Source organism: Capsicum annuum, chromosome 7 (assembly GCF_002878395.1).
Source record: "Capsicum annuum cultivar UCD-10X-F1 chromosome 7, UCD10Xv1.1, whole genome shotgun sequence".
Classification (NCBI taxonomy): domain Eukaryota; kingdom Viridiplantae; phylum Streptophyta; class Magnoliopsida; order Solanales; family Solanaceae; genus Capsicum; species Capsicum annuum.
In genome coordinates this window covers 69,745,130-69,889,308 of record NC_061117.1, presented here as the reverse complement: position 1 = coordinate 69,889,308, position 144,179 = coordinate 69,745,130, and the positions used below count along the sequence as shown (strand labels likewise).

The 144,179-nt window shown below is 36.1% G+C and overlaps 2 protein-coding genes across 9 annotated transcripts; one reads left to right on the top strand and one right to left on the bottom strand.

Moving 5' to 3' along the window:
- Positions 1–60,112: 60,112 nt before the first annotated feature.
- LOC107877950 (L-arabinokinase) lies at positions 60,113–93,050 on the top strand. Of its 8 annotated transcripts, none has more exons than XM_016724776.2 (31): positions 60,587–60,713; positions 61,416–61,450; positions 62,233–62,340; positions 62,841–62,917; positions 63,035–63,118; positions 65,391–65,535; positions 66,333–66,409; positions 67,476–67,542; positions 67,848–67,905; positions 68,120–68,187; positions 68,262–68,324; positions 68,738–68,812; positions 68,896–68,998; positions 69,082–69,191; positions 69,284–69,403; positions 71,632–71,688; positions 83,595–83,767; positions 83,866–84,028; positions 85,009–85,092; positions 85,934–86,053; positions 87,748–87,878; positions 87,958–88,039; positions 89,676–89,763; positions 90,156–90,199; positions 90,298–90,393; positions 90,480–90,556; positions 91,021–91,239; positions 91,326–91,491; positions 91,641–91,712; positions 92,368–92,571; positions 92,733–93,050. In XM_016724776.2, the coding sequence occupies exons 8-31, from the start codon at positions 67,504–67,506 to the stop codon at positions 92,850–92,852; spliced, it is 2,532 nt and encodes an 843-aa protein (XP_016580262.1). In that variant the 5' UTR covers positions 60,587–60,713; positions 61,416–61,450; positions 62,233–62,340; positions 62,841–62,917; positions 63,035–63,118; positions 65,391–65,535; positions 66,333–66,409; positions 67,476–67,503; the 3' UTR covers positions 92,853–93,050. The 8 variants fall into 8 exon arrangements, with proteins under 8 accessions (XP_047249533.1, XP_016580261.1, XP_016580260.1 ...); XM_016724777.2 differs by having other exon boundaries at positions 66,330–66,409; XM_016724778.2 differs by lacking the exon at positions 65,391–65,535 and having other exon boundaries at positions 66,330–66,409.
- A 141-nt stretch (positions 93,051–93,191) lies between these two features.
- On the bottom strand, positions 93,192–103,420 carry LOC107877949 (auxin response factor 19). The gene is made up of 13 exons (XM_016724771.2): positions 102,962–103,420; positions 102,304–102,416; positions 98,516–98,614; positions 98,367–98,423; positions 97,908–98,063; positions 97,740–97,824; positions 97,551–97,641; positions 97,140–97,304; positions 96,828–97,026; positions 96,599–96,740; positions 94,274–96,123; positions 94,001–94,191; positions 93,192–93,731 (listed from the first exon to the last, which is right to left on the bottom strand). The coding sequence occupies exons 1-13, from the start codon at positions 103,023–103,025 to the stop codon at positions 93,602–93,604; spliced, it is 3,342 nt and encodes a 1,113-aa protein (XP_016580257.2). The 5' UTR covers positions 103,026–103,420; the 3' UTR covers positions 93,192–93,601.
- Positions 103,421–144,179: the final 40,759 nt, after the last annotated feature.

Below are 144,179 nucleotides of genomic sequence, written 5' to 3'. Positions count from 1 at the left end.
TTAGTATGGTTGCATGCTTCATTTATATATATATCGGACTCCGAACGAATTTCAAACACCCCGCCAAAGTCCGGATTGGACTAAAAAAATCAGCTTGTTTGTAAAATATGTGCAGAAAAATCTACACTATTTATACCAGTTTTGAGCCTATTTTGCTCATTTTTCATCTTTCCTCTTGTGAGTTAAACCCTAAAATAGTGTGGGAGCTTAAAATTAAAGTTTGTGGGAGCTTGGGAAGCTAGATTAACATCTATTTCTTGTTTTTATTATGGATTTAAGATAACAATTCACCATTTTTTAGTAATTTCTTGATTAATTTTTCAAAACTCCAAAAATCTTAGGGTTTGATTTTAAACCTCAATTTCACCACTTTTCACTTGAATAATATTTTTATCTTATAATTACTAATTTTTCATCAATTTATCCTTCAAAATATAGTTTTTCTTTAAACCTCAACTTCAATTCTTGATTTTAACCCAAATTTCAAAGATTTGATCCGGTAAAGCTAAAATATATTTTTTCTTTAATTTGAACCTTGTTTTGACTCGATTTGATATGAGTTTTAATCTGTAGATTTCTAAAAATATGGGGAATATGTTTCTAAAGTAAAGTTTTGATTGTGCTCTTTTTTTTCAGAAACCCATTCTGGGGGTCCATTTTAACCTCGAACCAAAAGTTATCAATGTGGGTGTCGTTGGTTTTATTTTGATGCATAGATTTCATATTTGATATTTTTGTGGAGTCAAAGATCATTCATAGAAACTAAGGTCATGGGTTCGAAGTGTAGCGGAACAGTTTTGACTTTTGAGGTAGGTTATGAATTAACTCTTTCAGACTGGGCTGGGTAGTAAATGATGGTACAAAATCCATGCTAAGGGTGATAACTAATCATGAAAAATGTCTATCTATGTTTTGTGCCCATGTGGGAGCCTATATGTGATGTAATTGTCAAAATTGAGATATTATATGATATATACGACCGTGTGGGCTCCTTATGACATTGATAGCCTTGAATAAATGTGAATTGTATTGTATTGTTAAAATATTGAATGTGGTACCATTGGTGTATTGTGATTATATTTATACTTTATTGGCATATGAGATATGTGGAAATTCATGGATGAAATGAAAATAATGAGTGGATATTTACTCACGTTATTATGGAAATGTGTCATTGTGGTTGGTTGTGAAAATATATCATGTGGTTGGCTATGAAAATATATCATATAGTTAATTATGGAAATACTCATTACGATTGGTTGTGAATATTACATCTTCATATCATACTCATTCATGAAATATTGGTACAACCATAGCAACATATGAGAAATACTGGCAACACCTGATAACACGTTTTTAAGGGATGTGCCTGAAAGAAGATATGATATATGTAGATTGTATATGGGTTAACGAACCCCCTGGGTCCTATGTAAGGAAATGTTAGCTCTATAGGTGTATATGGAGATTGTGCGATGATTTCAAAGGTTGTTCGACGACCTCGTACATCATCATCATCATTATCATATACATTGTACTTTATTGTGTTTATGCAGTATTGTATTTCCATATTGACTTGTCATCTATGCATATATTTTATCTTCATTTACTTGTCTTTGACGATCTTGTATCTGCATGTTCTTCCTTGTTCTATTTATATGTGATATAATGTATACTTGTGTTTAATATCTTGGTGTGTTGTTGTAATATATGTGATATATTAAAACTCTTAGTGCAAGCGGTGTGAGATACTGTTGTGGGATATTTTTGATTGTAGGTGACATGCCCTTAGTGTATATTTTGTATGCTTTATTTACTACTTTGCTTGGTTAGCCTATGATATCTACTGAGTACAAGTGGACTGTACTCATGCCTACTGTGCCATTTCAGTATAGGTCCTAGTTCGAGTGCACTTCAGCTTGCTTGACTTGGGTAATCGTTGGAGCTTTTAAGGTTGCGGTTGGACATTAATGCGTTTGAAACTCACCTCTATCTTTTTATAGTAGTTATATCTTTATTAGTATTCAGAGATAGATATTATTCCTTTTTGGTTACTTTTCTAGTGTATTTGACTCTCGAATTGTATTAGTAGTTCTTTGACTATTGGCACCTAGTTTTGGGCATGATTGGTATTTTGGATAAGTTCTTTTTGCATTATTATGATTACTCATATGGTTTGGCTTCATTCTATAAGCCTTACCGTAGGATATTTCTATCTTTTCCTCTTTTGTATCAATTTGGGTGATAGGCTTACTTATCAAGGTACGCAATGACAAGTGCCCATCATAACCCTCATTTTTGGGTTGTGATAAACTTGTATCAAAGTAGCCAGGTTGCATTGGTATCAATGGTGTAAGAACGGGATATCTAATAGAGTCTCGCAGATTGGTATGTAGACGTCCATATCTATCTTCGAAAGGATATAAGACGCCTTTAGGAAACTTCCCTGATTTTATTTTTGGCATGCGAAGTTCTTCAATACCTTGTGTTCTGAGATGTGTTTCACTCTTTTTGCATAGATGGTGTGGTTTATTGGTTGTAGGCTTATTGATTCTTCTAAGTTGTCTAGGGATCAGTTCATCAAGGCTTTCCTAGAAAGATTATGCCTTTTAGTTTTAAAGACTGTATGCGGGATAAGTTTGATCATTTGGAGCAGGGCTCCATGACAGTGCTGAGTATGAGGCATGCTTTCATGCCCTGTCCAGATATTCCTATGATAACTTTTCCACTAAGTCTATGAAGATTTGAAAGTTCTTAAAGAGTTTGGATGTTTTTCTTTAGTTGGCTACATCTTAGATGGTTGTGTTTGGGGTTTCTTTCCAAAGTATAGTGGATCATCCTAAGATGACGGAGGGTATTCTTAGTGCATCTCAAGGAGGTGCCAAAAAGGCCTGACGTTTTGGTGAGTTTAGGATTCATACCTCTCGAGGCAGAGATTTTAAAGGTTCTCATAGATACCAAGGTAGGACAGTGCAGGCGGCTTTACAGAGTTCAGGTGGTGGATCTTTTAGTTCAGCATTTTAGGGTGGCCGTTCAACCCAATTGTACATTCTCCTATGAAGAGTGGTCATAGAGGTTTCTATGTGTGTAATGAGATTGTCCATATGGCTAAGGACTGAGCCCATTGAGTGATTTGGGCTACTTCTATTTTATCTGTGAGGGGTAGGATACTACCAGAGGTGTGAGAGGTAGAGGTGGTGAAATTTGTAGGGTTAGTCATGGGGCCATCCAGGCAGCTGGTGGTCATGATCAGTGTTATGCTATACCAGCCAGATTTGAGATAATGGATTTTGATGTTGTGATTACAAGTATCATCCTCGTTTGTTTTAGACCTGTATCTGTATTATTTAATCCTGGATTGAATTTCTTCTACGTGTCTATAAATTTTTATTTGGGTTTTGATTTTGTTAGTGAGTCTCTTTCCATGCCTATTCATGTATCTACCTCATTCGGTGATTCTTTAGTGGTGGATCAGGCATATCGATCTTGTGTTATGACTTTTTTTTGGGCGTGAGACTTTGTAGACTTACTTGTGTTAGACATGGTCAATTTTGATATTATTTTGGGTATGGATTGGTTGCCTTATTATCATGCCATCTTAGATTGTTTTACTAAGATCGTGACTTTAGCTTCGTCGGGTGTGCCAAGGATATCTTGGAAGAGTGTCCTTCATTTGGGTCTTAAGAGGATTATATTTTTGTTTAGACTCATAAATTAGTTGAGAGATGGTATTATCTTACTTGGATCATATTTGTGACACTAATGTTGTATCGTGTCCTTCCTTGGATTCTGTTAGTATTTTTCATGAGATTATGAATGTGTATTCTACGGACTTTCCTGGTATGCCTCTGTATTGAGATATTGATTTGCTATTGATGTTGAGCCAGGCACTAAGCCTATTTCTATTCTCCTTATAGGATAGACACGGTAGAGTTGAAGAAACTGAAGGATCAGTTGTAGGAGTTATTAGATAAGGGATTTATCCGACCTAGTGTTTCACTTTGGGTTACGGTTGTCTTGTTTGTGAAGAAAAAAATAGGTCTATGTGGATGTGTATTGATTATCGACAGTTGAATAAGGTGATGGCTAAGAATAAGTATCCTCTTTCTCGCATTGATGATTTATTTAATCAGCTTCAGGGTGCTGCGGTGTTTTTAAAGATTGATTTGAGGTTCGATTATCACCAATTAAGGATTAGAGCTTCGAATATTCCAAAGACAGCTTTTTGGACTCAATATGGTCATTGTGAGTTATTGGTCATGTCCTTTGGGTTGACCAATGCCCCTAACACATTCATGGAGTTGATGAATCAGGTGTTCTAACCATATATGCACTCATTTATTATTGTATTTATAGATGATATCTTGGTGTATTCAAAGAGTAAGGTTGAGCATGAGGAGTATTTGCAGATTGTATTTTAGAGATTGAGGGATGAGAAGTTGTATACTAAGTTCTCTAAGTGTAAGTTTTGGTTGGAGTCTATTTCTTTCTTGGATCATGTGGTGACAAAAGAAGCATTATGGTTGATCTAACCAAGGTTGCAGCGGTTCGTGATTGGGCTAGACCTACTTCGCCCAGTGAGATTAAGAGTTTTGTTGGCTTGGCAGGTTATTATCGGTATTTTGTTGAGGGTTTTTCATCCATTGCAGTCCCATTGACCAAGTTGACCCAAAATAATATTTCTTTTCAGTAGTATATACTTGTGAGGTGAGCTTTAAAAAGCTCAAGGATTTGTTGATGTTAACTCCTATCTTGACTTTGCCTAAGGAGGGCGTGGGTTTTATCATCTTTTGTGATGCTTCAGGAGTTGGGTTAGGTGTTGTTTTTATGCAGGAGGGCAAGGTAATTGCTTATGCATCTTATCAATTAAAGCCTCATGAGAGGAATTATCCTACCTATGATTTTGAGTTGTGCGTAGTTGTGTTTGCCTTGAAGTTGTGGAGGCACTACTATAAAGTTCATTGTAAGATATTCTCAAATCATCGTATCCTTCAGTGTTTCTTCACCCAATGAGATCTCAATATAAGGCAGTGCCGTTGGCTTGAGTTGCTTAAGGATTATTACTTAAATATTCTCTATCATTCGGGCAAGGCTAATGTGGTTACGGATGCCTTGAGCCAAAAGTTGACTAACATGACTTGGCACATCTTTTAACCCAACAGAGGCTTTTGGATTTAGAGGTTCAGTGTTTAGCTAACCAGATGTTTAGACTTGATATTTTGACACCTGGGAATATTTTGGCATTTATAGAGGCTAGATTTTCTTTGATGGAGAAGATTCGAGGTCATCAGTTTGACAATGTTGGATTGAGGTTGATTCAAGATAAGATGTTGAGTGGGGAGGCTAAAGAAGCCTCACTTGATTCAAATGGAGTTTTGAGGATTGAGGGCTGAGTTTGTATATCGAGAGTGGGTGATTAGATTAGGTTGATCTTGGAGGAGGCCCATTGTTCCAGATATTCCATCCATTCAGGTGTGACTAAGATGTATCATGATTTGATGCAACACTACTGGTGGGGTGGTGTGAGGCAAGAATGGAGGATTTTGTGGCTCGTTGCCTATGCTATCAGCAGGTGAAGGATGAGCATGTGAGGCCTGATGGGTTGCTTCAGAGGTTACCCATTCCTAACTGGAAGTGGGAATGGATCACTATGGACTTTGTACTGGTGAGCCTTGTACATCTCATAGTTGTGACGGTGTTTGGGGCATCATGGATTGATTGACCAAGTCAGCTTATTTTATTTTAGTTCAAGTCTTATTCGCTGTTGAGAGGTTGTCCCGTATCTACATTCGTGAGATTGTGCGCCATCATGGTGTGCCGGTGTCCATTATTTTAGATCGAGGTCCAGTGTTCAAATCTCACTTTTGGAAAACTTTTCAGGATGAGTTGGGTTCTTGGGTTGATCTTAGCACAACATTTTACCCCTAGACTGATGGCCAGTCAAAGCAGACTATCCAAGTTTTGGAGGATGCTCCGCGCATGCATGATGGATTTCGGTGGCCAGTGGGAGCATGTTTTAGATTTAGCGAAGTTTGCATATAATAATAGCTACCATTCTATTATTGATATGGCTCTTTTTGAGGCATTTTATGGTAGGTATTATCCCTCGCCAGTGGGTTGGTTTGATGTTTCAGAGGTGAGACCTCGAGGTACAGACTTGCTTCATGAGTCTTTGGTTAGAGTTTGGATCATTCAAGATAGACTTCGAGAAGCTTAGAGTAGGTAGAAGTGTTATACTGATCATAGAATTTATGCCTTGAGATTTGGTGTTGGTGATCGTGTTTTCCTTTGAGTTTCACCTATGAAGGGTGTGATGAGGTTTGAGAAGAGGGGCAAGCTTAGCCCCAAGTATATTAGTCCATTTGAAATTTTCAGACTGTTGGTGATATGGCTTATGAGTTGGCTTTGCACCCTGATTTATCAGTTGTTTATCTAGTTTTTCATGTTTCCATGCTACGTCACTATATTCCTAATGAGTCTCATGTATTCATTGGGAGTCAGTTAAGTTAAATAAGCGGTTCTCCTTTCTTGAGTAGCCGGTTTCCATTTTGTTTAGGGATGTTAGGCAGTTGCGCTTTAGAGTTATTCCTGTGGTTAAGGTTTAGTGGCGATATCGACCTGTAGATGAGGCTACTTGTGAGGTTGAGTGTGATATGCGTAGTGCTTATCCTCAACTCTTCATTGATTCAAGTATTTCTTTGCCTTAGTTTGAAGATGAACTAGATTTTTAGTGGTGGATGATGTAACGACTTAAAATTTGATAAAATACGTGAAATTTGTGATTTTTGTGTGATTTGACTATTTTACCCCTCCCCGTAGTTGCATTATGATATTTCTGGGGTGTGGGAGTGATTGGCATGATTTTCAATGCATTTTGATACCATTTATGTGATATTGTGGTTTTTGATGACTTCGAGAGCCTTATTTTAGAATTATGGGATATCTTTTGATCCGTGCAATGGATGACCGAACAGACTGCGCCAGCAACTCTGGAATATTGATTTTAGGTTAGGTAGAACTTTGGTTCGGGTGCCGGTGCACCTGAGCTCATTTCGATCTATTGATCGGAAAGTTGGAAAATTGAAAATATGGGTGTGGGATCCACATTTGATCGAAATGACCTCGGATGGAAAATCCGACTTTGCTAGCAGATTCAAAATATCGATTTTACGATGTTAGCATATTTGGTATGATTTTACAGCTTCTAAATCTCATTTCGACCCTCGATTTGAAAAATTATGATTTTGGGTTTTGGGGGTCAACTTTGTAAAAATGATATTTTTTGTGAAAATCTGATATCACCATCGCATTCAAAATATCAAATTTAGTGTGGTTGCATAGTTCTTTTTGATATATCAGACTCCGAATGAATTTCGGACACCCCATCGAAGTTCGGATTGGACTTAAAAAAACAGTTTTTGCAAAAGTTGTGCAGAAAAATCTGCACTATTTATACCAGTTTTTGAGCCTATTTTGCTCATTTTTTATTTTTTGTTTTGAGAGATAAACCCTAAAATAGTGTGAGACCTTAAAAGCAAAGTTTGTGGGAGTTTGGGAAGCTAGATTAACATCTATTTCTTGGTTTTATTATGGATTTAAGATAAAAATTCACCCTTTTCTTAATAATTTCTTGATAAATTTTTCAAAACCCCAAAAATCTCAGGGCTTGATTTTAAACCTCAATTTCACTTTTTTCACTTGAATAATGTTTTTATCTTGTAATTACTAGTTTTTCATCAATTTATCCTTCAAAACAACTTCGATTCTTGATTTTAACCCAAATTTCAAAGATTTTACCCGGTAAAACTCAAAAGTAATTTTTCTTCAATTTGAACCTCGTTTTGACTCGATTCAACTTGGGGTTTTAGTTGTAGATTCCGAAAAATATGGCGAACATGTTTTTAAAGTAAGGTTCTGATTTTGCTCTTCTTTTTCAAAAACCTATTTCGGGGATCCGTTTTGACCCCGATCCAAAAGTAGTCGATATGAGTGTCATTAATTTTGTTTGGATGCATAGATTTTGTATTCGATATTTTAGTAGAGTTCAGGATCATTCGTGGAAAGTAAGGGTGTGGGTTTGAAGTGTAGCAGACCAGTTTCGATTTTTGAGGTAGGTTATGGCTTAACTTTTTCAGATTGGGTTGGGTAGTAAATGATGGTACACAATGCATGTTCAGGGTAAGAACTAATCATGAAAAATATCTATCTATGTGTTGTTCCCGTGTGGGATCCTATGTGTGATGTATCTGTTCGAATTGAGATATTATGTTATATGTGTGATCATGTGGCGTCCTATGCGACATTGATAGCCTTGAATACATTTGAATAATTGTATTGTGTTGTTATGCTTAATATGGTACCATTAGTGTATTGTGATTATATTCATACTTCATTGGCATATGAGATATGTGAAAATTCATGGATGAAATGAAAATAATGAGTGGATATTGACTCATGTGGTTGTGGAAATGTATCATTGTGGTTGGTTGTGGAAATATATCATGAGGTTGGTTGTGAAAATATATAATGTAGTTGGTTATGGAAATACTCATTGTGATTGGTTGTGAGCATTACATCTTTATATCATACTCATTCATGAAACATTGGTACCACTATGATAACATCTGAGAAACACTGGAAATACCTGATAACAGCTTTCTGAGGGATGTGCCTGAAAGAAGTTATGATATATGTGGATTGTATTCAGGTTGACGAAACCTCCATAGGTCCAACGTCGAAAAGTTTTAGCTCCGTAGGTGTATACAAGAATTGTGTGATGATCCTGGAGGTTGTGCGACAAACTCGTGCATCATCATCATCATAATCATATACATTGTACTTACTTTATTGTGTTTATGATATGTTGTACTGCCATATTGACTTGTCATCTATGTATTTGTCTTATCTTTTTTTACTTGTATTTGATGATCTTGTATCTGCATGTTCTCCCTTGTTCTATTTATATATGACATAATGTACACTTGCATTTAATATCATAGTTTGTTGTTGTACTATATGTGATATTGTAAGACCCCGTAAAATCCTAAAGCTTAATTCAGTCCTTTAAGCTTGTCAAGGGGTCCCAGACTAAGAAAATTTTAGCTAGGTTCCCAGACTTAGCCTATTATTGGCCTTCAAAAGTTGGCAATCTCATTTCACCACCTTAACGTCCTTTAATGGTCTGTATTTTTATTAGTTCACGATCAAGAAGGTCAATAGGGGTTCCCGAACAAGTTTAGAATTTTTTGGAACACGTTTAGATCATGTTCGGAGTCCCAAAACAGTGGACCAACGCGATCATGGCGCACCACATTGCCAATCGTGTTGGCCAACATTTGTGCAGACTGACAGAGCCAAAACTTCTGAGGCTCAACATGATCATGGCATGACACGCCGCCGAGTATCGCGTCGCAGCCATCAACACACAGCATCGCTTGTAGCGTCGGCACCCAGTTTTTAGTCATTTAATGTCCGCATTTTTAAGGGAAAAGGGGTCAATTTCCCATCCTTAGATAAACCCAATAACACGTGATTCAGCAAAATTTCACCCAAAATATAGAGTTTCTCTCAAGTTTATCTCAAGAACAAGTTACGATTTTCAATTAAGGATTCAAATTCAATACTCAAATACAAGAATCTCTCTGTCAATCTTTGTAAAATCAGGAACTAAGGTATATCAAGTATTGATTTATGGATTCCTTTCATCCATGAAGTCCAAGAACCCTCTTTCAAATTATAAAACATGATATTTATGTTGTGGGTTGTTTGTAACCATGTTTATCTTGTTGTATGATTCCCAAGTTGGAATCTTTATGTGTTTTCATGAAACTACGTTAGCATGCTAAATGAAATCCATGAATTAAGTTGTTTATAATGTGTAATTTGATGATTTCACCTATGCCCGAAGTTGTGCATGTAGGGTGTTTGACAAAATGGCTAGGAGTATAGAAAATTGGTATTATAGCTCAATTGTGACTCAAATAATAAATGCATGTTGTACCCTTATAACCAAGACTGACTTCCATGATATTGTGTGCATTATGAGTATTCGATGGAATGTTCATGGGATTAGGTTGATGAAAGTATGACATGTCTATTTGTAATTCCATCCATGTACAACATTATGACAACCATGTGTTTCATGAAATCCCCAACTTATTATATTATGAATTGTTGATATTGGTTATGTGTTCACGAAGTGTCTTGTCAGTTTCATACTATCGAGTCCTGGGGGTACTTATACCCGACAATTTAGCTGTGTGCCTAGAGCTAGTGTTAGTTTTCACGATACTCCCATTCAAGCCATGATCATTAGAATCTAGTCAGTTACATGACTCAGGAAAACTCAGTAATCTCAGTCACTTATCCGATCTCAGTAGTATTCCGTCAATCATCAGAATTTAGTGAGCTCTATTCAAATCAGCTAAAAGATACTATCAGTAAATGTTTAGTTAAGTTTAAATCAGTTTAGTGTCTCTTCAGTTGGGATTAGGATTCAGCACCTAGTAAACCCAAGGATGGGGAATCACCCGTTAGCTAGTAGAGGGTGTGATCCTTAGAAGCAACCCTTGCATTCCAGAACTACGTAGCCAGTGTAGGTTTTGATGTACCCTACGAGTTTAAAGATTAGAAACTTCATTTGAGTTTTTCCTACTTGAAGGGGTTGATGGAAGAGCTCCCTGTTAGAGAGGGTTTACTCACAACTTGTCTTTACCCGTGGCATGGTACTGACACCCTTCCAGCTGGGGTTACAGGTTGGACCCCACCTGTTCAGTTTTGGGTCATGCCGGTTAGATGATTACCTCCCATAGTCTTAGTTTTGGATCCAGTTACAATAATAAAACTCAGTTTAGATCTACAGTTTTAGGACTGTCAGATACAGTCGTTTAGCTCAGTACGGAACTCAGCTAGTTCCATCAGAATTAGGACTGTCAGACACAGTCACCCAGTTAATTGTATATTAATTATACGAAATTCATGTTACCAGTATTCAGATTTTAGGACAATTAGATACAGTCAATCAGACCAGTTCTTCATAATCAGAACTATCAAAAACAATCATTTCTTTACTCAGTAATATGACATCAGTTCCTCAGGTACTCAATAGACTTAGTCTTTTAGTATCCCAGTACTAGTATCCAGATATTAGTAAATCCACGTTATTAGAATTCATGAGTCAGTATTATCAGGATCTCAGATACAGTTACGTATTCATGCATGTATTCTCACATTCTTGTTATTCAGTCAGTTAGTATTGTTCATTCATATGAAACTATTGTATTTAGCCTACCTCACTTGTATACCAGTACATTCAATCATACTGACGTATTTGCGCTATGGTGTTTTATATCATAGGTTCAGAAGCACGCGCTCCAGAGTATCAGTAGCATTCCAGTTTCAGCAGTCAGAGTCAGCAGTGAGTCCTCATCATTCGAGGATTTTATTATCTTATTATTTCATTCTTTAAGTACTTAGTTTATTTTAGCAGATGGGGTTAGTTGGGGGATTTTCCCATCAACTCTTTATTCAGACAGTTCAGTTTTAGAGGTTTGCAGACAACAACATATTCAGATAGATATTTCAGTTGTTGTGGTATTGTTATACCATTTTTCAGTTATATATCACTATTGAACCTTATGGACTTTCAGTTCATGTTTTCGCATTTAAGATATTGCCATTATTATTCAGGGCTTAGTTATAGATATCAGTCATGGGTTAGCTTATGGTCCTTCAGGATTATGAGCATTGTGTAGTGTTCTGAGTATCAGATTCGGGGCATTACAAACTTGGTATCATAACCTAAGGTTCAACAGCGTCCTAGGAAGTCTGAAAAGCCGCATCTAGTAGAGTTTTGTACATGGGTGTGTTGTGCACCACACTTATGTATAGAAGGCTATGAGATGTTTTAGGAACAGTTTCCCTTCTTTAAGTACTCATGTCGTGCAAGTGAGTGTGAGCTCAAATTTAACACCCAGTCTAATCTACTCTTCCTTTAATTTACCGAACATGCCTCCCAAAGGGGCTAGCGAAAGGAGAACCAGTAATTAGTCAACACCTTAGCCTGTTCAGGCAGATCCCCTTGACGAACATGTTTCCCATGCAGAATTCAGACTTACATTCACTATTCTAGCCAATTCAGTCATAGCTCAAAATGACTGGTTAACTACTGTTCTGGCTAACCCAGTGTCCAATTCAACTGAAGCCAGGATTTGGGACTTCACCCAAATGAATCCTCCCCTATTCTCCGGTTCTAAGTCGGAAGAGAATCTACAAGAGTTCCTCAACCAGGTTCTGAAATTCCCAGATATCGTGGGAGTGACTTTCGATGAAAGTGCAGAGTTAGCTGCCTATTAGCTACAAGATATAGCCCATACGTGGTTTAAGCAGTGAAAGGTAGATAGGGGTGTAGATGCAGAGCCCATAAAATGGGAAGAGTTTGCTATGACTTTCTTAGGTAGATTCTTTCCACTAAAGCAGAAAGAAGCCAAAGTGTTAGAGTTCATCAACCTCAGACAAGGTAGCATGAGCGTAAAAAAATACTTCCTTAAGTTCACTCATTTATCCAGGTATGCTCCTCATGTATATTATCCAGTATTCAGATATAAGTTATTTAGTTAATCAAATAATGTTAGTATATATTTATGCATTCGTGCTCAGCACCCATGTAAATCTTTTTAGTAGTTTCAATTGTAATGCATAAGATCTAATCACTTTATCTTAGATCCCAGATATCTAGCCGAGATTCAGTTCGTAGGTGCCTTGTGCATCGCCCTAGTTTTCCTCAGTATCTCATCAAAATTAGTATTTTTTGAGGACCTAGTGTCCTAACGGGGAGATTCACTATAATTGTTCAAACCTTCATGACATAAACGTGTCGTTCTTTTTTCGTAATAAATCTAATTTAGGGTAAGGAGTACTTATGAGTTGACCCTCCCTCAAACTCTGACCTCAGCCGTAAGCCACGTATTCAAGGTACTCCGTTCTAATCATGATATCTAACTCATGTATCACCTTCCAGACTCAGTTATGTTCACGTGTTTTTTCTCGTGCATATCTAGTAATTAATTTTAGGCTCATTAGCATTTTTAATTTAAGGAAACAATCTCCTTTGAACTTATCCAGTTTCATGCTTAGATTTACATGATAAATTTGGTATCAATTACCATTGTATATTCAGTCATGCATTCATAAACCAGTTAACCATGCATCAGATATGCATGTTAAGTATGATACATTCAGTTTATCAGTCATGTCAGTCATGGAATCATGTTCCAGTTGTTCATGTTTAGTATGTACGTCAGTTTATCTTTTCTCCCCTCTCAGTTAGTCTTATTCGAGGATGAAAGTTCTCAAGGGGGAGATATTGTAAGACCACATAAAATCCTAAATCTTAATTTAGTCCTTTAAGCTTGTCAAGGGGTCCCAGACTTAGAAAATTCTAGCTAGGTTCCCAGACTTAGCCTATTATTGGCCTTTAAAAGTTTGCAATCTCATTTTGGCACCTTAACATCCTTTAATGGTTGGTCAATAGTTGTTTTCGGACAAGTTTTGAATTTTTTAGAACACGTTTAGATCATGTTCGGAGTCCCAAAATAACGGACCAACGCGATCATGGCACGCCGCATCGCCAATTGCGTTGGTCAACATTTGCGCAGGCTTCCAGAGCCAAAACTTTTGAGGCTCGATGAGATCATAGGGCGACGCATCGAGTATCGCATTGCAGACATCAATGCACCTCATCGCTTGTAGCGTCGGTACCCAATTTTTAGTCATTAAATATCCATATTTTTATGAGAAAAAGGGTCAATTTCCCATCCTAAGATAAACCCATAACACGTGATTCATCCATATTTCACCCAAAATATAGAGTTTTTTTTAAGTTTCTCTTAAGAACAAGTTAGGGTTTTCAATTAAGGATTCAAATTCAATACTCAAAATCAAGAATCTCTCCGTCAATCTTTGTAAAATCAGGAACTAAGGTATGTCAAGTGTTGATTTTTGGATTTCTTTCATCCATGAAGTCCAAGAACCCTCTTTCAAATTATAAAACATGATATTTATGTTGTGGGTTGTTTGTAACCATGTTTATCTTATTGTATGATTCCCAAGTATGAATCTTTATGTGTTTTCATGAAACTACGTTAGCATGCAAGATGAAATCCATGAATTGAGTTGTTTAAAATGTTTAATTTGATGATTTCACCTATGCCCAAAGTTGTGCATGTGGGATGTTTGACAAAATGGCTAGGAGGATAGAAATTGGGTATTATAGCTCAATTGTGACTCAAATAATAAATGCATGCTTTACCCTTATGACTAAGACTAACTTCCATGATATTGTTTGGATTATGAGTATTTAATGGAATTTTCATGGGATTAGGTTGATGAAAGTATGACATGTCTTTTTGTAATTCCATCCATGTACAACATTATGACAACTATGTGTTTCATGAAATCCCCAACTTATTGTATTATGAATTGTTGATATTGGTTATGTGTTCACGAAGTGTCAAGTCTTATTAGTTTCATACTATCGAGTCCTAGGGGTACTTGTACCCGATAATTTAGCTGTGTGCCTAGAGCCAGTGTCAGTTTTCACGATACTTCCATTCTAGCCATGATCATTAGAATTCAGTCAGTTATATGACTAAGCTAAACTTAGTAATCTCAATCAGTTATCCGATCTCAGTAGTATTCTTTCAGTTAACGGAATTTAGTGAACTCTGTTAAAATCATCTAAAAGATACTATCAGTAACAGTTCAGTTATGTTTAAATTAGTTCAATGTCTCTTCAGTTGGGAGTAGGATTCAGAACCGAGTGAACCCAAGGATAGGGACTCACCTGTTAGCCAGTAGAGGATGTGATTCTTAGAAGCAATACTTGTATTCCAGAACTATGTAGCCAGTATAGGTTTTGATGTACCCTATAAGTTTAGGGATTAGAAGCCTCATTTGAGTTTTTCCTACTAGAACAAGTTGACGAAAGAGCTGCTTGCTAGAGAGGGTTTACTCACCACTTGTCTTTACCCGTGGCATGGTACTGACACCCTTCCAACTGGGATTATAGGTTTGACCCTACCAGTTCAATTTCGGGGCATGTCGGTTAGATGATTACCTCCTATAGTCTCAGTTTCGGATCCAGTCTCAGTAATAGAACTCAGTTCAGTTCTATAGTTTTAGGACTGTTAGATACAGTCGCTTAGCTCATTATGAAACTCAGCTAGTTCCATCAAAATCAGGACTGTCAAAAATAGTCACCCAGTTAATAGTATATTAATTATATGAAATTCATGTTACCAATATTCAAATTTTAGGACTGTCAGATACAGTCAATCAGACCAGTTCTTCATAATCAGAACTGTCAGAAATAGTCATTCCTTTATCAGTAATATGACATTAGTTCCTTAGTACTCAATATACTTAGTCTTTCAGTATCCCAGTAGTAGTACCTAGATATTAGTAAATCCACGTTATCAAAATTCATGAGTCAGTGTTATCACGACATCAGATACAATTACGTATTCATGCATGTATTCTCACATTCATGTTATTCAGTCAGTTAGTATTGTTCATACATATGAACCATTGCATTTAGCCTACCTCACTTGCATACCAGTACATTCAATCGTATTGACATATTTGTGCTATGGTGTTTCATACCATAGGTTTAGAAGCACATACTCCAGAGTATCAGTAGCATTCCAGTTTCAATAGTTAGAGTCAACAGTAATTCCTTATTATTTGAGGATGTTATTATTTGATTATTTCATTCTTTCAGTACTTAGTTTATTTTAGCAGATGGGGTTAGTTGGGGGATTGTCCCATCAACTCTTTATTCAGACAGTTCAGTTTTAGAGGCTTGCAGACTACAACGCGTTCAGACAGTTATTTTAGTTGTTGTAGTAATGTATACCCTTTTTTTAGATATGTATCAGTATTGAACCTTATGGCCTTTCAATTCATATTTCCGTATTTATGATATTGCCATTATTATTTAGGGCTTAGTTACGGATATATCAGTGTTGGGTTAGCTTATGGTCCTCTGGGATTATGAGCATTGTGTTGTGTTCCGAGTATCAGATTCGAGGCATTATAAACTTTGTATCAGAGCCTAAGGTTTAACAACGTCCTAGGAAGTCTGAAAAGCTGCATCTAGTAGAGTCTTATACATGGGTGTGTTGTGCACCACACTTATGTGTAGGAGGCTATGAGATGTTTTAGGAACAGTTTCCCTTCTTTCAGTATTCATGTCATGCCAGTGAGCATGAGCTCAAATTTAAATCCCAGTCTAATCCGTTCTTCCTTTCATTTGTAGAACATGCCTCCCAAAGGGGCTAGCAAAAAGGAGAACCGATAATCAATCAACACATCAGCCCGTTTAGGCAGATCCCCTGGACGAATATGTTTCCCATACAGAATTCTGAACTACATTCACTATTCTAGCCAATTTAGTCACAGCTCAGAATGACCGGCCAACTGCTGTTCTGGCCATCCCAGTGGCCAATTCAGGTGCATCCAGGATTCGGGACTTCACCCGAATGAATCCTCCGCTATTCTCCGATTCAAAGTCTGAAGAGAATCCACAAGAGTTCCTCGACCTAGTTTAGAAAGTGACAGATATCATGGGAGTGACTTCCGGTGAGAGTGCAGAGTTAGATGCCTATCAGCTATAAGATGTAGCCCATACGTGGTTTAAGTAGTGGAAGGTAGACAGGGGTGCAGATGCAGAGCCCTTAGAATGGGAAGAGTTTGCAATGGCTTTCTTAGGTTGATTCTTACCCCCTAGAGTAGAAAGAAGCCAAGGTATTAGCGTTCATCAACCTCATACAAGGTATCATGAGCGTAAAAAAAATACTCCCTCAAGTTCACTCATTTATCCAGGTACGCTCCTCATGTAGTAGCAGACTGAAAATCTAGAATAAATAAGTTTGTGTCTGGGATATTGGGTAGAGTAGTTAAAGAGTTCAGGACTGTGATGTTGATTAAGGAGATGGACATATCTAGGCTTATGGTCTATGCTCAAAAGATTGAGAAACTTAAGAAGAAGGAGAGGGAAAATAAGAGGGCCAGAATTGATAGTTATAGTTTTTCTCAGCCAGGATCATAGGGTGGTAACCGTTCTCAGCATAGACAGAAGTTTTCAGCCCCAGTTCCATCTTCAGCTAGTAAACTAGTACCAAAGTTTAGAAATAACCCTAGGGATGGGGCACCAGGCTCTAAGGCCCAGGGTATGAGGGTAGGATTTTTACTCATCCACTTTGTGAAGAGTGTGGTAAGCATCAAGGGTATATGTAGAGCCAGTAGTGATGTGTGTTTCAGATATGGTGAGACAGGTCACAAGGTTTGAGATTGTCCTAGGCCTGGCCCTAAAAGTAAGCACGATCATCCTTCAACTCAGTCTGGTCCCTTGAATCAGCAGGGTGCCAATTCCAGCGCTATCACTGGGCAACGCCCAAACAGACTCTATATACTTCAGTCCAGGTAGGATCAGGAAAGTCCTCCTGATGCAGCCACTGGTATGTTACAGATCCCTCATTTACATGTTCAAGTTTCTTCAGATTCAAGAGCTTCATTTTTCATTTGTAACTCTTTGCATAACAGTCTACTTTAAGGTCAGAACAAATGTTAATAGGACCTTTTTCCATTCCCCACCCCAGTGAGTCAGTCTAACATAGCCCGATAGGTATACAGGAACTGTCCAATTATGAAATCTTTGAAAGTTAGGCATTTAGGTTCCAATTGTACTACCAGTATGTGTAGGAAATACACAAGGGAAGATTCCTGACCCATTCCTATCTCAGTGTCAGTTTAGTAATTAATATTCAGTAAAGGACTCAGATAGTCCTACAGAACTATGGATTTCAGCTATTAGTTACTTAGCCATCAGAATTCTATACTCCCGTACCAGTCTAACCCTCAGTTATAGAAAACCAACATTCAGTATCAGTTACAGTCTTAGTTACGATTACAGTCTTAATTACCGTCTTAGCTATAATCTCAGTCCCAGTCCTAGTCCAGTAGTCAGATCAGAAACTCAATCCAGTTTTAAGATTACCCGACCATAGCATATGGCCATCAGTTACTCAATTATTAGTATTACAGTACCTCAATTTACAAAATATTTCTGAATCATTATTATACGCCTGGTCTTGTGTTCCTAAGGTAATATTGTTTTCCCTCACTCATGCTCAGTTACCTTATGTTACCCAATTAGTTATTACCTCCTATGTATAATGCCCTATAGTCTCAGTCTAGCTATCCAGACAAAGTACAATTCAATCTTACATGTCCAGTATTCAGATATAAGTTATTCAGTTAATCATATAAAATTAGTATATATTTATGCATTCATTCTCAACACCTATGTAAATCTTTTCAGTAGTCTCAATTGTAGTACGTAAGGTCTAATCACTTTGTCTTAGCTTCAGATCCTAGATATCTAGCCACAATTTAGTTCGTAGGTGCCTTATGCATCACCCTAGTTTTCCTCAGTATCTCAGCAAAATCAGTATTCTTTGAGGGAGCTATTGTCCCAAGAGGGAGATACACTATAATTCTCCGAACCTTCATGATATAAACGTGTCGCTCTCTTTTTTTGTAATGAATCCAGTTTGGGGTAAGGAGTACTCATGAGTTGACGCTCAAACTCCGACATCATCCGTAAGCTGTGTATTCAAGGTACTCAGTTCAAATCATGATATCCAACTCATGTATCATGTTCTAAACTCAGTTATGTTCACGTCTTTCTTCTCATGCATATCTAGTAATTAATTTCTGGCTCATTAGCATTTTTAATTTAAGGAAACAGTATCCCTTGAACTTATCCAATTTCATGCTCAAATTTCCATGATAAACTTGGTATCAATTACCATTGTATATTTAGTCATGCATTCATGAATAAGTTAACCATGCATCAGATATGCATGTTCAGTATGATACATTCAATTTATCGGACATGTCAGTCATTAAATCATGTTCCAGTTGTTCATGTTCAGTATGTATGTCAGTTTATCTTTTCTCCCCTCTCAGTCAGTCTCATTCGAGGATAAATGTTCTCAAGGGGGAGATATTGTAAAACCTCGTAAAATCGCAAAGCTTAATTCTATCCTTTAAGCTTGTCAAGGGGTCCCAGACTTAGAAAATTCAAGCTAGGTTCCCACACTTAGCCTATTATTGGCCTTCAAAAGTTGGCAATCTCATTTCACCACCTTAACATCCTTTAATGGTCCGTATTTTTATTATTTTATGATCAGGAAGGTCAATAGGTGTTCCCGAAAAAGTTTTAGATTTTTTGGAACACGTTTAGATCATGTTTGGAGTTCTAAAATAGTGGACCAATGCGATCTTGGCGGGCCGCATCGCCAATCGCATTGGTCAACATTTGTGCAAGCTTCCAGAGCTAAAACTTATAAGGCTCGATGCGACCATAGCGCGACGCGTCGAGTATTGCATCGCAGACATCAACATGCTGCATCACTTGTAGCGTTGGTACCCAATTTCTAGTCATTAAATATCCATATTTTTAAGGGAAAAATGATAAATTTTCTATCCTTAGATAAACCTAGTAACACATGATTCAGCCATATTTTACCAAGAATATAGAGTTTCTCTCAAGTTTCTCTCAAGAACAAGTTAGGTTTTTCAATTAAGGATTCAAATTCAATACTTAAATTCAAGAATCTCTCCGTCAATCTTTGTAAAATCAGGAACTAAGGTATGTCAAGTGTTGATATATGGATTCCTTTCATCCATGAAGTCCAAGAAACCTCTTTCAAATTATAAAACATGATATTTATGTTGTCGGTTGATTGTAACCATGTTTATCTTGTTTTATGATACCCAAGTTGGAATCTTTATTGTTTTTCATGAAACTATTTTAGCATACAAGATGAAATCCATGTATTGAGTTGTTTATAAAGTATAATTTGATGATTTTACCTATGCCCGAAGTTTTGCATGTAGGGTGTTTGACAAAATGTCTAGGAGGATAGAAATTGGATATTATAGCTCAATTGAGACTCAAATAATAAATACATGTTTTACCCTTATGACCAAGACTAACTTCTATTATATTGTGTACATTATGAGTATTTGATGGAATGTGCATGGGATTAGGTTGATGAAAGTATGACATCTCTAGTTGCAATTCCATCCAAGTACAACATTATGACAACCATATGTTTCATGAAATCCCCAACTTATTGTATTATGAATTGTTGATATTGGTTATGTGTTCATGAAGTGTCAAGTCTTGTCAGTTTCATGCTATTAAGTCCCGAGGGTACTTGTACCCGATAATTTAGCTATGTGCCTAAAGCCAGTGTCAGTTTTCATGATACTCCCATTCAATCTATGATCATTAGAATTCAGTTAGTTACATGACTTAGGAAAACTCAGTAATCTTAGTAATCTCAGTTAGTTATTAGATCTCAGTAGTATTCCGTCAGTCAATGGAATTTAGTGAACTCTGTTCAAATCAACTAAAAGATACTATCAGTAATAGTTTAGTTAAGTTTAAATTAGTTCAGTGTCTCTTCAGTTGGGAGTAGGATTCAGCACCGAGTGAACCCAAGGATAGGGACTCACCTGTTATCCAGTAAAGGGTGTGATCCTTAGAAGCAATCCTTAAATTCCAAAACTACATAGCCAGCGTAGGTTGAGATTTACCCTATGAGTTTAGGAATTAGACACCTCATTTGAGTTTTTCCTACTAGAAGGGGTTGATGAAAGAGCTCCCTGTCATAGAGGATTTACTCACAGCTTGTCTTTACCTGTGGCACGGTACTGACACCCTTCCAGCTAGGGTTACTCACTAGTTCAGTTTTAGGGCATGTCGGTCAGATGATTACCTCCCACATTTTCAGTTTTGAATCCAGTCTCAGTAATAAAACTTAGTTCAGTGCTACAGTTTCAGGACTGTCAGATACAGTCGCTCTGCTTAGTACGGAACTCAGGTAGTTCCATTAGAATTAGGACTATCTGACACTGTCGCCTAGTTAATAGTATATTAATTATACAAAATTCATGTTACCAGTATTCAGATTTTATGACTGTCAAATACAGTCAATCAAACCAGTTTTTCATAATCAGAACTATCAGAAACAGTCATTCCTTCATTAGTAATATGACATCAGTTCCTCAGTACTCAATAGACTTAGTCTTCCAGTATCCCAGTACTAGTACCCAGATATCAGTAAATCCATGTTATGAGAATTCATGAGTCAGTGTTATCACGATCTCAGATACAGTTACATATTCATGCATGTATTCTCACGTTCATGTTATTCAGTCAGTTAGTATTGTTCATGCATATGAACTATTGCATTCAGCCTACCTCACTTGCATACCAGTACATTCAATTGTACTGATGCATTTGCGCTATGGTGTTTCATACCATTGGTTCAGAAGCATGCACTCTAGAGTATCAATAGCATTCCAATTTCAGCAGTCAGAATCAGCAGTGAGTCCTCATCATTCGAGGATGTTATTATTTGATTATTTCAATCTTTTAGTACTCAGTTTATTTTAGCAGATGGGGTTAGTTAGGGGATTGTCCCATAAACTCTTCATTCAGACAGTTCAATTTTAGAGGCTTGCAGACTATAATATGTTCAGACTGTTATTTCAGTTGTTGTGGTATTGTTAGACCATATTTTCAGTTAAGTATTAGTATTGAACCTTATGACCTTTCAGTTCATATTTCCACATTTATGATATTGCCATTATTATTCAAGGCTCAATTATAGATATCAGTCACGTGTTAGCTTATGGTCCTTGAGGATTATGAGTATCATGTAGCGTTTCGGGTACCATATTTAGGGCGTTACAGATATATTACAACTCTTAGTACAAGAGGTGTGGGATACCATTCTGGGATATTTTCTGATTGCAGGTGACGTGTCCTTAGTGTATATTTTGTATGCTTTATTTACTACATTGCTGGTCGGCCTATGATACCTACTGAGTACAAGTAGATCGTACTTATGCCTACTGCGCCTTTTTGGTGTAGGTCCTAGCTCGTGTGCGCCTCAGCTTACTTGACTCGAGCAATTATTGGAGCTTCCAAGGTAGCGGTTAGACATTCATGTGTTCGAAGTTCTCCTTTATCTTTCTATAGTAGTTATGTATTTATGAGTATTCGAAGATAGACATTATTTCTTTGTGGTTAATTTTCTGATGTATTTGACTCTCGAATTGTATTAGTAGTTCTCAAATTTGGCACCTGGTTTTGGGCATGATTGGTATTTTGGATAAGTTATTTTCGCATTATTATGATTACTTATATGGTTCGGTTTCATTCTAGAAGCCTTACCTTGGGATATTTTGTCTTTTTTCTCTTTTGTATATGTAACACCCCGAATCTAGTACCCGGAATGCTACACGGTGCTCATGACCTAGAAGGACCACAAGATGACCCCTGACTGATATCTATAACTGGGCACTGCATAATATACTATATAAATATGGAAAATGGATGAAAGGCCATAAGGTTCAAATATCTGATAAAATATAACATTTGGAAATACGGTATATAAATACCAAAACAAAACTAAAATAATTGTTTGAACATGCTATAGTTTGGAAGCCTCTAAAATGTCTAAAACGGTGGAGTTAATGGGACATGTCCCCAACTAACTCCGAACTACTGAAATAATAAAGTAATAAAATAATCATGCTATTCTCGAATGATAAGGACTCACTACTAGTCTGGCTGCTGAACATATGATCTACTAAGAATGCAAGTGGAGCTCGTACTTCTGAACCTATGGTATAAAACACCATAGCATAAATGCGTTTGTACAATTGAATATATTGGTATGCAAGTGAGGTAAGATAAATTCAAAGGGGTTTATATGCATAAAAAATACTAACTGAATGAATAACATGAACTTGAGAATACATGCATGAATACCTGAACTGTAACTAAGATCATAACATCACTGAATCTGAATACTGATAACATAAGTTTCATATAACTTATATACTATTATCTGAATGACTGTGTCTGACAATCCTATTTCTGATGGAACTAGCTGAGTTTTATACTAAATTGGGTGACTATATGTGACAGTCCTGAATTCTGTAAAATTATCTGAGTTCTATTACTGAGACTGAGACTGCAATTGTGGAAAGTAATCATCTAACTAACATACCCCAAATAAGATAATATAATTGAGTTGGGGTCCAATCTATATCTGTAACCCCAATTGGAAGGGTGTCAATACCACACCATTGGTAAGGACAAGCTGTAAGTAATCTCTCATCTAACAAGTACTCTAAGGAGAATAGTGGGACCCTCATCTAACAGTTTAGGTCACCTCATCAACCCTCATCTAAAAGTTAGATATCTCAACCTACGCTAGCTACGTAGTTCTGGAGCGCAAGGATTGCTTCTAAGAATCATACCCTCTACTCGCAGGTGAGTTCTCATCCTTGGGCTCACTCGATGCTGAATCCTACTCCCATCTGATTAGACACTGAATTAATTATACTAAACTGACTGGACTGAGTTCACTGAGTTCTATTGAATGATAGAATATTACTGAGATCTGATAACTGACTAAGATTACTGAGATTACTGAGCTTTCCTGAGTCATGAGACTGACTGAATTCTACTGAACATGGCTTGACTGAGAGTATCTTGAAAACTAGCACTGGCTCTAGGCACATAGCTAAATTGTCAGGTACAAGTATCCCTAGGACTCGATACCATGAAATTGACAAGACATGACACTTCCTGGACTCACGACCATAATCAACAATCCATAATAAAATTATTGGGGAATTTCATGAGGCACTTAATTATCATTGTTTGGTACATGACTAGGAATGCATATAAACATTTCATAATTTCATAGGGCTAATCTCATAAACAATCCATCAAATAATTTCAATGCATAACAATAACATGGAAGTTATTTTGAACATAAGGGTAAAGCATGGGTTCATCAATTTGGTCATAATTGAGTCCTAAACCATGATTCTTATTATCTTGGGCATTTATCAAACACATTGTATGCACAACCTTAGACTTAGGCATATACACTAGTTCATACATCATGGTTACTTTAATTAACTCAATTTAAAAGTTTCCAACCCACTTACTAGCATAATTTCATGAAAAATACATAAAGACTCTAACTTGGGATTCATACAACCACATCAACATAATTAAAATCAACTCACCATATGGAAATTACAATTCATGAGTTTAAAATGGGATTCTTGAGCTTCATGGGTGAAAGAAACCCATGAATCAACACTTTACATACCTGGGTGGATGATTTCTTGAATATAGGTGGAGAAAAGCTTGAATTCTTGACTTGGGATTAAACACCTAGGATTTCTTGTTCTTGGGGATTGATCTTTGAGAGAAACCCTAATGAACTCTGGTATGGCATAATTAGGGGTTAAAACGGGTGGAAAAAGACTCAAATAACCTTTTAAAAATAGCTTAAAAATCTCTAATCGGAAGTGGTGATGATTTGGGCGATGGTTCGTTACTCGCTCGACGGTCTGTCGGTCCTGACCATTTCACTTGGCCAGAAGATGGGTTCACTGCCTTATTCGCGATTTCTTGGGCGACATTTCGTCTCTATCTTGATGATCCATCGCCTGACCATCGCTTCTGGGCAGTTCCGACAGTTCTCTGTAAAATTTTCATAACATTTTACTCCGATACCGGATTTGGACAAAATTGGTATCGTTGGAAAGATAATTCAATTTCCCACATGATATAGAAATTTAGGAAATTATATCTAATATAAACATTAATCATTTAGGAAGTCATCACTAACTCTTCTGGAGAGTAGATTTAACTTAAAGAAAGTTCGGGCTATTACAGTATAAGTTGGGTGATAGGATTACTTTTCAAGGTACGTCATGAAAAGTTCCATCATTAACCTAATTTTTTAATTGTGAAAATTTATATGTTATGTGTGTCTTCTTTATCTTTGGAGCTCAGTTGGCAATTGCCTACCGAGTACCGTTTGTTTGATACTTACACAACACTTATGCAACCTGTAGATCATAGTACGGATTATTTCCGTTGATGTGTGCATCGTGTGGAGTAGCCTTGGATTAGAGACTTAGAGTGAGCTCCTGACATTTGGAGTATTGCTTACCTCCTTCCTTTGTACTAGATTTGTCTCTATGTTGTATTCGGAGATAAGTTGTATTGGTGTAATTTATTTCATCTATTCCACTTTTGTACTCTTATTGTATTAGAAGATCTTGTACTAATACCACTAAATTTTGTAATTTTTATTGTGTATTTGATTCCCTTATTTCATCTATTCTATATTCTTTTCAATATATATTTGGGTAGTCCTTTACTAGCCATTTCGGACTACAGGGTTGAATTGCCTAATGGTGAGTTATAGTAGGCGCCATCATGATCTAAGAAGTTAGGTTGTGACAAGTTTCTCTCGATTAAGCATCATAGTTTTGTGTTGTTTTATTTTCCTGAGGTCATGCAAATGTTCTAGGTTGAGAATGTTCATGTGTCATGGTTTTACAACAATTTTGATGTTTAAAGCGAGGAAAATATTCTAAGTCAAGGGCTTATTTATATGAATATGATGCTTTGTGGTAGTTTTGAAGGAAATAATGTTTGAAAGTGAGTAAAGGAATAGGGATGTAAAATGTGCACAAGTATGGAAACTGATACAGTTCTATGAGTCGTTAGGTCACGATATGACTTATAGCCACGGTTGTTGTGACACGCGTAAATTTTGGGCTTTGTGAAGTTGAAGTATAAACTCACTATGACAGAAGTCTATAGCCCATAGTTTTAGGTATGAGACACTGCATGGAGTTGTCTTAAGCAACCAGTGAAAAGTCCCAAAAGATGACAATATTCCCTAGTGCCAACAAGAGCTCCCTACGACTCATGGGGTGTCATAATGAGTCATTACCAGTAGCTGTCCTAGGTAGAAGATAATGAATATGTGAGAGTTTGAAAAATAGATCTAGTGGCAAAGGGTCACCCTACGAGCTGTAGGTTGACCATATGAGTTATCACCAGTGTTAACCAAGTATAAGACAATAAGTGCTTGAAGACACACAATGAGTTGGTGACAGACCCTATGACTTGACACCTATATTCCACTGCTGACCTTGCAATCCTATTTTTTTTAGGAAAGGATTTCTTTTTGTCTATAAATACTCCTAATAGGTTTAATGTTTTAGTTTACATTTATTGATACTTTTGAGGCATATTGTTGTTCTTTGAAGTATTAACATCGATATGTAGGGTTTTAATTCAAAGTGAGATTTGTGGTATTCGTCTTCTTCTTTGTAAGTTCCTAATTATGATTTATATTCAGAATTAAAATTGTGTTCTTATAATTATGAGTATATAAACAACACATCTGGGGTTGTGGAAACCATGATAGATTAACAAAGTAATGGTAAAAGTATGATTTGATTCTCAATGGGTGTTTAGGAAGGTATTATGATTCTCTTTGATTTGATTGCTTTCTGACATTGGCCTATGTTATAACTTGCCTTAACCTTACTCGAAACAAAAGAAGTTGTAATGGATGGGAAGGGAATTAATAATCAAATGTGGATCGATCAACCTCCATTTAATTAGGGGTTAGTAATGCAAAATTCATGAGACATTAATTCGTGAATAGGGGTAGTCATCTAATAGGGGCGTAAATTCATTTAGATGAACATAAACTATTAATTCTATATGTCAAGCACCACATGAGATCTCTAGTGTGATGAATCTCTAGAGTTATGAAGTTATGGAAGCACAGTTCTAGTTCCTCTTTCTCATTAATTACAAATCCAATGAAATCAACAATTGTTACTATTTAAAGTTCACAAATTCACCTTTTATTGGAAGTCACTAATTGTATAGATAAACATATATATATATATATATATATATATTTCAACCTATTCATCATGGGATCGACCCTAACCTAGTTGGGTTATAAATTTAATCAACGACCACTTTATACTTTTATTGGAGGTGTAATTTGGGCGGCATCATTGGCATAAAACTACTTATATCTCAATCTCTGAGGTGCAACCCTCAAATGTCTCACATGTTTAGCCTCATTCTAGAAATAAACCAAAATAACATCAACAAACACAATCACAAGGGAAACAAGATAAAGCCAGATTACCCTTTTCATCAATTCCATAAATATTCGAGTATTAGTCAGTCTAAAAGACATAACCAACAACTCATAATAGCCATACTATGTCAAAAAAACTATCGTCAAAACATTCAAAGCTCTAATCTATAAATGATGGTGACATGAACCAAAGTAGAGACTTGTTATAATGGGCATCCCAAGTCCAACAAGGACCGGAGACCACCCCTGTTACCTAACCTAACTGACCTACGCATATCCTGAGTCAATGGATTCCAAACATATAACAAGATAGTGTTATTGTATAATATAAAACTCTGAGATAGGTCTATAACTGTGACCACCCAAACGAGCCCAATCGTCTAATACAAACCAATAACCAATAGCAAACCAACCCATAATCCAAAACCATAACCATATGAGTTCCATAATAATTAGATATAATTCTAAAATAAAAGAGGATGGAACAACCAATAACACAGTCAACCAGTGTCAGCCCTAACTCCAGTACCACTACTAAGGTTGACACCAATACCGATCCCTCCCATACTAACCCATGGTAGTTCCATAAAATCCTCTAACAAAAAGAAAACTAATATTCAGTTGGGACATGCCCCTAACCATATCCGAAACCAATATCCATAAAATAACCAAAGTATATGAAAATATCATATGGTAAAAGTATATGAAAATATCCATAACATGAAATGGAGCCTTCTAGCAAGATAGAATCTCACCACTTCAATCCAAAGTTGATCCTGAAATCCAATCACTATACAGAGGAGCAAAATGGCCAGTTCTTGCATCACATGGGGATACAGCCACTCGAAGATGGGTTAGCGGGTGAATGCTAGAATGAACTCAGGATATGGATAAAATAATGCTATCTAGTAAAACCAAGTAAATAAACCATATGCATTTACATATATATATAACCATGCCAGGAAAGAAAATCGGGTTTAGCATGCATTTGAAAGCATTAACTTGGGTATGTGTAGCTTAGCCATCCTTAACCACCTACGGTCTATATGGTCCAGTGTAACCCCCTGAACGGGCCCCGGTGTATGTATCCACATGAACCGGAGATACTATAAAACTAAGGGATTCTCAAGTACCTCTAGCTCTCCATGATGCATATGTACAGTATACTTAGAGGATTCCTGCATATCTCATAGTATCATATATGGTTGCCATGACCAACCCCTTATGTCGGTAAATATTAGTTTCTAGTGTTCATTCATTGAACTCCTACCTTCACAGTTAGCTATCATACCCCGTCATTATTGCCTAATTAAAACCATTTCCAACCAACTAACCCATTACTCCATTTATTATTAACCAAGGCTATTAATAGTGGTATTGTCATACCGACTATAACTTACAAGTATTTTCCTTAGCCAAACCTTTTAAGGTAAAGGGATTCCCGTGTACCCATTTACAAAGTTAACTTAGGGGAGTCCCATGTATCCCACAAATATTCCATTATGTTTGCTTGGGGGATTCCATTGTACCCCACAAAGATATTTGTCAGCATGTTTACTTGGGGGATTCTATTGTACCCACGAGGATGTTTAATTAACCATAACCATGACTACCAAACCATTTAAACCATTTAGAGTTCCATTACCAAGTTCAAACCATGCAATAGTTCCATTAAAAACACAATAATATAGTAAAAGCATTATCATAGGCATTTTATCAAACATGTTGGGGGCATAGTATTTTCAAAACTAAAACCAATTACCGTGTGACCATTCCCATGCAACCAATTATCCAAAACCACCATTAAAATATGCAAAACCACAATTAAAATATGGGAAAACCATAACCAAGCCATTATAACCAAAAACCCAACACATATTTGAAAACCCAAAACCATACAATAAATCATGCCATTAAAACATTGTATAAAATCATGCCTTTAGTTAGAACTAACAATGAGGGAAGAATACATGTCTTAATTGAGAAGATAATGGACAAAAGTCACCAACAAAAGCCTTAAATTAATCCTTAAGATGAAACCCTAGCTTTCTTTGCCCAAGAACTTTAAAGAGGATTAAAGAGTGTTTTTTAAGTGTTAATGAATAGAATAATTAGGAAAATAACCTCCTAAATGATTTAAAAGTTGTGGGGACTTATTAGGTTAAGTGGGGAAATGTATAGATTGCCCTTTCTTAAACTGCATAAAAATCCTGTCATAGGGTACAACTACCCCATACAAATCATACGCACCTATACGAGCGATACCCACCACTCATACCCAAGGCCTCCACATTGGACCCAACACTGTCCAAGGTACGACTCACACAAACCAAGTCGTACCCAAGTATATGACTAGTACCCTTGACCCGTATCTCTAGCAGAATAGAATCAAAAAGGTTTTAACACTATCCACCATATGAGTCCATGGTATAACTCGTACCTTGGCTTACAGCTCATTGTAAGATACTCGTACTCAAATCCAACTTAAGTTTCCAGGTCAAAGATTAAGAGAGGAAAGAACCAAACCCAAAAACTCGTATCCACCAATATGACTTGTACCACTCAAGTTATATCTATTTCAGGAACAAAATTCAACCCCCATCCAACACTGGTCAGCATATGACCTATCTTATACCACTCGTACCCTAGTGTGCGGCTCATTCCCCCTAGTCGTAACTTGTCCAGAAACCAAAAATCCAGGAAATTTTCTAAGGTTAAAAAACCTAGGGTGTTATAGATAGTAGACATATCTCAAGTCAATCTTAGAAAACTCAAAAATACCATGAAGCTAATTAAACAAATCATTAATATGAGTAAGAAAATACTTGTTCTTGATAATCACTTTGTTGAATTATTGTTAATTAGTTCACATGTTCATATATCCATCTTTATTAATCATTAATAAGATAGAAGCAACCTTAGTAGACACATTCGATCTAGTAAAACCCCTATCCAAGAAATCCTTTAATTGCTATTTCAATTCCTTCAACTCTAATATGGCCTTCCTATCAGAAAGAATAGAAATATGCTTAGTTCTTGGCTTAACAATAATGGAAAAATCAATTTGATACTATGGATGTGTGCCGGATAGTTCCATAGGAATAACATACTCTTTAGAAACTCGTACAAAATTCAAAGGAGTAGTGAAATGATCTTAGGTGTATTTATACACCTAAGTACTGATATCTACATGTGTTTGGCTTCGTTTTGAGGATAAGTTAATGTGCTTAACAAAGTATAAAGAGAGTATATATTTAATTTTATGATAAGTTGAATTTTTATAGTGTTTAAGGTGCTTATAAATATTTCAAGAGTTAAAAGAATAAAATAGAGTTTGGGCAAGGAAACTAGTTCGGCTAGCCTGCACTATGCTTATTCTAGTGTACTTTGGTGAGTTCTAATATGTTGTATGGACTAATGTTTGTTATGAGATTTTTTAGGAGACAATTTGAGGATTATAAAGCTAAATTAAGACTTCAAAAAATCTAGAAGATATGGATAAAGAAGGAACAAGCAAACTAAAGGAAGAGAGAGAAGATTGGACAAACCCTTAACCTGATGAGGGGATCTTCCGCTGCACCCCCATAGCATGGGTAGGTTCCTTGTGACATACCTCCTAGTTAAAGAGAAAAAATAATTGGAAATTATATATGCCAATGACACACTCCTTTGTGTAAGACCCCAAAAAATTCTAAGCTTAATTCAGTCCATTAAAGCTTGCCAAGGGGTCCAAAACTTAGAAAATTCTAGCTAAGTTTTCAGACTTAGTTTATTTTTTAACCTTCAAAAGTTGGCAATCTCATTTTGCGACCTTAAAGTCATTTAAATGTCTATATCTTAGTTAATTCATGATCAAGGATGTCAATAGAGATTTTCGGATGAGTTTTAGATTTTTCAAACCTCGTTTAGACCTCGTTTAATGTCTCAAAATAGTGAACCAATGTGATAATGGCATACCGCATCACCTATCGCATTGGTCAATATTGTTCCAGGAATGCTAGTCAAAAGAACTGGGGGCTTGGTGCGATCATGGCGCGACGCGTCGAGTATCGCATCAATGCCATCGCTGCACCGCGTCGACCAACACATCGGTGCCTAGTTATCAGTCATTAAAATAGTCACAACCCCAGGGTTATTTAAGTCTTTTTCCCACCCCTATATATCCCTAAAACAAGAGATTCTTCCATTATTCACCAAAGTACATTTGTTGTATCTCAAATTCTCTCAAGAACAAGCATTAAGGTTCTTAGTTCAAGACTCGAAACTTAAGAATTTCACCGTCAACCTTTTTAAAGTCCTGTATTAAGGTATGTTAGATGTTGATTCATGGGTCCCTTCCACCACGAAGTTCAAGAATCCCTTTTTCTAAATGCAAAGATTATATATATTTAAGTTTTCATGAATTTTATGAATTGATATTTATGTTCATGTTGTTGTTGGGTGTTGATTCATGTCTTACATTACAGGTTTCAAGATTTGATCCTAGTATGTGATGATTTACATAATATTCATGATAAACCCTTAAATTTGCAAGTGAGTTGATGTAGCCATGATAATTTAGATGTATTGATTATTGTATGATCAAAGCATACTCCCCATATGTTTGATAAAAAGTATATGTGAATGAGAATAAGTCATTATAGCATGTTGAAAAAAAATCCCCAATTATGTATAAATTAATGGATGTCATTTATTTGATGAAAGACCTTATTGAATAAATCATGAGTCATTAATATGCTTCTCTTTACATTTACAAGTTTATAACTTTCAAGTGCTAGATGAAATTCCTCATTGATTGTATTGTGAATGATAGACCATTGTCATGTTATTCAAGAATTGTCATGCTTTATATTATCCATGCTATCGAGTCCTGGGGGTATTTCATACCCGATAATTTAGCTGGTTACCTAAAGCCAGTATCAGTTATAGAATAGTATCAGTCATGTCACGATTAGTACTTTCAGTCTGTTACAGAACTCAGCAGAAATCAATTAATTACATAACTTAGGAAAACTTAGTAAACTCAGTCTCAGTCCAGTCTAGTTCATTATACTTTGTTCAGTGTCTTTCAGCTGGGAGTAGGACTCAACACCGAGTGAACCTAGGGATGGGGGCTCACCCGTTAAATAGGACTAAGATCCTTAGAAGAAAACTACGTAGCCAACATAGGTATGATATGTCACCTATTAGATAGGACTGACATACTCAGAGATTACCCGCTAGTTTAGGACTGATCTTAGGGGTCACCGTTAGATTAGGACTGACTCCATAGCTGTTGTCTTTAGACGTGGCACGGTACTGACACCCTTATAGCTGGGGTTACAGGTTGGACCCTAATTAGTTCAGAAATAGGAATATTGGTTAGATGACTACCTCCTACAATTTTAGTCTCATTATTCAGAATAGAACTCAAATCAGTATTATAAAAATCAAGACTATTAGACACAGTCACTCAACTTAGTAAAGAACTTAGATAGTTTTATAGATTCAAAGATCACCCGCTAGATAGGCTTGATCTCAGATTTAGTCAATCATTTTCATTATCATTAGACTCAATTATCAGAAATCCAGTTATTAAAATTCAGTATTCAGTGATACTACAATTTTAGTTATAGTTTATGCAGTCATGCCTGTATTCTTACTCAGTCATGTTTACATTACGAAGTCAGTTACAGTTCATGCATATGAACCCTTGTATTCAGCCTTACCTCATCTAGCATACTAGTACATTCTTACATACTGAAGGATACTTTTCTCTTGCACTATGGTGTCTTATATCATAGGTTTAGAAGAATGGGATCACGGGCACCCTTAACAGTTCAGATTCAACCAGCAGCAGGAGACTTAGCAGTGAGTCCTCATCATTTAAGGATGTTCTTTATTTTATTATTACATTAGATCTAGAATTTTAGTAGATGGAGTAAGTTGGGGGATTGTCCCATCAACTCCTTATTCAGACAGTTTAGAGGCTTTTTCAGGCTAGAGTACTTTCAGACAGTTGTTTTAGCTTTGGTGTTGTTATGCTTTATTCAGTTTTATTTCAGTATTGTACTTTATAACAAGTGTTCTTCCAGATTTATGCATTTTACAGTATATTATTCAGTGCTCAGTTATAGATATCAGTCATGGGTTAGATTGTGGTCCTTCGGGGTTATAAGCACCGTATAGCATTTGGGGTTCAGAATTTGGGGTGTTACAAACTTGGTATCATATCCTAAGCTTCAACAGTGTCCTAGGAAGTCTGAAAAGCCACATCTAGTATAGTCATGTGTATGGGTATATTGTGCATCATATTTATGTACGGGTGGCTATAAGATATTTTAGGAACAGCTTCCCTTATTTCAGTATTCATGTGTGAGTGAGCTTTAGCTCAAGTTAAACTTTCAGTCTAATCTATTTCTTCCTTTCAATAATAGAATATGCCTCCTCATAGAGTTAATTCCCATAAAAATGATAACCAGCCACCTCAACCCTCAGATCCTCTAAATGAGAACGTGTCATATGTAGAGTTTTGGGCAACTTTCCAGGCGCTAGCCCAAGATATGACTACTAATGTTCAGGGCAACCATTAGGTTGTAGCTCTACCTCAGTAATATGGGGATTTATCCGTAGCCAAAATCAAAGATTTTATGAGAATGAACCCGCCAGAATTCTTTAGGTCAAAGGTAGATGAGGAGACCCATAGCATTATCTTGATGTAGTTAAGAAGATCACCTAGGTTATGTATATTTCTGAAGAGGAGAGTATAGAATTAGCATCTTATAGGCTGAAAGATATTGCTTATGATTGGGTAGTGATAAGGAAGAAGAGTAGAGAGGAAGATGCAGCTCCCATGACTTGGCAGATATTTTGGGATACGTTCTTAGATAAGTTTTTCCCACTTGAGATGAGGGAATCTAAGATAAAAGTATTCATGAACCTGAGACAGGGCTCTATGACAATGAACGAGTATTGCCTCAAGTTCAACCAGTTGTCTAAGTATGCCCCTGAGCAGATGGCAGACCCTAGAGCAAGTATGAGTAAGTTTGTGATCGGTGTGTCTGGGTTAGTGTTTAAGGAGTGTAGGATTGCTAGAGACATGGATCTTTATAGGCTGATGATGCACGCTCAACAGATTGAGGCAAAGAAAGCTAAGGAAAAAGAGAGAGTAAATAAGAGAGTCAGAACAGGTAGTTATAGTTTTTCTCAGCCAGGGTCATAGGGTGGTAATCGTTCTCAGCATAGTTAGAATTTTTTAGTCCCAGCTCCATCTTCAGCTAGTGTACCAGTACCAAAGTTCAGGAATGGCAGTCATGATGGGGCGCCAGGCTCTGAAACCCAGGATAGTGTGATAAGTGATCGTACCTATCCGCTTTGTAAAGAGTGTGGTAGGAATCACCTAGTTACATATAAAGCAGGAAGAGAGATATGTTTTGGATGTGGTAAGCCAGGCCAGAGGCTGTAGGAGTGTAGAGTTTTGGCTCAGAGGGGTAAAGATTTACATCAACAGGGCACCACTTCCAGTACCACTAGTGGTCAGCATCAGAATAGGTTTTATGCACTTCAGGCTTGCCATGATCAGGAAAGTTCCCCTAACATAGATTTGAGTATGTTATGAATCTTTTATCTACATGATATGTTTTGTTAGATCCTTTGCTCCCAGTTGAGCTTAAGTTTTCAGTATGAGTCAGTCAGTAAAGCCACAATTTAGTTTAGCAGTCAAACAGTCAAATTCGTATGGTTTGTTTTTTCCCATCTTTCCATCTAGTCATATTATTAGAAATCTCAGGAATTTAACTATTCCTTGATAGATCATCCTTGTAGTTGCGAGTTCAGATTAGTTCATGAATCATGCATTAGTTTCAGATCTCAGATATTTAGTCATGATTTAGTTCGTAGGTGCCCTGTGCATTGCCTCAGTATCTCAGTGAAGTAAGCATTCTTAGAAGGACATAGTGTCCTAAAAGGGGAGAAACCTTATGATTTCCCTGATGCTTTCATTTCCTTAAACCCATCTAGTTTTACTCTCAGATTTTCCTTTCAAACTTGCTATCAGTCACCATTGCATATGTAGTCATGCATTCATAAGTCAGGTATCCATACATTAGATATGCATGTCCAGTATGAATTTCAGTAAATTAGTAATGTCGGTGATATAGTCATGCTTTAGATGTTCATGTCCAGTAAATAAGTTCAGTCTATTAGAAATCTCAGCTTAGTCAGTCTCATTCCAGGATGAATGTTCCCAAGGGGGAGATATTGTAAGATACCACAAAATCCTAAGCTTAATTCAGTCTATTAAAGCTTGCCAAGGGGTCCTAGACTTATAAAATTCTAGCTAAGTTTTCAGACTTAATTTATTTAAATGTCTATATGTTTGTTAATTCATGATCAAGGATGTCAATAGGGATTTCCGAATGAGTTTTAGATTTTTTGGACCTCATTTAGACCTTGTTCGGTGACTCAAAATAGTGGACCAACATGATAATGGATTGCCACATCGCCTATCGCGTTAGTCAATATTGTTACAGGAATTCCAGTCAAAAGTAATGAGGCTTGGCGCAATCATGGCGCGATGCATCGAGTATCGTATCAATGCCATCGTTACTCCACGTTGTGCCCAATTATTAGTCATTATAACAGTCATGACCCCAGGGTTTTTTAGCCTTTTTCCCACCCCTATATAGCCCTAAAACAAGAGATTCAACCATTATTCACCAAAGTATACTTGTTTTCTCTCAAATTCTCTCAAGAACAAGCATTAGGGTTCTTAGTTCAAGACTCGAAACTCAAGAATTTCACCATCAACCTTCTTAAAGTCAAGTCTTAAGGCATGTTAGATGTTGATTCATGGGTCCCTTCCAGCCATGAAGTTCAAGAATTTCTTTTTCTAAATTCAAAGATTATATATATTTAAGTTTTCATGAATTATGTGAATTAATATTCATGTTCATGTTGTTGTTGGGTGTTGATTTATGTCTTAGATTAAAAGTTTCAAGATTTGATCCTAGTATGTGATAACTTACATAATATTCATGATAAAATCTTAAATTTGTAAGTGAGTTGATATAGCCATGATGCTTTAGTTGTATTAATTTTTGTATGATCAAAGCATGCTCCCCATATGTTTGATAAAAGGTCTATGTGAATGAGATAGAGTCATTATAGCATGTTGAAAAAAAATCCATAATTAAGTATAAGATAATGCATGCCAAGTATTTGATGAAAGACCTTATTGAATAAATCATGAGTCATTAATATGCTTCTCTATACATTTACAAATTTATGACTTTCAAGTGCTAGATGAAATGCCTCATTGATTGTATTGTGAATGATAGACCATTGTCATGTTATTCAAGAATTGTCATGCTTTATATAATCCATGCTATCGTGTCCTGGGGTATTTCTTACCCGATAATTTAGCTAGTTACCTAGAGCCAATGTCAGTCACAGAATAGTATCAGTCATGTCATGATCAGTACTTTCAGTCTATTAGAGAACTTAGTAGAACTCAATCAATTTCAAAACTTAGGAAAACTTAGTAAACTCGGTCTCATTCCAGTGCAGTCCAGTGTACTTATTTTAGTATCTTTCAGCTGGGAGTATGACTTAGCATCGAGCGAACCTAGGAATGGGGGCTCACCGATAACATAGGATTGAGTTCCCTAGAAGAAAATCCCTAAGTTCCAGAACTACGTAGCCAGAGTAGGTATAAGATGTCACCCGTTAGATAGGACTGACAAACTCAGAGATCACCCGCTAGTTTAGAACTGATCTGAGGGGTCACCCGTTAGATTAAGACTGACTCCATAGAAGTTGCCTTTACCCGTGACACAGTACTGACCCCCTTCTAGCTGGGGTTACAGGTTGGACCCCAATTAGTTCATAAAGGGGCATGTCAGTTAGATGAATACCTCCCACAATTTCAGTCTCAGTCTTTAGAATAGAACTCAAATTAGTATTAAGGAAATTAGGACTGTTACAAACAGTCACTCAGCCCAGTAAAGAACTTAGATAGTTCTATAGATTCAGAGATCACCCGCTAGATAGGCTTGATCTCAGATTCAGTCAATCATTTTCATTATCAGTAGACTCAGTTATCAGAAATCCAGTTATTAGAATTCAATATTCAGTGATACTACGATTTCAGTTATAGTCTATGTACTCATTCCTGCATTCTCACTCAGTCAAGTTCACATTATGAAGTCAGTTACAGTTCATGTATATGAACCTGCATTCAGCCTTACCTCATATAGCATACCAGTACATTCTCACATAGGGACGCATATTTTTCTCTTACGCTATGGTGTCTTATACCATAGGTTCAGAAGCATGGGATCACGAGCACCCTTAGCAGTTCAGATTCAGCCAGCAGTGGTAGACTTAGCAGTGAGTCCTCATCCTTTGAGGATTTCCTTATTTTATTATTACATTAGATCTAGTATTTTAGTAGATGGAGTTAGTTTGGGGATTGTCCCATCAACTCCTTATTCAGACAGTTTAGAGGCTTTTTCAGACTAGAGTACTTTCAGACAGTTGTTAGTTTTGGTATTGTTATACTTTATTCAGTTTTATTTCAATATTGAACCTTATGGCAAGTTTTTTGCTGGTTTTCTACATTTTAGAATATATTATTCAGTGCTCAGTTATAGATATCAGTCATGGGTTATCTTATGGTCCTTCAGCATCATAAGCACCGTGTAGCGTCCAGGGTTTAAAATCCAAGGGGTTACACCTTGTCCAGGTAATTGGCTATGCGACATAACCCCTCCACTCCCTCTGCCCTCCTCAAGGATATCTAAAAGATATCTTTTCACTCATTTAAGTTGTAGGAAAAGTGGTCTTTGATTATATTTCAATTGGGAAAGTTTATGGAAGACTTGAAGGATTGTATAAGGAGTACATTTCCAAATTTAGGAGGAACTTTTGAAAGAACAAAAGATTGGAGAGAAGAGAAAATCCAGGGCTCTGCTCTAAGGTTTTTCTTCTTTAAATTTTAGTTTCTTATAGTTTTACTTATGAACTATTTAATGGTGATTCGTTGTATGACTGAGTGGATAAATGCCCTCTTTCTATGGTTGAGGCTACAACATGATTCTTTAATTGTGGCTTAAAGGTTGGTGCATAAGTATATCAAGTAATGTGATTATTCTTGTGTTCTTGTTTTATTAATCTAAAGAGTGATAAACTATAGTATAAACCCAAGTCTCTTAATTTACTAACCACATAAGTGGAGGAACTAAATGAATAATGTAGGGAGTGTGGATCATATCTTTAATTGATTTAATACTAATTGTTAAAGGATGATTTATGGTTAGAATAGGGATATACCTAACTGCCTTACTTGGTTAATGAAATAGAAAGATAACTTAGTGCATCCTAGAGACTCATATCCCTACTCAACAATGTAGTTGTTAAACTAATTTAGGTAGATGACATAGAGGACAATCTCTGAGTTATATGATCAAACTCATAAATTAATAGTCACAACAAAACACCAACACCAACGAGAAACCATAGTTATGCATGAATGTGAAGTAGATGCCTCAACCCTGGAATTCTCCATATATTGTTTGCAATCCAAGTTTCAAATTATTGTTATTTATAAAATTTGGTTTATAAGAAAAAAACTCTTACTCCTTATGGTTGCAGATCATATTTGTTTAACCTTAATAGTAATACAATAATTGAATTATCTGCTAAACTCCATGTCTTTGTAGGGCTGATATTCAGCTTACAAGAGTCAGTTTACAAATTGTTTAACAAGTACACTTGTGTGTGCGCTTCGGTGAAATAACTATTTGGCATCATTGTCGGGGACATGAACAATTAGTAACATTCTAATTTTTAGTTTTACTATTGTGTTTGGTAAGTGCTAAAACTTGGTCTTAGATACTGAATTTCAAGTATAGGTTTAAATGTTTATCTAGCAAGGGAAACGGATTTGGCTAAACCATATATTAAACCAGAGTGACTTTTGCACCAGTTGTAGAGAGAAACACCTTCTTTATCCAATCCCACAATTTTAGTAGGCCTAGATATTCCTACAAATATGAAAGATGAACAAGACTGTAGGATAGCGTGTGATGTGGCTATCTCACTCGCAATAAACATAACCTCGAGTGTCCAAAAACTAGACACAGAAGGTCAATTTAATCCTAAGTAAAACATGGTGTGATTATTTCATAGTGTGGGCATTTTACAGGTTTACCACATAAGGATCCATTTTATCTACAAAATATCCTATAGATCAATGAAAAATTTAATCTCGCTGGAATCTCTATGGATTACATTAAACTCTTTTTTTTTTCATTCTTACTATTGGGTGAAGCAAAGAATGGTTGAAGGTAGAACCTTCAAACTTAATCACAACATGGGATGACTTGACAAAGTAGTTCCTTATTCAATTCTTTCCATCTGGTAAAACTGCAAAGCTGAGGAGAAAGATCCTAAGTTCCAAGTAGAAGCCAGACAAAAATCTCTATCATGCATAGGAGAGATTCAAGTCTTTTCTTAGATATTGCCCATATCACTAACAGACAAGTGAGGTATTAACTCATACTTTTGTTAAAGATCTTGACCATAATATAAAAATTTTCTTGATTCAAAATCAGCTGGTCAGGCTTTAGATAGAATTTATGATGAGCTATATACTCTCCTTGACCATATTGCATATGACAATCTAGAGTGAAAGGGTGATGTATTGAGTGTATGGTAAAGAAACCTGCAAGTATAATCTAGCTACATAGTATCACAATATTTTCTTCATAGTTGGCCTCTTTTCATAATCAAATGATGACGTATTTCAATAAGTTGAGTGTCGCTCAAGCTCAAGACCAAGTTAATACATTTCAACAGGTTTAAATTTTTGGTGTGACATTTGTAGTAGTAGTGGTCATTCTGCAGACTTATGTGGAGAAAAACCAATCAATTTTGTGGGCAATGCACAAAAAAAGAACCCAAACTATGTCAATGCCTACTATTATAACATACTTCTTATAGGGCAATAATCATGTCTAACCTCAGTAGTTTCAGTAGCAACAAGGTGTGTAAACCAACCCGCATGCCAACATAATAGAAGAGACTTTGAAAAAGATTCTATCCAACTAAGAATAAATGGTTTTAGAGGTCAAACATCAATAGTTGGATCAAAAGAAATTAGAGATATAATTGGTCTAGCTATCTTAGGAATAAAACACAAAACCTCAAGGAGGTTTGCCTAGTAATACAAAAAATCTAAAGCATGTGATAGAAATAACCTTGAGGAGTGGTAAAGACTTGGTTGATATCACTCTAAAGAAAAATAATAAGGTGCAAGCAAAATTAATCACCCCAAAGCAGACATAAAAGAAAGTGGAAGCCAAAGAAGCTGACTGAAAGGGAAGTATGAGTACCTAAATGAAAAGTTAGTTGAGCTATCTCAAGAAAAACCACTACTAGAATTTCTTCAAAAGTTTAAGAGATCCAAAGAGGATTCCTGTTTTAAGAAGTTCTTTGACACATTCAGAGAGATTCACATTAACCTTTCTTTGTTAGATATTTTGCAGGAAATGCCTAAGAATACTAAGTAATTGAAGTTTATGGTGGAAAATAAAAGAAATCTTGGTGATATTAAGACTGTAGCACTTACTGAAGAGTTTTGTTCTATGGTTATGAGAAAGATTCCCAAAAACCTCAAGGGCCTTGGGAGTTTCACCCTTTCTATAAAAATTACAGAAAGTGATGTTCAAGCTTTAAGTGATTTAGGTGCAGGCATCAATTTGATGACCCTTTTTCTGTCTAAAACATTGGGTTTGGTAAAGCCAAGGCCTTATCTAGTTGTGCCCCATATGGCGGACAAAATTAGAGTGGTCCCCAAAAGAATCATAGAGGATTTTCTCATAGTTATTGGTAAGTTCCATTATTCCTATTAACTTTGTTGTTCTTGACTATGATGCAGATGAAAAGGTACCAATCATATTAGGATGTCCAGTTTTGGCTATTAGGGGAGCACCGATAGATATTAGAGAGGGCACACTTATAATAAGATTAAATAATGGAAAGGCCGTCTGCAGAGTGTACAAAACACTCAACACACCCTCACACTACAAGGATCTATGAATGATCATAGTGATAGAAGTGGATGAGTGTGGGGTGGAGAAGATAAAACCTCATATTGCCTCTTTGGACTCTCTTATACAGTTGTCCAAACTAACGAATAATCTCGATCTTGATAAGCTTGGCGAGAATCCTAAAAATATGAGTGTAAGAAAAGTTGTAGACCTTGATTCTGAGAACTCAAGAGGTTAGAAAAGATGGATTAGACTCAATCATGCAGCTAATATCACACCAATAATAAATATAACAACATAGAAAGCATAACAATTAGAAATTTTAGGCCCTTTCTTAATCATGCACTCTATGGCCTATTTTCAAAACTAAAAGCATGGATTCATGTCACTTACCAGAGTTGTAATGCAAAAAGGAATGCACAAAGAGGTTATTTGAGATCTCACAACTTGACAAAAATTTAGCCTAAATTTGAGAGTACAATCTTGAAAGGGAGTGTGAGGGAAATAAGGGGAACTAGGAGTTAAATGACTGAAGTGACCATGACCTCGGTCAGAGGACTACTACCACTGACACTCGTGCAACCGTGATCGCGTATGGGGGCCGCGATCACGATAACTGAGAGCAGTTTTGCTCCCCTTTTTTCCCATGTTCAGCATTTTACTCAATTTTCATAGATTTTTCCCTGCTCAAATTTTTCAAAGTAGACTTGAACACTTTCCCTTTTTAAGCTCATCCAATGCAATCCAAAGTTCCACAAATGCATGAGTTATTCAAATACAAAAGACAAAATCTACACTACGAGAACATAGAAAAAATACGAGCCACTCTCGTGGCATTTGTGGGTTGCCTCCCACCTAGCGCCTGTGTTATCAGTGTGGCATAATATGTTTCTTTTTTCAATCCTATGGCGGGTCCTCAAATTCCTCATCATTCACTTTCTCATTTTTAACATCCACCACGGATACTACTTGGAGCTCCGTGGTTTGCTTCTTTAAGTTGTAAATTTTCATTTCCCCCAGCTCTAGATCGATAATGGCTCTCTCGATGGCCAAGAAAGGACGACCAAGAATAATAGGCACTTCTTGGTCCATCTTACAATCCAATAGAATGAATTTGTCCACATTCATAAAGATATCAAACAATATACCCACCGGCCTTTTTGTGGATCGGTCTACCATTAAATCCGCATCGAGGTCGGTGTAGGAGTGTCCAAGCCAAGTTTCTTATAGATGACAAAAGGTATTAGGTTGATGCTTGCACCAAGGCCACAGAGAGCTTTTGCAAACTCATGAGTCCCAATGGTTCAAGGGATAGTGAACGGTCCAGGGTCATCTTTCTTTTCCACTACTTTGCTATCCATGACGTCACTACACTCATGAGTAACCTCAATGGTATCACCCTCAAAAAGCTTTTTCTTGGACATTAACTTCTTTATTAACTTAGCGTATCCCAGAATCTCTTGGATCACCTCGAGTAGTGGAATATTGAAAGATTGCTAAGTTTTGTCATAAATTTTCTCAATTTGTTACTCTCTTCCTTTTTATTCAACTGTTGAGGGAACGGGGAAGGAACATGGATGGTTGTCCTTACTTCTCCTTGTGGCTTTTTAACTTTTCCCACTTTCTCATTACTTTTATCTATCTCTTTCTCATCATTTTCCTCTCTTCTTTAAGGCATCACCTCATTTGCCTTGGCCTTGGGCATATTTTCACTCATATCACCTCTAAGAGGCTCTTCAAGTGCTTTTCCACATCTAGTGATAATTGCTAGGACTTATGCTCCATTCTTTGGGTTAGAAATTGTGTCACTCAAAAGTCCACCGCTAGCCCATGTATTTAATTGTGTGGAGATTTTCCCAACTTGGTTCTCTAATTTCTTGATGGAGGTGGAGTAAGACACCACTATTTGGGAGAGCACAAAGAAGTCACCCTTCAACTCACAGACCATTTTGTTTGTACCTTCAACTCTACTCAAGATTCTTGCCAAAATATCTTCGATCTTGAACTTTTTAGGGTCGATGACATTTGAGTATTTGGCCTTATCCCTATCATAAAGAGTAATGTAGTGGTCATACTCACATTTTCTATCTCTCCAATCTCTCTCTAGGTCATAATTTATTCAATCTTGGTTCCCACCTTACCTTTGATAGGTGGGGCAGGAACCCTCCGAGTAGTTGCCAAATATAGAATTTCTTCATCCAACCTCTTTGCCTCATCATCATCATCATAAGGTTTTGATGCTATGGCATTTACCGCTTTCGTGGGTGCACCCATAACATGTTTTGATAAAAGATCAAGTTGGGTCATCATCTTGTCTATGTTCTCCTCCTTCTTCTCATATTATTTTCTTTGCTCATTAGTCACCACAGAGGTAGTAGAAGGGGTCCTAGGAGCATCAGCATCACGGGTGTGCCACCCCTGATTTTATTTTGATACGTCACCTATCAATCTGAAGGCTGCAAGATAGTAAAAATTTCACTATAGAGACACCCATCACAATGGGTTAAGAGCTCTATAGAAAACCTCAAGGAGCATTTTATTCGGGACTTCATGATTTGGACATTGAGCTAGTTTTACATTAAATCCCTCCCAAAAGCTTCAAACAATGGTTCTCCATTCATTTGTTGAAAGTTCACAATCTCATCCCGCTTTTAAAGAATTTTCAATGGTGAGAAATATCTAACAAGGAACATCGTGGTAAGCTTCTCCCAAGATGTAATTAAATCAGGTGGAAGTGAGCGGAGCCATAACACCGCTTCGCCCGTTAGTGAAAACGAAAAGAGTCGAAGCCGAATGGATTCTTGTTTAATATATGCTATGTTAAATGGCGTAAAAACTTCCACAAAGTTCTTCAAATGGACATTTAGGTCCTCATATGCGTGACCCCCATATAATCCTTTCATTTGCAACATGTGAAACATAACGCTAGTCATACGAAACACACCATTCCTGTTGGTAGGCGGGATGCGAATCGCACTTGTTTACCCCACCTTATTTAATTGGCCCTCATCGTCTAGTGGGGTATCAAAGGGGCCCAAATTACTTGCATTATTGCTCATCGCTCCGTTTATACTTTGATCACCTACAAAATATTCAAAAATAATAAATAAAGTAAATTATCCCACTTTGGGTATTCCTAAGTAACAATAGCACCACAAAAGTGAAATCTATATTTCACTCCTCTGCAACGGCGCTATTTTGATAACGCTAAACTCACTCCCATGATTGAGGGGTGAGGCGGTTATTGTCAAGTAACCCAATGTAAATTGGGGTCGAATCTCAAGGAGTGAATACTATAGAATACAAACCTAGGGGTGCTCAAGTTACTATAAGGTTACCCGAAATGCTAATGAAAACGACATGTATAATTTAATGGGGGAATTGTTTGAAAACTTTTCACACAACCTTTAACAAATATGCAGTAAATGCTATCTTTAATTTGAATGTAAGGTTTGGAGAGATCTTGGTATTATGTATCCTTAGAGGTAAAGCATGTAGGGTAATGTTGATTTACTATGGAATTTAGTTGTTAATTAACGGATAGGCTAGGTCGAAGATCATTGAGGTCAATATTTCAATAAGACCCCAACGATTTTACCCATTAACTCTTTCGAGCACCTAATAAGTGTGGAGTTTATATAACCACCCAAAACTTCAACTAAGCATCCCCTATTTCTAGGATGATCTCTTGATATGATTTACACTCCCTAAGCACTTATTTCTAAGATTACAAAGGGTAGTAAACCATAGGCTTAGTTGTTCACCATTGCTTTGTCCCCCGATAACCCTCTTTCAAGGATGTTATGGGTTACCTAATATTCACCTAAATCCCTCTTTTGAGGATGACAAACGGTTTCTAGAGCTTGGAACTTTCACTTATCAAACCCATTTGGAGATTTAGAGTTTTCGCCCATCAAATTCTAACACATAAGCTCAAGCAATGGTGAAATCCATACTCAACAACTAAAATCCATGCAAACACAACAATTCCCACACACAATTATACTCTAGCTCAACATAACCCTAAGACTAAATTACTTAGATACTTATGAAAAAAGTAAAGAGAAATTTGCAATGTGGGTCAACCCAGGCATTCATCCTTCATAAAGAAACTAAGAAATTTGAGCCTCCCAAGTTAATTAGACACTTGCCCAATTAAGATTTCAAGCTTGGAATTCAAAACTATGTTATGAGGTAAGCAATACCCCAAGAAGAAAGGGTTTTGCTTATATATGATTTGGGATTCGTCCATGACATTTTACAAATCTGCCCTTAGGCCTATTCCCGCTGTTCCGTGATCGTATGTGTTTGTCAGTGACCACGGTTAGGTTTCATGATCGTGCTTTGCTGATGTAATACCCTGCATTTTTGGGCTATACTATGAACCGTCGTTCATATGTGTATAGCTATAATCTAAGTGAATCCCATATGAATACAAGTTTCAAAATCTTTATCCTTATGTTTGATTTTCTTTTGAGGTTAAAAATGTTCATAGGAATCACTTAGAGCCAAGTTGAGCTAAGATCATTTGATTTGTCCAAAATTTGATATTTGATTTTACAAGGGTCTACTTTAAACGTGTATAACTTTTATATACATGAAATTTTACAGATCAAGACCTACTAAATTGTAGATAATTGAATTAGCTTTCTAAATATACCTATTTTGCCAAAATATGATACCCGAGTAAAAAGTTATGGCATTTTTTGTGTAAGGCAGTAAGCCAATGCGAGCTCAAGGTGTCGCGTCGACTGTGCCCCGACACAAAAAAACTGAAGCAGATCCAAAGTTTTTTTACATGTTAATTCAATTCCTAAAAGGTCTAGGGACACTTTCGTCTATTCCCCTCACCCAAATACAACTCTAACACTTAATTTCAGCCCCAAAAATATTAGATACATTATTAATCATCTTTATCCTCTCCAACAAAACCCTAGACTCCTCAAGAACTCCATGAAATTTTCATTAAGAAAAGAATCAAGAATCAAGTTTCCTAATTCAAGAATGCTTTCAAGATTGTGTTTCTCCTTCACAATTAAAGCTTTAAGGTATGTGGGAGTTCATCCATGGGTCCTCTTTCACCCATGGAACCTAAAACTCAAATTTCAAGTTTAAAGTTATAATCTTTACATGTTCCCATGAATTTTGTTTATAAATTTTCATGAATCTCAAACTTATATCATGTTTCCTTGAAATTATGGGTGATATTAAACCTTACATGTTTGAATGGTATTGTTTGTCAAATTTAAACTCTAATCGATGATTTTAGAGGAGAAATCGTGTTATTACTACTATTTTTAACTACTCCCATGCTTAGCCTAAACCATGAATTACAAGTGTTTGATGAAATACATACAAGAATGATTTTAAACTAAGGCTCACATATCATGTCCTTAGACTTTTAGTTTGATTCCATGGTGGATCCTATATTCAAGATAATTAGAAATAATTCTTTATTTTAAGTTTATGTTTTCCACATGTTTGATCCTTACTTGTTGTGATGAAATGTCCATGTCCTATTTCAAGTGAATTTCATGTAATTTTCCTAATTCACTATATTGGTTATGAAACCATGCTATGCTCCCATGTTTTTAAGATATTCCCATGTCTAAATATTAATCTCCACATGCTTGATAGAATGCCCATGTGAATTGAATAGGGTAATCATGACTTGTTACCATGTGTTCTCATCCATGTACAAGTCCATAACGTCAAGTGTTTGACAAAATGTCTAAATGAAAGCACTATTGACAATAGACTATTGTTTTGTATTATGATCATGCCATGTTTTACTTTCATGCTATTGAGTCCTAGAGGTATTTAATACCCGACAATTTAGTTGTTTACCTAGAGCTAGTGTCAGTTACAGAACAGTATCAGTCACGTCACGATTAGTAGTACTATCAGTCAGTTACAAACCTCAGGAAAATCTGAGTAATCTAAGTATCAGTCTAGTTCAGTATTTAGTTCAGACCTCAGTAGTATTCAGTATTCAGTTCAGACCTCAGTTATATTCAGTATTCAGTTCAGACCTCTATAGTATTCAGCCAGTTAATAGAATTCAGTATTATTTTCGTCAGTCAATGGAACTCAGTGAACACAGTTCAGTTCAGTTAAAAAGTACAAATAGTAACAGTTCAGTCAAGACTAGTACGAACTAGGGAATCAGTTCAGTATCTATTCAGATGGGAGTAGAATTCAGCACCGAGTAAACCCAAGGATGGGGACTCACCTGTCAGCAGAGGGTGTGATCCTTAGAAGAAATTCTTGCATTCTAAAACTACATAGCCAGCATAGGTTGAGACATCAGACCTACCAGATGAGGGTTGATGAGGTATTTTAACCTGTCGGATGAGGGTACCACCATTCTCATTAGAGTATTTTCCAGATGAGGGTACCTTTTTAGTGTCTTTACCCGTGGCACGGTACTGACACCCTTCCAACTGGGGTTATAGGTTGGACCTCAATCTTTTCAAAAAGAGGCATGTCGATTAGATAATTACCTCTCACGGTTTCAATTTCAGATTTAGTCTCAGAATAGAACTCAGTCCATTCTACAAATTCAGGACTATTAGATACAGTCACTCAGCTCAGTGCAGAACTCAACTAGTTCCATAAGATTAGGACTATCAGATACAGTCACTCAGCACAGTACGGAACTCAGCTAGTTCTACAAGATAAAGACTGTCAGAAATACTCACTCAGTTAATAGTATATCAGTTATCAGTAACCCAATTATTAGTAATACATATTAATAATCTCATATATCAATCACTCAGTTATCAGAACTCAGTATTCAATTCCAGTATGAGTCTCAGTTTCAGTCTTAATTACAGTCTCAGTCTAGTAATCATATCAATAACTCAGTTCAGTTTCAGGTTTGCTTGACCATAGCGAACAATTATCAGTTATCCTGCTATTAGTATTTTAGTATCTCAGTTTACAGGCTATTTTAGAATCATGTTATATGCTTGGTCTTGCATTCTCAGATAATACAGTCTTCACGAATTCATGCTCAATTACCTCATGTTACTCAATCAGTCCCTTTTTCATATGCATAATACTCTACAATTTTAGTCCAGTTATTCAGACTAAGTACAATCCAATTTTATATACCCATTATTAATACAGTATCTATGTGTTATCATATCCCGGCTTCAGTAATACTTATATCATTAAAGTACGTTTTACAGAAACTAAGTGTAGAGATTCACTAGCTTATCAGATCATGTTTATTACTCATGTTTTAATATGTTTTTAGCTTTCAATTTATTTAAGCTTATTGGTGAGTCTACTTATACTTAGCACGCATGTTTTATGATTACGTATGAAATCAGTTTTACTTATTACATTCACCCTTGCATACTTAGTACATTTTAGAAGTACTAATCTATATATACGTCTGTGTGGCTACATTTCCTCATAATATAGGTACCAATTATAGCCTACGCATCACGATCAGACAGTTGCAGATTCTAGCCAGCAAGTGACGAGTTCTCCTACTTTGGGAACTCCAAACAGTTTTTAGTTCATGTACAGTTCATTTACTTTCATGTGTATTTATTAGTGATAGTTGGAGACATGTCCCAACTATCTATTGTCAGTATAGTAGAGGCTTCATAGATGTTAGTCAGAGTCAGTTATGTAAATTTCAGTTACATCCTTCAGATTTATCAGATTGTAAAGCTTCATACGTATTGTATCTATTTTATATCTTTAGTATGACTATGTTTCCGCATAGTAAATAGTTATTTATTATGCCATAATTTAGTTGCTTAACAGTATGTCAATTCTTGGGTTAGCTTGGGATCACTTGTGGTTTCAAGCGTCGTATGATGTTTCAAGATAGATTTTGAGGCATTACAAACTTGGTATAAGAGCACAGAGTTCAAGTGTCCTAGGGTGTCTATGAAACCGTGTCTAGTAGAGTTTTGTAGAATGGTACAGAGACGTCTGTACTTTTCTTCGAGAGGCTACAAGGCATTCAGGAAATATTTCCTTTCTTTCAAGTCTCAGATCGTGCAGTAGAAGCATTATCTAAGAAATTTATGCAGATCCTCATCTTGCTCTATTCACACTAACTCTGACTTAGTTTTGAGGCAACAGAAACAGTGAAGCTTAAGTCCTTACAGATAGTGTTTTCTTATCCAGTCCCTATGGATAATTCTGGGATTCCATGTTAGCTCAGAAAATATCCCATCAGTGCCTTTATGTCCTAAATTTTGAAATATTTCATTCATGTTCATGAAAATTATGCATTAAGCTAAAGTCAGATGTGCTTTTAGATTTCTTCTTAGAATTATTTTTCAGTATGTGATCTAGAATTAGTATTATAAACCTAGGATTTTAGCAGGAGTAGAGTTGGGATGGTCTTATTCAGATTGAGCAGATTATTTATTTAAGGGTCTAGTTGTACGAAAGGTGAATCAGCAGAGGTGAATCAGCAGCCTTGAACAGTGTATGCAAGAATTTAAGTTTGTTGAATCGAGATTAAGTATAATGGTGTGGATGAGTTTATCATTCATGTGCATTATTATACCCTAGATTCTAGAGTAAAGTGATTTCAGTTCAGTTTAAAGTTTAGTAAAGTGGCCACAGACTTGAGGTAATGGCTTAAAGCTAAGGAGGAGATAATAGAACAAGTAACCAAGTCTGGCCCTCAGATTCTAGTAGTAGTGTTAGTGGGTGTAGAAAAGCAGTAAGGGAGGATGATTTCCAAGCTATTTTTATCTCAGTATAAAGTTTTTCAGCCATCACGATATCTACTCATGCCTAATATGTCATCTTCCTCATCATAGCTCATATTCATGCACTTTATAGAAAAACTATGTACGCTTTCAGTTTCTATTATGAGGAGTTTCAGTTTACGCAGTAGTATAGATCATGTTCCATGAAATCATGAACTTCAAACTCAGGTCATGCAGCTCATGACTCACGTACTCATGTTTTACAGTATGATCAGATCCAGATACTCATGCTTCACTCATAATGATCAAAGAAATTCAGTTTATGTCATGTGTGTCCTTAGTCCGAACCTCTCTGATGAATTCATATCATTGATACTTTATTCCTCAGGCCTTAGTTGAGTGTCAAAGTTATTCTTTTATGCTTCAGGTCCTCATGTTCTAGCTTTCAGTGACCTCTCCTTATGTCATGATTAGTTAAAATTCTATTTGTGTTTTCTTGGACTAATGTATAAAAATTTTAGGGATAGAGGTTTAGAGAAAATGAGAAAGATGCTTTTACGATTGTTTGACAACAAGTTCATGTGTGGTTATAGAGATAGGCTTGAATGTCATGTTGGTGTACAAGTGGAATGTATAGTTGATTATAAGATCTCAGTATAATTCAGTCTGTATAGCCAGCAATCTAGTCTAGCAGTCAGACTGACAAGTTCCTATGGTTTTCCATCATTCCTATTCATAAGGTAATTCATTCATGACCATGTAAGTCATAAATTCAGTTCAGTTCATGCATCATGCATCAGTTTAAGATCCCAGATATTCAGTTATGTTTTCGTCTGTAAGTTTTCTATGCATCATCTCAGTCTTTCTTTAGTATTTAAGCCAAGTCAATATCATTCGGGGGATGAAGTATCCCAAGAAGGAGATGTAACACCCCAATTATTCATGTCTTGAATCTTTTATCTCTTTCTCAAGAAAGAAGATCCCTCTTGAAGTAATGGTTACTCATTAGTTGACTCTCTCATTTCTATCTTAGTCTTATAATCATTCTCATGTCAGTGCATGTATTCACGAAATCAGTTCAGTTCATGATATTCAGGTCATATATCATGTTTCGAAATCAGTTGCAATCATGTTTTCAGTCATGGATATTTAGAATATGATTTCAGTTACCTTCGTACAGTACTCTCAGTCTAACCAGTCTCATTCGAGGATGAATGTTCCCAAGGGGAAGATAATGTAATACCATGTATTTTCGGGCTAGACTATAAACCGTCGTTCTTACGTGTATAAGCTATAATCTAAGTGATTCTTATGTGAATACAAGTTTCAAAATCTTTATCATCATGTTTGATTTTCTTTTGAGGTTAAAAATGCTCATAGGAATCACTTAGAGCCAAGTTGAGCAAAGATCATTTGATTTGTCCAAAATTTGATATTTGATTTTACAAGGGTCTACTTTAAATGTGCATAACTTTTTATATACATGTAATTTTATAGGTCAAGACCCACCAAATTGTATATAATTGAATTAGCTTTCCAACGATAACTATTTCGCCAAAATCTGATACTCGAGTAAAAAATTATGGCATTTTTCGTGTGAGGCAGTAAGCCAACGCGATCTGGATGCGATGCGTCAACTGTACCCCGACAAGAAAAACTGAAGCGGATCCAAAGCTGTTTTACATGTTAATTCAGTTCCTAAAAGGTTTAGAGACACTTTGGTCAATTCCCCTCACCCAAATACGACCCTAACACTTAATTTCAGCCCTAAAAACATTAGATACATTATTAATCACCTTTTTTCTCTCCAACAAAACCCTAGTCTCCTCAAGAACACCAAGAACTCCATGAAATTTTAATTAAGAAAAGAATCAAGAATCAAGTTTTCTAATTCAAGAATGCTTTCTAGATTGTGTTTCTCCTTCAAGATTAAAGCTTTAAGGTATGTGGGAGTTCATCCATGAGTCCTCTTTCACCCATGGAGCCTAAAACTCAAATTTTAAGTTTAAAGTTATAATCTTTACATGTTCCCATGAATTTTGTTTATAAATTTTCATGAATCTCAAACCTATATCATGTTTCCATGAAATTATGGGTGATATTAAACCTTACATATTTGAATGGTAGTGTTTGTCAAATTTAAAATCTAATCGATGATTTTAGAGGTGAAATTATGTTATTACTACTATTTTCAACTACTCCCATGCTTAGCCTAAACCATGAATTACAAGTGTTTGATGAATGCCTACAAGAATGATTTTAAACAAAGGCTCACATATCATGTCCTTAGAATTTTAGTTTGATTCCATCGTGGATCCTATATTCAAGATAATTAGAAATAATTCCTTATTTTAAGTTTATGTTTTCCACATGTTTGATCCTTACTTGTTGTGATGAAATGCCCATGTCCTATTTCAAGTGAATTTCATGTAATTTTCCCAATTCATGGTGTTGGTTATGAAACCATGCTATGCCCCCATGTTCTTAAGATATTCCCATGTCCAAGTATTAATCTCCACGTGCTTGATAGAATGCCCATGTGAATTAAATAGGGTAATCATGACATGTTACCATGTGTTCTCATCCATGTACAAGTCCTAACCTCCAAGTGTTTGACAAAATATCTAAATGAAAACATTGTTGACAATTGACTATTGTTATGTTATTATGATCATGCCATGCTTTACTTTCTTGATATCGAGTCCTGGAGGTATTTAATACCCGACAATTTAGTTGTTTACCTAGAGCCAGTATCAGTTACAGAACAGTATCAATCACGTAACGATTAGTAGTACTATCAATCAGTTACAAAACTCAGTAGAACTCAGTCAGTTACAGAGCTCAGGAAAACCTCATTAATCTAAGTATCAGTCCAGTTCAGTTCAGTATTCAATTCAGACCTCAGTAGTATTCAATATTTAGTTCAGACCTTAATAGTATTCAGTATTCAGTTCAGACCTCTATAGTATTCAGTCAGTTAATAGAATTCAGTAGTATTTCTGTCAGTCAACAAAACTCAGTGAACACAGTTCAGTTCAGTTCAGTTAAAAAGTACAAATAGTAACAGTTCAGTCAAGACTAGTACGAACTAGGGAATCAGTTCAGTGTCTATTCAGATGGGAGTAGAATTCAGCACCGAGTAAACCCAAGGATGGGGACTCACCTTTCAGCAGAGGGTGTGATCCTTAGAAGAAATTCTTGCATTCTAAAACTATATAGCCAGCATAGGTTGAGACATCAGACCTGCCAGATGAGGGTTGATGAGGTGTTTTAACCTATCGGATGAGGGTACCACCGTTCTCATTAGAGTACCTGCCAGATGAGGGTACCTTTTCAGTGTCTTTACCCATGGGACAGTACTGACACCCTTCCAACTGGGGTTACAGGTTGGACCTTAATATCTTTAGAAAGGGTCATGTCGGTTAGATGATTACCTCCCACAGTTTCAATTTCAGATTCAGTCTCAGTATAAAACTCAGTCAATTCTACAGATTTAGGACTATCAGATACAGTCACTCAGCTCAGTATGGAACTTAACTAGTTCTACAAGATTAGGACTGTCAGATACAGTCACTCAGCTCAGTACGGATCTCAACTAGTTCTACAAGATCGAGATTGTCAAAAATAATCACTCAATTAGTAGTATATTAGTCATCAGTAACCCAGTTATCAGTAATACAGTTATCAATAATCCCAGATATCAGACACTCAGTTATCAAAACTCAGTATTCAGTTCTAGTATGAGTCTCAGTTACAGTCTTAGTTACAGTCTAAGCCACAGTTTCAGTCTAGTAATCAACAACTCAGTTCAGTTTTAGGTTTGCTTGACTATAGCGTATAGTTATCAGTTATCAAGCTATCAGTATTTCAGTACCTTAGTTTACAGACTATTTTAGAATCATGTTATACGTTTGGTCTTCCATTCTTAGATAAAACAGTCTTTATGAATCAATGCTCAGTTACCTCATGTTATTCAGTCAGTCCCTTTCTCATATGCATAATACTCTACAGTTTTGGTCCAATTATTCAGACTAAGTACAATCTAGTTTTACATACCCAGTATTCATACAGTATCTATGTGTTATCATATCCCAGCTTCAGTTATACTTATATTATTAAAGTAAGTTTTATAGAAACTAAGTGTAGAGATTCACCAGCTTATCAGATTATGTTTATTACTCATATTTTAAGATGTTTTTAGCTTTCAGTTTATTACAGCTTATTGGTGAGTCTACTTACACTTAGCATGCACGTTTTACAATTATGTATGAAATCAGTTGTACTTATTGCATTTACCCCTGCATACTTACTACATTCCAGAAGTACTGATCCACATATATGCCTGTGTGGCTATATTTTCTCATAATATAGGTACCATTTATAGCCTACGCATCAGGATTAGACAATTGTGGATTCCAGCCAATAGGTGATGAGTTCTCCTACTTTGAGAACTCCAGATAGTTTTTAATTCATGTATAGTTCATTTACTTTCATGTGTATTGATTAGTGGTAGTTGGAGGCATGTCCCAACTATTTATAGTCAGTATAGTAGAGGCTTCATAGATGTCAGTCAGAGTCAGTTATGTAAATTTCAGTATCATTCTTCAGATTTATCAAATTGTAAAGCCTCATTAGTATTGTATCTATTTTAGATCTTTAGTATGACTATGTTTCAATATAGTAAATAGTTATTTATTATGCCATAATTTAGTTGCTTAACAGTATGACAGTTCATGGGTTAGCTTGGGATCATTTGTGGTTCCAAGCATCGTGTGATGCCTTGGGATTGAATTTTGGGGTGTTACAGCTGACCACCTGGATTAACTGCAACCGCGGCCTGAGAACAACAGTCATGGTAACTGAGGCTGACTGCTTTAGGTTTCTAGCTGCACTCTTTTTTGCTTCCATTTGCTCTGTTTTTAGCTCCATTCCATATATGTTCACCTTCTCTACTTTATACCTATAAAATGTGGGTGTTAGTGAAATTAAATCCATATAATGCCTTATTTTCTAATACAAAACATGGTAGTATGCATGCATGGTTAGTGCAAATGAGTGGTAGGATTACCACTCATTAATAACCCTAGCCCACTTGCATAATTGGTTTTGGAATGTGATTTATCAATTGGCTTGACTTATTTATTTAAAATTAATGCATTGCATAAATGGAAAAATGGTTAAGGATGATCTTGAAACCTTGTAGTGGTACAATGAATTTCCCCAAGTTGATTTTAATAATGTAGTTTGGGGTACAAGGGTTCCCAAAGGTAATGGGTGAATTATATTTTGTTTGAAAGTTGTAGTTGGTATAACGATACCACATAATGAAGCCTTAATGATTGACTCCTTAATATAATGGTTGGGTTATGAGTTAAATGTTTTAATATGGGCTTAAAGGAGGTAGTGTAGATAAGCCGTGAAGGTGGATGTCCTGAGGGGACTTATACTGAAAACTCACATTCATCGACGTGTGGATTGGTCTAGATGACTGTGTTCTTATATATTACTATGTATATTTATATTATGGATCACGAAAGGTACGAAGGAATCCCTAGTCTTCCATGATACCTCTAGTTCATACGGCTAACACGCATTGGGGCCTTTTCAGTAGGAGGAGCTAAACCTATATAGCCCGTGGGTGTCGATTTATGATGGCTAAGCTACACGGTCCAGGTTAATATTTTAAGTCTCATGCTAATCCTTGTTCCCTACCCCAGCACATTATATATTTATATGCATATGCTTGTGTGCATTTAGATTTTGGACTGATTTTGGATTATTGATCATGACATTATTTTATTCCTTATACGTGATTTACATGCTAGTGCTCATCCCATTAACCGTCTCTGGATGTTGTATCCTCACGTGATGCAAGCATCAGAAATACTTCTACTTGTAATTAACTACTCATGTTATAAGAGTAGTGTTTCAATTTGTTGAGTGAAGTGCTTAGGTAGAGCTGCCTAAGTGTGAGACTGATTAGAGTTAATCAATAGAGAGAGACCTTAGTAGAGTTGCCAAGATGAGCATGTAGTAGAGTTATTACAAGCGAAAGGAGCCTAGAGGTAGGCTAAAATCTAGACTGTAATTAGGAGGTTGCTTATAGTAGATTTCTTGAAGTGCTTGTGAGCAAGTCATGGTTTTTCCCTTCCTGGGTTTCCACATTAAAATCTTATGTTTTTACTTTCCTGCACTGCCTATATTTTCCAGCACCTCATAGTTGTTTTACTGTTCTATCACTTGTGATTGATTTTTAGGGACCTAGTCCCTCACTGTGTGCTGCAACCCCCAAGGATTCTAATACTTTATCTTATTGACTCTTTTTTTTGGACTTATTTTTGGCTATTGGGGCATGTCCCGACTATTATTAGTATTCGATTGTCTAGATGCTTTGTGGATTACTGTGGACTTGGGATTGGTTGTTGAATTCTTAGACTTCTTTTGAGCCATGCTTATATATCTTGTGATATATTCAAAATTCCGCTACTATCCTTATATTATGTTCTGTTGGATTAGGCTAAGGGGTTAGTCTCCGATCTATGACGGACTTGAGATACCCATCATAGCCAGACCCTGGTTCGGGCCATGACACTCTGGATATTGGTGTTATCTTGGTAATGAAGTAGAGCTAAGTGTTCAAAGAGGGAATGAAGTAGAGCTAAGTGTTTGGAGAGGGAATATCTCTAAAGTTAATGAGGATAGGTCTTGTGGAAACAGGATTGTCTCCATTTCGCTTACTAAATCCTCAAATTTTGAAGTTAGTAGTCTTTCTAATGTTGTTATATCTGTTCATGGGATTTTGAGGGATGCTAGAATCTTTTCTATTTCTCTATTTTTTTTGTAGTGATTCTAAGGCTTTCTCTCTCTCTCCCATCTCTGGAGTGTTGTCCATACAGAATTGGGTCATTGAGTCTAAGGGAGTTCCTTCTTGGATTATCACAAATTTTGGAACTGTTTTTAGCATCCCATGAATCTTTAGGTTAGACTTGCCTAACTCATTATGTGAGAGAGGATTTGTGGAGATAGGAGTTAGGTGGATATCTGGTTGGAGGTGTCCATCAATGCTAACATCTAGATATTCTGCCCCAGATAGCCCAACCCCTGATTCATCTCTTCCATAATGAGCTGAGCCAGGTAAGAGGGGTTCTTAATGACCAAGGTCACTTTCTTCTCCTCTAGTTGGAGATAGAGTGGTACAGTTTTCCCCATCAACCCTAGTTCCATCCAAGAGGTTAGTTGGTGAGATGGAGGCAGAGGCTCAGAGATGAGGGGGTTGCTCCTCATTACTGGTGGAGGAATCATGTTCAAGATTTTGAGTCAGATTGAACTCAAGTGTAAGAGATGTAGATTTAATGCCACTGGTTGGTATCTTAGGATAAATTTTCTTAGAAGTAAGGTACTCTAGGCCTTTGTTGGAAGGAGGAGTGGTCACCTCAACCCCTTTATCCACAGAGCTGATAAGAATGTTATCAGGCCTCGGTAACTGATTATTTAAGAAAGTAGTTGGTTTAGATGCTCGAGGAGGAGGAAAGACGTTAATCAGAGATGTTATTTTTTGAATAGTTCCCTAATTAGAAGTGGATGTGGGAGTTGACTTTGGGGAAGAATATTTTTTATTTAACTCATTTAAGTTTAAACCAAAGGGGCCTGATGGGCTATCAGTGTTATGGGCCTATTGTTGGTCCAAACACAAGTTTGATTCCGAGGAGCCATGAGGCCTTTTTTCTAGGGGCCTTTTTTGATGGGCCAACACCTATGGAGGTGTTACTTGTCTTTTCCATCTTGATAATGGTTCGGCCAATCTCTGAGGATACTCTTTTACCCTTTAGATTTGAACTCTGAGGATCACCGGAGATCCTTATTGGATCCTTGACTATAGGCGGTGGTGGTCTCTTAAAGCCAATCGTACCAAGGGACCGACCTAACTAGGCATCATAATGCTTGACCTTGATGCCTTGTCTGGGGTAGGCTACTGGCTGATCTGGCAGCTTGTTGGGGGTCGAAGTCTTCTTCTTTTTTCCTTTATTGAAAACAACCATCTTCCACTCAAATTTCTCACTCTGGTGTAATTAGGTATTATTATGGCTAGTTGAAGGGTTTGGTTGGGTTTCCTCATAGACTACATGTGGGCATCTTAATGCCAGATTGCCCAATTGAACACAAACTTTGCAAAGAAAACCCTTCCCTCAAATAAGACTGGTTGTTTGTGTTTCCCTATAATCATCGAAGTACGCAATGGTGTTTTCAGTTGTACCTAGACATAAATACGAGCTACCGACCTTTTAATATCGAAGAGGTGCAAGAATCAATTCGGAGAAGTTTACCAATTTTTATCCCAATTCTTTCTAAGATAATTTTATCGTAGAACTCAGTTGGCAGATATGGTGAGTGTAACCAGATCGCGGTATTTTAGGTTTGTGAGTCACTAGGAACGAGATTAGGTTTCTGAATTCTCACCAAAATATAAGAACCAATGTTGAACCATGATCCCTTCTGTAGCGTTTTTCTTTGGCTTGTCTCTAGACTAAACTTAATGGTGTAAAAGTGGAAGCCTAGATCTATCAATGATATTTCTTCTTGAAGCTTTCAGAGTTCAGTTAATTTGGATTGGAGGAATCGGTGGTTGAAATTCCACCCTACCACTTTAATTATAATAGAGAATTTCCAAGGACTGTATAGATGCAGTTTATCCACCTCCGTTAGGAGAATTTCATCGCTTTAAGAGGTAGAGTTCCTTTTATTATCATCTAAGAAGGGAGAGATGAATTGCTCCGAGTTTGATAGGTAGGCATCTCTTCCTATGTCTCAAAAGGTTGGTTTAGCTAAGTCATCGACGGCCATGTGGCTGACACATAAATCTGGGGGTTCCGGTGGGGTTTCAAAAATTGTCATTACGCATTGCTTAACTCGCTTTGAATAGTGTAAAAAGGAACAATCCTGGGGAGAACAAATTTCTAGAGAGGGGGGAGGGTCTTTCTCTCTCAATTAAATTATTACTGTACTAATAGAGAAGCCCATGCAAGTACAGATTCAGCATATGTAACTTTTTTTTTAATTTATGTGATTCAGATGAAATTTGAAAAGTCAAATAAATTCTTTATACGTTTTCTAAGGCTCCGTTTGGCCATGAAAATCATAATTTTTCGAAGTTGGAGTTGGAGTTGAAATTGAAGTTGGAGTTGGAGTTGTATTTGGCCATGAATATAAATTAAAATTGTTTTTTAAATTTTGTGAGAAAAGTATGAGTGAAAAAAGTGAGAACAAGTAAAACTTGTTTTCACTTTTCCAAATACAGTTCCGAAATTGTATTTGGAATTTTCATGGCCAAACACATCTTGTTTTCACTTTTTTCACTAAAGTGAAATAATCTTCTGAAAAAATGTAAATAATTTTCATGGCCAAACGGCTACTAAATATCTTAAGTTGTTAAATATTGTGATCTCTAGTAGTTCTTACGTTATTTTCTTTTAATATATGTTACTCTCTTTGTCTTTATTTATGTGGCATAGATGAGATTAGGATAATCAATTAAAGTTTTTATATGGTTTCTAAATATCTTTTAAATTGTTAATTATTATAATTTATAATAATTTTTACGTATTTTTCAAATAATATATGTCTTGTTCTTTTATTATTTTGTTTATAGCCTGTTTTTTTCCTGAGCCAGGGATCTATCAAAAACAGTCTCTCTATCTCACCTCTAAGGTGATGATATGGACATCGTACATTCACACCCGCCTCCCTCCCTCCCTCCCTCCCTCTCATAAACACCACTTTGTGGGAATATACTGAGTATGTTGTTGTTGTTTCAGTATATGTTATCTCAATTTATATGACATAGATGAAATTTCGAGACTCAACCAAATTTTTTATATGTTTTGAATATTTTAAATTTTTAATTATTGTGATTTCTATGATGATTTTTTTTGCATAATTTTCAAATAATATATGTTATTCTCCCTCCTAATTTATGTGGTACAAATGAAATTTTAAGTTTCAATCAAATTTTTAGCTATAATATAGATTATATATAATCAATGTCATAGTAATCTCATCACTAATTTTTACTTGATAAAATGAGATAAAGAACGAGAAAAATTACATCCCACTTATTTTAATTAGTCAAAGGGATTTTAAAAGAAAATAACAAGAAAAGGATTTTTCAAAAATAATAGTAATTTTATTAAAAAAAAGAATTTGTTTTTAAAAAAGAAAAAAGAATATGACGTTGACTTAATTAAGTAAAAATTAGGTTACTTTTGTACCCAACTATTTATGACACATTTTTTATTCAAACTATTAACAAAATGTATTTTTATTTAATTTAACATAATTTAAAAATAATTTTGACTCTTTTCCGATAGAGTTAATTATATTTTGGAATTGGAATTAAAGGGCAAAAATTGAAGAAAAAGGAAAAAAAAAAAGGGTAGAGATGGAAGTCAGTTGCAACAACCAAACAGAGAGAATCCGCAATCTCCCGCCCTCGCAATTCTCGATGCATTTTTGTTCATCATGTTTCTGCTTTCCACTAAATACCTACCACAGATGCACTTAAAACTTTTGGATTTCCCCCTCCCCCCCCCCCCCCCCCCAACACGCATCAGCATTCTGTTTTATAGGACTACTTTCTATGTGTATATAAGTATTGACATCAGATAAACATTTGCCCCATAAATCTTGTTGGATCTGCTTTTGTTTATCAAGAATTTTGAATTTAATCCCTTGCAAATTCATTTAGGCTCTCACATATAAAAAAAATAAAAACTTTACCTTTTTGGTGACCTTTTGAAGTTTTTGTGAGTGGAAATTGTTGTTGAAGAATGGTGGGATCGGAGAAGAAGTCAATTGTCTTTGCTTATTACGTTACTGGTCATGGATTTGGCCATGCCACCCGTGTTGCTGAGGTACTGTTTTTTTTTTTGGGGTGGGGGGGGGGGGGGGGGGGGGGGGGATTTAATTTGTCATGTTTTCCTTTGGTAATTTTTTGAACTGCAATTGAATTTTTTGTATTTTTTCTGGTATGTGAATGTATATTTCTGGGAAATGAGTGTTTTGTATTGACCATTGAGCATTCCTGGAATTAACAATGACCTTTGTGGGTTCAAATTGATTGATCCAATTTTGTATAATTATTTCGAGAATAAATGTTGTAGAATGTTTTGCTAATTCCTTAACGACGTCATCTATTGGTAGGTTATTACCAGTTTAGATCACTTCTTTTATGGCTAAAAATTGTTCCTTGATGGTAAATCATACTGCATTTTGTTTAACTTTCTGGGATAATATATTCTTTTTTTATTTTGGGAAAAGTCAAAACAATTCAGTCATAAATACCAAGACACCGTCAAATATAGGTAAAAAATGATTATGTGGCTTACTGCCGTCATCTATCAAATTTTCCAACAATTAATACAAGGTACCCTCTCTTTAGACAAAAGATGCTATGTTAGCACATCCTTTTAGTCTATCAACAGTTAACACATGGAAAATCAAATCAGCAAGTATATTACTTCAGCAGCTAGTTATAATGTTGTTGTTGTTGTTTGTAGGCTTATTAGTAGTAAAGATAACTTATCTATTAATTATGTTTTTCTATTTCGCTGTAGGCGGTAGGCAGTTATTAGCAGACAGCAGTGAGGAGGTTATTCCTCCACTTTCTCGTTTCAATAGTAGTAGGAAGTTATTTCCTTGTTATTAGCGGTGGTTAATTCACCAATGTTGTATTTAGCCCCGACCCTTCCATATCTTCTTTATAGGCTCGTTTTTTTTGAGCATAAGTTTGTTAGGGGCCTCTATTTGGGTAGCTCTCCCTAATCCTTCCATATCATCTTGTGTATCACTACATTAATGTCAATGTTGAACGATGCAACACTAAAATAGATCATTCCGAGTGTGTCCGTTTTGTGCTGATAGTTTACCTGCCTTATGCATTTAGATCTTTTTGAGGAGAATTACCGCTAACTACTTAGTTTATCTTCCCCATGAAGTTAGATTTTTTAGGAGCATTATTAAGAACTGCTGAACAGTTTGACTATGTCATGTCTCTCTGACAGAACTGTCTCTGCAAACAAAGCCACTGAAGAGAGCTTATGTCATGATTGAATAGGATTTTCTGTTCATATTCTGCTTGCTAGTCAATGTCTCCGCTTCAGGAGAAATCTCTTTCTCTTTTACTTAAGGAATTTAGTTAATTAACATTGACATCATTTTTTTGTACTTAGGGCAAAGGGTGCTTGTTTATTATTTCTCACAATTAAGATTAGATGACATAAGGAGTGGCCACTTCTTCTGTTTTCTTTTTTTTTTTGGTTTATACCATCACATTTTGATTTATTTTCTTTAAATCTGAAACTAGCCTGCAATGTTCATTAATTACTCGTATATTTTACCAATATTCCCTAATTTTAGATTTTGTAATGCAAGGTTGTCCGTCATCTAATTCAAGCAGGACACGAAGTTCATGTGGTTACGGGTGCTCCTGACTATGTTTATACTACTAAGACACAGTCTCCTGGACTTTTTATCCGTAAGGTTAGTCTTTTTTGATAAATCATCCATAAGGTTAGTCAGTTTAAGATAACTGAGCATTGTATGCCGCGGTTGCATGCTTTTGGTTCTTGCGAATCAGGGACTACAAATGCTTGTTCTCTGTGAAGTCAAGTTTATCCCCTCATGATTGCATCCTTCAAGGAAACGTTGTTCATGATTTCATCCTTTGCTGTTTGATTTTGAACTAATCAACAGATAGCTGCATTAAAAAGGGACTTTTATTGGTGTTTTAATCCTGTGGATCTGCAGAACAAAATTTTCCTTCACAATTACATTATGTGAAAGGATGAAATAGTTTAACCTTGATGATCTTAGCTTTTACCTTTTTCTACAGAAAAAAAGGGAAAAGTAATGTACTGTTATTCAGAAAATTGGTCAATGTTTTGAAGCTGGAACATGTTATCTTTGGAGGCACCAGCATTCTGACCTTTGATCAAAGCTTATGTACTTGTACCCTAATATTTCTAAGGATGAGATTTTAGTGTTCCAGGTTCTATTGGACTGTGGTGCTGTTCAAGCAGATGCTTTGACAGTTGACCGTCTTGCTTCACTGGAAAAGGTGGGCCACTTAGTCTATGATGAGGCAAAAGGTTCTATGGATGCAGTTACTTATCTGATTTCTATTCATATCAGGCCTTTTGATTGAAATTGCTACTTGTTCTAATTCTTTATCCAGTATATCCAGACAGCCGTACTAACCAGGGATTCGATCTTGGCAGCAGAAGTTGAATGGTTGAAATCTATCAAGGCTGACTTAGTGGTAATATGATCCTTACACGGCATCTGCTTTTATTTTGTACTGCTAATTTTTGAAACACAATCATTGATGTATTGTTAGTACAAGCTAGTTAAGATCTATTTCTCCTGTAACCAGAAGTACTACATTGTGTTACAGCGCCGTGAAGAGTGAAAACATTTGGCACTTCATCTGGGGAAATTTGCTGAAGGGAGCAAAAGTTCTTTTAATGTATGACTAAAATGAATTGATTGAAAATCAGAAATGTACCTACGGCATCAAAAATATCATTACTAAAATTCAATTGTTAAAAAAAAGAAATAAATTTTAGATAAAAGTGAAATTTCTAAATTAAAAGGAATTTTGGTTAATTCAAAATGGAAGTCTCTCTTAATCAAAAAGCATCTCTGTTTTTCATCAATCTGAAATATAGGTGATATTTGAAAGGAAATATCTCTTTTTGAACTGTAAATGGGATTGGCAATCACAGATAAATCATGACTAAGAAAAAGCAGCACCAAAGTAGGGGCTGAACTTGCATAATCAGACGAGTCTAGATTCTGATTAGAGGGGAAGTGGGATAGTTAGTTTTACTAAATGTAGTTGGTGAATTGTCAAGCTCTTTTTTGTCTGTCAAATGATGTAAAACTATTTAGAAACCTTAATGTGATTTTATCTAAGTGGATATACCTCAAGAAATGTAAACTTGAGAAGTGAAGCCAACATATGCAGCCAAGTGCCTTTGAATTCAAGAAATATAAGCCTAAGATTGAATTGCTTATACACCTAAAGGATACTATAGTTTTAGTTGCACTATGTAGCATGCATACCCCAATGAGACAGCATCTTGCATGGATGATTCATTTTGTTGGCTGCTAAAAAAAACAATATGAGGACTCGAAAGTATTTACATTCTTGTTGTTAGAATATGAGTAGGAGTAGGAATAGCATATAAAATCCTGCTTGAAAAAGGATTGTAATGTAGTGTCCTATTAGGAAAAGGATTGGAATGTATTGTCTATAAATAGGGCCTCAATGTAATAATGTAGTGACAATAATTCAATAATATTTTTCTCTTATATTTCTCACATGATATCAGAGCTTCCACAATCTTGGTAAAGAATCAAAGAGTTTCCGCTGCCGGCGGGCGGTTATAATCCATATATGCCGCCCGTCCGGCCAATGATCAGGTTAGCAAAAGTTAGGCCACTACACTTCTTTCCCCTACTTTCTCATATCTTTGCGTAGCACCATGCATCTGTCCGGTGACTACTTTTTCATATTTATTTTTTCTTAGCACCGTGCTTCTTTTCAGTGACTATTTTCTCATATCTGATTTGCGTAGCACCATGCATTTTTCCGGACTACTTTGTCATATCTGAGTTGCATAGCACCGTGCATCTTTCTGGTGACTCCTCAGATCTAATTTATGTAGTTCCGTACGTCTTTCCAGTGACTCCTCAGATCTAATTTATGTGGGGTCGTGCCATTATTCCGACCCTACCCATATAATTTCTCTTTTTCAGTAGGGTCGTGCCATCATTCCGACCCTACCCATATAATTTCTCTTTTTCAATAGGGTCGTGCCATCATTCCGACCCTGCCCATATAATTTCTTTTCCAGTAGGATTGTGCCATCATTCCGACCCTACCCATATAATTTCTGTTTCTCAATAGGGTCGTGTCGTGATTCCAACCCTACCCATATTTCTCTTTCTCAGTAGGATCGTGTCATCATTCCGACCCTACCCATATACTTTTTTTTTCCTCAAATTGTAGTCACTTTTCAGCCATCAAATCTAATAATCCGGCGTGTGAGCATGTTTCGGCTAAGTTTCCGGTGACTTTCACGTTCAAGATCTACTCGTCTCTTGATTTTGAGATGACCCGTATATTTTATACCAGTTTTCGGCAGTATTTACTACTTTTCGAATCATTTTCTTCAGTTTGTTCCGTTTCAATTGAGGTCTCACAGACATCCAAAGCAGTCCTTATCAGTTTTCTTGCAAATATCTTCACCAAGTCCCTCACCGATTCTCATATTAGTTATATCCATAACAAGCTTGGTACATATGTCTTCTATGCGCCAGCTTGAGGGGGAGTGTTAGAATATGAGTAGGAATAGGAATAACATATAAAATCCTACTTGGAAAAAGATTGTAATGTAGTGTCCTATTAGGAAAAGGATTGGAATGTATTGTCTATAAATAGAGCCTCAATGTAATAATGTAGTGACAACAATTCAATAATATTTTTCTCTTATATTTCTCACACTTGCTTTAACACTTGATTGTAGATGGGAAACCATGAGTGAAGCTTATAAAAGTGATGACGGTAGACCTAAAATTGCATGGGAGGAAATTATCTGGAAAGACCTACAATTTCTTTGAATTCATGCAGACCTAGCGAAAGATAGAGCAAAATGAAAGAGAAAGATCTATGTAAGCGGCAGTAATTAGTTGAGAATAGCTTTTAGTCATATTAGTATGTTTGTGTTCCTATGCTTTCCAGGAGTTTCCTATGCTTTCTAGGAGTCCTTTAGCTCTATCAGATATTTACCAGTAAAAAGTATGTTGAACTGGTAGTACTTTTTACTTTGTTAATTTGATATGATGTTGGCCTATGATGAGTATAAATGGAGAAACATGATTAGAAATGATGCATATAGCTGATCCCAACTTGTTCGTGGTTGAGGCTTAGTTGTTGCTGTTGTTGTTGTATATCTTTTATCAATTGTGTAATGACGTAAATCCAATTATTATAGCATACTTACATGCATTATATTCTAATAAATGTCAGTATCTTATATATTTTCAGTTGTTTGGTAATATAAATGTTGTATTTTATGGAATGATCGGTGATTCACCTCTTCCCTTGTTCTCTTTCTTCTCCTTCTTCTTCAATCATGACATTATTAGAAGGAAAAATATGTGGGTACATTTGAGTGCCAAGGACTAGATATGTCCAGTGGTTGAAGGCTGAATGAATTTGAGATATGCAATAGACACTGATGCCTAGCAGTTGAACCTGTGCTATTTCGGATATTATGTCAACATGAGTCCAAAGGTCTTTTATAAGGCTCATGCTTCATAATTAAATAAAGAACTGCACCTCCCTTGGTGTATTGTTCAGTTAATAAGGCTATAAGTTCCTGCTAAGTATAATTAAACTAACATTATTCTTTGTCCTTGAGTTTATTTCTGATGTGAATTGCATAATTTTTTTTTTTCATTAGTAGATCTCAGATGTAGTTCCTGTTGCATGCCGAGCAGCTGCAGATGCTGGAATTCGTGCAATTTGCTGCACAAACTTCAGGTAACACACTCGTGTTGTTGAATTTTAGGTTATATCTCATATAATATACATAAATAGCTCATGGATGCTGGGATTGTGTGAATATCGTTGCTTAATGTTGTGCTGCACGAGTAGGGGAGTTTTCATGGTAAACCTGCAAAGTATTTCCAGTTTGCAAACTTTTTAATCAATAGACTGCGTTGAAGTTGAGCTATGGCAAGTTGAGGAAGGTGGAATTGAGGTGTTTAAGGATCAGTGATGTGTTTCTTTTGTACACAATTATGAATATTTCTTGCAATTTCTACCTTGCTGGTTGATTGAGGTTTCATAAAAGCTTGCATACGTAATACGTGCAATAAAATATTGTCCAGTCCATGCTCATGTCTGCCAGAATTTTAGAATTCTCGTCCTCCTATTTGTCCATGTACAACATGACCTTAATGTCTATATCTCTGCTACTTAGCATGTGTAACTCTCTCTGTAACTTGGAGAGAGAATAGGGACACGGGCATGTTGCCCTTTTGCCAGCGGATTGAACATTAATGACTGGATGTGCATCTACTAGAGTGTCTTGAAGAACTTGTTATATTAAGATTACTATCACATTATCATCTCTTTCACTGGATGATTAATTTAGAGTCAAGAGTTAACAAGCTTTTGAGGTGATTACCTTCATTTTCATGACCAGTTCATTATATGCCTATATTTTCTTGTCTCTTAATTATTTATACATCTTTGGATTAACACGTTAGGTGACTCCATAATGGGTTGTGATAAATTCCAGTAGTTAAGTAATCAACATAGGAACTCTCTGTAAAATGGATAGTTGAAATTATATGAGCTCATTCATATTTACTTTTGGAAATTAGAATACCACTTCCATTGTAAGTTTTTTATGTCGCTGTTGTCTGTTATAGGGAAAGGTGAAAGAAAAGAATACTGACACATCGTCCTTTAGAATTTCTTTTTATGTCTAGGATGTATGAGATCATCATATTGTTTTTTTCTTGAAAATGCAAAATTACCACCGCATAAGAAGATAGGAAGCTGTTAATTTGTCTCTCTCCATTGTATAAAACTTTGGCAGTTGGGATTTCATCTATGCTGGTTATGTTATGGCTGCTGGATGTCACAATCGTTCAATAATTTGGCAGGTGATTACCGAATCTTCAATAGATATATATTCAGCAAAAGAAATGTAAAAATTATATATTCCACTAGTCAGGTTTTTCCTTCTCATTTCCACCCAAATACTCTGAAAGAGAATTTCCACAAAACCATCAAACAGTTGTGTAGGAGACTGAAGCTACTATATATTTATTCAGCTAAAATGCCATGCATTTAGTACTAGCATAGTAACATCTTGTGACGTTCTAATTGAAACTTATAATCCTTGCTTTCATCTGATTTCCGTTGGAAAATCTAACATCAATGCGACCGATGAATGATGTTAATCCAGATAGCGGAGGATTATTCTCAATGTGAGTTTGTAATTCGTCTGCCAGGATACTGCCCAAGTATGTAATTTCCATTTCTCAACTATTTTATGCAGTTTGATTTTACCCGGTTTCCATTTCCCTTTTCAGTTTTGCTTTGGTTCTGGATTCAATATTGAACATTCATGTACTGCATTTGAATAGATGTGTTATTCTCAGTATATTAATTTTGTTTCTTTTTTTTATATCTCATAGTACTATTTTGATTGTTTGTTAAAACCAACACTCCTTGCAGTGCCTGCTTTCCGGGATGTAATTGATGTTCCCCTTGTTGTGAGAAGGTTACACAAAACTCGGGAAAAGGTGACTTGACAATCTTAAGTCACCCTCTTGACAAGTGCCTAATTTTTCATGTGATCAATATTCTTGTGATACAGGTTCGGGAAGACCTTGGAATTCTAGACAGCCATAAAGTCCTTATTTATAATTTTGGTGGGCAGGTAAATGTCTCATTTTAAAGGAATGCTAGATGAGTTTGATATATTTTCTTGCCAGAGACTAGTCTTCTCAGATTTCTTTTTTTTTTTTAAATAAAATAAATTAAAGCTCTTCTCAAATTCTCAACTTAGCAACTCTAGTTTTATTTTTCTATTGGTGGATCCTTAGAAGATAGGTTTTGAGACTTCGAATTTTAGTTTTTGCATTAGGTTTTACTGGCATTTCATGAGCAGGCGCGGTGGTGTAGTTTAGTTAATCTTCCTAGATATTGTGGGAGTAAGTGATTGGACTATTAGGTGTTTTTCCAAAGAAAATGCACCTGGAGGTTCAGTAAATATCTAAGGTACCCTTAGTAGACTAGGCATCACATTTCTTGTGCACTTGATAACAATCTTGTATACTATTTCTCATGCAGCCTGCTGGTTGGAAGCTGAAAAAGGAATATCTGCCTGAAGGATGGATATGCTTGGTTAGTTATTCTAATCCTTTGGTAAATTTCCACTTTGCGCATTCTAGTTGCTTTGAAATCTGCTAGAGCTTTATTCTAAAGTATGGTCTGTGTTGCTGGTAAAGGTCTGTGGTGCTTCTGAAGATCAGGAGATGCCTTCCAACTTCATAAAACTTCCGAAGGACTTTTACACTCCTGATGCAATTGCAGCTTCAGACGTCTTGCTCGGTAGGGAATGTTAAAGTTCTGTAAGGTTTTATTGCAGCTTCAGATGTCTTGCAGCTTCATATCAAGCATATACTTTCTTTCAGGTAAAGTTGGATATGGCACAACAAGTGAAGCCTTGGCATACAAGGTGCCACTTGTCTTTGTACGCAGAGATTACTTTAATGAAGAACCATTTCTGAGGAATATGATTGAGGTACATGCATTGGCTATTGTTTTGTTATTTACATATACCTTGGTTTTACTCGGAATACAATTATAAAGCACATGAGTGGGTATGCAATGCAGCATTACCAAGCTGGTGTAGAGATGATCCGGAGGGATTTGCTCAGTGGATGCTGGGCTCCCTATATTGAACGTGCTATTACACTGAAACCATGCTATGATGGAGGAGTCAATGGTGGCGAGGTATCTTTGCTGTCTCTTTTATGTCTATTCTCAATACACAGACACAAATTAAACAGCTCTTTTGGCTATAGTTAGTAAATACTGACAGAAAGAAACTTAGGCAATTCATTTTATAGACAACCAAAAGCAAGCTTTCAATAAATGCTGGATTTATCAAAGGCAAACTTTATTACAAGAAACTAGTATCCACTTACTCTTCACCAATGGATGTAGTCACTAAAGCATATAACTGTCCTACCTATGAACTTAAAGCGTGGAGTATTTCTTTCAGTTCTGTTAGAATATAACTGTCCTACCAAGTAGGATTCTATATGCTATTCCTATTCTTACTCATATTCTAACAAGTTAATTTCGTGGTATAGCTTTTGAACCACTAAAACAGACAAGCGCCATATATATAATCATTTTCCAATTATTTAAGAATTTTATATCATCAAATGTTGATGATCATTAATTAATGCTACATTTACTTGTATGCTTAACAACAAGAGATGGATAGCCTACTGGTAAGGATCCCAACCATAAGTTGGGTGTAAGTCACCAACAGAAGAGCAAAAAGGAAAAGGGAAATGAAGACTGTTAGGCTCCTGGGTTGTGGTTTTGAGGAATTGAGTTTACCACATTAAAAAGAACATTTATTAATACGCTTGATAGGGATCTTCCAAAGCTTTTAAAGGGACAATTCAAAAGATATACCTAAAAATAATAGATAATGCAGCAAATTTGAAAATAACCTTGCATCACTCTGATATGTTTACTCAATTTGTTCTCTGATATGCTTTCTGATAAATATAAAGGAACTAAATAGAGAATATCACCACAGTAACTGATATCCATGCTTGTGTTCTTAGTTGATTTATTATGTAGTTGAGTAGTTCCTGAAAGACATACGTTAGCTCAAAATTTGCATGTCTAATTGTTTATTTCAGCACTATACCTTATCTATGACATATAGAAATAGGTACTCAGGATTCTGCCCTTCCATCATGCCATGTTCGGTTGGACCTAGTTTGTTGATTCTTGGATCATAGTTGTTGTAGTTCGGGAGATATATTGGGAACTATCAAGTTATTTAAAAGATGTTAGGGAAAATTTTATATGGCAGCCCTTTGTAGATATGTTCTCTGAGAAACTCCTTTAGCTTCTTTTGTATCAAGTCTTAACCCTAATGCCCGTTAAAAGGGTTATCACCTAAGGACTTTAGTTCATTGCACAATTTTCATCTGTAAGATTTCCAAGTCTTATGGTTATAATATATTGGAGCCGTCTTCTCATGCAAGAGCTTTGTTTATAATTCAAGATTGGAGCATGTTCTATATTCCTCAATTTTTGTGGGGGAAAGAGTTTAATTCTCAGCATTGTCAAGTTTCAACTTTTATGGAGGTGCAAGAGGTTGGATATAGTAGGTACAAAGATGCCACATATTCAAGTTACCTAGGACATGATCTTAGATAGGCGGATGCGGAGGAAGCGTATTAGAGTAGAAGGTTAGTTGGTAGGAGCGTTGTCGTGCACCGTAGTATGGTAGCTTAGGGTTTAGTCGTAGTTATCTATAGTTGTTGTTTATTTTGTGGCTAATTACTGTTTTTCTTGTAGATTTTACACTGTTCTCTTGTTAGTTGTCATATTTTCTTCACTATTTTCCTCTTCTTTGTACCTGGATTTGCTATATCTGAGCCTAGGGTCTTCGGGAAACAGCCTTCTCTGCCTCCCCAAGGTTGTCGTAAGGTCTGCATACACTTTACCCTCCCAGACCTCACTTGTGAGATCTTACGAGGTATTTTGTTGTTGAATTTCTGCTACTTCAATCTCTTCTTCTGCACTCTACAAGAAGGATTGACACATGTTTTGTTTAACCGCATACAAGGAGGCCAGAAGGCATGACAATGCTAATGGTTGATGATCATTAGACTCAAATGTAGCACAACAAGAAACTAGCAAAAAAATGCTTGTGAGCCTCCACTTTGAAGTCTCTAGGAGGCTTATAAAGAGAAAATAGTTTGATAGTTTTAGCCTTTTGCATTGTCTTCTAAGCTCATAAAGAGAATAGTTTGATAGTTGTAGCCTTTTGCATTGTCTCCTAAAAGTTGCAGTCGTCTGAATTGCTTACAGAGATAGTACCCACTAAAGTTTCCTTTTTCGTAATGAACTTGTTCAAATCTAAGTATTAATTAATAATGTTATGTTTTATTTCATTCTTCTTCATCTATTTCTTCATGGCTCTTTAGGTGGCTGCTAGAATAATTCAAGATACAGCTATGGGAATAAATCACATTTCACATGGGGTAAGATTCTCCAAAATTTGTCTTCCTTTATATGCTCAGTGTTTGTTTGCCATTAATGGTATCATTTTTTATTTGAACCACAGTAGCGAGAAGAAGTTTTGCTCTCCTGCCTATAAATGAATTTTCATATCTGCTGATCATGGTTTAACTTGAGGAATTGCTTCTGAAATTTAAGATCTCACGTTCTCCAAGAATAAAATTAGGTTTGTTGAATTTGAGAAAGAAGAAAAGGCTTCTTTGTATTTCAATATGTCCGTACTCCTTACATACCATGAGAACGGGTATTTATACAAGTGAATCCTGACTAATTAAGGAAAGACAATCAATAACAATAAAAGAAAATATTCTATTTCTATAATGCTAGGAAAAGGAAAAATAAAGTATCCTAAAATAATGCTAATTAATTAACACAATCAACACTCCCCTCAAGTTGGAGCAAAGATGTTGCACATGCCCAACTTGCAAATCAAAGTATGGGAAGTCCTTTTGTAAACATATGCGCTAGTTGTTTTCTTTTTGGTACACGAAGCAAACTCAAGGTGCCACTAGTAACTTTCTCTTTGATGAAGCCCCGATCAATTTCAATATGTTTTGGTCGGTCACTAGTTACTTTCTCTTTGATGAAGTCCCGATCAATTTCAATATGCTTTGGTCAGTCATGTTGAATAGGATTCTGAGCTGTAATGATTGCAACTTTGTTGTCGTAGTACAAGGAATGGTTCCCTTTTTCGAACAATATTAATACCTCCAGTAATTTTTGTAGCCGAAGAAGCTCACAAACACTCTGGGTCATAGCTCTATATTTTGCTTTTGCACTTGAGCTTGCAACTACACTTCGCTTCTTACTTCTCCAAGTAACTAGGTTTTGTACAATGACTATGTTGATCTTCTTTCATCTAAAGATCCAACTTAATTCGCGTCTGTAAAAGCTTCTAGCTAGAAATGACCATGTTTTGGGAAAAACAAACATTTCCCAGACTTCAGATACCGCAAAATTTGAAAGACAACTTGCATATGAGAATCTTGGGGATCATGCATGAATTGATTCACCAAGCTAACTAAGCATGTCATGTTTGGTCTAGTGTGATAGAGATAAATGAGTCTCTCAATTAACCTCGGATACCTCTCTTTATCAACTTACCATCCGACCCATGTTTGTAACTTGTGATTGCTTCAAATATGCGATTTTATTAGCTTGCAATCTGTCATACTAGATTCATTCAAGAGATCTCGAATATACTTCCTGTGAGAAATAGAGATTCTGCTTTTCGATCTAGAAACCTCAATCCCAAATAAGTTCTGCACTTCCCTAGATCTTGATCTCAAATTTTTTTGCTAACTTCTTCCATTGGGTCATTTCCTGTCATTACTATGTTACCAACAGAAATAGCGAGAATAATGTTTACCCTTTTTATGTCTCATGAAGAGGGTGTGATCGTCATTTCTTTGTTGGTAACTGAAAGAGATTGTCACTTTGGAGAATTTGTCAAGCTGTCTTTTTGGGGATTACTTCGGTCTGTACAAGACTTTTTTTAAGTCTTCACACCTTTCCCCGACTTTGTTCAGTATCAAATTGGGGAGGAATCTCCATATGCACCTCTTCTAAGTCTCCATGAAGAAATGCATTTTTACCCATCCAACTGTTGTAAGTTCCAATCAACATTAGCTGCGCCAACAAAAGAATTCTTATGGTCAACATCTATTGATATTGAACTCCATAAACTTGGGAAAATCCTTTAGCCACCTACCTTGCTTTGAATCTTCAATTGAGCCATCAATTTTATGTTTGATACTGAAGATAGATTTGTAGTTGTGAGAAATATAGGTGAATAATATTATTGAATTGTTGTATCTGAATTATTACATTGAGACCCTATTTATAGACACTGCATTCCATTCCTTTTCCAAGTAGGTCATTGTATTACAATCCTTTTCCAAGTATGATCTATATGTTATTCATATTCCCACTTATATTCTAACACCCCCGCTTAAGCTGGTGCATACAAGGCATATGTACCAAGCTTTTTATGGATGTAACTAATACGAGGATCGGTGAGGGACTTGGTGAAGATATCTGCAAGGAAACTGATAAGGACTGCTCTGGATGTCGGGGAGACCTCAATTAAAAAGGAACAAACTAAAAAAGTGGTTTGAAAAGTAGTAAACATCGCCGGACAGTCGATCTGTTGTTGGAAAATTGCCGACGCACCTGATTATTAGATTTGACGGTTGAAAAGTGGTCACAATCTAAGAAAAAATTATGTGTTGGGTTGGAATAATGACATGACCCTACTGAGAAAGAGAAATTATATGGATAGGTTCGAAATAGTAGTACGACCCTACTGAAAAGAGAAATAATATTGGTAGGGTCGGAATGACGACACGACCTTATTGAAAAAGAGAAATTATGAGTTAGAATAATGGCACGACCCTACATAAATCAGATCTGAGGAGTCACCAGATAGACGCATGAAACTACGCAAATTAGATCTGAGGAGTCACTAGAAAGACGCACAGTGCTATGCAACTCAGATATGAGAAAGTAATCTGGAAAGATGCATGGTGCTACGAAAAATAAATATGAAAAAGTAGTCCTTGGAAAGATGCTCGGTGCTATGCAAAGATATGAGAAAGTAGTCCTTGGAAAGAAGCACGATGGCCTAATCTTTTAGTAACATGATCATTTGCCAGAGGGACGGCATATATGGGCTATAGCCACCGCCGGCAGTGGAAGCTCTTTGATTCTCTATCAAGATCGTAGAGACTCTGATACCATGTGAGAAATATAGATGAAGAATATTATTGAATTGTTGTATCTGAATTATTACATCGAGGTCCTATTTATAGACACTACATTCCAATCCTTTTCCAAGTAGGATTCTATATGCTATTCCTATTCCTACTCATATTCTAACAATAGGCAATCAAATTTTTGTCTGATGGTGAAGTGACAAGTTAAACAGGACATTCATTTCTGACAAGTTAAATAGGACCTTTATTTCTTCAATCATAGCTTGCTTCAATTTAGGATTTGCAAAAGCTTCCCTCCAATCTAGGAAATAGACTAGGCAAAGGTTTTATACGAGGGTGACAAAGTTATCGGAGAGAAAATTAGATAAAGGAATTTGTACAAGATCTGGATCTTCTTCTATAAGTAATTGGCAAATCTATCTCGTTAGGACTTATAGGTAACTCATTAGTAGAAGAAGATTTATCTTCGACAAATTGCATAACGATTTCCTCTAGTTTGTTTCTCCTTGATAAGTTATCAAATCATGTCTATCCAAATGCCCAACAATATCACCCTGAATTCTTTCTCCAACTTCATTTTCTCAGTGGTAGTAATTTCAATAGTGGAACTATGGAGAATCATCTCTTCCTCTTTATAGCTCTCCCCTTAAAAGGTAAAGGTGTAATACTAAAATAGGCTCGGACTCTCGAAAGATAACATCATTGCTAATAAAGGCTCTCTCGATGGGTTAACAACTTCCCCTTTCTTTGTAGGAAAATGCTCAATAAAGATACGTATAAGAGCTCTATGATCAAGTTTAACAAAGCAGACACACCCAAACACCTTCGGAGGAACAATGTATTTATTCTCACCCTTTAAAGCCTCGAGAAGACTTTAAAAGTTGAGGGTTTTAAGTGGCATTCTGTTGATAAGATATGCAACAACTAAAATAGCATCCCTAATTAGTTTTTTGGTAGATTTATTATAAATACCAGAGATCTTGCAAGTTCTAACAAATGCCATTTCTCCCTTTCAATAACCCCATTTTGTTCACTGCTATAAGGACAATTAGTTTAATGGATTTTGGATTATCCCATTAAACTCCAGATAAAAAGGGCAGCCCAGTGCAGTAAAGCTCCCGCTATGCACAAGCTCTGGGAAAGGGCCTCACCACAAGGGTTTATTGTACTCAGTCTTACTTTGCTGTTCTGCCAAAGGTGGTTTCCAAGACCCCACGATCTCACATGACAGCAACTTTACCAGTTACTCCAAGGCTCGAATTGAGTACAAATCATCTTGTAAAAAATGACTGAAGCAAAAGAACATTCACTTTGGCCTTAAACAAATACACTTAAGTCATCCTAGTGCAACAATCAATAAAGGTAATAAACTGTCATGCCCCAAATGATTGGTGGGGTGGATTGCTTCTTGGTGCCTTAACTCAACCGAGCGGACTAGCTCTACATTGTGTACATGGGAAAAACATAGAGTCGTCATTAAATTATTTTCATAAACATAAATCTTATTTGAGCACATCTTCATAAAATGGAACATTTTAGTTCAAAAACCATGTAAACATGAGTGTCACATGAGATGACAATAGGGAAGAGACGCAAAACATATACATAATGTGAGACTGTGAGTAGTCTAGTCTATGAAGCCTCTATGACATGTCATAAGTTGTAGAAGTACTGGAACAAGGCCTCCGCGCACCCAAATACCTTAGATACATAATGTAGCAAAATTCCCCGAGTGACAAGTTGGTGCTCACCAGTGATAGCTGAAAAGTGTATGATGTCTAATGTGGAGCTCTGTCGTCTTGAAAAATCCATTCTTCCATCATATATATGATGCATCACCCCCGCCAAAGGCGATGTGGTACCGTGGAATTACACTCGTATGATAAAGTATGATAGAGTTATAATGATAGGAGAAGACAAGTGAAGAGAATAACTAAGTATTCCATCATAAATGGTACATAAGGAAGAAGTGATAACTTTTGACATCAAAATAAGATGATGTCAAAGGAGATAAGCGGGGTGGCAAAAAAGATGCTTGTCCAAAGAAGGAAAAGAGGTGCTTGTTTTTTTGATAAAGGTAAAGTTGTATTCATCAACATTAAGAATATGTTGGAGACCTCCAAAAATTGGTTCCACACAAAACAAACAAAAAGGAAAAAAAGGTAACATTTGGTAGATTACAAAAAGCCTAATAATTCTATTAACTGTATATTTACTTCTAACACTTCCTCTTTACACCAAAAGTAAAAAGTAGTCATGCAATTCCATTTTACTTTTTCAATGGAATTTGCTATATTTTCAAAACATCTACTGTTTCTTTCCTGCCAGAGTGACCACCAAATGCAAGATGGTATTATGCTCCACCACATCTTTTGACTCTTGCTTCCCCCTCTCCTTATCCAGCAACTCAACAAATCAGCAGTATGTTTCATCTTAGCCCACTCCGACTATGTGAAGCCAAGAATAAAGCCCATATTGTGTTGTGACTTTGCAATGCAAGAACAAATGACTATTGGTCTCTTCAGCTTCATTACAAAAAGAACAACCTGATGCAATCTGGAAACGTCTGTTTTTCAATCTCTCTTGTATGAGACAAGCTTTCCTGGTTACTAACCAAGAAAAGCATTTCACCTTGGTAGGCACCCTATTCTTCCAAATCTGTTTCCGAAGTCCTCTCTTACCTCTAGATTTCTCCTTCAACTCCTTTGTGTACTAATTTTTCACAAAAAGCTCCATCTCTGGAATGCCTCCACTTAATGGGATCTATCCCTGCTGATAGTCTTTGAAAGCAACTCAAGATTTGGAGGAGATCAGCTACTCTGTCCACTTCTCAATCATTCATCAATCTTCTGAAAGTGATATTCCAACCTTGGGGAGACCAGAACTCTTCTACTCTTCCATTTGGATTGGTACTCGGAGAGAACAAATTTTGAAAAGAGCATCAATGTTTCATTTCCAATCAACAGGTGCTTATTAAGAGCACTTTATCGAGTATACCCACTTATTTCATGTCTTTGTTTCAAGCTCCAATTTCAGTCACAGAAAAATTGGAAAGCTTGCGGAGGAACTTTCTATGGGATAGGGTGGATGGAGCAAAGAAATTTCACTTGGTACATTGGAAAACTGTCTTATCTCCTAAAAAATGAGGAGGTCTACGAATTAAAGATTTGACGGTTTTTAACAAAACTTTGTTGGGAAAATGACTTGAGAATTTTGGAATTGAGGTACAAGCTTTTTGGAGAGGGGTGATAGTTGATAAATATGGGGTAATAGAAGGAGGATGGAGAACTAGAAATGTCACTATGCCTTTTGGATGTGGTTTGTAGCGGAATATGATGAAGGGACGGGATGATTTCAACAGAAATATCTCATTCAAGGTTGGAATGGGAGGAGAGTTAATTTTTTGGGGCATAGGTAGTGTGGGGATAGCTTATTGAAAGATGATTTCCAGACTCTGTATAGAATGCTATGCCAAAGGAACATGCCGGTCCAACAAATTAGGGAGTCACATAGTGGAGAGACATTTTGGGATTTGAGATTTAGATGGCATTTCCATGGCTAAAAGCTGACCGATCCCTAAAGATTGATGGCCATCCTTCACAGGCAAGTCATTTCGATGCTTTGTGGTGGGTCTTGAGGAACAATGGGATTTTATCTGTTAAATCTTTATATGAGAATCTCCTAATTAGGGAGGAGTTTGTGTTTCCATGGATGCAATTTGGATAGCGTTGGTGTTGAGGAACGCATGCTTTTTCTCTTGGCTAGCATCTAGAAGGGTGATTTTGACGGCAGAATACCTTAGAAAGAATAAGGTTGTCTGTGTCAGTTGGTGTTACATGTGTAAGGAGACCGGAGAAGAAGTGAATCACATACTCATACATTGTGTCTTTACCATGAGATTATGGTGGGATATGCTTTGGTGGTTCGGAGTTTCTTGGGTTATGCCAAAATTGTGAAAGATTTAATATTTTGTTGGAGAAGCGAGAATAGAAGGAGGAGGCGTAAGACATGAAATTTGTCCCTCTTGTATTAATGTGGGTTATTTGGAATGAGAGAAATAGGAGCGTTTTTTAGGGGATGGAGTCGAGTTTTTCTCAAGCGAGGAATAGCCTCCGGTCTCTTATTTTGTCTTGGTGCACCCATAAAATCCCTAGTTGTATAGAAAATTGGGTGGGCTTTGTAGAGAATCAGATTTTGTAGATTCTTTACCTTTTGGTTTTTCCCTTTATATATGGCCATCTCGGCCTTGTTTATGAATGAAATACAATTAGCTTATTAAAAAAAAAAGGTTAAATAAGCATAAGGTACTTTAGTGGGAGTTACTTTGGTTTCCGGAAACTACTAGTGTAAACATAGTGTGTGATCTTGGCCCATCCTGCGAAGTCATCTCATTTCCTTTCCCGGGTGGAGACATGTTCATAACTTTTGCTAGCAGAGAATCCATATCATCTATCCTTTGGGGATACATAAGAAGTTGCCCGAACCAGCGAAACTTCCTTTTCATAATTGGTATACATATTTTAGTGTGCTTGTCACTTGGACAAACGCCTTCTCCTAAAATATTTAATTACATACGCTCATTAGCCCATTTCATAAGCTTTAAATTATGCACCTCTTCAGCCCATAATTTTTTTTGCCATCAAATCATAAATACAAGTGAACTCTTAAAACAACAACAACAACAGACCCAGTGTATTCCCACAAAGTGAGGTCTGGGGGGTAAAATGTACGCAGTCCATAAAACTACCTCTGAAGAGGTAGAGGGGCTGTTTCTGATAAACCCCCGGCTCAAGAATGAGAATAGTATACCAAGGCCGTAATGAAACAAGAGACATGGTGGATAACATAAACAGAAATAAGAGATAAGAAATAATACCAATAAATATCAGAGAATTCCGAAATAAGAGAAAATACGAGCAATACGTAATAAATATAAGAAAACGGATACTCACCTAGTAGTGACATACTCTCACAATACCTAAGACCCCCACCACACCCAAACTCTCCTAACCCCTAGCCACAACCCACACACTCACACTAGCCTTCTACCTTAATCCGCGATCTCCACACCTTCCTATCTAGGGTCATGTCCTCAGTAAGCTGAAGTTGCTCCATGTCCTGCCTAATCACCTCCCTCCAGTATTTCTTTGGCCTACCTCTACTCCTCCTGAATCCATCCAGAGCTAGCCTCTCATACCTCCGAACAGGAGCATCCGTACTCCTCCTCATCACATGCCCAAACAATCTCAATCTGCCTTCTCGCATCTTGTCCTCCACCGAAGCCACTTCGACCTTCTCCCGGATAATCTCATTCCTAACTTTATCCCCTCTAGTAAAACCACACATCCAACGCAACATTCTCATTTCCACCACATTCAATCTTTGAATATGGGATTTCTTGACTAGCCAACTCTCCGCTCCATACAGCATGGCCGGACGGACTGCCACTCTGTAGAATTTGCCTTTAAGCCCTTTTTATCACACAACACTCCCGATACGAGCCTCCAGTTCATCCAACCAGCTCCTATACGTTTAGAGACATCCTCATCAATCTCGCCATTCCCCTGAATCATATACCCAAGATACTTAAAACTATCCTTCTTACAAACATCCTGAGATTCCAACCTCACCACCACACCATCTTCCTGACTCGAGTCACTAAACTTGCATTCCAAATACTCCGTCTTGGACCTACTCAACCTGAACCCCTTAGATTCAAGGGTTTGCCTTCAAACCTCTAATTTCTCATTCACACCCCCCGCGACTCATCAATCAGCACTACATCATCCGCAAATAACATACACTACGACACCTCACCTTGAATACTCCGCGTCAACACGTCCATCACCAACGCAAAAAGGAACGGGCTTAGGATCTAACCCTAGTGCAAACCTGTCTCGACCGAAAAATGCCCTGAGTTTCCTCCCGCCGTCCTCACCCAAGTCTTCCCTCCATCGTACATGTCCTTAATAGCTCTAATGTACGCCACCGGAACTCCTCTCACCTCCAGGCATCTCCAAAGAACCTTCCTAGGGACTTTGTCATACGCCTTCTCCAAATCGATGAACACCATGTGTAAATCCCTCCTCCTTTCCCTATACTGCTCCACCAATCTTCTCACCAGGTGGATTACCTCTGTCGTCGAGCGATCAGGCATAAAACCACACTGATTCTTCGAAATGGGCACGATCCTCCTAAATCTCCGCTCAACCACCCGCTCCTAAATCTTCATTGTGTGACTCAACAGCTTAATACCCCTATAGTTGTTGCAACTCTGAATGTCACCCTTGTTTTTATACAACAGAATCATCGTACTCCATCTCCAAGCCTCAGGCGTTCTCGCAGTCTTGAAAATGTCGTTGAACAAATCAGTCAACCACCTTAAACCTGCCCCCAACATACTTCCAAAAATCCACCGAAATCTCGTCAGGCCCCGTCGCCCTACCCTTCTACATCCTACGAATAGCCTCTCTGATCTCCTCAACCTTAAAACGTCTACAGTAGTAACTGAAGTAACGGCTCACCTCCGAATGCTCTAACTCCCCTAACATAGTGCCTCTATCCCCCTCCTCGTTTAAAAGTCTATGAAAATTCTCCTGCCATCTCTTCTTAATGTGAACATCCTCCACCAAAACTCTATCGTCCTCCCCCTTAATGCACTTCACTTGATCGAGGTCACGACCCTTCCTCTCCCTAGCCTTAGCAAGCCTATATAATCTTTTCTCCCCACCTTTCTCCTCTAACCCCGTATATAAGCTCTCAAACGTTGTTGTCTTAGCAGTCGTAACTGCCAACTTAGCTTTTTTCCTTGCTACTTTGTAGACCTCCCTATTCACTTGTTTCTCCTCTTCATCCTTACTCTCAATCAACTTAACATACCCCCTCCTCTTAATCTCCACTTTTTTCTTAACTTATTTATTCCACCACCAGTCCCCCTTATGTCGTCCTGCCCGACCCCTCGACACCCCCAACACCTCTCTAGCCGTCTCCCTGATGCAGCTGGACTCCTTATCCCACATAACATCCGCGTCCCACCTACCCTCCCACACCCACACCCCCATTCCCGCCACCTTCTTCCCATCTCCAGCGCACTAACTGGCGTCAAGCCACCGACTCTCTCCGGCCCACTCTTCTTGTTTTTTTTGATACTCAAGTCTATCACCAGAAGCCTGTACTGGGTTGAAAGATAATCACTCGGAATGACTTTACAATCCTTACAAAGAACCCCTATCCCTCTTCCTAAGTAGCAGGAAGTCAATCTGAGTCTTGGTTGTTGCGCTTCGGAAGGTACTCAGGTGATCCTCCTTCTTCAGAAAGCCCGAATTCACAACTACTAGCCCAAAGGCCCTTGCAAAATCCAACAGAGCAACCCCCTCACCATTTCTGTCACCGAAACCAAACCCTCCATGCACATCATCATAACCACCCAGAAAAACCCCAATGTGCCCATTGAAGTCCCCCGCTATGACAATCTTCTCCGAGCTAGGCACACTTCTCACCACCTCGTCTAAAGACTCCTAAAAACACGCTTTCACCTCCTCATCCAAGCCCACCTGCGGCGCATAAACGCTACACACATGAAGCGTAAACCCCCTAATGACCAACTTAATCGTCATCAGCCTATCACTGACCCTCTTAACCTCCACCACCTGCCCTCTTAGCTCCTCATCCACTAAGATGCCCACTCCATTACGACGCCTCTCACTGCCTGATACAAGAATAATCATGAATATGGTGCGCGTTGGTCCCGAGACTTGGTGTGTCCAATTGAAGTGTAGAAGAGGCCCAAAACACACCAAAATCAGCCCATAACTTATACTTGATGGGCAGCCCACTCTTTGAAGGCCCTTTTGGTCATTTTAACTTATATCTTGTAATAGCTATATAAAGAACAATGTAGGGTTTTATTTACTTAGTTTATGAATGAAATTGTAAGTCTTACAAGACAAAGACACACAAGTCCTCTTTCCTTAAGGCACCAAAATCGAAATTAGGGCTTAGACAAGTGTAGAATCACTTGTGTTTGCGTTTGCTTGGAAACATTGATGCTTGGGAGGTGGATTCCGATCTTGTGTCTTTGTCAAAGATAGATTTATTATTGTGTGTAGTGTTAAGGGTCCAAGAGTTAGCATTATTGGGTTCTTAACATTATACCTTTATGTGGTCTATCTATCTATCCTTTTTCTTTTGTAATCTCGCATCCGTTTTGTATCTTGTATTGCGAAGCCGTTTTTGTTGTTGTTCTTCTTCTCATTGTTGTTTCATATTGTTGTTAACTAATTTTGTTATTGGCTGCAAAAGGTGTCAAACACCTAGTTATATTGTCCTTCTTGTATTTCATTCTTGAATCCGAGAGTGGTCTTCAAAAGAGTCCTCGATTCTTTGAATTAATGGACTGTTTTTGGAGTGTGTTTGGACTGTTTTGAGCCAATTCCGTGTGTTCCTTGATTTTCTTGTATCACTGCCGGAGTACCACAACTTGTACCCATCCACATCCCTAAAATTCGAAGAGATTAAACTTTATCAATACATAGTCAATAGTGGACATAATAGGAAAATTTCATGAAACTTATTGTGCTTGAATCATTTGAGAACGAAAAAAAAGGCTTCTCTATATTTTAGCTTGTCTTTATATCCCATGGGTATTTATACAAGTGAATCCTAACTAGTTAAGAAAAGACAATCAATTACTATAAAAGGGAATTCTATTCTTATAATTATGCTAGGAAAAGGAAAAAAATAATGTCTCCTAAAATCATGTTATTTATTTAACACAGTCAACAGGGTTCGAGTCACAAACAGAACAATGGTAAAAAGGGCCACTGTTTGGTTCCTAGAAGGGGGTTTGGGCTTTTTACCCTACCCAAAAGATGATGTTCGGCATCTGGTTCCGGCGTATATGAACCTTGTGGTTCTGCTTAATATGTTATTGAAGTTTAAAGAATTATGTTAAAGTTACTAAGTAAGATTATCTCTCTTTCATATGATAAATTAGCAAAACATAGTACATTGGAAAGATATGTGAACTGGATGATAAATCACCGTGGGATGACATTAGGTCCCTTCGTTGGTTAGAAGCAGAAAATTCCACCAAAGTTGCATATAACAGTATCTTTTGCCCTACTGATGACTTGCATATGTTACTTTCATTTCAGCTTAGTGGAGCGCGGAGGCTGGGAGATGCTATTGTCCTTGGTTATCAGCTTCAAAGGATTACTGGAAAAGATATTGCTATCCCTGAATGGTATTCACTTGCTCAAAGTGAACTTAGTTCACGCACTCAATTCCCAAATAAGGAAGTTCCCGATCGTAGCAGTCTTACAAGACAGTTAATTCTTTAACTCCTATCTGTTTGTCTATATGTCAATGTTAATTGTTCTAATATGGCTCCTCCAGATTTAAGTATTCACCTAAATTACTTTGCAGAAGTGATTACTTTGCAATTCTTCATGGAGATCATCAAGGGCTCCCCGATACACTTGGTTTCTTGAAGAGCTTGGCTGAAATAGAGTCCTCAGGTAATCCTCAAAATAATATCAAGCTCCAAACACGCGAACATCTGGCTGCTGCTGCAATGTTCAGTTGGGAGGTATGTCTCATTCAGTGTAAATATATTCTTGCACAGATTTTGGAGATTTGTATGAGATGTCTAGTTTATAAATTTGATAATACTGTAAGAATCATTAGAAGCAACCTTCACGTGATAAATTTTTTAAATAACTCAACAAGACAACAACAACAAACCCAGTGTATTCCCACAAAGTGGGGTCTAGGAAGGGTAAAATGTACGCAGTACATACTGCTACCTCCGAAGAAGTAGAGAGGTTGTTTCCGATAGACCCCCGGCTCAAGATAAAGAAGAGTAAACAAGGTTGCAATGAAACATGAAACAGGATGGATGGCATAACAGAAATAAGAAATAATAAAAATAGAAATAAGAGAAATAAGAGATAAGAGAAATAAGAAATAAGACACCCACACAGTAATACCATACTCACAGGCCAAGGACACCCACCTCTCCCAAACTCTCCTAACTAGCTGCTTCTACCTATGGACACAGTCCTAGGATTACTAACCCAGCTACACAAAAGCTCTCCTAACTACTTGCTACGACTCACCCACACACACTAGAAATGGAGAAAAACTGCTGAATGGAAAGTTTGTAAGTGTGCATCAATATGAATGTAGGGATTCATTACTTATGTTTTTGTTTCACACTTATTTACCAGAGTAATCTTTCTTGCTAATTATAATGTCTTTCAGAAATAAATTGCATGGAAATTTCGATAGGTATATTGGAATTTGTAAGATTACAATAATACCATTGCAGGAAATTTAGCTCGTAATGGTACTTTGTGTAAACATGCTAACAAAATCTAGAAGGCTTGCAAAATTACCAGGTTCGGGCTTAGTTACAAGGAATGTATGCAGCTTATAGCCTTGACATGTATTAGAACCTTGAATATGAGATATCTATGTTTATTGTTTGTTAATGGAGGTCTGCATCACCAACGTTATGTCAAATTGACAGTTTAGATTCTAGATTTTCTCTCTGTTCTTGTCGTGCAGGAAGAAATTTTTGTTTCAAGAGCACCCGGAAGATTGGACGTAATGGGAGGAATTGCCGACTATTCTGGTAGTTTAGTGCTACAGGTAAGGCTCTTTTTTCCTTTTTATATTTCCTTATTTATGCTTGGGAATATTTCATGTGTCAGGACTTTTTGAATGTTCGTCGCCTTGTACAAAAGTTCAAACTCTACCCTTGTATACTTGAATATCTTCACCTATTTCCTCACTAGTGATCTCCGTTATATTTTCTTGCTTAAGATCATCAAATTTTCAAGTGATATACACACCAGCGTTAGAGCCTTCTGGCTCACTATTAAAGTGTGTGTTACTTCTTCTCTTTTTGAATGACTGTGGTGTCGGGGCCCGCTTGTGTGCACCTCGACTACTACACCGAGTACCATATGTTTTTACCTCATATAAAATGTGTTCAATCGAGGAGGTACTAGCTCTGTCCCAATTTATGTGGCACACTTCTTTTTTAATTCATCTTCTATATTTAAGAATAACTTTAAGCCTATTCTCTTAATGAGATGATTTATGGGAGCACAACTGTCCAAGGCTTGAAGGGGAGCCTTGGAGTAACTAGTAAAGTTGTTGCTATGTGACCAGGAGGTCACAGGTTCAAGCCTTGGAAACAGCCGCGTGCAGAAATATAAGGTAAGCCTGCGTACAATAAATCCTTGCGGTCGGGTCCTTCCCCGAACCCTGCGCATAGCGGGAGCTTAGTGCACCGGGCTGCCCTTGTTTACAACAGTCTAAGGCTTGTTTTATAACCACAAGTTTTAAAAGTCTTTTCGTTTTTAATTCCATGCCAAGTCAAATGGTGACACATAAACTGAAACTGACGGAGTACTTTTTAGGCATTGTCATCATGTAATATCGTTGTTGTCAATTTACTATATGTTGTCATCATTTTCTTCTATAGATGCCTACCAGGGAGTCATGCCATGTCGCGATTCAGAGAAACCATCCAAGCAAGCACAAATTGTGGAAACATGCTCAGGCTAGGCAGCCCAAGGAAGGACCCACTGCTGTACTTCAAATTGTATGTATTTTTAATTCTTTGGATATTCTCATTGCATGTGATCTATAGCATTTTTGGTATGCTTTGTCAGGTTTTCTTTAGTATTTTGTCTTGGCTTCTTCACTCCCACTGTTTTATTTTTCCAACTTCTTTGAAATGCTTTTACTTGAGGTGAGGGTCTATTGAAAACAACCTCTCTACCTTTCAAGGTTGGGGTAATGTATGCATATTCACTACCCTACAATGGGTGTGTTGTTGTTGTATGTGATCTGGCACATTATCAGGAAAACACAACCATCATATTTCCTTAAATTGATAGTTTTAAATGTTGTGGATACCTCATAAACTTAAAAGCAAGTTCTACAGAGTGGTGGTTAGACCGGTGTTGTTGTATGAGGCGGAGTGTTGGCCTGTTAAGAAGGCCCACATCCAGAAGATGAAAGTGGCGGAGATGAGAATGCTTCGGTGGATGTGTGGGTGTACTAGGAAAGATAGGATTAGAAATGAGGTTATTCGAGATAAGGTGAGAGTGGCATCGGTGGAAGCCAAATGAGGGAAGCGAGGTTGAGATAGTTTGGTCATTTGATGAGGAGGGGCGCGGATACCCAGTGCGAATGTGTGAGAGGTTGGCTAGGGATGGGTTCAAGCGCGGTAGAGGTAGATCGAAGAAATATTGGAGGGAGGTGTTTAGACAGGACGTGGAGCAGCTCCGGCTTACCGAGGACATGACCCTAGATAGGAAGTTTTGGAGGAGGCGGATTAGGGTAGAAGGTTAGGATGAGTTTAGAATGTTGTATCTTTTGTTGTACTACTTGGTGTATCTTGTATATGATATTATTGGATATGTGGATTTCTATGATATTTTGTCCTTTGTCTATTCCTTGTCTAGATTGTTTTATATTGAGCATTGTTCTATTTTGAGCCGGGGGTCTTTCGGAAACGGCCTCTCTATCTCATTTCTGAGGTAGTGGTATGGACTGCATACATTTATCCTCCCCAGACCCCACTTGGTGGGAATATATTGGGTATGTTGTTGTTGTTGTTGTAAATGCCGTGGGTGCACTTGCTAGTCAATTTTCTGTTAAATAATTGCAAAAACAGAGCTTTACCATCAGGAAGCTGCAAGTTATTATCCTCAGGTATAAAGTCTGAAAGTAGTGTTACATTTCGGTCATGATGAAGCAATTTTCATTTAAGCATGATATTTAATTGATACTTCATATGCTTCATGCCTTCCAATCTCCTCGACGGCCTAGAAGTGTAAGGCCAGTTGTCGCATTTGTTCACCAGTTGGCAATTGGTATGAATATTGTGGAGTAATGCTATATGTTCCTCAGATATGGTTTGAAGATAGGGAGCTAAGTAGCTCGGGTATAGACTGTTACATTGACTCGGGTTATATTACTTTCAATTTTTGGCATGCATCTGACATCCCACACAGGTTCGACAAGGTTTATCAAGGAAAATAGTTACTGTAAAATAGAGCATAGACATTTAACCTTACATAAGCATTTGAGAAGTCAAAACATTCTGTTCAATAATGTACATATCTGGGATAAAAACTCAGGCAAATAAATCATTTTGGCTTGCATAGAGTATTAACCTCTATTGTCATTCGTGTACTTTGAAACTGTTATAGTTGCCAACTACAACATCTAATTTTCTATTTTGCTCATAGGAGCTCGTAGCTTACCTTTAATGAATTCAAATCCCAGGTATCATTTGGCTCAGAATTTGGTAATCGTGGACCAACTTTTGACATGGACCTTTCTGATTTTATGGAGGATGGACGGCCAATTACATATGAGAAAGCATACAATTATTTTGCCCGAGACCCAGCCCAGAAGTGAGTGAACTCTTCTATATTAGTTCTCTTTCTTTTAATAGGATGCCGCCAGTTTGTAACCATGAAGCATCCTCTGTAGGTGGGCAGCATATGTTGCTGGGACAATTCTGGTACTGATTACTGAATTAGGCATCCGTTTTGAGGATAGCATTAGCATTCTGGTAAGCCTTTCCAGTGCCAGTTTTTTCGTTTAAATTTTCTATAGATTGCAGTTAGCTATTTGGCTGAACCTAAGAAGGTTAGTCGATTGTTCAAGTCAATGAAGAATCTTCCCACCGAAGAAAGAAATGCCATCCTTCGATGAGTCAAATTTAGAAATTCATTATGCGGTGTAGGCCACTAGGATCTCCAAACAGAATAAAAACAGTCAAATGTGAAGCAAATTCCCGTTATCTAAACAGGGTGACCTTTCTGTACAAACTAACTACTTTCCAAATTACAGTTGCTATAATCAGTTGGCAGACGTGATAGCTCATTGTATCAGCATAAACAGACGTTCTGAATTGGGTCTTTTTCTTTTTCTTTCAAAAGTTAACTGAATGTAGCTATTACCTTTTCTGTTTTAACATTTCATTAGTTTCAAATTAGGCTTTGGGCCAAATTCACACCCCAAAAGCTAGCTCAAAGGGAGGATGATTTTCCAAGCTTTATAATGAGCCCAGGGTTCTCGTCCTTCACCAATATGGGATTCATTTCATGCATCACCCACTCCTCGATCTGGACATCCTTTATCCGGGATTCCACTGTTTGATTCAGTGCGTGCATATTCACGGACCAGGTGTATTTCCACCCTCCGGAACCTTGGGGGACACATCATATCGTGTCCGGCTCTTGATATCATGTAAAGAAGTAGATTTTGGACCTAAATCACATGTAAAGCAAACTCATGAGGGGAGGAATTTTGAGAACGAAAAAATCAAAATGCAGGATATTACATGGTGATGAATGAAATGAATCCTACATCGATGAAGGACGAAATCTTGGGCTCCTTATCAGGCTTGGGCAATATTGTTCCCTTTGAGCTGCTTTTGGGTGTGAGTTAGGCCCAAAACCTAATTTTTGATGGTATCATAGCAAAACTAGTCCCGATTATTGGGTATCAATGTAGGGCCCCATATAAAATGCACACGCACCAGATGTCCAACCTTGGGTGTGAGAAGGGGTATTGAAGAGTCCCACATCGGATGTAAAAAGAATGGGTGGTCTCCTTGTATGGATTTGGGCAATCCTTCCCAGAAGAGCTAGCTTTTGGGGTTGAGTTAGTTCTATGATCCATTTCGTTACAATTTGGCTGATGTAGTTTGTACCCAAAGGTTAGCCCTTGAGGTGAGGTAGCCCAAATCCATTTAAGAAGACCAATTACCCATCCCACAACCAACAAGGAGTTTTAACACCCAGGATTGGACATATGGAGCATGCATAAATATTATGGAAGTCCAACATTGAGTAAACGAAGAGTCGGGATTGGTCTAGCTAAGATACCATGTGAGAGCAGAGAAATTGAGAGAAAATTCTGTACGTTATTCCCTCAACTTATTGGAGAAAACTCCGCACATGTCCTAAGAAAGGAAAGGTAATCAACCTAATTACATGATTACAGGGAATGAATCACTCTAATTGATCCTTCATGATATTCATAATATTTACAAGATCGTAACATAGTTTAGTTTAACACTTCAATTTATGTCACTCATAATAAATTAATAAGAGGGTCTTTTCGTACAATATAGTATCTTTTTTTCTGTCTTTTGCTTGTTTCATCTGACCAAGCAAGTTTGTTGTGACCTGATTACACAGGTAAGTTCTGGTGTTCCTGAGGGCAAAGGTGTATCTTCTTCTGCTGCTATAGAAGTGGCCAGCATGACTGCTGTTGCTGCTTCTCATGGTACTACACTTATAAGCAGAATACCCTCCTCCCCCACAAAAAAAAAAAGAACAATTTCCCCAATGATTCTGAATTTGTATCAGATGACCACCATTATTACAATACACAAATGTCTGTCACATACCTTGATGATTTATCAGTGGTCATTTTAGGGATTTTGATGATCTCGTATCCTACATTTTTATTCATATTTGTTTTGCATACATATCTTCGTTAATTAATAGTCGCCAGGCGAGTAGCAAAATTCGTGCCATTCATTGTTCTGGTTCCAAATTTATGGAAAAGATTCCAAATTTGGTGGAAGATCTGGCTGATTTGAAATAGAACAATTAACAGTTTCTGGATTTCTTTTTTGTTTAATGGACTGAATTGCACAACCGTCCATTTTGCAGGATTGAACCTTGACCCCCGACATCTGGCTCTGCTTTGCCAAAAGGCATGTACTTCTCTCATTTTTTCCTTCCATATTTTTTCTTTCTGTTGCTTGGATTGGTAAACCTCCATTTCCAGCTCAAGCTTTATTCTCTTCAATAGGTGGAGAATCATATTGTTGGAGCTCCTTGCGGAGTAATGGATCAGATGGCTTCTGCATGTGGAGAGGCCAACAAGCTTCTTGCTATGGTGTGTCAGGTATGCAGCAATTTTGTATGAAATGTGTTCACATTGTTAACAGGACTAACTGTGAGATCAGAATTAGCACTCATTTTTTCTTTTAGCCTGCTGAGGTTCTAGGACTTGTTGACATTCCACCCACCATCCGATTTTGGGGAATTGATTCTGGAATAAGACACAGGTAAAACTTCCCAATGGTATTTTCACTTAGGCATCTCTATCTCCGTCAAAGTTTGTTTTAAATTTAAAGTAAGTCATTACTATCTGCGCATGTCATATTTACTTAGGTCAAATTTATTTATTAAGGAACAAGTTCTTGAATAGATTAACTCAAGCACATTTCTCATGGAGCTGATCAAGAATGTTTTTGCCTTTTTTCCAAGTTTGGAGAAAGAAACCAAATATACTCATATATCCCGTACACAGTAGGTGTTATTTTATTTTTTCTAGTTTTACCATTTTTTAAGAATGGACCAAGCTGACTTCTACCAGGAGTTCTAAAACTAAAACTCACGCTTTCCCACCAATTTAACCAATTAAGCCGGAGTGTAGTTCTGTTCCTCCGCCTAATGACTAACTGATTTCTACCAATGTGTTGGCCTTATGTTCTTATTCTCTCCAAGTACTTACGAGAGTTTGCTGCAGTGTTGGCAGTTCGGACTACAAATCTGTTAGAGTTGGTGCATTTATGGGTAGGAAGATAATAAAGTCCTCTGCTTCTGTGGAGTTGCACTCCTCCTTGTCAAACATTTCCACTCCCCAGCAAATCAACGGGTTGAACCCTGACGATGCTGATGCAGATGGAAGGAATCTTCTTGAAACAGAGGCTTCTCTGGATTACCTTTGCAACCTCTCAGCTCATAGGTTTGTTTATGCATATATAGTTTGTGGTTCTGTCTTTTTTCTCTCCTTTTTCTACTTGCTATGTGTAATATATCTTCTGATTTCAGATATGAGGCTTCTTATGCAACTAGACTTCCAGAGTCTTTATCTGGCCGAGATTTTGTGGAGAAGTATCTTGATCATGATGATTCTGTAACTACAATTGATAAGGAGTGTAATTATGCTGTGAGAGCACCCACTAGGCATCCCATCTATGAGAACTTCCGAGTTAAGGTCCACAATTTGAATTTTCTTTTCAAATCATTTATGTCTGAATAAGGTTTCTGGTTCTTTACGTCTAATACGTTTTATCTCCTGATGCTATTAGATTCCTAATATTCATCATGAACAAATTGACTGACATGTGTATCATTTGCAATCAGGCTTTCAAAGCATTATTATCAGCTGCAGTTTCCAATTATCAACTATCTGCACTTGGAGAGTTGATGTATCAGGTATATGATTTGATTCGTGTCTTTGTTATTGTTCTTGAGTAGATTCTTTTGAATTGGCCTTTGCAGTTGGTACTTGTCACAATGGGGCAGGGCGGTAGGGATGGCAATGGGGCGGGTCGGGTTCAAATAATATTTTTCAATAATAAGGCGGGGCGGGACGGATTGCTGGTCTATGTGGATGTAAACCAAAAAAAACTAGAAAATTGACTTTTTAATACTAAACATGGAGTTACGTGAGCTCAACTATAATACAAAATTATACAATATGCAATTACGGCATAACCAAGCTTAATAGATCTGCTGCCCTTCAACTACAGTAAACTATGAAGAATTATGGTATATTTATGGGATACAGTAGCTTGAAAAATGACGACAGGAAAGGCAAATAACCATATTCCATCCTTAAAAAGATATATGTGAAAAGTTTAAAATATTTTTTAAAAAAATAAAATTTTATATATAAAAGAGCAAATTATATCGGACGGGGCGGGGTGGGTTGAAAATTATGTGGGTTTACTTATAACCGCCCCCGCCCCCGCCCCCGCCCCCGCCCCCGCCCCCTTGCCATCCCTATACTTGTGATCCTTTCTAAAATTTCTCTCGATCTGAATAACCTCTATAGAGGTCTTCTGACCAAGTGTTTCTCATACTGCAGTGTCATTACAGCTACAGTGCATGTGGTCTTGGGTCAAATGGGACAGATAGGCTGGTTAACTTGGTACAAGAAATGCAGCACTCTAAATCATCAGAATCTGAAGGTGGAACTTTGTTTGGGGCAAAGATAACAGGTGGAGGTTCTGGTGGAACAATTTGTGTTATCGGGAGGAACTGTTTAAGAAGCAATGAACAACTTATTGAGGTAGTTTTCTACAGGTTTATTCTTTATACAATTGCCGAGATACTCTTCTTTGGAACACAAGGAGCAGCCTTTTGTTTGTATCGGTTCTTGCCACTCTTTCTATAGTTGTGGCGTTCATGTTTTTTTCTTCTTTTTACTGACTGTAGTGTTTCTATCTGCAGATTCAGCAAAGATACAAAGCTGCCACTGGATTCTTGCCATATGTGTTTGAAGGTTCTTCACCTGGAGCTGCCAAATTTGGTCATCTCCAAATACGCTTTCGACCCTCTTTGACTGAATAATGTGATAAATAATTGAAACAGGACAGAAATAACAGATTCAAAGGCAACGTGCAGGAGTTCAAATTATTGGACATCATTGATTTTTCGTTTTTTTCTGAAAGAACATTCGATTAGGCATTGATCATACAGCATATTTATGCAAGTCAATCTTGTCATCCATGATATAATTTGATTACGCTATTGCTTTTTGCCTCTTTACTATTCTCTTTAATTTCTCCGAAAGTAAAGCATTATCTTGAACAAAATGCACGTTATTACTCAATCAGCTATTTGCCTCTTTATGAAATAACATACTAAGAAAGAGCACGGGATTCAATGAAGTGACACTAAAGTCTCAGGTCAGCTACTGAAATTTACTTTGAGATTTTCCATTAAAAGATTCAGGAATACTAGAGTGTGTTGTAAACGACTATACACTCCAACGCTAATCAAGGACTTCAATCTTACATTGAAAGTACTCCAAGAAATTTTAAATACTCTTTGTAGCATGCATTTTGTGCTTCTATGGTTACCTATGCTTGACCTGTTTCTCCCTCGTAACACGAGCTACCATACTTGGACCGGCGAGGTGATGAAGCACACCCACTTCCCGCTTTGTTCCTGTCAGATATTAGTGACGGCTCTTTTCAACCAAGGAAAGGTCCTTGTACCAAGATCCTAGGAAGAGCTGATTTACATGTCTATGGTGTATAAAGGGAAGAATAACCAACCATGGCAGGTTTCCACGGATGGAACTTTAGCCAGTTAATTTACACATTTCCCCCATCTGAACTACTACAAGCTTGATTTTGGACATTACCAAAATCTCCATCCAAGCTCATTTGTTGGACCTCTTGCGGAGAAAGAATCTTGATGCAGCGGACACAGTTCACGAATTCCCTATAGTATCAAATGATCAATGCAATACATATCAGTACGCCACAAATATGTAGAGAAGGATTATAAAAGCTTAGGCTACTTTTATCAAGTCTCCATGGGATGCATGCACAATGGGATAGAGGTTTTATGGGTATAATTTATAAAGTAGTTCAGTTTGAAGTCGTGGCTTTCAAGTAACTCTTCACCATCAGAAAGGGCATATACTGCTTGCTAGTATAGAAAATGCACACATATTGAAAATCAGATAGAAGCAAAGTTCAAAAGCTTACTCCCAAGGGTCATCGCCAACAAGCAAAACGTCATTCTCATGATCCACATATACAAGCTTCCATCCTATCCTCTGTCTATCCTCCAGTTGTCCTTCTATACCAAATCTACGAGCTAAATCTTGTTTAAGCTCTTCATAGCCCAAGTAACGTGTGATGTCGATCGATCTTCCAACAGCACCACGCTTGTATACCTTTGAGAGCATAGAGGCAAAAAAGTTGGTACACAACTCAAAACAATGTGAAGTAGGACATAGATTTGCCAAGCTAACCTACCTTGGTATATGTCCGCATGCGAGGCATTTGAGGTGGTGGGGCCCAGGCACCTCTATTCATGAAGCTGCCATCATTTATGGTAGAATCAATTGAATTGAAGGCCATATCAGGAACTCCAAATGATTGGGAGACCATTGATGATGAGAGTTCAGGCTGTGCATCCTTGGGGTTCTCATAGCTGGAAAGCATGCCTCCGCCTGATGAGATATTGTTTGAAACATCTTTCCTTGACCCCACCAAGCTATTTGTGATCAAAGAATCAGGCATCATGGATATTCCCAACTGATTGTCCATGTTTGCTCCAAAAGCAACATTGTTTCTAGGATCACCCTGAACTTCTCCATCTTGACTATCTCTAAATACAACTGGTTGAGAACTGAAAGACATCGGGTTAGTTGTCTGCTGCAATTGGACATCATTTTGAGAAAAGCAGACAGAGGTCGCTGAAGATGAACTATCTAAATAATCCATCTGGGGAACTGCAGTATTAAGGTAGGTCTGAGGAGTCAAAAACCCATGGTTCTGGCTCTTAGAGATATTCAATGAGGGCTTCCCATCAGATTTTTGTTGCAAATCTTTAACTAGATTTCTATTAGGGGATATAGCTTCTAATCCACTGGAACTCAGGAGGGGTAGAGAAGACTGGTTTGCTTCATCTGCTGCAACTGTGCCTCGATGGATCCTACCATTCATAATTGGCTGAACCGCATTTTGACAGTTGTTGGTGGATGGTGAGGTGGAACATGATGGGATATCATCCGTAACCACTGACTGGCCTCCACCTGCAGCTCCTGTTAATAAGCTACTGCAGTTTGCAGAAAGCTGATTAGTTGTCGGTGGTAGAACCTGGCCAACTTGACCAGAGAGTTCTGGTAGAATTCCTGGTTGCTGCTGGTGCTGCTGCTGCTGCTGAAGCTTCAGAGGCTGGGCAAAACAAAGATTAGACTGGCTATTATTTGTGGTCACTTGCTGCTGGGCAATTTGTGGCTGGGAAAGAGACGTGGAGGTGGATGTGGTTTGAGGCATATCTAGCATTTGGCTTGTTGCAAGTGACCTGGAAAAGTTCTGTGATACATCTAAGAGCTGCTTCTGCTGATCTTGGATTGGCCCAAGCTGGGATGGTTGTTGAAGTAAAGATTGTTGAGCTAGAAGTGACTGCTGCTGCTGATGCAGCTTCTGCAAAAGCTGCATCTGTAATTGGCTATCAGAGAAATGCAGCGTCTGGTTAAGTGGATCACTCGGCTGGGGTGGCATGAAACTCTGCTGCTGAGTCTGATTCATAATCTGTTGCTGCTGCGGCAGATTCTGAGTAAGGTTCCTCTGCAGCTGATTTTGAAATGATTGTTGATGCTGCAGGACATTCTGAGACTGCACAAGACTGCGCACTTGCAAAAGTTGCGCCTGGACATGGTTTGTAGGCACTGATTGGTTAATTAGGCTCTGTCTTGATTGCTGACTGATATCAGACAACTGTTGCTGCGACTGCATAATGGAGCCTGCTGGGGTCAAAGTGGTAGCTGGTAACTTCTGGAGCTGGTCGAGCTGCTGACCTTGTTGGGTTGGCCTTTGGGAACCAAACTGTAAAGTGTTCTGCAGAGGAAGCTGAGGTGCTGGTAGACCTAACTGACGTGAGAGATCTGCTCCACTTCCTACATTCTGTAGAACAGAACCAGACAAAGAATGCAGGTAGTTTGGCTGCATTGAGTTAGCCAGAGAAGGATTCTGTTGCATGTTCATCCATTGGACTAAGCTCAGGCCTGGAAGACCTTGTGGATCCTTCATGCCAAAGTCATCACCAAGCCATGGCATTGTCCTCTTAAACATGCCATCCAGATCAGAACAATCATCATCTGCAAGAAGTGACACATTCTAAAGATCAGAAATCTAGGATTATAGTTTATAGTTCAATGGTTTTTGGAGGTGAAAGTAATATTCATAAAATGTTCTTTAATTTTTTCTGAGATATTGCTCGCTTTTTTAAATAAGGTCTAGGAATATTTTTCTCTAGTAGAAGCTATTCAAGGAACAGAAGAAAGGAAACCATGACGATTACAGAGAGAAGATGAAAGGACAAAAAGGCATATTTGTCTCCTAAATCTTATTGGACGATCATCCAATGTCCTTTTTTCAGTAAGAGTAATCATTTTCCTTTTTTCTTTAAATTTTTTCTTCTATTTTCCGTGAGAAAGACATCCACTAATTACCAGTTTAACTACGCGGTCACTGTGAGTAAATGGTAAAATCGAAGTTATCTAACTATCTCTCCAAAAAAAAAAAAAAAGAACAGACATAAAAGTCATATTGTGATTGTAATTTGTTCACTACCTGGCATTCCAGGTAACCTTGGCCTCTTTGACCTAAAGAATGGCGGAGTAGGACAGATGAAAAACGGTGCTGTTACTGGTTCAATCTCCCAAATTGATACTCGGTTACGCCTCTCCCCAGCAGTTGACTCATCCCAACCAACCTAATGACAGTTCAAAAGTTTGAAGGTGTCACTACATCCCATGATTAAAGATAGCATACAAGTTATAAGAAACTTTAGCTTATATACCTGCAAGTTACGCCACTGTGAGTTCTTCCACCTCACTGGATCAAGATCACTGATGCCAGTAATTGTGCCCATATACCTTCTAGTTCCTGATTCTTCTGTCTCAAACATCATGCGGAATCGCATGCCAAGCGATACTTGACTGCTATAAGTTGCCTTGTAATACTTAGCCAACGGGATGACAAACTCCGAAGGACTTGCCCTGTTTATATTAGAGGTTTAAGAATTTTAATTACCATGATATAAAATCATCAGACAGATTGATAATTTGCAAAAGGAAACGCATAGGCCTAATAAGAAAGTTAACTCATTGACCTTGGGTTATAAAACACAGTGAATGGGCTGTTGTTTGCAGCTGCATGGGCAGCCGCTGCTAGGATACCAATATGCATGCTATCACTTGATAAAACAGATGACGATAAGTTGGTTGGCTGTCTGTTTGCCCGCCTAATCCCGAGTAGAAGCTGCTGCTTTTCGTCCCTGTCGACATAGATTACAGAACGTCAAGGATGACCAAAACATATGAACAATCAAAGAAGAGAATCCAATAGGTGACTTGGTTCTTTCGAAGCCTCAGAAGTCAGAGGCCTACATGAATCTTACTTTAGTACTCTATTAGTCTATTTTAGTCATCAGGTCATATTTACAATTATAATTTTTTGCGGATGCACAAAAAAGAGATAATAACATTAAGGTGGTATGTCATTGCCAGTATCATTATTATACCTAATAAACAAAACTGAGTCACCAGCAAAGAGCCTCTTCCCACTGACGAAGAGGCTCCACCCAGTCGTTAGCAAATGGCGTTTGGGTTGTCCTGCATCACCAGAGAAAGGTAAGTCTTAGGAAACAAGCCAAATTTTATCTAGCCTCACTTGGAAATTAAATCAATATATAGCAGCTAAACAAATGTACCGCGATAAATATGGCGGAAGGTCCACAAATTATCATGCAAGTCTCTAGCCACAAGTTCTTGAGCAGGTGGTTGCATTGAGTAATCCTGAGAATGAACAAGCAAGCTATCACAAAAAAGATAGAAAACAACCAAAATGTATCAGATGAGAAACATTAATATGCTCTTACCAGAGGAGGGAATATTTTTTCTGCAGCACGCCGAGGGACAGAAAATCCTCCATGTGTGCTTGTATCACTGGCAGTCAAGGTCTTGCAAAAAAATTCTGTTTGTGGTTTATTTGCTTTCATAGACAAATCTGATCTCAATAATGCCTCCTTGTCAAACTGCAAATGACCAAAGGTTAATATAATGAGATCTAAATTCTACCTGAATATGCTATAATCGAGATCCTCCATGACGGAGGCACACCTCACACTACCCCCCACCTCCCTCCTCCTTGTCAAACTGCAAATGACCAAAGGTTAATATAATGAGATCTAAATTCTACCTGAATATGCTATAATCGAGATCCTCCATGACGGAGGCACACCTCACACTACCCCCCACCTCCCTCTTCCTCTTTCTCCCAATAAAAATAAGTCAAGAACATCGCCTTTTAATGTAGACAGAGCGAAGAAGAAACGTACTGAAGGAACTGGCTGCAGTGTCATTTGTGCATAAACTTCATCTGTTTCTGGATCCGCCTAATGACAAAACATACAATCATCATCGTTGAATAGCCAAGGCTTCAAAAGACCAGTTTATACTAAAGCAAGTGAAGTTTGAATGTACGTACATGCAGGGTAACATTGTGAAGGAGACAAACCAACTTTGATGGAAGGTTTGGGTAGTTTGGTATTTGGGCATCTACATCTTTCTTCATAGATGCTGCAACCTGAAAAAGTTTAGTGCAAAAGTAAAACAAATTAGACCCATGAATAACTCGGCATAAGACTATCTTAACCAGACAACCATTCTAGATTCAACACTAGCTAGCTACATGGCATACACTTCAGTTTCAGCACAGAGAAATTCTTGGAAGTAATCAAAATTTGACTTAGAGAAAAGGTAAAGATTCAAAATTGTCCTACTTAACTGAGAATATTCAAGTTTTGTTTACACTAAATACGTTGTTATTGTTTAACAAAACTAACATGGAAGTACATGGAAATAATAGTACTCCTACTAACTTCTCATTTCCTTCCTTTTCTCTATTTGAGTAGCTTTGTCCACCAAGTCTTAGACAATTTGGAAGAAATCAGCTAATCCCTCCGTTTCGAAAAAAAAAGACCTATTTTGACTTGGCACAAAGTTTAAGAAAATAAAAAAGACTTTTGAATCTTATTGCCTTAACTTAAAGTTGTGTTAAATATAACAAAATGCCCTTTAATCTTGTGGTTCTAAACATGCCATGTGAAAATTTTAAATTAAAGTATTGCAAAAAAGGAAAGGGATTATTCTTTTTGAAACGGACTAAAAAGGAAAGTAGGTCATTCTTTTTTTAAAAGAAGGGAGTACCTTTTTCGTCTTTACTGGAATTTAAAGTTTAATCTTCATGATTTTTATCCCACTTTATTAAGCCAACTTTTAAGGTGCATTTTCTTTCTCATCATTAAGGTTTGCGAACTAAATTCTGAAAATTCTTCTCAACTTCTATTTTTTGGGGAATAGGATAAAAAATTGAACCCTTGTTCACTTTAGCGCAGCCATAAAGGTTACATTATTTATTCCCCTTTTTTACTCTTAACAACCCCACTACCTGCTTGTTGGCAACATCATAGTCAAAGATACTAAAGATGATGTTTCCAATCTTTTCATCGTGTTCTTTTTCTAAAACCGTGTGGTAAAATACATAGTGAATGCACGTGCACATGGAAGCATACGCAGAAGCAAACAAAACAAACAACAAATATCAAATTTTGTAGAGTAATTTGTATGGACCCATGTTTTGAAAATTACCTACAAATATTACTTTTATTTCTTTTAGGAGAAAAATATCACTCAACTATCCCTATTTTTCTTAAAATATACTTGATACTTCAAAAACATTTCTTCTCTCCTAGTTGACATGCCATATCATTTCTTTTTTATATATATAATAAATAAATCTATTTAAATTATCAAATTTATTTAACTAAAACTTTATCCTTTTAAAAAAAAATAAACATGTGATATATTTATCATTGAAGAACAATTTAATTACATACTTTAAATTTTATATTTATTTTGTCTTTCTTAAAAAATATATATTTAAATTTTATATTTATTTTGTCTTTCTTAAAAAATATATATATATAAATTATATTTATTCTTTATTCAATATGAGAAAAATTATTATACATGATAAAAATATCAGATAATCACACAACTTAAAGGGAAATAATTCGTCTGATAATGCTATGCACATTACTCAGCCTTGGAGTAACTGGTAAAGTTGCTCCCATGTGACCAGGAGGAGGTCACAGGTTTAAGCCTTGGAAACAGCCTTGGACAGAAATGCAAGGTAAGGCTGCTGCAATACACCCTTGTGGTGGAGCCTTTCTCCGGACACCGCGCATAGCGGTAGCTTTAGTACACCGGACTGCCCTTTATATACTTTTCATAGTTTTTCTAATTTATTTATTTTACTACTTAATAATATTTTTAAAACTGAGTTGGTTTGAGGAGTGACTTCCAAAGCGGAGGTCGCGGTATCGATTTCCCCTTAATGCCTCCTCAATCTAGCTCGTCGCACGGGATTTACCTAGTGCGGTTTATATCTCCTGTGTGATTTATGAGCGATTACACAGTGAGGGATTTACCCAATGCGCACAAAGTGCTCACCACAGAGTGCTCCCCGAAGGAAAGAGGCTGTGGCAGAGGTTGTAGCGACTGCGGGTTTTCCTAGAGTTTCCAAAATATATATATATATATACTTTTTTAAAACTCAAGGTATTTATATGAATTGGTACTAACTTAATATTTTTTAGTTATTCATTTCATATACTAAAGATTCTTAAAATGTAAATGAAATAAAAATGATGGCTTTCGGATTTTCATATACATACTAAATGTACTGTTTTTGAAGGAAAGAAAAATTATTTAGTCATGAAACAAATTAAATTTTTTAAAAAATATTTAAAAAAAATCTATTATTACAAATGAATCTTTAAAATAGTACGTATCCAGTTATCGCTTGTTTTTTGTCGGTTTAGGATGAGAAAAGAATATAAATTGGCATTTAATTATATGATAATACAAAATATAGTATAATAGAAATAAAAATTATATGAAAAAACTAAATAAAAAATAATAAATTTTTGTTTTCTAAAGTTTTTTGCCTATGTTAACTTTGTGGATTTATTTGATTCATTTATAAATTTACTCGGGGAAAATTCGCAAGACGAATTCATTTAATAAGACGTAAGTTTGAATAAATGAATTTGAAGAATTAAATAAGTTTATGATTAAGAAAATAAGATTTTAACAACATGGCATGCCAATTAGGAGAGAAGAAGGTTTTTAAAATGTCAAGTATTTTTTGAGGAAAATAGAAATAATTGAATGATATTCTTGTCTTAAAAAAATAAAAGTGATATTTGAAGGCAATTGCCAAAACATGAGTGACCATCTGTCGAAATTACCCAATTCTGTATAAGCATAAATCTACAGATACTGATACAAGGTTGCATGTTACACCAGAGACACCATAATAGATCGGGGAAAAAAAGGTGTGATCCAAAAGTAAATAAATGAGTCTTACTATTGGATATGAAAAGAACGAAATAAATACAATGTATTCTACCATCAAAATCAACAATTAACACCAATTATTTTACCCATACACGTCAGCAGCCTGACATAAGTAGTACTCCCTCTTCTAAAAAAGAATGACTTTGATACAAAATTTAAAAAAATAAAAAAAAATCTCAGGTCTTAAATTAAAATTATATTAAATATATAAAAAAATTCTTTAATCTTGTGGTCCTAAACATGTCATATAAAAAACTAAAATTAAAATATTACTAAAAAAAAAATCACTTATTTTAAACGAATTAAAAAAAAGAGTAGGTCCCTTTTTTCAAGAGGAGGAGTATAAATATAAGGTGTAGGTGCGCCATATAAAATGTATAAAATTTTGTTCTTTCCGGCACCCGACTATTTCTGCCGACACATTTATGTAATTTAAATCTTAACCTCATAACTTTTACCCACTTAATTAACCACGAAAAAAAATTCTTAGAAGTCACAAAAGGATTTATTTTACTCTTTTTACCCCTTCAAAAGAATTTCCAATCTTTTGCTTCTGGCTTGAATCCAAAATCTTAAGAAAGAAAAACATAGAGGGGTCGTTTGATAGATTGAATGATCAAATGAGAAAAGTAAGAGATATCTCATATAACTAGTTCATCCCAAATAGGATAGTAATTCCACTATTTCAATACAAATTGTGAATTAGTTAAACCTCATAGAGTAAAATTAATTCTAATTCTTATTCGAAATTTTTTTTCCGCACCAAACGACCCGGGACTGGAGTGTTTGCCATCCGACGAATCCCTCTCGTCAAGTCACAAAAGGGTCACAGTTGAATTATTAAAAAAGTACCTGTTCACTGTGACCTTGAGGAAAGTAGACGACGTGGGTCCCAGCAGCCGGTAGGTTCACCAGAGGACCGGCGCAGGCCTGCCATAGTTCTGAGTTTATGCTCTTCTTCTCTACTGCAAAAATAAAAAAATAAAAAAATACCATTCAATTTTTAACACACCCTTTATTTATTTATTTATTATTTTACAACAAATCAAAGTTTTCCAAGAAAAAAGACCCCAAATGTAAAAATGGGTTTGAAAAAATAAAGGAAAACTATTTATTCTCGGTAGATTGAAAAACTATGAAAAAAGTAAAAGAATATTTTTCCAAGAAAAGACTCATTTGTTTTGCTTAGCAACTTTTAACAAACGTGCAAGTGTTTTCATCTTTCTTTCCAAGGAAAAAAACATAGTTTACATGTTATTGAGGAAAAAAAGGACATAATATGACAATAAAAGTAAAAGGAAAAAACAATATTTTCCAGGAAAATTCATTGGAAAGAAAAGCAAAATTAAAGTTTGAAGAAATAGACAAAAGTTGAGAAAGAAAAATAGCTTTGTCTCTTTGATTCCACGATTCTTACAATGCATCTGATTATTACTTTACTTGAGAAAGTATATACGTACCAAAAAATATAATATTTATTATATGTATTATATTTATGATATTGACAGACCTTCGGCAGGATTCCCGTTGGCAGTATGCTGCTGAACTCCGGCACCGTTCGCCGGCGTTTTCATTTTCTCTTGATATCTTTCCAGATAAGAAAAACAAGAAAGAGTACCCAGATATTCTCACCGGAGATTCATCTCATCAAACTCCGGCAACACAAAAAAAATGAGAAACTCAATAGATTTTTTGTACTCTGTATTATGCTCCCTCGAGCTAAGAAATGCAAAAACGAAAACTAGAGTGGTCGCCGGCGGGAATAAGGGGGTAAGTTTTCCAGCGAACAGTGGCCGGGAAACTAGGAAGAAAGAGAAAGAGGAGAGAGGGTGAGGGTGGGGGAAAGACAAAGGAAGCTTTGCAAAAAAAAAGGGGTGTTGAGGATAGCAGAGACCAAATGCTGCAGTTTTACTTTAAATTGCCCCCGCTTCAACTAGACACACACCATCTTCTCTCTGGGTGTGTTTGGTATGATGACATTTTCCTATTTTTCCTTCTATAACTTTGGAAAAATAATTTTTAAATGAACTGATTTTTCTTTGTTAGAATGAAAATGACTTTCCTCATAGGTGAAAAGAAATATTTTTTAAAAAATATTAAGATGGAACTTATAAAAAATTGAAATCAAAATATGAATAAAGTGATTAAAATAGGTCACATATTTAATAAATTATCAAAATAGACTAAACATAATAATTATACCTTTTTAAAAGCGGTTTGATAGCGGATGTGTACAGTAAAAAAGTTTTAGTGAAACGTAATACTCCCTCTGTTTCATAATAAATGAACTGTTGAATTTTGATATACTGATTAAGAAAAAAGCATTAAAGATATAAATTTAACATAACTTTTCATTTTTATCCAAAAAAAAGAAAAAGTTGACCTTGTAATACTTTTTTTAAAAGTTAATTGATTGTCAAATCATAAGGGTAAATTTGAAAAAAAATTCAATGATTCACTTATTTTGAAACACCAATAAATACTCCAACAATTCACTTATTTCGAAACGGATGGAGTAATAATTTATTACGTTTTACAAAACTCTTTTATAAAACGTAATAATTTATTACGTTTTACAAAAATTTTTATAAAACGAAATAATTTATTACGTTTATATGATTTGACATAAAGAAGTGGTTTGATAGTACAGTTTTTAAAAAAAAAATTATAAATTAAAACTTTATATTACAATTTATAAATTATAAATTTTTATTACATTTTTTACCAAAATTTTTTAAAAGTTATTGCTTTGTTTTGTCAAATCAAGTACTATCTAGCTCACTATTTTTTATTTTTTCTTTCATAAATCGTATTAAAAATTTACTTTTTAATAAATATAAAAATAAAAAATACGTAATTATAAATTTATTTTATTAATACGTAATAAAAAATTACATTATTTTTTAAATTTGGTAAGATAAACGTATAATTATTGATGTCATGTCTCATACGAACTGACCGAATGATTAAAATGTGTAGTTAAATATTATGTTTTAGAAAATATATTATATTTTTAATTAGAGGACCACATGCTCATGTAAAGTTAAAATTTAGATAGAAAAATATATATTTTCTATTCACCAATCAAGTATCATAAAATATATTTTCCACTCATTATCTAGAAAAATATTTTTCATGAAAAATATTTTCTATCATACCAAACACACCCTTGTCGCTCACTTTTCTCTATATATGTAAACTTATATTTTGCAATGAAAACTTTTTCAGAAAATGCCCCTTTCCTTTTTCTCTCTCTTTCTTTCTTTTTCTCTGTCTTGCTTTCTTGCTTGGGTGTTCCTTCTTCTTTCTCTCTTTCTTTTTTCCTTTGGGTGGATAAATAATACTCCATCATAAGTACAGTATGTTTTTTTTGAAAAAATATATATTCTGTGTTTGTGGCTATGGCCTAGCAAAGTTGACCATTGAGGTGAAACTTCAAAAGGATGTCTTTTTTTTTCAAGTATCCTCGCAGTTGGCAGTCGTGAGATTAATTTTTTATTTCTCGATCAGCATATTTTGCGGTAGTGAACTGACCACAAAATTTGCTCCATTCATCAAACGTGGGAATTAAACTCCTGACCTCTTACTTAAGGAATATAGCGCTGAACTATTATGCCAACTCTGGTGGTTCAAAAAGGATGTTTAATATGTATGATTAGTGATAAGAATACAGTTGAACTTTTTCTTATATATTTCCTCCGTTTCAAATTATCCGTCTCAAATTGAGATGATATATTGATTAAGAAAAATAATTAATAATATGGTTAGTTTATTATAATACTCCTATTAAATGATGTTTATATTTTAATTTTAAAAAAAAAAGTAATTAATGCAAAGACTAAAATATGAAAAAAAAAATATCTCTTTTTAATTTATAAAAAAAGAAAAATAAAATAAAAAAACTAAATTAAAAAATTTAAGATAAATAATTTGGGACGAAGAAATACCTTATTATTCCTTTTTAGACCTCCTTGTGCAATTGAGGAAAGAAGGAACTTTTTAAAATATGGTCTCACTTTTTGAAAAAAAAAAAAGGAATAGGGAAAAGAATGAAGGACATAATGGCGAATCAACAGTTACCAAAATAAAAATTAAAATAATCAACAAATTGAATAACTTAGTAGCCGTTTGGTCATGAAAATTAAAAAAAATTTTAAGTTGGAGTTGGAGTTGTGTTTGGCCATGTTTTTTTTTTTTTTACTTTTGAAAAACTTTTTTTAAATATGATTTTATGTCCCAATTTTTACAAACTATCAAAATCACCCAACTAAAATTTACCTACTAATGGGAAAAGAACACAATTAACAACTTTTATAAAAATAATTACATATACATGGTCATATTTAATGAATTTCAATTATGACATATATAATATTTACATTAATTGTTGTTTCTCATATTTGAAAATTTTAAATATGGATGTTATATTAACAGATCACTACTTCCTATTTTTTAAATAACAAATATTATCTTTCAAATAAATTTATTTTTTAAAAAATTTATTTAATTTATTTCCTTTATTTTTTGTTCATAAAAAATAGGAAATGATGAGTTATTAAATTTTAGGGTACCGTTAATTTATTTCTTTAATTTTCTTATACATAAAAGATTTTACTGTGTGTGAATAAATTATTTCTATATAAAACATACTTTGCATATTTATGGTATATTATATAATATACCATAAATATATAGATTTGCTTAGTATGTTTCTTTATACTTTGTATATTTATATATGTGTATATGGTATATACATGGTATAAACTTCATATATAACATACTTTGTACATTTATGTTATAAATATAATACTTTATATATTTATGGGTATAAATATAATACTTTGTGTATAAAGATATCAAGTATTATGGTATATCAAGGGAACAGTTGCAATATAAGGTATAAATTTGTTAAATTTGACATATTTTTTTATAAAAAATATGTATCACCGATTTATATTTTTAGCATATATATGGTATAAACTATTTATATTTGAATAGTATAATAAAGATGTACACAATATAATATATATAATCAAATTGAAAATGAGAATAATTTGTGGCAGTGGTAAACTAATCTGCGACAACTTTATTAATTCCATAAATATAGAAAATGATTATTCATTATTAATTACACGACTATAATTCCTTAAACATCTGTATCACAATAGAAAAATTATTATTATTATTATTATTATTATTATTATTATTATTATTATATTATAGTAACTAGAATCATTAGCAGTGAAATAATGCCTTAAATAAGGGATAAAATTAAATAAGGGAGAAGAAGAATAATGAGAGAGAAACAACAACAACAAACTCGGTATATTCCCACATAGTGGGGTTTGGGAGGGGTAAGATGTACGCAATCCATACCACTACCTTCGGAGAAGTAGAAAGGCTGTTTCCGATAGACCTCCAACTCAAGACATGAAATAATACACAAATCCTTAATAAAGCATGGAACAACATAACAGTACATACCTACGTCACCTACAAGGAATAATAATAAAAAAGCAGTAAACAAATTCGTAATAAAGCATGCAATAAGGTGTCATAACAAGAATAATACCCTACCAAGTAATGCTCTACCCTAGCGACCCAAAATGGCACTAGCCTTCTATCCGAATTTGCGTCCTCCAGATCTTCCTATCTAGGGTCATGTCCTCCGTGAGATGTAACTGCTCCATGTCTCGCCTGATAACCTCTCTCCAGTATTTCTTCGGCTTACTCCTACCCCGCCTAAAAACCGTTCAAAGCAAGCTTCTCGCACCTACGAACCGGAGCATTCGTGTCCCTCCTCTTCACATGTTCGAACCATCTCAAACGGGCTTCTCGCATCTTGTCCTCCACCGAAGCCACTCCAACTTTTTCTCGAATAGTCTCATTTCGAACTCTGTCACCCCTAGTAAGCCCACACATCCAATGCAACATCCGCATTTCCGCCACCTTCAATTTTTAAATGTGAGAGTTCTTGACTGACCAACATTCCGTTCCATACAACATGGCCGAATGGACTATCACCCTGTAGAATTTGCCTTTAAACTTAGGCGGTACCTTCCTATCACACAACACCCCAGAGACGAGCTTCTACTTCATCTGTCCTGCCCCAATCCGGTGGGAGACATCCTTGTCAATCTCACAATTTCCCTGAATCATAGACCCAAGATACTTGAAACTATCCCTCTTACAGACTGCCTGGGAATCCAATTTTACTACCACCTCGTCTTCCCGCCTCAAAATGATGAGAGAGAAAAAGTGATATATATTAATTAGGATAGCATTAAATTTGAAATTATAATTATCTTATCTTTTAAAACTGCTTTATACGTAATATTGAAAAAGTAGTATTATAAGGAGAGTTTTATATAAAAATTTAAAAGATTGAGGTTATATGTAATAATAATAAAAGTTAGAATTGGAGTTGGAAAATTGGGAAAATACCAAAAACCTGTTTTTCCTTTTCAGAAAAAAATTTCAAAATTATTTTCCAAATTTTTATGGCCAAACACCACGATTTTCAACTCCAAAAAAATTTTCTGAAAAAAAAAGAGAAAAATATTCATGGCCAAACAGGCTCTTAGATTCTCCTTTAATATGTCTCTTTCTTTTTCTTCTTTCTATCTCCGGATGAATAGGTCCCTTTTCATCCATCAAAGTTGTATAACAATAAAGATAAATTTTGTGTATTATTTCATTTTTTTTTTAAGATTTCATTGGATATATATATATATATATATATATATATATTATTACTATTATTATTATTTATTATTATTATTATTATTAGTAGTATTAGTATTATTAGTGTAAAAATTCTATCACTGTATAATTTAAAATATTGTAAAGCTTGATAACCAGTTTAATTGATAAATAAAAAGTTTAAAGTTTACTTACACTGACAATACGTATAACTTAAAATCAATAAATTATATTCTCTTCATTTTCTTTTATATATTTTAGTTAAAAAAGACACCAAACTTTTAAAAAGTTCATATAGTTTTTTAAATCTTAAAATCTTAGATTCAGGAACACACACAATACACTAAAATACTCTTTAAATCTTATAGTGTTAATATGTCATGAATGTTATAATTAAAAATTATTAATATAAAAGCTAAAATTCCTTTTTAATTTTTATTTTGAAAAAAGTACAAAATAAAAACAATCACGCACTAAAAAATAGTCTCGATGAACTACAAGGGTTGGTGTGGTGGTTCAGCACCTCACCTCTTAAGCAAGAGGTTGGGGGTCGATTTCCACCTCTGGTGAATGGAGAAAACTTTGTGGCCAGTTTCCTACCGCTTAGTGCACTGACCGTGAAATCGAGGATTAGTCTCACGGCTACCGACTGTGGGGATACGTTGGGAAACAAAATAAAATAGTCTCGATGATTTTATAATGTAAGAAATAAATTGTTGTTGGCTATAATAATTACCTCATTTGCTTGTAAATTGAGGTATTTTTAAATTGAACAAAGATTTAATAAAATTAAAAAAAATTATGAATAATTTTCACACTTATTATTTGTGATCATATATAATCATTATCACTGCCTGTCAACCATCATCGTAGTCATCAATTGTCCGTCACCACCACCACAACTAATCACCTTTACCATCAAAACCACCTTTGTTGTCAATGACTACTATTGATCACCAACACATCTAGTCGTCGTTATCACTGCCTCTATCTCCTCCTCCGCTGTTAGTCATTATCATTAGTGCAATCAGTCTTTACAACCATTTATACCATCAAAATTAGTACTGCCACCAACTACCACCAAAACCATCATCAACCATCACTGATGACATAGACAACTATTAACATCAAGAACTCCACTATCACAATCATCATCACCACTATCAATTGTCCTCAACGCATTTATCATTACATGACCAATCATTTCCAAAATCACGAGCGAATATAAATATTTTATTTTCTTATGAAATAATAATTATTTTTTTATTAAATTTGTATCTCTTTCAAATATTTATTTAATATTTATTCGAATTGGAAATTGGTTATGTTTAAAATAAAAAAAATATGCATATTTAGATATTGAAAATAAATAATCTTAAATCTTATATATATATATATATATCTTAATCTTATTTAGCCTTGGTAGCACGATATTAACTCTCAATTTTCACCCCAATAAACATTGTGAAAAAAGAGGAGAATAAAATTTGGGAAATGCAATGATCCTCTAAGATTGACCCTTCATGGACTGTAGACCATCACTTTCACCACTATCTTTTTAACCCTCATTAATGTCGACAATGACCACTTGAGTATAAGAAAATACTTTCTCCATTTGATACTTGTCACATTTTAAGCTGATACATTTATTAAGAAAAATAATTAATAATATAATTATTTTATTATTATTATTTTATTAAATAATATTTACATTGTATCTTGAAATTAATTTAGAAAAAAGTAATTAATGTTAAGAATAAAATAGGAAAAGAAAAATTATTTTCTCTTAATATGTCAAAAATAATAAATAAAAATTTAATTAAAAAATTAGTGACAAATAAAAATAAAGAGAGGAAATAAAAAGGTAATAAAACAATACTAATTTGAGAATGAATGTCACAATTCACTAGAGAAAAAAGTTAATTTGGACTTCATTTCTTTTAAATCTTCATTGGAATTTTTCTGCTTGAAATGTGTTTTTGAAAAAAATTATTTCATGCATTGGCTGTATTAGTGTTCATTTTATATAAAACTAAACTAATTGTGACAATTGATATTCTAAGTATTGTATTACTTTTTTTTTTGGTCAAGATAAGTATTGTATTACTTGATTCTTGTTGATCTATTATATTTTTTTAAGAAAAATTTAGTTAGAGGTGTATTTTATTAAATTTATTTTTTTAATAATGCTATGAAACTTTAAATTTAGCTATTTTTTTAATTTATTAAACTAAAATAAAACATCAATATTTAATAAAAAGATGAAGTAAAATAAATGAAGTACTATATATTTTGTTACTTCCCACTTGTCCATGCAACTTTTTGATTTTTTAGGATTCTCTTATGTAAGTTGACAGTAGTTGACGCAAAGCACTCTTGTTATTATTAATTTGTGCCAATATTTTTTTCAGTGTACAAACAATACTAGTACTTTACTAGATTAATATAGTAAAGTACTAGTATATACAAACAATACTAGTACTTTACTAGATTATTTTTTGTGCTACAACTTAGCATTAAGAAATAGCTAGAAGTCACTTATGACTATAGCTATAAGTTATACATATTCTCCCACAGAGTATAATCATAATAATTAGCCTGATTTTCTTGCTATAGTCTTAACAAGATTGAGTAAAAATTAATGCAATAATTGTAATCTCAAACACTAAAACTAAAGGTGATGTAGAGTAATTGAATTTATCTATACATATCCGAATTATGATAGGATATTTGCCTTTTTGTAAAAGAGGGTTGTAACATTATTTAATGTGGTCCTCTTTTTATCCAGATGCTACTTCGGCTCTTGAAATGGAAAAATTGAAGTTAATGAAGCGGAGTCCAGGGTTAAACTTAGCATATACTACTACTTTTTCAAGACTATTTTTCTTCATCTAGATTTGTCACCTTCAAGTATATTTATGATGAGATAATTCTGTTTGGCTAAGTGAGATTTACTAAAAAGCAATAATGGAAAACGAAAGTTTTTTGAAGTACTAAATGAAATTACATCCAATTAATATACCAAAAGGGAAATTAAGTGACAATGAAGTATACATCCCCATGCTACTTGCGAGGTTTCTATCAAATAGATGCCACTTCGGCTCTCTCTAGGTTGTTGTGATTTTATTGTTAAATAAATATAGTTTAAGTCTTCAAGAATACTTTCATTATAATCTTGCTAATATATCCTTGAGTTTAAATATAATAATCAATATCAACTTGGAAAGAGATAAATCTAATTACGGGTGAGTTGATAAAGTTATCTTTCATTTTTTAGGAATAAGTAGTCTATTAAAGGGTGTGCTCAAGCCAAAAGAATATTTATTTAGGAACGAAGGGAGTATCCTATACTGTCTCTCTTCTACATTTTCAACAAATTTTCGAAAAAATGTATGTAACGACTTGATTTTTTGTGAATTATGCATTTTTATTTGATTTAATTATTTTTCTTCCTCTCTGTAATTGCTACATGATATTTCTAGGGTGTAAGGATGATTGTCATGGGTTTCAATGCATTTCGACGTGATTTGTGCGAGTTTGTGATTTTTAGAGGTTAAAAAGGCTTTATAATTGACTTTTATCAATATTTTTTGTTCTGTGGGTCAGATGGCAAAACAAACCGCGCCAGTAGATTCGAAACATCGATTTTGGGTTGGTAGAATGGTTGATATAATTTTATGACTTTTATATCTCATTTCGACTCTTGATTTGAGAAATTGTGAAATTGATTCTCGGTGGTCAATTCTATGAAAACAACCTCTTTTAAAAAATCTAATGTTTTCATTGAGTCCAGAGCATCAAATTGATAGGGTATCATATTTCATTTGCATTCTCGAGATTCCATATGAATCTCGAGGGGTCGACGGAGACTTGAAATTTTTCAAGTCTGAAGTTGGGGCAACATTAGCTGATGTAGTTGTTTAAGCGATCCTATGGTCACTTAAAGAGACCAAGAGGCTGCTTAAGCGACCAACTGATGTGTCCCTAGCATCTTAAGCGACGACCTGGTCACTTAAGGATCACAATTAGACATCTATATAAAAATCAATTTCTCTCGATTTTTCATCATTTTTGAGACTTTTAGCTTCGTGTGTTAGAGATTTTTGAGAGATTTATTTCATGTTCAAGCTTGGGTAAGCTCCAAATTCCTATTTCAATTATTTTACTTCGATTTTTGTCATCTAAAGCTTGTTAAAACACGATTTTAAAAGTGAAATTTGAGAATTTTGGTCCGAAAGGCCTAAAATAGTTTTTTCCAACCTTAAACCCAGTTGTAAACCCATTTTCACTTGAGTTTTCTTATATGACTTCCTTGAATCATGGGTAATATATTTATGAACAAAAATTTTGGTTTTACACTTCTATTTCGAAAATCCATTTCGGGGGTCCATTTTGATTCCGACTCAGAAATAGACAATGTGGGTATTGTTGGCTTTCGTTTAACGTTTAGATTCTGTATTTGTATATTTTAGTTGGTTCGGTGGCCATTCGAAAAGAGAATACTCCGTGTTGAGGACTGTTTGGACCTAGTTTTCTGCATTCGAGGTAGGTTATGACTTATTTTTCTTCAGACTGACTTGGGTAATTAATACTGATATAAAAGCCTGCTATAAATATGGGTATTAATCATAAAAGTGGTGTTATTCCTATTATGTGCCCATCTGGGAGCCTATGATGTTATTATTTGATAATGAACAGCCCACGAAGACACAAAATAGTCCACAAACACGGCACAAAACAGTCCACACATGAGAAGAACAAACAACCCAAGAACGGATACAAGGTGACAAACACAACAAGACATGATTTATAATATATTAAAGGATAGATAAAGTGAAAAAGGCTTATGTAACTACTAGAAACCCTAGAATATATCAAATTCTAAGACCTAATACCTACACAAACAATCACCACACACTTACGATGACACAAGAGGGACATTACCTTCTTAAGAACCAATGTCTCAGGCCGAAATGCAATAATAGTGATTCCACACTAATGCAACCCTAGTTACGGATTTCGTCTACTCTCACAAGAGAGAAAATGTCTTTTAATGTTTCATAACAATAACCAACTAAGGATGAAAGACCTATTAAGAGACTATATATAGTCTTATTACAATTGAAGGACAATAGACCAAAACACCCTTAATAAAGGGTAGGTGCCTATGGAGTGTAAATTAGGCATGTGAAATCCCTAAAACACCCTTAATAAAGGTGCCCTTCAATGATCCAAGGCCTTGGCTCTTCAAGCAACCCCCAAGCCACTTTTCACACACGACTTTGCCTCATGGAATGCTCAAAATGGCCTCTCTATGCATGCTCTCTTCCCCTCAATGTGACCACAACTAGATCCTTCGCGTGTTGGAATCTAATGATGTCTTCAAAAGCTATAACGGCCATTTAGCTCATATCATCCTCCCCTTCTTGAAAAGGATTTGACCTCGTATCCATACCTTGCAAAATTAAAGGAAGGACAAACAAGCACAACATCCTCATGGCATGAGGGTTAGTGCAACAAATAACATCAACATGCCAAGGTGGTACACATTTGAAATATAACCATGAATCTTTTTTTTAGCATAAAAAACTAGTGAAGATGTAACAAAGAAAGTGGCTACGATAACCAAGAAGAAGGGTACCAACACTCTTGATCAAGCCTTGCTTGTTGTCTTGACCAAACATAAAGGTGGATGTATAATATTTTTACATCCTAAGAGGTTACTGGAGTCAAATGGGAGATGTAACCAAGGACTTAGGTCTCAGCCATTCTCGCTTTCCCCTAAGGAGCCATCCTCATAATTAGGCATACCTTCTATATCACCATAAGAAATATCATGAACAAAAAGAGGGTTGATAAAGGTGTTCAATGATTTAACTTCAAATATAGGGTTTTCATGCATGCACTTACTGCTAGTTTCAAGATCTCCACTAAGAGTATGCCAAACATAAGAAACCTATAAAGAAGAAGTAGATGGAATTTCTAAACATGCACCACCTTTTCCTTCACGAGTGTAATCCGCACATAGATACAAATCACCATGAGCAACAAAGGAATCACAATTAAAACCATGTTTACAAGGACAATCACAATCCGAGTTCCTTAAACATTCAAGCATATCAAGGTCGCTTTTACCCGATTGATCATTTTGCACGCCTTCACTAGTTATTGGCAACTTGCATACCAATATAGACTCACCTTGGTTTATACAAGTGTCAACTAGTGTGTGAATACTCTTATCATTTGGCAAGGGGACCTTATTCAAGTTATAAGTGCTAGCACCAGATTGACACAAATCATCCTTATGAAAATAATCAATTTTGTCATCTAAAGGATCAACTAGTTCTTGCATACTTACAACAAGAGTTTGGTTCTCATGCAACCTAACAACACCAAGAGTATCACAAAAGGAAGACTCAAGCACTCCTACTCTAGGAAAACCCATAACTACACCCCCTTGGCTGCTACTAATAGCCATATCACAATATTTTACATCTATAGGAGTGTTCTATAGGAGTGTAGGGGATAGTATTTTTACCTTGTAGCTCGCATGAGCTACGACCTTCACCTTGACATGTGTCCGGGCAGCCCACTTTCTCCCTTCGACCTACCATATGATCCAACTTTCCATTTATCATTTTCACCTCACGGGTAAGGGCTTTAAGTTGAGACAAAATGTCACCCTTAATGATATAGAACAACCCACAAAGGTCTCAAGTTTCTAGCCAATGAACAACATAAGTAAAATCCTCACTTGTGAAACCCTAATTTAGGTGGTCTACTCTCCCAGAGAGAGGAATGGTGTTTCAATATATTACAAACTCAATAATGAACTAACTAAGCAAATAAGACTAATGAGATCCTACTTATAGTCTATTACAAAAGAGATGAGAAATGACCCCCTTACCCTTAATGAAGGGGTGGATTTGGAGTTTACAACGGGGCTGCCTTGGATTGTTTTAAGACACTTAAGGCATTTCTTCACACTTTAATACATAAATTCCGTTGGATGGACTTAAGACATTCTCAAACACATCCATCTTCATGAACGTGCCTTGAGGGCTTTGTAGTTTCCGAGCTTGGCTCCTAGTGAATGGTCTTGAACCCTTTATTCCCGTATCATCCTTTCCATCTTGAAAGGAGTTTGACTTCAAACTCATGGCTTCATCATCTTTAATGGTGTCAATATGTGAAAGGTCACACACATTGAACGTGTTATGTACTTGGTATTCTGGAGGTAGGTCTATCTTGTACACATTATCATTGATCCTTTCAAGTACTTAGAAAGGACCATCACCTGTCGGCATAAACTTGGCCTTCCTTTGGGTTGGAAATCAATCTTTTCTATGGTGTACCCACACCCAATCTCCCTGACAGCAGCCAAGCGCATACGCAAGTGTACGTGGTCTTATCAAGTAGTAAAGTGTCCTAATGAAAGTCAAGAATCGATCCCACAGAGACTTGATCTAACATTTATTCTCTTCTAGTTCACAATTTTGATTCAATTAATGCAAGCATAACAAAAAAGAGAGTTTTGAAATTGTAACTTGGAATTAAAGTAAATAATGTGTAAATAAAAGTCTTGGAACAATCGATAGGAGAAAACCCAGGGTTAAATCACTCTGAACAATCATACTATGTTATTGAACTTCATTCGTTAACTTGCTTATCTTGGTTGTTGAATCGTAGGGTTAATTGCATGAACATGGTCTCCCGACCTTTAATTGTTTACCTAATATGGGCATTACAACTACATTATTTAGTGGGGATGTAATAATCCAATTAAGTATTCAAAGCTATCATCCTACGTTTTAATCAAGCAATGCATCTAAGTACATCCCTGTCCTAGACACTAATTCAAATTCTTTATTTCATAAAAGAATAACAATCATACTTTGTTTATTTCCATATTCTATCTCCCTATTCCGTCTCTTGAGATCAAAAGGTTGAAAATATATGTATTTTATGGGTGATCAATCCATAAAATAATTAAAACAAGAATAAACAAACAACCAATAATGATACAACAACAACAACAACAACAACAACAACAAACCCAGTGTATTCCCACCAAGTGGGGCCTGGGGAGGGTAAAATATATGCAGTCTATACCGCTACCTCCGAGGAAGTAGAGAGCCTATTTTCGATAGATCCCCGGCTCAAGATAAAGAATAGTTAGCAAGGTCAAAGTAATACATGAAAACAAGATTGGTGGCATAATCAAAATAAGAAATAAGGACTAATAAAAATAAAAATACGAGAGACACGAAAATAAGAGTAATATAAAAATAAGAAATAAGAAAAGGACACCCACCTAGTAATAGTATACACTAGCAGCTCCTACCCTAACTACAAGATACAACCTACTTCGCACTAGCCTTCTACCCTTATCGCGACCTCCACACCTTCCTATCTAGGGTCATATCATCAGTAAGCTGTAATAGCTCCATGTCATGTCTAATAACCTCTCTACATATTTCTTCGGCCTACCTCTACTCCTTCTGAAACCATCCAAAGCTAGCCTCTCATACCTTTAAACTGGGGCATACGTGCCCTTCCTCATCACATTCCCAAACTATCTCAGCCTTCCCTCCTGCATCTTATGTTCCGCCGACGTCACTCTCACCTTCTCCCGAATAATCTCATTCCTAACTCTATCCCCTCTAGTAAGTCCACACATCTAACGCAACATTTTTATTTTTGCTACCTTCAATTTTTGAATGTGGGAGTTCTTGACTGGCCAACACTCTGAACCATAAAAACAACCAATAATGATAAGTAAATTAAATAAATTTAATCCAAAATAATAGTACTCATGTTCTTGGCTTTAACCTCAGAAAGGAAGTTTTTTATCCACTCATAGCCATAATCAACATCCAATTAATTCTATGAATGATTAAACTCATACATAAGCTAAATTAAATAAACAAGAACCTAAAAAGAAGTTTTGGTAGCCTCCAAAGTTGTTCCAAGTGATCTAGGGGTTCTAAGATGTCCCAAGATGGTCAAAACGTGTTTTAACACGTTATATTTATAGTATACAAGTCATAAACCCACTTGAATTAGGTTTCCACGTCTTTTTCCTTCAGCTGGGCAGAATTATCCTAATTTTGGGCATCATTGCATCATGGTGACATTCCAGTTCAGAATTTTCCAAAATCTGTCAGCATCCAGTATCTCATCGCAATTTCAACGCGTCACGGCACCTCCTTAAACCCCATTAATACCTACACGCGCCAGTGGATCACTAATTTGGACTCTTTTAAATCCAGTATGTTTTGCACGCGTCCATTGAACTCTTTTAAAGTCCACATGTTCCCCGTATATTTCAGGGGTCCAAATTGCATCAATTTTTGTATTGTGCTTTCGTTGAGCCATTTCGAGCCTTTTTGAGTTGTTTCTAATTGATTTGAAGGTTGTATATCCTTCATATATCATCATAATCCATTAACCAAGCATTATATATCATTAAACACAACAATTTATAGTTCAAAACAACACAACATCCTCAACGGTGAAATAGAAACACGAGCTAAGCATAGGCTAATTTCACTTTGATCTTTAACTCATTCTTTCGACTCTTGTCTTGATATAATTGACCCTTGAACATCACCAAAAAGTTGTTTAATATATAAATACATGAAAACAACCTTAGAAACTTATTAAAACATATTAGAACCCAACATGATAGACTACACAAGCACCTAGCTCAAGCAAGTAACACTAGTTTTCTCGGTTGAACTCTAAATGCTCAAATTGAATCAAAACTCATGTGAAACCACCATTAAACATTGTAAAAACATACTTGGATACATAAATTCTCATTTATATCATTATCAACACATATATCATAAGAATCATCCTCAAAACAAGGCCAAAAAGGCTTGAATAGTAACGGTAGAATGCATAAATACACCCAATATCACTCCTGATTCCAACACAAGTCTTCTTTTCCCTTTGTTGGATCTCTTTGCAACTTCTTGGTTCTTTTTATCAAGCATTAGCCGCACCTTTTCATGTAACCTTTTCATAGCATCGGCCCTTTTGCTTCCATCTAAGCTCAACACAAGATCACTAGACAAAAGGGTTAAATCCAAAGGGGTAAGGGGGTTTCGCCCGTATACATACTCAAAAGGATTCATACCCGTACTTGATTGTATAGCAAGATTGTAACAATTAAGGGTAAATGATCATCCTAATAAGTCATTTTACCTTTAACCATGGATCATATCATAGAACCCAAGGTCCTATTTACTTTTTGTTTAGCCATCGATTTGTGGCTGGTAAGAGGTGGAGAATAACAGCTTCGTACCAAGCCTACCCTACATCAATTTTAAAAAGTGACTAAGAAACTTGGAGTCCCTATCACTAACAGTGGTCCTCAGAATGCTATGTAGCTTAACAACATGTTCAACAAATAACGAAGCTACACTAGAAGCACCCTCACTTTTAGACCATGGAATGAAATGTGCCATTTTGGAGAATCGGTCAACCACCACAAATATGCTATCCCTACCTTCTCTTGTCCTTGGCAGCCCCAAAATAAATTCCATATATATATCAATCCAAGGACGTAATGGAGTGGGAAGCGGGGTATACAATCCTTGAGAGAGGAGGCGGGATTTGGCACTCCTACAATCCATACATTGGTCGCAAACCTTAGCAACATCTTTGCGCATGTTTGACCAATAGAATTTTTCCTCCAAAATTTCGAGGGTATTTCTCAACCCCAAGTGCCCCATTAGGCCACCATCATGTGCCTCTCTCACAAATAATTCTTTCTATGAATTAGAGGGCACACATAATCGTATTCCCTTAAACAAGTAGCCATCAAGCTTGGAGTAGGAGGGGGAATTCCTATCTGTGAGCCACCTTTCCCTACCCAACTCTTCATATTCCCTAAATATAGGAGTAAAGTGAGGGTACTCGAGATACAATGACTTGTGGCTTTTAAATCCCATCAACTTGGAAGACAAGGTAGGAACAAGTACATATTTCCTAGACAATGTATCGACAACTACATTCTCTTTACCCTTTTTGTATTGAATGACATAGGGGATGGTTTCTAGGAATTCAATCCACTTAGCATGCCGCTTATTCAACTTTTCTTGGGCCCAAAGATGTTTCAAAGATTCATGGTCCGTTCGGATCACAAACCCTTTGGGCCACAAGTAGTGTTGACAATTACCCAAAGCTCTAATCAAGGTGTACAAATCTAGATCATAAGTGGAATAATTTAGAGTCGCGCCCTTAAGATTTTCACTAAAGTAGGCAATGGGTTTAAGGTCTTGCATCAAAATAACCCCTATACATACTTTACTAGCATCACATTCAACTTCAAATATTTTATCAAAGTTGGGTAATTGTAATAAAAGGGAGGACATGAGCATAACTTTCAAGGTCTCAAAGGCCTTAGCTTGTTCATCACCCCACTTAAATGGTTGGTATTTTTGAATGACTTCAGTCAAGGAGGCAACAATGGTGCTAAACCCTTTGAGAAATCATCTATAAAAATAAGCCAATCCATGGAAGCTTTAGACTTCACCAATGGATTGTGGAGTTGGACAATTTTTAATAGTGTCTATCTTGGATTCATCTACTTCGACCCCTCTTGAACTAACAATAAAACCCAAGAAAATAACTTTATTAACACCAAAAGAACACTTCTCAAGATTAACATACAATTTCTTCTTTCTAAGGACATCAAAGACACTTCGCTAATTCAATATATGTTCTTCCATGGACTTACTATAGACCAATACATCATCAAATTACACAACAACAAACTTTCCAATAAATGGTTTCATCACATGATTCATTAACCGCATGAAAGTGCTAGGAGCATTAGTTAGGCCGAATGGCATGACCATCCAGTCATAGAGATCAAATTTGGTTTTGAAGGCGGTCTTCCATTCATTAGCGGGTTGCATTCTAATTTGGTGATAGACACTCCTACTGTCAATCTTGAAAAACACACAAGAACCATTCAACTCATCTAGCATGTCATCTAATCTAGGAATGGGATGGCAATACTTTACCGTGATTTTGTTGATGGCTCAGCAGTCCACACACATACGCCATGTTTCATGTTTTTTTGGCAAAGATAACACCTTTTCAAGCTTAAAACCCATAACACAATATCAATAACCCAAGTTCAAACCAACACCTTTAATATTTGGATCCATACAACAACACCAACAACGTTCAAGGTTCTTGAACTGCAACAATAATACCAATATTAATCGTTCAAGCTTACCTGGATCTAGACTCAAGGTGTTAAAGAAGAAGAAAGCTAACATAAGAAACTACCAAAACTCATAAAATACACCTAGATCTATGACTTAAATCTCGGCCAAGACACAACAAGAACAACAACTTTCTTGGCCAAGAACACCAACACGTAGAACACTTTTTTTTTTGAATTTTCTAGCAAGCAAGTCCAAGATTGATCTTATGGGAAAAAAATTAGCCTTAGATGTGATACCAAATATAACGAACAACCCAAAAGACAAAAAAATAATCTATAAACACGGCACAAAAGAGTCCACTCACGAGAAGAACAAACAACCCAAGAACGGATACAAGGTGACAAACACAACAAGACACGATTTATAATATATTAAAGGATAGATAGAGTGATAAATGCTTATGTAACACTAGAAACCATAGAATGTATCAAATTCTAAGACTTCTAATACGTACACAAATAATCACCACACTCTTAAGGTGATATAAAAGGGATGTTACCCCCTCAAGAACTAATATTTCAAGCTAAAATACAACAATAGTGATTCCACACTAATGCTACCCTAGTTACGAATTTGGTCTACTCTCACAAGAGAGGAAATGTCTTTCAATATTTCATAATAATAATCAACTAAGGATGAAAGACCTATTAAGGGACTATATGTAGTCTTATTACAATTGAAGAACAAAAGGCCAAAATACCCTTAATGAAGGGTGGGAGCTTATGGAGTATAAATTGGGCATGTGAAATCCCTAAAACACCCTTAATGAAGGTTGCCTTTAATTCTCCAAGGTCGTGGCTCTTCAAACAAGCCCAAGCCACCTTCCACACACAACTTTGCCTCATGGAATGGTCAAAATGGCCTCTTTATGCATGCTCTCTTCCCCTCAATATGACCACAAGTGGATCCTTTACATGTTAGACTCAAATGATGTCTTTAAAAGCTATAATAGCCATTAGGATCATATCATTATTGGTAGTTAGAGAGATTATTTGCTACGTGTGACCAAGTGGGTCTTACATGAGTTATTGCCCTAATATTTAGATATTTGGTGGAAATTGCCTAAGTTTGAATTTATGTCATATTAATGACATAATATTTTACATATTACTCTACTGGTACATGGACTAAAATGGATCATGAATGGTTAACTTATTAAGTGAATTTTTAGCTCATGTGCTTATGTATTGGTTGAATTTTTGAAATTCTTATTCTGATTTGATTGTGAGCACTACATTCTCACATCGTATAGCATTCATGAGGCATTGGTATCACTGTGGAAATATGATTTTTTCTAACAAAAATATGACATCTTTAAAAACCCTCTATCGAAGATTAAGTACTGGAGATGAGTTATGGATATTGGATTATTATCGGTGTTAATTATTGGATTGTTTATGGATTGCAAAAATTCCATGGGTCCTACCTCGGGAGAAATGCTCAGTATATGTATCGGAGGTTGTCCGAAAATCTCAGATTTGTCATATCCTTATTTTGATCATTATCATTTGCATTGCATTTCATTCTTTATGTACCCTCTATGTTGTACTTTCATGTTTGAGTTAATGTCTATCTTTTGGTACTTTTTTTCCATACTTATACTTGATATATGTGCTAATATTTAAAATTATTAGTAGAGATGGTGTGGGTTATCATTTGAGATATTTTTTTAACTGCAGGTGATGTGCCTATAATATGTATTTTGTATATTTTATTTTCTACTTTGCTTAATTGGCCTATGATACCTAATGAGTACACGTGGACCATACTTATCCCTATTGTGCCCTTTTGGTGTAGATCTAGGCATGAGTGCACCACATGACAACTAATTTTCAGGTGGTGATTGGATACTTTCGAGGTAGTGGCTGCTTTATACTTCCAGAGTCGATCTCCTACCCTATATTATCTTTTTTATATCTTAGTTGTATTCATAGATAGACTTGTATTCCTTTTTAGAATTATCGGTTGTATTTTTAAACTTTGAGTTGTATATAGATTGTTCTTACATTGTGACACCGGGTTTTGGGGTGATTTGTGGTATTATTTTTATGTATAATTTGATATTATTTTATATGTGTGGTTCAACTTCATTCTAGAAGTCTTGCCTTGGAATTTTAGCGTTGTTTTGTTTTTCCATATCAGTTTGGGTAATTAAGTTACTTGTGAAGGCTTGTCGCATTAAGTGCAACCATGACCTTTAGGTTTGGATTGTTAAAATCTAATCACTTGACTCCTCAATTTAAGGGTCCATTTGGACATGATTTCTAATTATGATTTGAAATTAGGTTGATTTGACGCTGAAATTTTGTTTGGGGATACAATTTGAATTTCTTAAATTGTATTTTTTTTCTTATAAATATGAAAACCCTATACTTTTTAAAAATTATTAAAAATTCTCCAATTCTTATGTAATCTTACAAAATGAGTAAATTATAGTTCATAAATAAAGAATCATAATATCTTAAGTGCAAAATTAATAAATCGCATGTCTTCATGTCTGTTTATAGTTTACTGTGATTCTTCCAAAGTTGGTCTTGGTTGTGTATTGATGTAGAGAAGTAAGGTCATATCCTATGCCTCTAAATATCTTAAACCCCATGAAAATAGTTATCCTACCCATGATCTTGAGTTGGCAGCTATTGTTTTTTCCTTGAAAATTTGGAGGCATTATCTTTATGGAGTGCATGTTGATGTGTTCATGGATCACAAAAAGTTTGCAGTATGTATTCTCATAGAAAGATTTGAATCTTCGACAGAAAAGGTGGTTAGAGTTGTTAAAACATTATGATATAAATGTGTTTCATCATCTGGGCAAGGCCAATGTAGTGGCAGATGCCCTTAGTAGATTATCTATAGGTAGTGTTGCTCATGTTGAGGAGAATAAGAAGAAGTTAGTTAGGGAGGTTCATAAGCTTTCTAGGTTAGGCATTCGGTTGGTTAATTCAATCGAGGGTAGTATATGGGTTCAGAATAGTTCAAAATCTTCATTGGTTGCCAAAGTAAAAGTAAAGCAAGATAGGGATTCCAGTTTTATTAGGTTGAAAGAAATAATTAGAGATCAGAAAGTAGAGGTTTTCTCCTAAGGGGGAGATAGTGTGCTTCGTTGTTAGGGCAGGTTATGTGTTCTATGTGTTGATGGTTTGAGGCAGCGGGTTTTGGTGGAAACGCATGGTACACGATATTCCATTCATCTAGGAGCCACTAAGATATACCGTGACTTGTGGGAAATCTATTGGTGGAATGGTATGAAGAAAGATATTGCAAAATTTGTAGCAAAGTGTTCAGATTGTCAGCAATATAAAGTTGAGAACCGAATGCCTAGTGGTACATTACTGTAATACCCCGCAAAGTTCCCTCGTAGTTTGAGCCTTAGAGCGTGTCAAATGAAGCATAATTTCGGCCTTAAAAGATGTAGGAGTGACTCCTAAGTGAATATTATATTAACCAAATAGAATCTCCTAATTTCAACTTTTTATCACGTGGAAAATTTGATAAGCTTTTTGTTAATATAATATTCGCCCAAATCCGATACCCGGGTAAGAAGTTATGGCTAATTTAAGACCTAGTCGTAAAACTGTGTCATTTTTGTGCTTGGGTGATCGCGGAGAGGGTCGATTTGACAATTGTTAAATTCCAGTGGAACTCCATAATATTGATGCATTGCACTGATGTTCTAGGTCCTAACCAGTGGGAAAATGCGATGGCTCCGCATCGCGGTGACTCCTATATTGCCAATTGTCAATTTCCAGTGAGCCACCGCGATAAGTGGAGCGTCGCGGTGACCCCTTAAATCAAGTTCCCAGTTCAATTTTTCCAGCTTCGTACAGATGTTAAAAGGGGCATTTTAGACTTTTCCCAAGCCTATAAAACCGTGCAAACACCAAATCAAATTCATTTGCAAGCATTCTATGAGGTTTTTCTCAAGTTTTCTCTCATAAAAAACCCTAAGTATCCAAAACCTCTTCCAAGAATCTCAAGAATCCTCCATGGGTTTTCTAAATTGAGTCAAGATTTAAGGTTCCCAAGTCAAAGGCCTCAAGAACCCTCATTCAAGAGTACGAATAGAGTTCCAAAAGTAAGAGTTCATCCAAAGCTTCTCATTCAAGGTATGTGGGGTTTTGAACAAGGGTAACCCTTTCACCCTTGTGCCTAAAAATCTTAAAACATCATGAATTTCCTGAAATCTATGAGGTTTTTACATGGATTTGAATTGCGGTTTTTCACCCATTATTATTGAATGCATTATCTTGATATTTCCCATGAATTAAGGGTCAAATGGCATGATTTCTACATATTTTACTGAGAATTTACAGCTGAGTATAAACCCCATGATTTTACTCCCTGAGAAACTAATATTTGCAATTTTGAGATATTGAAGCATATGACTATGTTGAGACTTTGAGATAAATTGCTGAAATTCCCAGATTTCCACATGATTTATGAATCTATATGCTATATATTATGCTTTTGATGAGCTTCAACGAGATTGAACTATGGGTTAGTAAGCCCTATTTGAGACTTGTGAAATTATGAACTCTTGTGCTATAAGCACCCATGATTTGAGTATTTTGAGTTGATTGAGAAATGAATTGACCTAATGGTCCGAAAGCTTTGAAATCCACTTCATCATATGAGATTATCGATTTGATTATTGAGTTCGTAGTGAACCATGAGATTATTATAAAAGTGGATTTTTATGAGATGAGCACAGATAATCTAAAGGTAGTAGTACTTAGCACCAAGCGGGTAAGTCACTACGGTTTCTTACCCCAAAACTACGTTCCATCTTAGGTTGGGCCTGAGGCCAAGTTTATGATGATTATGATTGGGCTCGAGGCCGAGTTTCATTTAGTGATCACTAGACCCAGGTTATACTCCCTGGCAAGAGTATGATGCTCCTCCCCAATGTGGGGTCTCCTCCTTAGGACGACAAAACATTGGACTTCATGTAGCTCGCATGGTTTATGTCAGTTACGAGAACATCCCTTGACCTTTTAAACTTCAAAATTTGATACTTATTTTCCCTTTCTATGAGTTATTTTCCTAAATGGTGGAATTGCAAAGTTGTTCCCTAATTAAAGTGCTTCCTTGAGGTGGGTTATTTCCCTAAATGAAAGTATCTTTCCTTGATATAGTACTTTTCATAAAGCTTTGAGATAAGTTATTTTCTTGAGCTAGAATACTTTTCTATTTAAGATAGAATGATTTTCCTAAAGTTTGAAATGAGATATTTTCCTAAGGTGAATGAAATGCCTTGAAATATGTTTCCAAGTCATATGATTTTGAATTCCAAGTATATGAGTTCTAAATAATTATGAAATATTGAGCATTGAAGAGGTTTTACTCTCCGTGAGACATATGCATGAGTTGAAAGTATTGTTCAAAGTCCCTTAGCCTTTGGGTATTGAGAATAAGAGAAGATTTCTGATTTTAAGGTTAAAGAGCGATGACTCACGAGATTTGTGTTGCATGCCCCATTCTACATGATTTATGAGCTTTATATTTTATACTTGTTCAAGCCATGTGAGTCGTCTCATTTTGCATACATGACTTGATTGAAGAAGATCGGTACTATTTTTATACATATGCATTGACCCCCACATACTCAGTATATTCCAAAGTACTGATTCACATATATGTCTATGTGCTGCATTGTTTTATAATGTAGGTTCAGGTGCTCAGACCCAGCTTCATCCATGATTCTTCGAGTACCTTGCCTACATTTTCTACAGTGGTGAGTCCCCATGGTTCGAGGACCGATCTTTAGATATTTTCTGTATTTGAGAGATTATGTTTTATCTTCAGTTCATTTTGAGTCAGTTGGGGACCTGTCCCAATGGCTCTCTAGTTTTCGATTCGTAGAGGTTTTGTCAGACTAGTATCATACTTGTGATGTGTCGAGGGTTCAGTATTGTGGTTTTGTTGAGATTTCTCTATATTATGGTCATATGGACCGAGTATCTTTCCCGTATTTTCTTTTATATGATATGTATATGCGAGTGTTGAGTTTATTTCATCTTGGATTGAGTGTTATAGGTAGAAACCGGCTTTAAGGGTTAGCTTAGGGATACTTGTAGTCTTAAGCACTGTGTGACGTCCCGGGAGACGATTTTGGGTCGTTATAATGACATATTTTAGCATCCCCACTTGGAAGTGGGAAGTGGTGAGCATGGATTTTATGACTGGTTTGCCTCGTACCGTCATTAGCATGATTCGATATGGGTCATGTGGATAGAATGACTAAATCGACTTATTTTTTGCTAATTCATTCTTCGTATTTAGCTGAGGATTATGCCAGGCTATATATTAGAGGGTTGGTTAAGTTGTATGGAGTTCCTTTGTCTATTATTTCAGATAGTGGTACTCAGTTTACCTCTTACTTTTGGAAGGCTTTTTAGAAGGGTCGTTATACCCTATTTCATCTCCGTACATCTTTTTATTCTCAAATAGATGGTTAGGCAGAGAGGACTATTTAGACCTTAGAATATATGTTAAGGATATGTGTTATTGATTTTAAAGGTAGTTGAGATGACCACTTACCTTTAATTGAGTTTGCCTACAATAATAACTATTACTCCAGTATTCAAATGGCTCTGTTTGGGGCTCTATATGGGAGGAGATTTAGATATCCTATTGGTTGGTTTGAGGTAGGTGAGGCTACTTTGATAGGGCTAGTTTCAGTGTTCTGCGTGATGGAGAAAGTTCAGTTAATTAGGGAGAGGCTGAAGACAACCCAAAGCCATTAGAAATCTTATGCAGATGTGAAGAGAAGAGATCTTGAGTTTTATTTTGGTGACTTATTCTATTTTAAAATCTCTCCCATGAAGAGAGTGAAGAGATTAGGCGAGGAGGGGAAGCTCAGTACTCGCAATATTGGCCCTTATAGAACTTTTAGCCATTTTAGGAAGGTAGCTTATGAGCTAGAGTTACCTGCAGATCTAGCTTTAGTGCATCCGGTGTTACATGTTTTGTTGTTAAAGAAATGTATTGGTGATTTGGCTATTGTTGTTCCCTTAGAAATAATCTATGTTCATGACAGTATTTCCTACGATAAAGTCCCAGTTGAGATCCTTGATCATTAGATTTGAGGACTATGGAACAAATAAGTTCCTTTGGTTAAGGTTCTATTGGCGGAATCAGTCTAGTGAGGGAGCGACTTAGGAAGCAGAAGCAAATATGCCTACCAAGTACCCTCATCTTTTCTCTGCAAACTAAGGATCAACTTGAGGTAATCGTTTTCCTTAGATTGACTCTTTTCCAATCTCAGTTCCAACTATTTAAACATCCTTATGTTATTGCATGCATTTACAACATCAGTTCAGTTCATGTATCATATTTTAGGCTAAGTTATGTAATTTTATTCCCAGTCATGCATGTTCAATATATGATCACAGTTACCTTAATTTAGTATTCTCAGTCTAGCTAGTCTCATTCGAGGACAAATGTTCCCAAGAGGGAGATATTGTAATACCCCGTGCTATTCTTAGCTCAGTTCAGCTTCTAGTTGCATGCTTAAGGGGCTTAAGGCCTGAAAATTTCACTAAGTGTTAGGGACTTAGTCATTTTTATGTTTTCTAAACTTGGAGGATTTTTAATATGGTCTTCCCGACCCTGAGATATTGGGTTTTGAGTTAATTCAGGTTCAGGGGTGTAAAGAGCATGTCTCTAAAATATTTTGGATTTTTTGGATGGAGTTTAGGTCATGTTTGGATCACAGAACCAGAGGGTCACCGCGATAAGGCCACGATGTGGCAGTAGTCCTGAACTCATGTTCACCGCATCGTTGTGAGGGAATTCAATGACTATGAGTAGACTCTATTGCAGTGATGTTGTTGCATCCAGTTTCTAATTTAAATTTTAGAAGGTTCAATTGGGTCTTTTCCCCCTCAACCCAATCGTTCATAACACGACTTGGGCATCAGTTAGGGCATAATATTGCCCTTATTCTCCAATTATCCTCCAAGAAAACCTTTCCCTTCCTCCAAGAATACAAATTCAATTTCTTTATCCCTAAGAACCAAGATTTCAAGTCCCCCAAGTTCAAGAACTTTCAAGAAAACATCAAGATTGGTATTTCTCTTTCAAGGTAAAAGTTTAAGGGATATGGGGTGTTCATTCATGGGTTCCTTTCACCCATGAAGCCTCAAAACCTTCTTTTCAATTAAAGAATTGATTTTTCTATTATTATGGTATTTATATTGCTTAAGATGGGTTTAATTCATGTTTCTATGGTGATCTTAATTCAATTCAATTAATGTATGATTCCATGAAAGATTTTGAATTCCTAGTGCTATGAATTTGAGTTTTCCATGCTTTATTCAAGTGAATTCCATGTTAAATCCACAACTTCATGGTTTCAGTCATGTAATCATGTTGTTTTCCCCTATTTAAATAATTCCCATGTTTGAATTCATGATCCCCACATGTTTGATGGAATGTCTATGCTTATGAGTTTTGAACCATGATCCTTTACTATAGTTTTCAGCTTGTTATTGCATTCAGTGATCATTCAGTGCTGGTGGGTTATGAATACCTGATACCTACGTGTTTTACATGATTTTTAGATTTTCAATTATGATTCAATTAAACCATGATTATTCCTATCTATTTAGTTATTATGATCATAATGAGCACTATCAGCCATGAAATCCTGTTCAGTTAAACTCAGTCTAGTTTTAGTTCTAGTGTCAGTTCAGTTAGAAGTAGGATTTAGCACTGAGCGAACCCAGGGATGAGGGATCATCTGCCAGTAAAGGGTGTTCCCCTTAGTAGCAATCCTTGAGTTTCAGAACTACGTAGCCAGCATAGGTTAGAGATGTCTACTTGCCAGTTGAGGGTGACACATATCTCATTAGAGTACTTGCCAGTTGAGGATGACTTATTAGTCCTTTGGTACACCAATTTAGTGGATCCACACAACTAGTGTTAGTACCCATGGCACAGTACTGACACCTTTCCAACTGGGGTTATAGGTTGGACCCAGATTTTCTCAGATTGGGGCATGCCAGTTAGATGATACCTCCCACAGTTTCAGTATAATATTAAGTGCATATTTAGTTCTGGTTTGCTTGACCAAAGCATACAAATTCAATTATTTAGTTGTATAGATTTTAGTCTTTCAGTTTATAGTTTATTTTAGAAATATGTATATGCTTGGTCTCGCATTCTCAGATATTATAGTCTCATGCATTAATGCTTATTTATTTCATGTTGTTCAGTTAGTCCTTATCTTATGTGCCCAGTACCCCATGTATTTCAGCCAAACCTCATCTCATATTCCAGTATATTTAAAGTACTGACCGCTTACTCTTCTTTGTGCTATTCTATCTTATATCATAAGTTCGGACATTTAGTTTCCTAACCACGCTTAGACAATTCAGCGTACCCAGCAGTAGTAGTGGTAAGTCATTATCATTGAGGGTAGGATTAATTATTTCAGTTATTTCTGTAGTTCCATATTTTCAATTAGTTGAAGTTAGTTGGGGGCTTGTCCCATTAACTCCTAAGTTATTTAGACACTTTTCAGACATTCAGACAGTCAGTTAGACATTTATCCAGTTTATCAGTCTTTCTAGTAGTAGTAGTTATTTTGAGTGGACGGTTAGATTTCAATATTTCAGTAGATGTTTCAAATTTGTGGTTGAACCACATTTTCAGTATTTAGATTTGAATTTCTTTAGTAGTTTATCTTTCACACACATGTATGATTATTACTTTATTCCATGCTCACAGCAGGTACTAACTCATAGGTTAGTTTGTGGTCATTTGTGACCATAAACACCATTGTCGCTACTTAAGGGTAGCCTCGGGTCGTGACATTATGGTTTAGGTTATGGCTAAAAACTATAAGGATGGGGAGTTGTGTGTCATTCGGGACAAGGCATTGAAAGATGAAGCTAAGAAAACCATTCTGACTAGGAGGGTGTTTTGAGAATCAAGGGTAAGATTTGTGTCTCTAGAGTTAGTAATTTGACTAGGTTAATTATGACGGAGGCTCATAGTTTGAGGTATTTAATTCATCCGGATACATCCGAGTTGTATCATGATTTGAAATAATATATCGGTAGTGTCGAATAAAAGAGACATTGTAAAGTTTGTGGATAGGTATTTAAATTGTCAGCAAATAAAGTATGAGCACCAGACACTAGTTGGTATGCACAAAGAATGCCCATACCTGATTGGAAGTGGGAGCATATGTATATGAATTTCCTTGTTGGTTTGCCTTAGAATTTTGGGAAGATTGACTCTATTTAGGTGATTATGGATAGATTCATTAAATCAACTTATTTTGTACCTGTAAGAGTCATTAAAGAACATATATGTTGGCTAAGATATACATTTATGATATAGTCTGGTTGCATAGAGGTTCTCATTTCTATCATTTAAGATAGAGGTACTTACTTTTCATCGCACTTCTGCAGTTCTATGCAGCGAGGGTTGGAGATGAGTCAAAATTTTCACCCATCCCATAGGTAGATGGTAAGTCAGAGTGAACTATTAAGGTATTGAAGGATATGCTTTGATCTTGTGTAATTGAATTTGGTGGTCATTGGGACCATTTTTTGCCTTTCGAGAGTTTGCGTACAACAATAATTACTATTTCAACAATCAGGTAGCACTTTTTGAGGATTTGTTAGGGAAAAAGTATAGATATTCTGTTGGTTGGTTTTATTCTTTTGTATTAAGCATTGGGGTAAGACTTTTTTGAGGGATTCTATGGATAGGGAAAAGTTGATATAGGTCTGACTTTTGACAGCCTAAAGTATGAAAGAGGGCATGGTTCAAATATATACGAATCGAAGAGTTTATGAGTTAGAGTTCATGGTTGGTGAGTGAGTTTTGCTGAATGTATTCACCCAAGAAAGGTGTGATGAGGTTTGGAAAGAAAGGCAAGCTTAGCCTGAGGTTTGTTGATCCTTTTTGGATTTTTCAATGTGTTGATGACATGGTCTATAGGTTGGATTTACCTCTAGATCTTTCTAATCTGCATCCAATTTTCTATATCACAATGTTGAAAAAGTATCAAAGATGGATCTCATGCAATTCAGTGATATTCGGTAGATTTAGATCAGAATCTGACATTTGAGGAGCAGATCATTGCTATTTTGATAGGCAATTTCTGAAGTTGAGATCATAGAAAATTGCTTCATTGAAGTTTCAGTGGAAGGACGTATGATTACAAAGGCTACATGGGAGTTAGAGTTGGACATATGGAGTACATGTCCCCAACTTTTTGATAGCTCATGTATATTCCTTTCCCTTATGTTTGAGAGCGGATATGTGTTTTAGTTGTGGATGATGTAACATTTCTCATAGTAATTTTTGGATTTTAGTTCATTTTGACCATTTTACCTCTTTTCATAGTTATATCATTATATTATACTCTGTAGGTGTCGATGACACTTTTCTTGAGGTGGTAAATTGGGTAATATGTGAGTTTTTCATTTTGAAAGGTTTTAGAGTTGGTATGGTTGACTTTGGTCAATAATATGATATTTTGAGATCATAGTAGAATTTTTTCAGTTTTGTTGGCTCGAGAATGTCATTTTTTTTTAAATTAAAAATGGGCTCAAATCCCTTCTATACATAAGAATTGGAAAAATATTTACATGGTCTAGGTCCAAAAGTGACCCAACCTAAAATAAAGAAATAAGCTAACAAACAATCAACGAAAAATTAAAACAACAAAAAACAACTATGCTAAAAGAAAGGGGGAAAGTAGGATATGTTGGAAAAGGAAATGTCAGCGTTGATCATTTGCAAAGACTCTTCCTCTTCCATTATAAATTTCTCAACTACCATCTTGTATATTCTTCGTCTCTTTAGCTTTTCAGCATGATGGTGCCTCCTTTATTATTTAACTCAGTTTTGGTTGTGTTTTTAGCTTGATTTCATCTCATCGGAGAAGACTAAATGTAGATCTGTCCTCTTTACATAGTTTTCAATAGACATGATATTGGTGTATCACACAAGATTTGAGTCCCTTACTCGATTTTCCATCTATTTCTTAGATAAGTACCCACCTCTCCATCTCTTAAATTAGCATCCTCATTTTCCTATTTTAACTCCAAATTATGGACTGAACCTCTATTAAAGTAAATACCACCATCTACTTTGAAGCTAAGAAAAGGAGAACAACAATAATAATAGAGATTTCATGTATTTGTTTTTTGGTCTAGGGTTAACTAAGCTGCTAGCTCCGACTATCATCTATAAATATACCAGATGTGTAATAATAGAGATTTCATGTATTTGTTTTTTTGTTCTAGGGTTAACTAAGCTGCTAGCTCCGACTATCATCTATAAATATACCAGATGTGTGCTTGCCTCGGCTTGCTATCATTTTCCTCCCAAAATTCTCACAGGTGCGGATAAATGATGTCACCCAAATTACACCTCCCAAAAAGTATAAAGTGGTTGCTGAATCAAATGTAGAACCCAACAAGGTTGGAGTCAATCCCACGAGGAATAGGCCAAAATTCTGACAAGAGTTTGTCTATGTAACCGGCAAGTATGTAAATAAAAAGAAGGGATTTTGTGAAAGCAAGTGGTAACTATAATTGTTGTTGGTTAATTGAATTTTGATCAATATGAGCCGAGCACTAGTATTGTGATCCCTATGACTTCATATCTCTAAAGGCTGTTCGTGCTAGCAGACTACGTGATACTTTGCATACAAAATCTAACAATATATGTATCATCTAAATTTTTCTTGACCTTGGTTAAAGGAATTTCACTCATCTCCTCTGGAACTCAGAGTGTCACATGACTAAACCTTGTTCTATGATCTCAGACTAACTATCTCTATTAAGGTTTAAGTTAATTATATGAAGGTTGATAGCTTAAAATCTGTGCTATTATCTCCTTTCCCCAATCTCTACCTTTCCCAAGCAAGTCAAAAATATAGGCGAGATCCCAAAGTTTGCAACCGTTAGGAAAGCACTCAAAACAAAGGAATAACAATACATTCAAGCACACCAGTCTAGAATGACTACGCACTTAATCTATTTTGTTAATTTATCATGGTTCCCATAACCCTAGTTATGGTGTTTAGTTGCTCATGATCGTAAGCATGCAATAAGAATCCACATATAAAAGCATAATTGTGTACTTACAAGAAGAAATATTCTCCAAAATCTCAACTTTGATTAAGTCCCTAGAAACGATGTTCATACAATCCAACAATATATCTTAGAATTATACAATATGATGCTGTAAATGTAATAATTACATAACCTTAAACAAGAAGTCAAATAATAGTATTTATAGACAAGATAAAACCTTTCCTAAACAAAACAAGATTACAAAGTTGGCAACAATTAAGATCCTAACAATGAGCCGAATAAACTAGCTATGACTTGTTGTGAGTCTTCTGTTCTTATCATGATATGATCTTTCTTCTACTGATGAAAACTTGTCCTGTGATTGTACAAGTCATAGGCTTACTTGTCTTCACTGTGCTCTTCTCATGTTGTCAGAACTTTTTTTCAACTGCTCAGGACAGCTACTCGAGATGACTTGTCATCAAACACGATGAGTCGTAGTTCTCTCTCGTACCCTACTTGTCCTTCAATTTCTCCGTGGTAGGCTACAAATAATTTCATAGTAGTAGAGTCGTTACCTACCATTGTCACCACTGGTACAAACTTAGCATCTTCATGGCTTTAACTTCTTTACTCTGAATGATTCTTCTCCACGACTCGTAGTCTATCTTTAAGAGTTGTATCCCCCCTCATAGTTTCCCCTTCAGTTTATATTTCAAGTCACTCGGCTTTTTCTACTAATGATGACCTCGGCGACGAGTCATATTATCACCCAACGTCTTGTTACCCAGTAAGTTTTGTCGTACTCGTGCATATTTTCCTTGTTTTCCATTCCAATCACATACAACCCTTTTTTCTTGCAAAACTACACCAAAACATATGATATCTATATAAGAATACCTTTTGATTTGCAAAAGTTCCTCATTTTAAGCGTGTCTAGTTCCATAAGTCTACGACACATCAACACCCTAAATTTAGAATGTTTACATGTCCTCAGGCAAACAAAATACTAATTAAACTAAGGAACTTTACTTAGAGAAAAAGTAAGATCACTTAGGCAGTCTACTTTTTTTTAAAACTTATTCCAATTTGCACATGCAAATCGTCGAGGTATTCAACATCCTTCATTATTATCAAAACTCAAATGAAATGTATAGGCAATTCAAGTACTCTGACCCAATGAGATCTTGACATGACATTACATTGTGAATAGACAATCCAACATAGTGACCATTGCACTAATTAAACAAGAAATGACTAGACAACAACCTTTATTCCCACACATCAAAAAATTTCCCACTCACTCAGTATATGTAATGAAATCTATTACTGAGACAACGTAAAATTTCTTACTCTCACAAAGAATTCAAGTTGTGCGCATTTGATACCACAGGCGTGCCCTTATTTTCTATATTTCAACTTTTAAATAGTCAAGTTAGGATCACTATAGGTATTTTGAAGGCTTGCAATGTAGGCTTGGGGATAGGTATGTCCTATTTGGGTACAGTAACTTATTCCTCTTTGGCCCTACACTACATTTGGCTCCACTTTCTTGATTTCTTTCATTCTTCTCCCTTTTCTTCATTTTATTTTCTTATGGACTCGGGTGCGGGTTTATTATCCGATCATCTTTCTATACTACATTTTTTATTTACTTTTTTTTATAGTTTTTTATGTACCGCACCCAATTACCTATTTTTTACTACTAATTCTTCACACCCCCTTTTACGCAAACACACCCCTGCACAATAATCACCCTCAATTTAGGTGATTTTCCTGAGTTGAGGTACACTGTGTCCACGGGGGACCAAGTCCAAAGATGGTTCATTGTAAAAATTGGGATGGTGAATTGGATAGTCCAAAGAAAAAGGTCTATTAAGGCTAAAAGTTTGGGTCCAAGGGATAAATGATTACTTGGTAGATCATTTAGGCTAACATGGACTAATTCAAACACGATCTATGATTCTTTTCTAACCTTCCATCCTACGGATTTTTGCGAGACCAATCGGGAAAGTTTTAGATCACACACACACCAACTAGGTAATATACCTTTCTTACTCATGGATCAGGGATTTTCATCTAAGTTACTTCCTATTCAATTCATGTTAGATTAGCCAGGTTATACTATTAATGATTCTAATGCTATATTTAGATCCTAATATTAGTTACAACCCAGTACATGTAACACCTTATCACAAAAACAAAATTTTGGAGGGTATTATTTTAAACACAAAAGAAAAAGGGTAAGCATGCTTATTCAAATCAGACTGCACCAAATTCTCTTAAATTAATCTAAGTTACACTAGCATAAAACAACACAAAAAAAGTAAAAATGCCTAAACACGTCAATTCTAACTTTGATAGTATAACTGAGAAAAAAAAACATTAATAAAAAAATCCTCGGCTATTGTACACCCCTACCCCCAACTTTGAGATGATGCACTGTCCTCAGTGCATAACTATAAAAATAATAAGAATAAGGGAGTAAAGACATACACGTGGAGCACAAAATGTTTGATCAAGAAGTCTCCTCTATTGGGGCCTTCGAACAAACCCTAGTCTCAGCAATAGTGGCCTGGCTGTAGCCGAGGTGCTCATGTCAATATGGGAACCATTGTTGTCTGATGCACTCTATGGTGGAATAGGATCAGGGGACAATACAAACCCCCTACTATCATTAAGCCAAGTAGTAGCCGTAGTCTCAAATATGTAGGAGCTTTCAGTTTTCTTTCATATCTCATAGACCTCAGACAACTATTTCTATGCTGACTGCTTACTCGTATCAATGGCCTCACATTTTCTCTCTGTCATGTTTTCTCTTTCTCTTTTTACTGACTCTCTCTTTGCCCTCCTTTAAAATTTTTTATTTTCCCTTTGTACCCTAGATATTGGGCACATCATCCATTGGGATCTCCTCAATAATAGGCATGGTAGGAGTCGAAAAGGATATGTACAATATTACGACTATATCCTCTATATAAGATCTCAAGGTGGCCAACTCTTCATGTATCCCTGATAGATTTAGGGACTGAACCCCTTTGATCTTATTGGTAATTCTTTTCTTAAAACTATCAAACCTGGTCTACATGCCACACATCTCACATAGAATCTCCTTTTTTACCTATGGCTGTGCTCTTTTCCTCTATATTGGCTTCTTTTTGCTCGAGGATGACTAATCATTTCATCACATCATTTATAAATACCTAAAAACTAAGAAATATCCACCCATGGATGGACGTGATTCAACTGGTCTTGAGGTCGGTGGAACAAGGGGCTGGTGATGACTCATAATCTCTAGAGCCTATGGCATTAGTACAAGCTTGTGGCTCAGGTTGTGCTGTCTCAGCTTGTGTTTCTCTTAGGTCTTCAAAACCTAAAGTATTAATGCCCATGTGTATGTCAGACTAAAATGCACTCTGAAGTAATATAAGACCCACCTTCACTCTAGAAATTAGGTTTGCTTGATTTTGAATCAACCTTAAATTAGTTGTCCAGTGGATCGTCACAAAATTATCCATATTGGGTAGCATCAACACCTTATCATATAAGCAAGCTTTGTCTGCAGACAGGGGAAAAACAAAATTGTTTCATTATATATAGTCCTATCTCTGATATCCTATACGAGGATCTTGGCAATATCTATATCATAGCACTCCATAATACCTACTACTTAGGCAACCCTGTTAGAGCTTAAAATGTTATCTCCAGCTGTCGAGCCTAACCTATTGTGAACCAATGTTTACCACACTCTTGCCATAAAATTCATATTGTCTTTGATAGTCTTAAAAGATGCCCTAACAACCTATTCTCTTGTGCAATAGCAATGATACCAGTAATCCAGCACAGATGCACAAGCTTGTATTGTATATGAATCTACTTTGTTTTGACTTTTTTCATTTTATCAATTCGATGATCAATTTTTGATGTTTCAGTAGGAGGCACAAACCAGAACCATGCAAGAAATGAGAGATATTTTGAGTTGAGATATTCACCCAAATCCCTCAAATAACCAAAGAATAAAGTGGATCACCAACCTTCCATGCTTGCCTTTGTAGATGCATCAACTTTAAATCCATCTGGCAGGCTACATATAATTCTTGAACTAGGGCCGAGCTACATCTGACAAACTCTTTAGTCATCTATTCAAAGTGATATCCCTTAAGCAATGCTTCAAACTCTGGCATATTGACATCCCTACTACCAATAACTTAGGCTCAATATAGAACCTTTGCTTTGGCTTTCTAGTGTTGGGGACAATAGCACTGCCCCGCTCATAAAGTTCCTAATACTAGGATACCCCTATCGATTGAAAACTGGAGCCAGGGTAGCCTCGATCTGTAAACTAAGCTGGTCCTGTGGATGGGGTTGAGTCTCAAGCAGAGACCTGTCACTTATGGCTTCATCATCACTACCTCCAACTTCTTCTAAACTAGATTCTGACCCATTATCACTAGATTTACTGCCAGACGTAACCTCATCTCCTCTTTTGGAAAACTTTTATATCCTTTCTCTTTATCATCAGAACCAGACCTAGACTTCTTTCTCTTACCAGACTTAGACTTCTCTCTCTTTCATTAGACTAGGGAGGGGAATATTATGGGGATAGATGAGAATTATTCATTTAGGGCATAGATTTCCAGCCTCGAGATAAGCTACTTTGTGGTTGGACCGACCCCAACATGGGGTACTCTTCAATGGAGCTATTGAACTCCTATTCATCATCAGTTAGATCATCCCTCAGTTGGTGCATGGATTATGCCTGCTTCTTGAAAGTGGTATTTTCTCCCTTATTAGTATTATTATTTGGTGTCATCATACATGAAGTGGTTTTATCATTAGTTAATCCATGGATAGAAAATAAAGAAGAATTTAAATATTGAAGTGTATCCCACTATAACGAGTTAGGTGACAACTCAATGCTAGAAGGCTGTGAGTCATCATAATCACAGGATAAGAGTGTGTGTTGGTCATATTTGTTTTTCACCTAACTACTACACTCTATGAGTTGTTGGGTCACTAGAGACTCGTAGGGTAAACCATCATAAGAGTCCCTGCTAGCAGTTGTACTTACTATGAGTTTACCCGATAGCTCATTTAGGACACTACTACTTGTTGGGCAACTCATAGGAAAAATAATGATAATTTCTTTGACTATTACACATTTTCAGTCACTACAACTCATTTCTAGATTTGTAGAGTAAATATTGAAGTAAAGCTTAGGTCCACCTATATTTCCAGTCATATGATGGCTCGTAACGTGTGGAAATGACTCTTTAGTGACATATAGTGACTGCAAATAAAGGTATTCAACTTTTTATTTTTTCACTACTTATCAAGCAACAATGACCCAATTAAAACCTTACCCAGGGCTACTTAGACTTTCCCCTAGTTAATTAGCACACTAAACCGTACTCTTAACCAACTCCAACTTAGTGACTACTCATATTATGTGTCAAAGTAATTTTTTTGTGTTTTTAAATTTCTAAATAAATCCTTATTTATGTTCAAACAAATCATACAAATAAAAATCTTTCAAGAACATCAAAAGTAATGGTAAATTAGAGAGACCATAGTCATTTCAAATCAAAGAGCGATGCTCAGTATTTTTCTTTGACCTAGCCAAGTTCTTGTAGTAGTAGTTGATTAAGGAGTATTTTTTATTTTAGATGGGGTGATTTAAGTTTGAGAGAAGTATATTTGAAGTGGGAAGGATGGTCATTAAAGATGGAAGAAGTCACAGAAGTTCATAAGGAAAGGGAATCGAATTGGATCAATTTTCTTTTAAATTTTTTTGACCACGAACACTGATGGCAACTCATCATCTATGACTATTAGTTATACACTCCCTCCATTTTTTAGGAAAAGTGCTTACACCTCATGGTGACAAGTCGTAGCGAGTGCCTATGACTCTTTTTGAGAGTCACAAGGACTCCAAAGACCTTTTTCTTGTTTTATTCTTCTTTGGGTATTTCCAATGAGCATGTTGATAAGTCTTCAAGTGTCTCTAGCATTTTTAGGGTCACTCATTTTTCTTGGACACTAGAAAATAATGTGTTTCTTTTCTTATACCGTACTCACTTGAACACACATATTACCCTATAAATATTTAAGTACAAAAAATGGGTTGCCTCCCAAGAAATGCTTGATTTAATGTAGTGACCAATATGACTATATTGGTTGCTCAGAATTCACCAACTAACCCATGGGTTTCCTCCTATATAGTGTCTAATGTAACATCACAGCACGACCCAACTCCTTGACTACTAAGACTTCACCAAGGCCCAAATCCTCACACAACTTCATCTCTTTTCTATTTCCTAAATAGTGCTTAACACGTTGCCTATTAAACTTAATTGGAAGATCACCACTTCCTTAAATCTCGATTGCAACATTTGGAAATACTTTAACCACAGTGAATGTTCCAGATCATCTAGACTTTAAATTGCTAGGAAACAAATAAAGCTTTTAATTATAAAGCAAGACCAAATCACTGGGTTGGAATTCTTTCTGTTCAGTTTTTAGTCATGGTAAAATTTCCTATTTTCTTTATACAAGGATGAAATCTCATACGCACGAGATGAAACTCATCCGTCTTATTCATCTTCTCTAATCTTAAGTTTGCTACCTCACTCCACTCAAAATTTAGGCTTTTCACTGCCTAAAGTGCCGTATGTTCTAGTTCAATAGGCAAGTGACATCCTTTGCCATAAACAAGTTGATATGGAGATGCTTTTATAGGAGTCTTGTATGTTTTTTGGCTGGACCAAATGCGCCATTTAGTTTTCTAGCCTAATCAGTCCTATTGGCATTCACGATCTTTGTCAAAATAGACTTTATCACCTAGTTGGAGACCTCAACTTTCCCCCTTATTTTAGGATAGTAAGGTGTTTCCACCCTATGAGTTACACCATATTTATCAAGTATGGCTTTGGAAAGATAATTACACAAGTACGAGCCTCTATCACTTATGATTGCTTGGGGGTACCAAATCTGGAGAGAATATTCTTCTTTAAGAGTGCTGTGATGCTCTTTTCTTCATTGTTGCAAAGTGAAATTGCCCCCACCCAATTTAAAATATAGTTAATAACTACCAATATATACTTCATCACACATGAGCTCATAAATGGGCCCATAATGTCATTTACCCAAACATCAAAAAATTCAAGCTCAAGGATAGGCATCATAGGAAGATCATGTTTGCACAATATATTCCCTAGCCTTTGGATTAGTCACAATCCCTAGAATAATCACGTGCATCTTTATAAATTATAGGCCAATAATAACTACATTACAAGATTTTTGCACAATGCGTGTACCTCTATGATGACCCCCCAACTGGCGATGAATGACATGCCTCCAAAATAGTCATCATTTTAACCTCAAGAATACATATCCTAATCATAATATTATTACACAATCGAAACAGGTATGGCTTATCCCAAAATAACTTTCTCACCTCATGCATAAATTACCTGCACTGCTTAAATACAATATCTTATAGGATGAGGTCACTTGCCAAATAGTTGGCAAAATCTGCAAACCAAGGGATTAAGTCTTGTGATGATTTCAAGATTGCTCATCTAGAAAATTATCAATAATTTTAAGCTCATCCCACAGCCTTAACATTGCTTCCTCCTCTAGGTGTGGAAAATGGTTAGCAACTTGATTTTATGTGCCTTTCCAATCCTTAACCGCAATATCAAATTCATATAATAGAAATACCCATTTAATCAACCTTGGATTCATATCCTTCTTTGCCATAAGATATATAAGAGTAGCATGGTCAGTGTGCACAATGACTTTGGTGCCAATCAAGTAAGATCAATTTTTTTTAATAGTGATTACCACTGCTAGTAACTCTTGTTTGGTCATAGTATAATTTTTTTGAGCAGGATTAAGTGATATGCTAGCATAGTAAATTAGGTGTAATATCTTCTCTCACCTCTAGCCTTAAACTGATCCTAGCACCACACCACTAGCATCAAATATCATCTCAAATGGTAATGTCCAATTCGAAGGCAATAATAGAGGCTTGAACTAACTTCTATTTCTGACACTCGAAAGCCTTAAGTCATGCATCATCATATAAAAATTTCATCTCCTTCTCTTGTAATTTTTATAATTGATTTGATATTTTAGAGAAATCCTTGATGGACATCTTGTATAAACCTACACAACCCAAGAAGCAAAAATAGTTAAATCACACCTTTGAGGAGGTGCTTTGCACCGTACCCCCCAAGACATGGGATGGGTTTATGATACACCCATAGGGAAATTTAAAATTGCCTTACCCATTCTATGGGTACTCGTCTCATCCCCTATCCCATGCTTTTGGCCCTGCGGCGTGACCCTTCCTACACGTTTAGAAGTTGAGTTTTTGCTACTTTAAGTGAGGAGGAATGTTGTAAATGCGTATTTTTCATATGGTGTAGCCTATGGACGACCTAAATCTCTATAAAAGAGTAATTAGTCACAATTTCACCTCACTTGGAACAACATAATATTAGAGAGAAAAAAAGGCATGTAAGGGCTCGACACTAGGGTTCTTTTCTCTTTACTTTAGTTTTCATGTGGTTTTAACTTTTGGATTCCATTATTGTGATTATTTGTAAGACTATGAGTCGATAAACACCCTCATTATAGGGTTGATTCTATGAACATGAATGGGTAATTATAGTTTGGTAGTTGGTTTATATATTTATCAAGTATGTAATTATTCTTGCGTTTCTTGGTTTGCTATTCTAAAACGTCATAAACTTTAGGATAAATATGTCCCACATGAATTGACCATAAGAGTGAAGAGATGGAATGAAGAATGTAAGGATTTTGGATCATGTATTTAATCATTAGATACTAATTATAAAGATATACCTAAACGTTTCACTTGGTTAATGAAATGGGAAAATAGCTTAATACATCTGAATTAAGGGCTCACATCCCTTCTCAATAATGCAGTTGTGAGCTTAATTTGGGTAGAATACTTTTAGGGTGAATATACCCTAGTTAGACTATTTACCTCATAAATCAATAATCACAATAAACACCAACATCATCTAGAAACCATAGTTATGCATGAATGTGAGGGAAATGCCTCAACCCTGGAACTCTCCATATATTTTTTACAATCCAAAATTCTTATCATTGTTATTTTTGTATTTCATTTATATACAACAAAACTCATAATCTTGTTTGGTTATAAATCACACTTAATTAAATTTCCATAGTAACACTTGAATTAGATAGTTTGCTAATCACCAAGTCCCTGTGGGATTAATTTTTGGATTGTAAGAGTCACTTTGCTAATTGGGTGACTACGTACACTTGCATGTGCGCTTGGGTGAAACATAAATCATGCAATTCAAAAAAGTTATGGGAGAATTACATAGACCAAAAGGCATCCTTTTAAATGCAAACTTTCCACATGGACAAGTGAAAGTGGTCTTCTCTTGGTTCTCGAGAGTGATAAAAATCTGATTATATCCTGATAACTACCAAGGAATAAATACAACCCTCTACCATTAAGGTGGTCTAACATTTGAAGGGTAACCATCAAGTAATCAATACCACCCTCTACCATCAAGGTGGTCTAACATTTGATCTATATATGACATATGAAAGTGATCCTTCTAGGTCCATGAATTTAGTTTCGTATAGTCCATGCATACTCTCCATCCAATGAATGGTATCATGAGCATTAGCTTATTCTTCTCATTGGTAATCATGGTGATTCCACCCTTCTTTGGCACATATTGGACTAGACTCACCCATTTGATATCGACAGTCAAATAAACCACATCTGCATCCAACCTCTTGGTGATTTCTTCTTGCATAACCTCTTACATGGGTTTATTTAATCGATGCTGATGCTCAATAATAGGTATCCACTATTTCTCAAGTTTGATTTTTTGAGTGCAAATCTTTAGTGGAGTTCTAATAATATCAGCAATGATCTATCCGATGGCCCTTTTGAACCTTGGCAAAACAGACACTAAGGCCTCAAATAGCCACTTCAATAAACCATCTATAATAATCACTGACAAGTTATTGTAGGACCCCAAGAATGCATACCACAGATGAGAAAGAAGGGCCTTTATCTCTAAAACTAGAGCCTCCTCGATAAACGATTTAGCTAGTGAGGTTGCTCTATTCTTCAGATCAAAATCCAACTTCTTTGGTGCATAAGTGTATGAACCCCTACCAACAAGTGCATTTACAATATCATCATACCCATCAATACCATCATTGGAAAAATTTATTCTTACTGCCAAAAATGCCTCAACCTGAGTCTCTCCTAATAAGGTGCGACCAAATCATCTTTGTCTATAGTATCTATCATAAAAACCATACGCATATACTTAAATGCTTCATATATTGGCATATGATGTGCCATGGTTTCATGACACTTTCGATGCTTAAAAAAGGAAAATTATGCATATACGTAGGTTTTTTGTTAGATGTGATGTTTTTATGTTGGTTTTGTAGGAAAACAGAGTTTGGAGCAGAAAAGGAGCAAAAACTAAGGAAAAGTAGCAGAAAGGCTACCTATGATCCCTACCTACGGGCTTGTAGGTTGTAGTCCTAATATTCTAAAAGATGAAAAACTTTGTAATTCCTACGAAGGCCAAACTTAGAGGCATATGTAGTACCAATGACCTCGTAGGTACCCCTCGTGGGTAGGGTTGGAAAAGCCTGAAGGACACATTGATTCCTATGAACCCACCTACAGACCATAGGA

What these genes read in the sequence shown, in the direction of transcription:
- LOC107877950 (XM_016724773.2), top strand. Translation starts at nt 60,630, where the DNA reads ATGGTGGGATCGGAGAAGAAGTCAATTGTCTTTGCTTATTACGTTACT. An exon ending in CTGGACTTTTTATCCGTAAG is followed by an intron (nt 62,341 to 62,848) that starts GTTAGTCTTTTT and finishes TTAGTGTTCCAG; the next exon opens with GTTCTATTGGACTGTGGTGC. An exon ending in ATGAGAACTTCCGAGTTAAG is followed by an intron (nt 91,492 to 91,640) that starts GTCCACAATTTG and finishes ATTTGCAATCAG; the next exon opens with GCTTTCAAAGCATTATTATC.
- LOC107877949 (XM_016724771.2), bottom strand. Translation starts at nt 103,025, where the DNA reads ATGAAAACGCCGGCGAACGGTGCCGGAGTTCAGCAGCATACTGCCAAC. An exon ending in TTCACAATGTTACCCTGCAT is followed by an intron (nt 98,424 to 98,515) that starts GTACGTACATTC and finishes TTTTGTCATTAG; the next exon opens with GCGGATCCAGAAACAGATGA. An exon ending in CACTGCAGCCAGTTCCTTCA is followed by an intron (nt 98,064 to 98,366) that starts GTACGTTTCTTC and finishes GGTCATTTGCAG; the next exon opens with TTTGACAAGGAGGCATTATT.